This window comes from Fukomys damarensis, unplaced genomic scaffold (assembly GCF_012274545.1).
Source record: "Fukomys damarensis isolate Sample0158 unplaced genomic scaffold, DMR_v1.0_HiC HiC_scaffold_16, whole genome shotgun sequence".
Taxonomy (NCBI): domain Eukaryota; kingdom Metazoa; phylum Chordata; class Mammalia; order Rodentia; family Bathyergidae; genus Fukomys; species Fukomys damarensis.
Window position 1 is genome coordinate 38,508,650 of NW_022900928.1, and position 100,939 is coordinate 38,609,588.

General features: G+C 34.9%; 2 protein-coding genes and 1 long non-coding RNA gene across 3 annotated transcripts in view; 2 read left to right on the forward strand and 1 right to left on the reverse strand.

Moving 5' to 3' along the window:
* Positions 1 to 699, reverse strand: part of LOC104868791 — a 61,483-nt gene extending 60,784 nt beyond the window's left edge. The window contains exon 1 of the long non-coding RNA XR_782114.3: positions 640 to 699. This is a non-coding gene — a long non-coding RNA (uncharacterized LOC104868791). The remainder of the gene's footprint in view (positions 1 to 639) is intronic.
* Positions 700 to 23,914: 23,215 nt separating this feature from the next.
* Positions 23,915 to 53,717, forward strand: Eed (embryonic ectoderm development). Its single transcript, XM_010633732.3, has 12 exons — positions 23,915 to 24,138; positions 28,232 to 28,384; positions 30,633 to 30,725; positions 33,285 to 33,350; positions 34,215 to 34,340; positions 34,992 to 35,073; positions 36,902 to 36,993; positions 41,105 to 41,238; positions 43,097 to 43,202; positions 51,750 to 51,908; positions 52,963 to 53,036; positions 53,425 to 53,717. The coding sequence occupies exons 1-12, from the start codon at positions 24,025 to 24,027 to the stop codon at positions 53,549 to 53,551; spliced, it is 1,326 nt and encodes a 441-aa protein (XP_010632034.1). The 5' UTR covers positions 23,915 to 24,024; the 3' UTR covers positions 53,552 to 53,717.
* Positions 53,718 to 56,158: 2,441 nt separating this feature from the next.
* Hikeshi (heat shock protein nuclear import factor hikeshi) lies at positions 56,159 to 81,797 on the forward strand. The gene is made up of 5 exons (XM_010633730.3): positions 56,159 to 56,373; positions 60,239 to 60,476; positions 75,837 to 75,988; positions 80,944 to 81,062; positions 81,702 to 81,797. The coding sequence occupies exons 1-5, from the start codon at positions 56,344 to 56,346 to the stop codon at positions 81,754 to 81,756; spliced, it is 594 nt and encodes a 197-aa protein (XP_010632032.1). The 5' UTR covers positions 56,159 to 56,343; the 3' UTR covers positions 81,757 to 81,797.
* Positions 81,798 to 100,939: the final 19,142 nt, after the last annotated feature.

Below are 100,939 nucleotides of genomic sequence, written 5' to 3' on the forward strand. Positions count from 1 at the left end.
CTGGTATTCTGGTCCTTCAAATTTCAGGCTTCTGCTGGTGGGATTGTTCTAATCCTAGGAGAGCCAAGGCCAGACTTTGCTCTCATTTTGAGGAATGGAGCTTCACAAATGTGCAGGTAGGTACTTTATACTCTCAGTCTCTCAAAAGTACCCTTCTCCTTGCTAGAAATAGCCCTCCATCTCTGCCTACCGGTAACAGCTAGTTAAAGCTTTGGGCAAGATCTTTCAGCAGGAATCCTGCACACAAACTTTCTATTCCTAAATTCTAGTTACCTCTGTGACCACACGAAATACCAATCTCCTATGATTAGAAGGTGGGTGCAATCTGATCAGGATTCTGAATAATGAATGTAGCTCACAGGATTCTCACCCAACAAAGTAAGGACACCTTGGGCAAATGCTCATTCTTTACTACAAACTTATGGGTGGCCCCCAACCCTATCAGGTCTCTATCAGGTCTCTTACCCGGGCAGCTGGGCTGGACAGGGTGGACTCTGAGAGGTCACTTGCCCTTCTAAGAGTGTCTCAGATACCGGCCACACGCCAGGGAAGCCGCGAAAAAAGGAACATAAACTAAGAGCTAAATTGAGACAAAAGCCCGCAGAGATTATTGATAAGAAAAATATTCTCTTAGCTCACCTCCATTAACTGCTGTATTCCTCCAACAGTCTCCTGCACAATCCCGCCCCCCAACCTCGCCATTTTGTTCTAGGTTCCCTTAGGAGAGAGCTTTATTTGGAATAAAGGCTGGAAATCTTGAGCTCCCCCTAGGGGTAGGAGTGTGCTAGTATAGTTAGAATCTCGAAGTGTGGTACTGTAGTACATGGTTCCTTTTACCTTAGGCCCTTGTCAAGCGATTTGCTCAGAATTTCACCCATTTCTAGTGCTTCTTGGCTATTTCTCTATAACTTCCGTGATATCTGACTAGGGCTTCCACACTCTGTGTTTTAGCTACTCTAGTCTTATTCATAGGAAAGATCCCTTGCCTGACTTCATAAATAACACAGCCTACTCGTAGTCTCTTCTTCATCGTCTTTTCTACAACACTTCATTAGTCAGAGTTCTACATGACATCTCTCCAACTTGCTTTGCTCTCTTCCTCTGATTCCTATTTACCCTTCATTTTGCATAGAATTCTTTTTCTACCCTCAGCCTTCACCTGTTTATGAAAGTCTTTCCCCTTCTTCAAAAGTACAAGTCATGGTCCAAATTCCCCAGATCCACCTCTGAAATCCTCTAGACCTGTTTACAAAGCTTGTATGGTATGCTGATTTGTTTTTCAGTTATCTGTATTGTTTTACTGTATCCAACAAATTCCCAGTACAACATTGGATTCCCAGTATCTAATGTATGTAGTTTATAATCATTAGATAAATGTTGAATTAAATTATTAAAGGAAGATTTTAAATATCCAAATTTCTATGTATGGATGGAGAGAGAAAAAAGTCTAAAGAGGGAAACAGAAAAAGAAAAGTGACTAGAAGACAAATGTCACAAGCATCACAGCATGTTGTAGAAAGGCCAGGGACTAAGGGTAAGGAGACTGGGCTCAAGTCCCACTTGGCTGTTAATGAGTAAAATAATCACTAAGCTACTCTTTGAGCCCCAGCTTCTTCTCTAAAGAACCACATCCACAGATTATTTAAACTATGAAGTTTTTCATGATGCTGAATTGTGTGACCATCTCCCCCAATGGGTGCCCTGATGGGCGATTAAACAAGACAGCATTGTGACTGGTCTGTCACGCAGCCTAGCACAGTATGTGTGCCAGTAAATATTATCTCTGTTTACACACAATGGAATCATTCTGTGACATTCTCAATTTTTAAAAAGGAAAATGTTTGCCTTTTTCCACTGAGGGTGAATGCATATGGTAATATTTGCCTGGTAATCTGATAATAGAGAATTATACAACTTGTTTGATCAAAAATATTGTGAAATTTTTCCATTTATGGATATTTATTATGTGGAAGAATTATTTCGTGGTTGAGTCTTTCTTCAAGCTGAACATTTTCCTCTGTAAGACTTTCCATATACTATTTCTAGTGGAAACTTCCATTCCAATACAAACTACTTTTTTAGAAAAGTGCATCCTTAGGGATGGGGATTTAGTTTAGTGGTTCTGCTGCCTGCTATGCAAGCACAGGTCCCGAGTTCAACCCCCAGTACAAAAAAAAAAAAAAGTACATTCTATATTGAAATATAGAATAATGGTGTTTGTTTGTAGGGAAATGGTATATGTAAATAACATATCTCGATCATTTTCAATCCCTTTACGTCCCTCTCCCTTTCTTACTCCACCCCTGAAGCCCTTCCCCACTCCAAGAATCTGCCTTCTAGTTTACTATCATCACTCCTTTGTTCATATTCATTCATCTATTTATATTTTAGGTTTCTCTATAAAAAACATTACATTTAACTTTCTGAGTCTGGCTTATTTTGCATATCATGATGCTCTTTGAGTTCCATACATTTTCCTGCAAATGACATGGTTTTATTCTTCCATATGCCTGAATATTTATTCATTCATCTGTTGGTGGATATTTAGGCCATTTCCAGAACTTGGCTACTGCGAATTGTAGTGCTATAAATACGGGTATGCATGAATCACTATAGTATTAGTTCTTTCTGGAATATACCCAGGAGAGGTGTAACTGGCTCAAACAGTGTTTTTAGTTTTAGTTTTTTGAGGAATCTCCATAACGATTTTCATAGTGGCCGCACTGGCTTACATTCAAGATACTTTTTGAATCAAATGAAGAACTGGGAAAGAGATAGGCTTAAATGAATTCTCAGTCAGCTACATCATGGTCTGGGAAGATATGACTATCACTCGTCAAAGACCACTGTACATGCTAAGCTAGAAAAAAGAAAGGTAAAAGCTGGAAGCCAATCAAAATGTGAAAAAATATAAATAAGGCATGTCAAGAAAAATAAGAAGATCTGAGGCAATTAAAGTTCTGGAACCTATGACAATTGTAAATGCTAAGATTAATGTCTAGTAACAACTCATTTATTAAGGATTGTAAAGGAATGAAGGGTTCTATTTATGGAACTTTTTGATTTTACTAAAATTAATTCTTTTATTTCTGAAAAGCTGATTTAATTTCACTGTTTTTATAATATTTCCCTTACTTCTTTAGGGGGATTCTGAACTGCCTATTATCTTTGCAAATATGTGGCATTCTGTCACCTCTCTGCGACTTGTGGGTGTTGTTCCCTTTTCCTGGAAATCTTTCTCCCTATCTCATTCTTCAAAATCTGTTTTAAATCACTGTGAAAACATCCTGTACTCCAGTTAGCAAAGTGAATTACTCCACTGTGGTCTAACAGTCTTGGCTCATAGCTCTATTACTTTCATCACTGCTGGGGCTTTGGCTGGGGGAATGCCAGGTGCACCCGACTGGGGATCAGCGTGGTACATGAGAAGGAAACCAACAGGGCAGCAGTCCTCAAGAATGAGACATCATGTGCACAAGTACAAATTCCCTGTGACGAATGTGATCATTATGTATGGTGAATATGTTCTAATAAAGTGTTTTAATGTTTAAAAGAATGAGACATCAGAGATCTTTCTTTACCATGTAATACTTTTATCTGTGAAAAATGTGAAATGTTGGCATGGGGATTTAGCTCAGTGGTGTCACCGCCTGCCTCGCAAGCACAAGGTCCCAAGTTTGATTCCTGGTACCAAAAAAAATATTTTTTCTTCTGATGGTGTTCTGAGTATATACATTTTTGTTTTTGTTTTTAGTTTTTATTTTGTTTTTTGTTTTTTTGTTTTTTTGTTTTTCTGAGACAGGGTCTCTATGTAATTGAGACTGACCTGGAATTCACTATGTAGCCCAGGCTGGTCTGGAACTCACAGCGATCCTCCTGCCTCAGACTCCCCAGTGCTGGGATTACAGGCATGCGCCACCACGCCTGGCTCTGAGCATATTTTAAATTCTTTTAATAGGAGAAAATTTGTGGTGGTATCAGGGAGGAGAGCGCTGGAATAAGAAACTTCAGTCTCAGAAGTCTTTAAAAGAAGCAGGTTTGAATTGCCCACTCCCATATCTTTACCTAGTTAACCTCATACAATTCTTCACATTTCAGTTTCTTTGGGGAATTGTTTCATGATCTTTGTGACAAGACCAACTGCAGCATCCTATATGCCTCATTCATAAGATGCAAATTTACCATGTTGTAAGTGAATGTGTAGATGTGATTCTTTGATGGATGTCTCTTTCCACCAATAGGTTCATGAAAGTAGGCAATCACATCTGGTTTGCTCACCATTATACCCTCGGATAGAGCCTGACACATAATGAATTTCAATATTTGTAGAGTAAATTAATATTGTTGCATGAAAGGCAACAGGGTAAAGGGAATTGAAACATGGATTTAAAGAGACTGCTTAAAACAATTTATCAGTATTGCTAATGATCAATGGCAAAATAATACAGGTATGATGACATAGGGAGAAGGCAAAAGGGTTTTTCTCTTCCTGACAATAAACATGGTACTTTTTCCCAACACCTCTTCTCTAACTTTCTCATACTGAGTGTCCAACAATTTAATTCAATTATGACACTATCAACTAGATGTTAGCATCAGATTCCACAAGTTAAAGTGCTCAAGTCCCAAAAGTCTTCACCAAATTTAGAAGTTATTACTTCTGACTAACCAGATGTGAAACCAGCTGTAATTCCTCATTTTCTAGAATGCTTTACAGGGCTCAGGAAGGTGCTTTACTTATGTTTACCAGCTATTTATAAAGGATACAAATGAAGAGCCAGATGAAGAGGTACATAAGGTAAGATCCAGAGAAGTACCAAGTGCAGGGGCTTCTGTCCCCATGAAGTTGGAGTACACCACCCTCCTGAGCCTTGAGGTGTTCATCAACCTGGAAGCTCCTCCAGACTCCACTGCATGGGGCAGTGGTGTTGAACCTGTGGCACATATGCTGCAGCAGGCTGTTTGTTTTTAGAGCTGAAAGCTCTAAAAGGTCTGCTATCATTGGTATAGTGGTTATTATGGAGTTTTCATCATATAGGCATAACTGAATGAATCACTGGCCAATAGTAAATGAGCTCCATCTCCAGTCTTCTCCCCTTCCTGGAGCCTGGAGATTGAAGCTAAAGTTGTAAGCATCTAATCAAAGGCTGGGATTTTTCTCAGTTACAGTCCCCATTCTGAATCTAGGGACCAAGAGTTGCTTCATTAGAACAAAATATATTCCTATCACCCTTTTCGCTCAGGAAATTTCAAGGATTTTTGGAGCTCTGTGCCAGGAAGCAGGACAAATAATTTTCTATGGCACCACAGAGTGGCAATGAATTTAAGTGTATATACAGTTAATAAGTAGTTTGTAATGATATTGCCGACAATGTTGTTAACCAAGGTTTTGAAGGTAGTGATAAATCATTAGGTTACACATGAATTTCATTGTAATTTATTTCCCACTAACTTCTTAAATAGACAAATTATTGACATCAGTATGCCTTCACTCAGTAATTACAACTCTCTCCTCTGCACTTCATGTGGTTCCAATAATGTCTTACTCTGAGTCATTTATTTGATAATTAGATGTTACAGATACTTATGAGAATGTGTGGATTAATTAAATATTCTGATGCTATTATTTATAACCTTTATTTGAATTTTTATTAGTACATGTTTGTAGTATATAATGATTACATTCATCTTAGGAATTGGTACATGTACATGACACATCGTAATTCTTTTGACTTTCCTTTCCCTTTTCTTCCTTCCCCCCTCCATCTCTTGGTCTCCTTCTGTATAGCTTTTCTAAGAAGGTACAGGCAGAAGTCTTTTCACAACCACGGCCATATTATAAGACTTAGGAGTTTAAAATTGAACTTTCTTTGCTTCTCCTATTCGCTAATACTTACTATATCAAAATAAGCCTATCAGGACAAACTACAAATAAGTCGATAATTTAAGGGACTAAATCAGATCTTGTCAATCAATACACTGCTACTCAAAATTGTTAATGACAGAGTAACAAAAAGCAAATAAACTCCCTCTTTCTACTATGTAAAGACAACAAGAAGGTAGCCATTTACAAGCCAGGAAGAAAGCCCTTACCATAAACTAAGTTGACCAGCACGTTGATCTTGGGGTCCTCAATCTCCAGGACTATCAAATAGCAACAAGTACATATTAAAGATCCCCCAAACATCCAGCAGTTCCTCAATCCCTATATTTTCACCTCCAACTGCCTCCTAGCCCCTTGCTGTCTCCCAGAGGATTCTGTTCAGGACAAATGTGTGGAGACATCAGTGGATGATGATTACAAGGATTATGGAGTCACCTCTGACAAGATGGCATCAGAATCAAATGTCAACTACCAGGATCTCAAGAGCAGGGACATGAGGTATCAGGATCACATGTGCAGCTATATCAGCAACCTCAAGGACCCCAGTATTCCTGGAATAAGGTGGCATTGGCTCAGCAGAGCCATCTCTACCAGACTCAGTGGCAAGATGACAGTAGAGAAAATGGCCCAAGAGGCCATCTGTGAATACCAGATGGGCCAAGACCTCCTTGAGTGACACAAATGTAAGAAGAACTACACCTTTAACCAGGAGCAGATACACAACCCCGATGACCCAGTGACTATCTTTGTCTAATGCAATGAATGTGGTGATTACTGCAAGTTCCGCTACTAAAACCACCCACCAGGACTGCAGGGAAACAAATGAGGAAGAACAAAGAGGAAACACTAAAACAGGAGAAACAGAAGTGAAAAAAAGATTAAAGTGAGAAAAAAAAGTTTAAAGGAATCATGTACAACCCATAGATTGAGACATTTCAATCATTTATTACCTCAATAAGTATTTGTTGAATTTCTATATATGCCAAACACAGACACTTATCACACAAGAAATCTATACGATAAAGTGAAAATAGGAGGTGTATAAGATACAACTTAAGTCCATCATATACCTGCTTTCATGAAAATGCCAATCTTTTTAAAGAAATCCATAATTAATGCTAAGATAAGAGAAGGGTTCTGCTGAATTGTGGAATAAAGGACCATCAGAGCAGATTGGCACAGTTAGGAAAGTGTAAGAAAGGAAGAAGAGAGTCATTTTTTAATCTGTTTTGCTGTGATGGGAATGGGACCCAGGGTTTCTTACATGCTATTCAAGTACTCTACCATTGAGCTCTACCCCCAAATGGAAGAGGGCATTTGAAGCAAAAGGAAACATAAATGAGAGCAATCACAGCTTAGTAAACTAGAAGTAATTTGTTCCTTTAAATCTTTCAACTTATGAACATTCAGAAATGAAAAACTAGGGCCGGAGATTTATTTAGCTCAGTGGTTCGGTGGCCTGCCTTGCAAACACAAGGACCCAAGTTCAATCCCCATTACAAAAAAAAGAAAAAAAAAAGAAACAGAAAACTAGTCTGGAGCAAAAGATACAGCAGAGGAAGTTAGTGGTCAGGTAAGGTCATTTTATTCAAGTCACTTGCCCAGTGTGTTTTTTCATGATCTGTGGTGAGGTGGCAAATTCAAATGTTCCTCATGAGTGAAGGTGGTGGGTCAAGTACTGAAGTAAAGTGGAGTGTGATGTTCAAGGTGAATTTTAGCCCCATCTACAGGGGAGAGCAGCCACCACACCAGCTGATTTTAGCCTTTCAGAATGTAGACAGGAGTAGGTCAAGGCATTAAGGTTGGGCCCACCATGGCAGAACTGGTGGCTTTACAAGAAGAAGTGGTCAGACCTGAGCTGACACGTGCTTGCCCTGTCTCACCACGTGATATCCTTCTCTGCTGTGACATGGCGAGAAGAAGACACTCACTAGATGCTGACCGACACTAGCACCCTATTTTGGGACTTTCCAGCTTTCTGAACTATAACCCAGTCTCTAGTACTTTGTTATAGCAATGGAAAATTCATAGACAAAGAGATACTAACTCTACATAGGGATGGGTGTATTCAGGACTTTCATAATAAAGGCACCAGAAATTAAGTGATATCTTTTTCTCTGCTATAATCATTAGAGGGAGAACTATGGGGCTTCTTAAGGTTTTTCTCTATCTCACACAATTTTTTAATGTAGTTTTCAAAAGTATGATGTGAATGAATGTTAAGGATAGTAGATTCCTTATAAAAAATATTAGCAAAATAATAATTATGGCCCAAAAAACCTTAGAAGTGTTTTCACTGCAACCTATCTTGTAACAATGATATCTATATTACTGGAATTTCTTTTGAAGTAACTGGTCATCAAGTTTCCTCACAATTCCTGGAGAAAGAGTATTTTTCCTATTGATATCATCATGGATTTTTTTTCTTAAGTGGTATGTATATTATAAAACTGAGTTATACAAGTGTGTTACAATTGCATAGATTCCAAAGGCAGGTTTGAACAGTATTACTTCAAAGTCTTTGTGCTTATATGGATTTGTAAGCTCAGAAGCTTCAACCTATAATAATGGTTTGAACTGGTCTAATTCTGTTTTGACTGTAGTTGTTCAAGGCTTGTGCTAACAAACTTCAGAAGTTTGCATCTTTTAAATCCTCTAAAGAAATCAGCACGAACTAGGTTGATAATCTGAAGATAGCATTGATTTCATTCATTCATAAAACATTTGTGGAGGTTCAAATCACTGTAGATATCAAGAAGAATCAGAAATGGATTCTACCCACAAATAGGCTAGCCTAGGATGGATTTGCGATACAGCTAATTATCTGGGTTAAAGCTGGTATTTCTGTTAAGAGCTTGAAGTAAGGCCATTTTGTGTTGGTAATTCATGGATTTGACAATATAAATTAGTAAGCATAGCATGTGGCAAAGATGGCATTTGAGCATGAACACTGAATTCTGGGTTGGTACTTTCTCACTATTGCCTAAAACCACTGCTGTTCCTTCTCCTAGTACAGGAATCTTACTCTGCAATTCTGGCACCACTTTCAGGATCTGGCCCCTAAGGGATTAAAAATCTTTTAACCTAATTCCATTGAGAATATTAAATGGCACAACTCTACTAGGATGAAATATAACTTTGAACATTTAGTGATTTGGCTTCTCTATCTCAACATACTCCTAAGGAAATAGTAAAAGACCAAAAAACCATGCACCTGTAAGTATGTGAATACATAAGGAAATATCAGAAGCCATTTAAATACCAACAATAAAATTGTGATTAAATTATGGTTATTTTATTGTGTAATAGTATGCAACAATTAAAATGATATTATAGGAAAACAAGGAAAATATTTACCATATGCTGTGATAAAAATGGCTAACAAAGGTATAATGTGATATCAATTATATTTTCCAAATATGTGTATTCGTGTCCATGTGTGTATAGAAAAAGACTAGAGATTCAAATATTACTAATAGTTATCTCTCGTTCTTTTCTTGTAGCTTCCAAATGATCTAAATGTTACATGTGTTACTTTCATCATTGGAAACAAATTACATTTTTAAGAAGAACTAAAAAGTGGCCTGGCTCTTTCTATTTTATATCTCTCTTTGACAAAGAAGTTTCACCAAATTCCCCAGGGGCTGGAACGAAAGGCTATTTTAGTGATGCCAACTGTGCCAACTCAAAACATTACTCAAAGTATTTGTATATGACGGCAAAGAAAAGAGTTACTTCCCATTGTTTCTGGGACACACTTACCAGTTGCTGTAGGGGATCTTCAAAGACTTGTTGTTCAAGCCTTTTAAATTTTGATATCTCTGGGGCCTCATGAGCGATCTTTCCAAGTATGCTGGCAGCCATAAGATTATGGATGGTCTTGAGTAACACCCCAAGGCCGCGGTGTCACAGTGGGCACTCAGAGCCCTCTCTGTCAGCATGTGAGCCAAGTCGCTCCACAGCAGCCAAGCATTCAAGTTTAACTGCAGTGTTAGCACTTTGCGATAAGTAAGTGGGGTTTCAGTTTGGGCACTCGGTCTCTTAAAGGCTTGCCATTACTGTCTAGAGTTTCTGAGAGAGGCAGGCAGAATATGCTCTATCTGGAGATATCAGCATAACTGTTAAGAACACAGACTGTGTAGTCAAACAGAGCTCGCAATCCTAATGCTGAAATTTGGTAATTCTGTGACCTTTGACACATTATTTAAATTCACATGTCTCAATTTCTTTACTGTCAATGAAAGTATAATAATATCTACTTATCATGTTTCTATGAATAGAAGTACTAATGCATGTTACTTAGCATACTAAGTTGCACATGGTAAATAACAATATATGAAAGTTATTATATTACCATGGCAAGTATCATAAGTGTGTTGGTAGATCAAGAAAAGGCACAATAAGGCTAGCATGGTGGTGCATGCCTGCAATCCCTGTACTTGGGAAGCTCAGGCAGGAGGATCACCATGAGTTCAAGTCCAGAATGGGCTATGTAGTGAGTTCAAGGCCATCCTGGAATATATAGGGAGACACTGTTTAAAAAGAAAAGAAAAGAAAACAAAAGGCACAATTGTTCTGATTGAGAAGATGACAAAAGGGTTATTGGAAGGAAAAAGTCTAGATATTCCAAGTTGAAGAGTAAAGGAATTTCAGGTGATGCATCAGAGAATTGATGAGGGAAGTTATAGAATATATGTGTTTTACAGCTTTCACAGAACATCACATATATTTAGCCTGAGAAAAGTCAAGAATGCTAGGTAAAGAAATTTAACAACTAACAGATAAGTTAATGGGTGTTTCCTCTATTATTATTTTATCATCAATTTTTGTAATATCACATAGAATTATTTTTTTTGTAATTCACCTGAGTAAGTATAAAATTAGCTCATTTGCCTTCCTCAGGACTTTTTACATTCACTAGTTAAAACCACGTTTAGCCACTGGTAAGTCAAAGGATCTCTGATCCAAAGCATGAAATCGTCTCCTGGGATAGAGAAATAAACTGAAAACAAAGGAAGGAAAGCATAAGCCTTCTTTTCTGCAGCTATGTAAACCATTTAAGGCATAAGAAAGGGATGCTTGGTCCTGGTAAACAAGATCATGTCTGTAATACATATTTTTCTTTTGAGACAGGGTGTTACTCTGCAGTTCAGGCTGGTTTTGAACTCATATATAGCCTAGACTGGCCTTGAACTCACAGCAATCCTCCTGCCTCAGCCTCCCAAGTGCGGGAATTACAGGCATGTGCCACCATACCCAGCTCTAGAATAAATGTTTAAGTGACATAAAAGGTACATACACACAGAGCAAAAGTTCAGGAACTCGTCTACCTGATTTCAGTATTTTATATAAAGAAAGCTACTGTAATCAAGATAGTGTCATACCAGTGAAACGATAGACATAAAACAATAGAGTAGGACAGAAATCCCAGAAGTAGAACCATATGTTTGTGGTCATTTGGTTTTTGACAAAAGTCTCAAGGCATTCAAAGGAGGAAGGAAAGATTTTGTAAATAGTGTTGGAGGCATCACACACACACACACACACACACACACACGCACGCACGCACACACACACATATGTATATGTGAAAAAATTTAACTTCAATTTTATCTCACATTACACATAAAGATTGAGTCAAAATGCCATATGGATCTAATTGTAAAAGCTAAAATTATGAAATCGTTAGTAGAAAGCATAGGGGAAAAATCTCTGTGATTTTGGGGTAGGTTTTTCCAGAGAGCACACACATTAAAGAAATCATGAAAAATTGATCATTTGGACTCATTAGTCAAAACTTCTGTTATTGTTTTTCAGTTTTAATTGAGTTTATTGGTACATTTTAGGGATACAGTACAGTTACATTCATTGTTGGGATCTTGTACCTCTACATGACAAGTCTTGGTTCTCATTTTTTCCCCTTGTCCCTGCCCTCCAAAACTTCTGCTATTAAGAGACACCATTAAAATAAAGACAGTCAAAAAGCCAAGTGTGGTGGCACATCTTTGTAATCCCAGAACTCAAGAGGATGGAGGCAGGAGGATTGCCTCAAATTGGAGTCCAGCCTGGGCTACATAGTGAGTTCAAGGCCCATATGGACTACACAGAGAGACTCTGCCTCAAAAGAAAAGAAAAAAAGACAGTCAAGCGGTATGTGTTAGCCTGTATCTGTAATCCTAGCTATTCTGGAAGCTGAGGCAGGAAGATTGTTCAAATTCAAGGTCAGCCTGGGCAATTTAGTAAGACCCTGTCTCAAAATAAAGTTTTAAAACTCTTTAGAATGTTGTGCAGGTGCAGAGTGTTTGCTTAGCATGTACAAGGCTCTGTGTTCAAACTCTAGCACTCTCCTCAAAAAACAAACAAACAAACATGAAAAACAAAAAACAACCCCCCCCAAAACAAACAAAAAACCCTCCTACAATTCAATAAACAAAGGTAAACTATTAAAAAAAATAGACTGACTTGAACAGCCACTTCACCAAAGAAGCTATATGGATGATTAATGAATGTTTAGCATCCTTAGTCATCAGAGAAATGCAAATTCAAACCAGGTGATTCTACCATATAACCTTCAACGTGTCTAAAATTAAAAAGACTGGGCCGGGGATTTAGCTCAGTGGTTCCAGTGTCTGCCTTGCAAGCACAAGGGCCCCAGAGTTCAATCCCAATACCAAAAAATATAGATATATTAAAAAATAAAAAGACTGATGATATCAAGGACCTAGAGCAAATGGAACTCTTGTATATTACTGGTGGTAATTTACATTTGTCATAAACCAGAATTCCACCCTTAGGTATTTGCCTAAATAAAAACATTTCTATGCAAAGAATTCTGTGAATGTTCACAGTAGTTTTATTCAAAATAGCTGAAAACTGTAAACCCAATCATTCCTTAACAAATAGGCTAATAAATAAATGATCTATACAATGAAATACTATTCGGCAATAAGAAGAAGCAAACTAAATATATGTGCAACAACACAACAGCACCTTAAAAAAAATAAGAACCAAGACCTGTCATGTAAGGGTACAAGATCCCAGTAATGAATGTAATTGTATTGTATACCTAGAATGTACCAATAAACTCAATAAAAAAAGAAGAAAACACAATAGCATCTCAAGAAGTATGTACTGTGTGATTCCATTTACACAAGATTCTAGGAAATACAAACTAATCTATAGTGAGAGGAAACCAGTTGTTGCCTGGGTCTGGGGTGAAGATGACTGAAAGGGGAAAAAAGGCAAATTTAGGATAATGAAAATGCTCTGTATCCCAAATATGGCAGTGATTAGTTTGTATCAAAACTCCTTGGTATCAAAGCTCCTTGGTGTCAAAACTCAGAACACTACACTGTATATGAATGCACTTCATGACATATAAATTAGTCCTCAATAAAGTGTGAGAGATACTATGCATGCCAGGTTCAATGCTAAGGACTTGGGGAACACATGCATAATAAAATATGGTAATTGTCCCACAGACTCCATTACTGAAAATGATATGTGCATATGGTGGGATGCAGGAAACACTACATCAAAATATGACTTCTTGGTGTGCTGATTATCTTAAACTGAAGGAAAATGAGATAACCACAGAAGCAAGAATGTCCCTCTCTGATCTCTCACCTTTCTCCTTTTAAGTGGGCCATGAAAGTTCTCTGGTTTACCTCCCCAGAAAGCAGGTCAACAAGATCCTCGTTCCAGAGGGTCCTGCTCTATACTTGGAGGCCAAGAAGACTCTTTCACCCTCCAATCACACTTCTGCATGAAAGTCCATAAAAGTACACTGTTTTCCCTGGGTCATTAGGTCTTCATTTATGATGGTTTCCATGTCAGATATATTTGCAAGTATATTGAATAAATTTGTATGTTTTCCTCCTCCTCTCTCTCTCTTCTCTCTCTCTTTCTCCTTCTCTCTCCCACCCTCTCTTCTTTTTTTGAGGGGGGGATTTTTTTTGAGACAGGGTCTCACTGTTTAGTTGAAACTGACCTCCAACTCACTATGTAGCCCAGGCTGGTCTTGAACTCACAGTGTCCTCCTGCCTCAGCCTGCCGAGTGCTGGGATTACAGGCGTGCACCATCACCTGGCTCTCTCTTCATTTTTGAGGCAGGGTCTTGCTGTGTAGTTCAAGCTGGTTCTGAACTCACTGTGTAGCCCAGACTGGCCTTGAACTCATGGCAATCCTCCTGCCTCAGCCTCATGAGTGCTTGTTAATCTCTCTTGTATTATAAAAGTCTTAGCCATGAATCTTAGCAATAGGTGTGGGGGGGGAGATGCTACTTTTTCTCCCATACACATAGTTTTCAGTAAAGACAGAAGTTTATTTTCTTTATGTTGCCTGCTTCTAATTTATCTATCCAAACAATGCCTACTGAACTCCTATTTCATACCAGGTGTTTGGTTAGTAGTACAAAGGCAGACAACCTTCACACACAAGGTATCCAGCTTTATAGAGCTTATAGTTTAATTGGGAAAAACAGCAATGCCAACTACAATTTAGGATGATGCTTCTGCGGATGGCAATAAAATGCATTTGCATGGGTGAGGGAGGCTTCCTCAGGAGCAAGAAACATTTAAGCTCCTACCTTAAAAGTGTAAGTTTCAGTCCAATATCGTATCACATGCATGTAATTCAGCTATTGCGGAGGCAGAGGCAGGAGGATGGAAAGTTTAAGGTCAGCCTGGTTAACTTAGTGAGGCCTCACCTCACAAATAAAATTGAAAGAGCTAGGAAGGTAGTTCACTGGTAGAGTGCTTGCTGTTATGCTCAAGGCCTTCAGTTCAAGCCTGAGTACCCCCCCCACACACAAAGTGTGTGACTCACACAAAGTAAACCATCATTAGCTAAAACAAGTTCCTTTTCTATTTTGACAGTGGCGTCCAAAGTTACTGTTTTGACTTTTCCCAATGAGTACCTCATATTTTACACACACACACACACACACACACACACACACACACACACACACAAAAGAAAAAGCCATAATAGGGGGTAATTTACCCATGCTTGCTTTTATTTTAATGCTAAAAATTGCATAAGATTTTTTCAAAGGTGAAAAGGAGAAACAAAGTCAATGAAAATGATCTCCACCCTTTACTCTGGAGATGGATATCAGTGGTTTTATGCAGTTCACACTTCAGATGTGAAATGCAACATTCCAATCACTATGCAAATTTCCAATAAATGCAAATTCCATACTATGGAATTTCAGAATGTTCCTGAGCATGAGACTAAATATATTTTCCTCTTCACTTTTAAACTCATGTGAATTTAGAGGAGCATAATCCATATGCATCTGATTCATTTATACCTGACTCATCAAAATCTTTGACATTCTGGTACAAGATCCCAACAATGAATGTAACTGTACTGTATCCCTAAAATGTACCAATAAACTCAATTAAAGCTGAAAAAAAAAGATAAAAATCTTTGACATTCTGTACCTTTTGAAAGCTTGAACTGGCTTTATCATGTATTTTTTCTAAGAACTAGAAAGTCACTTTTACTACCTCAAAGAAATGAAATACAGTAAGAACTCATGTTCTCCAATTTCTAATTTAGCTCCCTGCCTAGCTTTTTATATATATATATATGTATTTTACTTATTACATCTTCACTTGGAAAACTCTTTTCAGTGTTTTCTCCCAGTGTATTTTAATATAGCCCCAAACCAAAAGCAGCAAGCAATTTTTGTATAAAATAAAATAATTATTTCTTCTTGCTTTGTTATATGTACTGATGGTGGATTAGCGTCAAGTTCAGTGAATCCAAATGCAACCTGAGGTCTTTTTTTTTTTAAGTTTCTCATGTTGTTTTGCAAAGTCTATGTAATTTAATCTACGTAATTACCCTTTCGACACAAAAACTTCCCTGATGACTTATTTCAACACAAACAGCACTATCTGATCCAACAGGCTAATTCTCCTGAGACATTATATAATCACAAGCCAATGTGGACATGGGAAAAAGAAAAAAAAAATCTTTACAGAGAAATTGGAAATACAATTTTCTAAGAGGCGAGCCTCATAGTTCTGAATTAGGTATCAAATGTCAGAATTGTTTTGAGCACTGACTTCAACTGATTGCTAACCATGAATTTCTTATGGCTGACTAACAAATTTTCAAATATAGAAATTGCAAATGTTAAAACAACAAAATTCCTATTTATCTAGTTTAAAACCACAAAGTTGGGCATTTATCTGTAATATTTCCAACTCTAAAATAATGACAGTTAATTAACCTGGCAGTAATTGCAGTCTTCAAAGAATTAGGCACAAAATATGTACCATGTAACAGCAGGACTTGACTTCAAACAGCAATGTTTTTAATACTTTTAATCAAAATTAGGTATAGAGATTGAGGGGGAGTAAATGAGACTAAGGACTATGTAAAAGAAATTAATTTATCTGGTTGCCTTTTAAATTAAAATAAACACTTATTAATATAGAAGTAACACATTCTTATTAAGAGACAGAGAGGGAGAGAAACAAAAAAAAAGGAAAAAAGTAAGGGAGAGAAGGAAGAGGGGAAGAAAATATATAAATCTACTTACCTACAGATGAATATGTTGGCAACTTAGTGGGAAGCCATAATACATACATTGTACCATAGTACAATGGTAAAGAACTCAGGTCCCAGAGTGATGAGTTGTGCTTAGCTATATCACATGCTACTTTTGTGACTTTGAGTTACAACTTGACTTCTGTCTCAGCTTCCTCACCTATAAGTAGAGGTACAAGGATGTTGTCAAGATTAAATGAGATAAACTGTGTAACATACCTGGCATATGACAAACCTTCAGTGAATGATACTTGTCTCTTAGTATAACTTTCTGGATCCTTTTTGTCTTACTATTTTTAAATAAGGGCATTACTTAGTTTTGAAAAGAACGCTAAGAATCTCAAAAGACAGTCATTTGCAATAAAAATACAATTTCCTGTGCCCCCTTTTTATTGGAGGGAAATTGTGGATAAGATTTTATCATTCTTAAAATCAAGGCTGCTAATTTTAAAGCAAGAGCAAACCTTTATTTCAAAAATCAGACTTTATTTTTCAACATTTTCCCTGAAATAATAAATGTTTTAAGCTCTTTCACATATATTGTTCCATTTAATGCTTATACTTTTTTTTGAAGGAGTAAGACAGTGGAATTATCTCCATTTTTTGAACATTCTTTTCTTATATTAGTAAAAGACTATTGTCATTTGTACTTTCCCTTTAAGATTAGTTGAATTTGAGAAAAATTACATCGTTCCTGTCTTCTCAACAATAAAATAAAAATTCCACTTACTTCTCTTACTTTCCTTATCTTAGTTTGGGTACTACCATATATTCAGCCAAACTCTGAACTGAGCCACACTATGCCTGGCTCCCTTTCTCCCTCACCTTCCATGAATTACTAAGTCTTGTATGTTGCATTTCTTAATTATCTTGGGAAGCAACACCTTGCTTTCTGTCTTCATTAGTACTACCTTAATTCAGATTTGAGTATTGAAAAAGCCCCAGAGCACCTCTTCTGGCCTTCAGGCTTACCCGGTGAGCTCTGTCAAACTGAAAACTCTTCATTAGCTACCCATGACTTATTTACAACATGACTAGCCTTCCCAAAGGAAAAAGAGACTATTATATATCATACACCAAAGTACTGAAGTTGCACTGTGGAATGTACCATTCTGGGACTAGAATATGAATATTAGTTCTTTAGGACCTTTCCTCCTTATTGAAAAAAACAGAAAACTGACATCACAAGGTCCTACTTGGCAAGACAAGGCACTGTATGATCACAAAGAAGATTTCATTCACTCTATACTTGATCTTGATCAATTTTTCTTTATCCACAACACAGTTACTTTCCTAATATTTGGAATGCAGCATTTGTGTCCATTGGATTGTCTGTGTTTGTAGGACTCTATTAGGGTGACACAGACAAAAATTGCTTTCCAAATAATTCCATGAAGCAGCCTCATATTTCTACCTTGTTAAAATTGGTTACTCTTACCATTTTGTTAGAGTTCTGCATTCTATGTTGAATATCTCTATTATAGTACTCAGGAGTATTTTTAGCATTGACATTTCTTATAAAGGTTTCTTTGTTCCAGAGAAAGGACCAGCATTTGAGTCAACCAGATATGGGTTTGAATTCTGACTCTTATTTACTGATTGAGTGGCCTTTGTCTAATCCCAACTCTCTGAGCTACAGTTCCCGCTTGTCCATAAAATGGGGCGGTCTTGTATATTCCAAGCTTCATAGAATCATTAGGGGATTAAATGAAATGTTGCATGGAAGGCACTTTTGTGCAGCACGAGACACATGGAAAATAATCCTCTTTGCAGTCAGCTTGGCAGTGAGGAATCGTGTGACTAGGATAAGATCCATTATTCAGCCTTACTTTGCTTCTTAGTGGCTCATCTAACTTGGAAAGCAAAAACACTTTCTTTCTCTTAAAATGTTATTCCATTATTTAGTGAATAGACTTTTTTGTTATTTTGAGACAGGGTCTTGCCATGTAGTTCAGGCTGGCCTTGAACTCAGGTGATCCTTCTGCCTCAGCCTTTTAAGTGCTGGGATAACAGGTGTGCACCACTGCACCCAATTTGAACAAGTTTTGTTTTGTTTTGTTTTGAGATAGAGCCTATGCAGTTCAAACTAGGCTTGAGCTCATCATGCAGCCCAGGCTTTGAACAGACTTTCTAAAACAGCTAGAAATATTCATTTGGCTTATTTCTGATATTCCTTATCAGATTATAAATTACTAGAGAAGAAACATGATGTTTTAGTTTTGAATCCCAGCAACCTAGAAAATGATTGGCACATAAACAGGTCCTTAAAAAACACTTGTTGAATGAGTAAACTCTCAGAAATTATTCCCGATTTTATCATCTAGATCAGAGGTTCCCAAAGTGTGCTTCTTCACTTAGCAGAACTGGCTTCACCTGTAGGTTTGTTAGACACACATGCACATATCAGAGTTTCTGGAGATGGGCCACAGGCAACTGTGATTTAACAAGCTATCCAGATGATTCTTATGCCTGTCATAATCTCAGAATAACAAATCTAGACATTCTTTTTCTTTAAATGTTAATGCCACTTTATACATCTTAAAAGCACGTTGAGCAAAAGAAGCTAGACACAAATGAGCACTTATGGAATTATGCCATTTATATGAAGTTCTAGAAGGCAAAACTCATACACCAACATGACAAAACAGAATATAATGGTGTCACTTGGGAGTCTGAGGGGTTGGGGAGAGGAAGAGAGAGGCTTCCCTGAGAAGAGGCATGGTGAAATCTTGATGAGATGTGGATCACATGGATGTATACTGAGTTAAAACTCACGGAACTGTATATTTAAGACCCATGCATTTCACTCTGTACAAATGAAATACCAACAAAAATTAAAATAAAATATCATGGAGGGAGAATTCAAATACTCACCCTGTTTCTGCAGTGTTTTTAAGAGACCTCTGTCCAGAGAACTCTAGCCTCAAGTTCTTGATATAAGCAGAGAATTTGGCAAAGATGTCCATTCCAACAATATTTGACTCAGTATTTTGGTGAAAGATTTAAATAGTTGGGAAGACATAAGACTTCTTCAAAATTTTCTTCAATCTCTTTTGACATCATTTTGACTTCATTGCTGAAAGTTACAAAGGGTGGGTAGCTCCTGGAAGCTAAGTTCTGTAAGTCAACAGTCTTCCTTTTCAGGTAAACAACTGTGACACTAAATACACGAAGAGCCTCTGGGAAAATGGTGAGTGAGTTTCTTATGCTTTCACCGTCACTGCAAATACCTGCTTCTTCTTTGGTATACTATAGCATTCTTGGAGGGAAGGAATGTTGTCATCATGTACATCTTTTCTTGAGCCAAATATTTCCCTTTCAAGATTGGAGGTGTAGCTTAGCATGCACAAGACCTTCGGTTCTGTCCTCGACCTATTTCAGGTGATTCACTTCATCTTATTTTCTTCTTCTATCATGTTGGGGAATAATGACTCCATTAGAAGCTTATGTTGAAGCAAGAAGGGAAGGAAGAGTCTGCACTGATATAAAGGTCCTCCTTTACCTTTTCTGTAAAGGCCTTATCAGCAAGAGATATATTTTAGCACAGTAATATTAAGAGGGTCTGCCAGGTCATGCATAATCATCTTACTTTTCTTTCTACCTTTGTCACTACATTTCTGTCAGTTTTTAAGTCCTTCGCCAGCACTGACTATTCAGTTGACCTGTGGCATTTGACCCCTCCATTCTTGCTCCAAGGCCTTTCATACTTCTTGTTACCAGTTCTAGGATGTTTTTCATTCTCATCTTTCATCTGCTTAACTCTCAAATCTTGTGTTGGTCCACTCTTCTGCTTGTTCCTCAAGGAAGATTTCCCATGTCTCACTTATTATATGTGACTACTGAACCTTTGTAGGACTGCTGTGTATGGTTGTGCAGGTTATTTATCTAAACATGGGTTCCCAGCTGAGGTGATACATGGGCTGAACTCTCGTGTATGCTCCACTTATAAAGTCTTGCACATGGAGCAGGGCTTTATCAACTGGAAGGAAGAGAATCTTTTTTTTTTTTTTTTTTTTTTTTTTACATTCACCATAGGCATGATGTGCTTGCCAAACTGTTTCTACCTGTGGCAGTGCTTTTCTAAATAGAGCACAGAGATACCATATAGACTAGTCAGCCTTCATCTTATATTTCCCTTCATGCAACAGTTATATATTACCTTTCTTTGGTAATTATTTGTTTGTTTCTTCCATTAGCCATAAGCTCTATAACAGCAGGTACCTGTCTGGTTTTGCTTATTATCAAGTCTTCTCAGAAGCTGGAACAGTGTGTGGCACGAAGTGGGTACTCAGCAAATATTTATTAAATTTATTAAATGCATGAATCTTTTTTCCTGGTACTGAGGATTGAACTGAGGACCTTGTGCTTGCGATTTTTTTGAAGAAAAGGACTGTGTCTTAGTTTCCCTTTTATCACACTCCCCCTACCCACCGGGAAGTACCATACTGCTTTGCATATAAATGGAATTCAGTAAATTCTTGAGTTTTTCTAAATGTTCAGAGAAGCCATATGATGTTCTTTCCATGGAATACTAGATCTGCAAGCACATGGGATGTATGACTGATGATGAATAGCTGTATATTTTCAGATAAACTGCTCAATGATCCTAAATTTCCTCCTCTGTAAAATATATATGGTAAGACCTCTCCAAATATTGTGGGTTCCTGAAATCCTTCATGATAGAATTCAGAGTTGAGAAATTATGACTTCTTAATAGGTAATGATACTTTCACATATTCAATTAATATCATAAAAGTAGTACTCTAAGTAGAACACTTGATATTTTATGTTTCTTAAATTAGTGACAAAGACTTTCTCCTTGATCAAACTTCAGTCATGTCTGAGCCCTTTTCTCAACTAGGTCTTGTCCTTGAACCCTTTCTTCAGCTTGCCTAATTCATTTGTAGCAGTAAGTCTTTAGAGAGAATCCCTCACCTGTGATTATCTCCTCATAATTTCCCAACTACTAACACCCAACTCTGTTCTTTGGCTACAATCCCCAGTGTCTATGATATATTTAGTTGAGCCAGATCTCTCTCCCCTATTATGTTAGTTTTGACATCTATCACAATAGTCTTGAATAAAGTCTCCCTTACCATTTTAATGTTAGCATAAAATTTTCTTTAACATGAGTAATAATGAATATAAACTAATTTCTATTTACCATGCTTGATCCATCTGAAAATAAATCCTTCCCAAGTTGTAAGAAACTCTTTAAAAATAGTGTTGCTTTGTTACAGATAACATGAATGTTGGAAGGCATTTTCCTCGCATATGTGTCCTTTATCTAAATATTCAAAACTTTTAAAATTTGATGACTAGAAGTTGACTCCCACTGCACAGCTCCCACTGATCCTCACCCCACACACAGGATTTGGATCCGAAATGCTTTTGTCCATTCTTTACTTCTGGAGCTACATTTCATAAGCATTCTCCCACAGAGTTGAGTGTGTTTCCACCCACGAAAATATCATACTAAAGTACATCTTACTTTTTTGGTGGCTTACTATGTGCCTAATGACTCTCTTGCCAACTGAGAAATGTTTAGAATTGGCACACTAGAAATGTTCGGTAATAACTTCAATTATTATTAAGACATTAACTTTTTTCAGCTTTCTTATTTTTCCTGAGCTTTCATTATAAAAATGTTATTCCTTGCTTTACCTTCCTCTTCTCATTCTCAATCCAGTTTTATCTTTATCTTTAAAAGGAAGAGTGGCTTGAAATCTGCATGTAACATAACTGATATTCTCTCATTTAAAAATTTTTCTGATATTCTTGTTGTAAAGGTATGGTGCAGAATACTAGAATATTATAGATGTGACATTCTTGATTATTCATTGGGAGACATAATGAGGTCTAAGAGAGAAAATATATACATTATCAAGTGGGTGCTCAGAAATGTTAAATCCCAGCCAGGCTTGGGAGGTTGTGGCAGGAAGATTCCAAGTTAAGAGTCCATCCTGGGCAGCTCCATTATTAAGGGGCGGGGAAGGGCTTGGGTTCAATTCCTAGCAGGGGCGGGAGGGGGGGACACACCAAAAACCCACCACCACCAACATAAAAAATAAAAGATCATTTTTACCAATGAGGACACTTAGACCCAGAAAGAGCCAAGCAATTATTCAAAAAGTGGGTAGGCACACCTATAGTCCAGCATTTGAAAGGCTGAGATAGGAATATTGCTGCAAGTTCCAGCCCAGCCTGTGCTACACAGCAAATTCAAGGCCAGCCTGCACTACCTAGCTAGATAGCTAGGCCCTGTCTCAAGAAACAAAACAAAACAAAAACAACAATAACAACAACAAAAGTGGGAGGAGGAGGTTGGTAGGTTTATTAATTGTGGCTCCTTTAGTTATAGGGCTTAATGGCCCACCCAACAAATCCAAAAGGATCACCGAAGTATTTGGCATAATGAAGAGCCTAGGTAGACCTAAATGATACAAATATTTCAGTAAACTATGATAATTTCGCTGCCTTTTTCTAAAACGTTATTGTATCTGATAAAGAAACATTTAAAATAAAATAAATATTGCCAGTCGCTTTAGTCACACAATCTCATCTCTCGGAAATGATCATTGATTTATAGGCCGTGGCTTTTTCTTGACTGAGCATTGATAATCTTTTAATAATCAAAAGAGCACTCGGCTGTAACTCACTAGTCTAGAATTTAGTAATTTTTAAGACATTTCTAGATAAACCTTAACCAATATCGGCATTAAGTGGGGATAAATATTTATTGCAATAATTATGCTTTAGAAAAAAATATTTGTTAAGGATTTGGGTATCATCCAAACTATGATTCGGTAGCGTTTTGAAATCTACACTGGGCTCTGGAAACCTGGTAGAGAACTACCTGGTTTGGCGAACAAGAATTCAAAAAGAGGAGGGGCTTGGAGGAGGTGACTCCCAACATCCGAGCGCGAGAATACGCTTCGGCGCATGCGCACCTTTTGGTGGGTACTTTCCATTTCCCAAAAGGGGGTGGCCAGTGTGAAGTAGGGTACGGTGTTTGAATTTCTGTCTTCAAGCAAAAACGAAGGTACGAACAGCTCCATCAAAAACGGGAAAAAGTTATCCTTGAAGTCCAATATTAGGACCCTTTGCCTACACAACTAAAGCAAAAGGTAATTTATTAAATTTCTCCCCTCCCTTGGGACACTGGTGGTCTAGTCCATTTCACAGACTTTCGCTCCTTTGCAGCAGGTCGGAGATCGAAGGATTGAGCCAATTGCGGCTGAAACGACTTTGGAAGGAAGAAGGGGGTGAGGGAGCATCCCTTTGAGTTCTGCCTCTTCTTTTCGAGGAGGTGGTGAGGAAGGGGTACCTACGATATACTGCCCTCTTAAACCAGCGGATCATACACCTCCGTGTAAACTGCCGGGAGGGCGGCGGGAAAACGGCAAGACGGCTGTAGGGAACGGGAAGGAGCCAGGAAGCCGCGCAGGAGGGCGCGCGCGCGCGTAGGTGGCGGCGGCAGTGGCAGCTTTGCGGCAAGCTCAGGACGAGCTTGCTTGACGGCGGTGTGGCGGAGGCCCCGCCCGAGGCGGCAGGAACCTGGAGGGAGGCGGAGGAATATGTCCGAGAGGGAAGTGTCGACAGCGCCGGCGGGAACAGACATGCCTGCGGCCAAGAAGCAGAAGCTGAGTAGCGATGAGAACAGCAACCCGGACCTCTCTGGAGATGAGAATGTGAGTACAGCCCTAGCAGTCACCGGACTGGAGTGGAGTTTTAAGTTCTTTTAAAACTAGGCGCGGGGGCGGGCGGGCGGCAGTGGGGGAGGGAGAGGTGTCACCCTGTACTGAGGAAAACGCGGGCGTGCGGGAGAAAACCGAACTTGTCCCCGTGGAGATTTTGAGCTGCGACTTGGCGCAGGAGAGTGGTTTAAGTGGTTGCGGGGTCTAAGAGATCTGCTCTGAGATCTTTTTTGCACATGATGGAGTGTATGGGCCTTTGGGGGGAGATTGCGGATCTGAGATTCAAGTAGTTTAAAAGGCACGATAGAAAAATTTCTAAGAAAATTAGAAATAGGGAGCAGAGTCTGTTTCTGTTTAAGGACTTTTAAAGGAGTTTGGGGATTGTGTCATTCTTCCATCCCTGTAGAATCTTAAGGCTGGGAGGTATAGCTCTTCAGCTTAAAAGTTTGGGTGACTTTATTAAAAGGGGTTTGTGTCTGCTCCTGTCCTGTCCGTGGAGATGGGATGTGCCTGGGTGGCTGTTTGTCAGTAGAAGGAGGTGAATTGAGAAGATCGTCTCCTGACTTGGAGGGGGGGAACCACTTTTGATTGAGGAATGGGAGAGGGCCATTTCTCTTTTGAAAGTTTTTAAAATAAAGGCGAACGACCTGGAAGCCGTTAGATAACGGTGGTGAAGGCATATGTATTTAGGTGAGGGTTAAATGGAATGTGATGATTAAATTATGTACAGTATAACAAAGTACTTAGAGGAGTACCTGCCCCACACTACTGCATAAATGATAATTATTTATTAAAATTATTATGTGTTTTGTGATCACACAGCACTTCTGGCCCCTTCACATCCTTAATAGGCAAAAATATATCGAAAGGGTCAAACTTATTTAGAATGAGGAAAAATTCAGGGGACAAAAAAAGTAAAAGTTACTGTCATTATTATCTTGGTGTGCTCCTGGGACACCTGGGGAGTCTTTCCAGATGTTTTAAACGTACAAAGTATATTTAGTTATATTTAACAAGGTTACAAAGTTCATTGTGAAGTTGTAATATATGTTTTTAAGATTTTTTTTTTTAGGACTGGGGTTATAGCTCAGTGGAGAGATCTTGTACCATGTGGGAGGCCTTGGGTTAGATCCCTAGCACCTCAAGGAAAAAAAAAATCACAAATTTAAAATGTACAAATATATGTATTTCTTTAGCACATTAAGTAAAAAGATCTGGCAATGGGTTTGACAGTAGTGATGGGCTAATTTTTCAAGATGAACAGCAACTAACTATGGTACAGGTTGGCATTCCTAATTTGAAATTCCAGAAATCTCAAAACTTTTGGAGTATCACGTTGGCATTCAATGTTTTGGGTTTTGAAGCATTTCAGATTTCAGCTTTTTTGGATGAAGGATGCTCAACTGGTAAAGTATATACAAATAGTCCAAAATTCAAAAAATGCCAGAATCTGAAACACTTCTTTTTTCAAGCATTTTGAGTAAAAGATAATATGATATAATTTGTGATTTCCATTGACCCCAAAAAATCATAATTATACTAACATTGGCATGTATGTCACCTTCACTATAATAGAAATGCTAATTTTCATTTAAAAATGATGAAAATTAAGGTGAAATTTTCTTTTTCCCTCTTTTACTTTACATACCCTCCAAATTCCATCCAAGGCCTAACCTAAGATATAGGTTAGGGAAAGGAGTACAGAACATTGGATAAAAGTAAGTTCAGGAAAAAATGAGGGCAGTGGTTTTATTCTTAAGGTATCTGAATAATAATAAAAGGGCATAAGCAGGTGGGGAAAGAATGCTTTTTAGTTGGATAAGATAACCTCAGCAGTTGCTACTGTTAAAGTGAGTCAAAGATTTGAAGACTATACTTTAAATTTATTGTATAATTTGCCATTTTATCAGACTTTTAAAGATCATATACCTTCCAGAAGTTGTTAGCTTCTGGACGAGTATTTATGGTTGTGGTTAGTAAGATGGGGAGGAGGGGTTCAATCTGGATGTTTGTTTTTTAAGTTACTGTGGCAAGATTAAGGAACAAATTACTTTCTGAGTCTTCCTTGTTGGACAAATGAGGCTAGTAGTGCCTTCTGGACTTCTGGAGAAGGTAGGGTGGAAGTCGTCCTGGACCCATATTAGACACTCAGCAGGTAGTTTATTTTAAAGATAAATGAAAGCATTTTGATGGTATTACATTTCCATTTGATTCCGTCTTGATTTGCCTTTGGAAAAGATAGGTAAATTAAGTGGTCAGAAGTAAAATAGGCAAGGTGCCCAGCTACTGACAGCATTTTAAGTGGCCTTTTGATTGCCTGCTCAGTGTTTAGTCAGCGTAAAGAAGCTGGTGTATAAATGTTGAAGAGTTTTTTTTTCTTTTCCTTTTTAATTTCATATCTCCCTACTGTTAAGGGAATTTTTCAGGAAAAAAAAAGGTAATCAAACATTCTTTAAAATTTTATTCTTTTGAAGAAACTAGATGAATGTTATAACCAGTTAACCAGAAAAGTCAAAACAGTACAAATTATATTAAACAAAAAGAATGTAAAGAATTACAAATGGAGAAAAACTTTTTTCCACTGAAAGAAAATTATCTTTGAACTTTTATGGAGACAATTTGAATGTCTATTTATGTATAATTTAAAAAGAGTTGTATGATACTTTAAAGAAAGTAAAGAGGGCTGTAATCTGTTAACCAGCAAGCATGCATAGTTTTTTATTGATACATTGAATTGTTTTCTACACTAGATTTTAACTATGTAAATATAACCAGCAGGTGGGGAGAAACAAAAACTGATGTCAACCTGGGAATGCAACTGTAGAATTTTCCATTTCCATAAAGATGAATTACAATTATACTAAATTACACTTTTAAGTATTTGAATGCTTATTTTGTGCTACCAATCTACTTCATTCCCTTTTTTATGTTAAATAAGCAGTATGTTCTCGAATAGGGTATTTTTCACTATTTCACAAAGACATTTCATTTTGGAGCCATTTGAAATTTGAAAACCGTGAAGGACTGTTTGATATATAGTCTTAAGTGAATTAATGTGATTTTATATATCTTTTGACACTTCACTTAATTTTTAACTTTCTGTAATATATAAAACCAGCTTTGGGAAGCTCTAATTTAGAAATAGACCTTAAAGGCACGGTTTCCTACCCTGTGTGCTAACAGATGTTAATAAGCACTTCATGGGGGGTCGTTCCTTTGGAAGGAATTTGGGAGCCCAGTGCCCTGAGGTTACAGCTTTATATAAATCTTTTTATTTAAAAGAAGACGTTGGAATCTTTAATCAAAGGAGGTAGTGAAATCTTCTAATATTGAAAGGCTGGTAATATGTATTCTTGGATTGGAGGTAAGAAATGTTAGAAAAATTTTTAAGGTTTCCTGCTGTCATTTGTATATTTAGAAGAATTTTACTTTATGAAGAGTATCTACCAATGTAAGAATAATATTTCTTTAGAACTGTGAGGCAAATTTCATTTACAAATAGCAAAAAATGTAGAGGACTTTAAAAAAATTAAATGGTTGGTTATAAATAAGCAGAATCTGACTAACATTTTTTAAATTTACATGTAAAGTAGGAAGGATTAATGCTCCTGCCTCAAATGGCCACCTGTCTTCATCCTCCAAACTGAGTATCATTCAAATAAATTACAAAGACATATAGGTCAGTAAGATTTATTAGTCACAAATTTTGGGATTGTATCCCGGAAACCCTTACCAGTAAGAAAATAGGTTTCAACATTTCCTTATCAACAGTGCTTTCTGGGAAGATCTGTTAGGATTAAAAGATAATTATACATTAAAGTAGGTGGCACAGGCCAGTGTCTTAAGGCAGTGTTATGCTTTCTATTATCATATTTTGTTTTCATTCTTTTCTGAAATACAAAATATCTACAAAAATTCTAATGTGTAGCTGTATTAATTTTTTATCCATATTTGAAGGCAAGAAAAAGTAGATATTTTCATTTTTGGTACATCTTTGGGTCAGTCAGCATCTTTCCAGTACAAAGTCCTTTGCTGTTAAATGCAGTATTGCTGTTTCATGCAATTTTTTCTAATTTACTGCTTATAGGATGATGCTGTCAGTATAGAAAGTGGGACAAACACTGAACGCCCTGATACCCCTACAAATACTCCAAATGCACCTGGAAGGAAAAGTTGGGGAAAGGGGAAATGGAAATCGAAGAAGTGCAAATATTCTTTTAAATGTGTAAACAGTCTCAAGGTATGTACAGAAAGATTCTTTGGGCTGAGTATTAAGCTTCAGAATTACTTCTTAGTGGCATACATTTTCAAGATACTGTCATGTTTTAAATATTTTAAAGTTACAGTGTTTTCGAGATTTGGTTTGTTTTTGTTTGTTTCTGTTCTTGATAGTTTAAACTGCATATTTCTATTCCACGTTTTGTTTTTTGGGTTTTTTTGTTATTTTAATGTGTAATACTGAGCATTGAAAGCTGGCTTTGTTTTATTGTTTCTTGATTTAAATAAAAGATTTGTGAAAAGTTACTCCATGTCTTGGAGAAACTTAAAAACATGAGCCACTCTGACACCAGTTATTGAAAAGAGCTGATTGGGACCCATTAACTGAGAAGTCATTATAAATTGAAGTGGGCTGGGCATAGTGGCGCACACCTGTAATCCCAGCACTCGGGAGGCTGAGGCAGGAGGATCACTGTGAGTGCGAGACCAGCCTGGGCTACAAAGTGAGTTCCAGGTCAGTCTCAACTACATAGTGAGACCCTGTCTCGAAAAACAAAAAACAAAAAACAAAAACAAACAAAAAAAATTGAAGTGTATGTCTTAGTTTGTACAATTAAAATTTTTTTTTTTGCCGGGCGTGGTGGCGCATGCCTGTAATCCCAGCACTCGGGAGGCTGAGGCAGGAGGATCGCTGTGAGTTCGAGACCAGCCTGGGCTACATAGAGAGTTTCAGGTCAGTCTCAACTACATAGTGAGACCCTGTCTCAAAAAAAAAAAAATTTTTTTTAACCTTTGTGCTTCATTGTTTTAAAAGAAAAAGATAGGAAATTTTAAACATTTTAAAATATTATTTGAGGAAAAGAGAATTAGTTATTTAAATTATTGCATCCTCAGTAGCATTTTCACTTTATAAAAAGGATTATTAATTTTTTGTTTGTTTTTGTATTTTGAGACAGGGTCTTGCTATGAAGCTCAGACTGGCTTAGAACCCCCAGTGATCCTCCTGCCTCAGCCTCCTAAGTGTTGGAATCACAGGCGTGTACCACATGCCTCCCTCACGATGTTTATTTTAGATGTTTTCTTTTATATGTTCATTTTCTGCTTTTAAAAATTTGGGTTTATTTTTCCTGAGGAAAAAAATACACATTATCTCATACATATGTAAGCTAAAACTTTTACTAACTATTTAGTGTACCTTTTTAAGTTATGTTCAGGAAACACAAGAAGCTTTGGCTGGCTGGGTGTGTAGCTTAGTGGTAGAGCACTAATATGGTATTGCCTAATATGTGCAAGGCCCTAGGTTCAATCCCCAGCACTGCCAAAAAAAAAAAAAAAAAAAAAGCAGCAGTTGTGACTACATGGCATTTTCTTGTCTAGGTAGCAAAAATTAAGTGTGCACTGTTTAAATTATCTCTTCTAAAAGGAGTCTTATTATAAATGAGACTAAAGCTATCTTATTATAAATGTTTCATTAATAATTTAATAGTTTTAGATGCTCTATCTGGAAGATGTTTTAACTGCCATTTAAATATTTCAAAAGCTGAAACCTGTGGCTTTTCAGATGATAAGAAAATGAAAGCTGTTCAACTTTAAAAAAGAAAACAGGGCCTTAAAGTGAACCTAAAAGTTAGTGTTAAGTGCCAGGAGGTTGCTAGTAAAGTACTAAAGCTGAAAAATACCTCTCGCTTTCTCCGTTTGTGTCTAGGAAGGTATAGTCCATTCCTTCCAAAGTTCAGTTACTCTGTTGTTCAGTTACTCCTATTCATTATAAAACTTATCAGATTATTTTTCCTTGAAGACTCAAATTCAAGATTAATTATAGTTATCTCTATAGGAAATAGAAAGAGCAGTGACTTGAATAGAGTCTAATATGGTTCACTTTACAAGGGAGAAATTAAACTTAAAAGTGATACAGCCAAAGAAGCTATATTACCACTTTAAGGCTGTTTGCTAGATTTCTATTCCAGATTGTAGTGTCTGGATCTACCAAAATAACCCAATTTATTATGATTTAGAATATGGTAGGGTTTAAGAAAATAAAAAGCAGTATCAAAGTGTTTTCATAGGTAAGTAGTTATAAAACTTATCAGACAGAGTATTTTAATATGTGAAAACTGATCTAGTAGATCTTTTTTAGTTTTATTGTCAAAAGTAAGCTTGTGTATAGAAGATAATAGATTAAATTTTGGAGAAAGATGGGTTAAGGTTGGTTTAAGAAAGTGTTTGATTTTTAAGATATTAAATTTTCTTATTTCCTGAATATTTTTTAGGAAGATCATAACCAACCATTGTTTGGCGTTCAATTTAACTGGCACAGTAAAGAAGGAGATCCATTAGTATTTGCAACTGTAGGAAGCAACAGAGTGAGTAATAAGGGGTCTACTTGGCATTTGGTTTAATTGTTAGATATGTTGATAGGATACTGAAATGGAATGATTTTGAAGGAAATTTTGTATAGCTATGTGATCCTTTTGTATAAAAGGGAAGCTTTCAAGAAATTGTCAAGTTAAAACCTACTGTTCATGAAATAGGTTTTATATTTTTCTTCATACTTAGCGTAGTAGAGAGAATTTCTTTTTTAAAAGTGATTTTTATTCATCACTCTAGGATAAGAAATCTGTGATTTTTAAAAAGGTAATTACAAATTTACAAATTTTTGAAAAGGTTTATTAATGACTTTACAAATTAGAACATAAATCCAGTGGATTTAAAAAATAGTTTTGGAAGTGTTTTAATTATTCACAATAAACATTTTGAGTTTGATTTTTAAGGAAGCTGAAAGTACTATATCTTCAACTGAGAGAAGTGGATCAAAAGAACTGTTCTGGACATTTTAACATAAATGACTAGTTTTTACTTAAACAAGGGGTGGGTGGATTACAAAGATTTATTTATTTCTTATTCTGAATAAATGGAGAACAAGAGGATTCCCTTATGCTTTCCAGGGAGGATGGATAGAGCTGAACTATATTAATGTATTCAGAGAAAGAAATATAGAAAAAATAGATTAATTGGATATAGTTTGTCAACAAAAGTCACTTCCTCCACTCTCATCTCAAAAGGGAAAAAGGTGAATCTGAGAAATGTTCTGTTACTTAGTTAAGTAAATTAAATTTTATGCTTCTTTTGTTATTGTGCTAAAAAAATTCTTAGGTAAAAGATCATGGTTTTTAATATACCACTGGTTTCTTATATTTTTTTGTTTCCTCATGTTTTTCTTTTGTTTCAGTTAAAATTAACTTGGTAACAGGAGTTGCTAGTTCATTATTTTTCAAATGTCAGCATTTTCCTAAGCTGCTGCTGCTGCTTCTTCTTTTTTTTTTTTTTTTTTTTTTTTTTTTTTTCCTTTTCTAGTAGTTTAATAATTATAGAAACACATACTATCAATTCTGGGCTAAATCCTTCCTTTATGTGTTTTCTAAAATGTAAAATTTGGCTTTAGGTAGTTTTTTCCCGGGGCACTCCTTTAAGGAATTTTAATTATATTTAAGCGCTGGTGTATTTACTACTTGACAGAATTGAAATTCTAAATATTTGAAAATTAACCACAGAAGTTTGTTGGCTGTTTTTTCTTTCTCTGACACCTTGTCTCGCTATGTAGTTCGGGCTGGCCTTGATCTGTCTAGCCCTGCTGGCCTCTCCTCCTGCCTCAGCCTCTCAAGTGCTGGGATCACATGGTGTGCTACACTGTCCAGCCCAACCATTCGATAATAGCTTTTCTTGGTTTTCAGTCAAACTGTATGTTGTGTGACGTGTAGCTTAGTTCCCAAATTCTTTGAAAATAATAGTTCATAGGAAAAGTGATGTAGTTTCAAGAAAAAATTGAGGTTATTCTTTCCTAGCTGGCAGGTTAGCCCATTAATTACATTTAAATCCACTTTTTAAACATTAAACCTAATGGTTCACCACCATGGCCATAATAGCACTAGAATTGGTACAGTTTGTCCCTCTATATCCTTAGTGGTGCTGTTTTCTAAGCCCTCTAAGAAAAAAACTGTGTTATTTAAAATGACATTGAAGGTGTTAAGTAGTTGGAATTATAAAGTCTTACTTGTGCAGAATTATCTTGTAAGAAATAACCTAGCTAGCCATATAAACATATTTTTCAGAATATTAATGTGCAGGATATTTTACAAATAGTGATGGATAATATACCAGATATTTATAGCATTCTAATATGCTCTTGTTACATTTTAACAGGGTTTTGTTAATAACAGCTACAAGAACAATGGAAAATTGTATATAATGTGTATATTTTTAATTTTAGAGTATGTAATAAATGAAAAAGCCACCATACATGAAAAAGTTACTATTTGATCAACTGTGTCCAAGAAAAAAAAAATTCATTGTTAGGGAAATGGCAGACTTTTTTTTTTTTAGACTTTTTAAATGTTATTAATGATTTGTAGCTATCTAAAGACTATTTATAGCTGATATAAAAGATTATAAAAATTGTATGTATGGGGTATCAGGTGATATTTATATATATATATATATTATATATGTATATACACTCATACAGTATAATATTTAAATTAAGGTAAATATATCTGTCTCCTCAAATATCTATCATTTCTTTATGGTGCCAGATTCTTTTGTTAAGAATTTCTTTAAAAAATTATAAACTACAATTACTTCAGGGTTTTTACTTTTACTTGCTTTGAAAATTTGGAGCAGTTATATGGATAAAATATACATTTAAATAATTTTAAGTAGAAAGGGAATACTTAATATACTCTGGATATTGTGTAAAATGTGTTAGATTTTATAATGGCTTCTGTGAATTTGTGAGCTTAAAGGAGCTAAAAGCACCAGATTCTGGTGTATACTTAAGATATATAGTAATTGTGACTAGAATGTTTAAAAGTCAGAGTGGGTTTCTGTACTTGAGATGAAATTCACTGTATTTTTGTTTTTATTAGGTTACCTTATATGAATGTCATTCACAAGGAGAAATAAGGTTATTGCAGTCTTACGTGGATGCTGATGTATCCTTTCCTGGGTTTTTAATATCTTTGGTCAAAGATGTTTACTTGCATGAAGTGTACCAAGACTTTTCTAAATTAATTTCCCAAGGTTACGGCCCTTCCTGAACTATATAGCACTGTTCCTTCAATATCACTCACCCAAGGGAATTTTTGTATCTGGTTTTCCTGATCCTTAGAAATCTTTGAGGTGGATGTGGTAGGTAGTGCAAATGGCTGAAAATAGGAGCATTAGAAATCCAATAATAGAAAATGTTAGTGGAGACCACTTAAAAATGTCTGTTTCTTTGATCTTGCCTAGAATTTTATAATGTAGTTTTAATGATGAACTTGGGGGTGATCAGAGCTGTGTCTGGCATTCATTCCAAATATTTAATCAATAAAATCTCGATGGAAAATAAGTGTGCAATTTAGCGAATAAAAATTGCATAATGTGCTTTACAAAGAAAAGGAAAAATTGCAAAATGTGAGTTATGAAGAAAAGGAAAAAAAAAAAGTGTGAAAGCCAGAATAATAAAAGGGGGGCAATAAGATGTTTCTTTTGGATTCATTTGAAAAACTTAGCAAACAAGACTAGGTAAGGACATTCAGTCTTCTAGATGATATGTAAAGGAGTGCACTGTTGCCATATTAGGAAGATCTCACACATTAAGAAAAAGGGAGAAAATGGAATTGTTATTTACTTTTGTTTACAAATTGATAGCAAAGTTGAGCTTCAAGGCTGGCCACTTGCTTTTATAATTTAATTGTAACAACCTTGCCCACTTGTTTACATATTGTCTGTGGCTGTTTTGGCACTATTAAGTAGTTTACCAAATAGTAACACTTTTGAAAAGCAAATTATTTCTTAACTGTGGCATTTCTTAGGCAGATGAAAATTTTTATACTTGTGCATGGACCTATGATAGCAATACAAGTCATCCTTTGCTGGCTGTAGCTGGATCTAGAGGAATAATAAGGATAATTAATCCCATAACAATGCAGTGTATAAAGGTGGGTTTTCTGGTTAAATTGTAGAGCTCCTTTTGAATACATACCCGTGAAAACCATGTTGAATTTAAAACTAATGGAATCAGTGACTGTACAATTTCTGATTGGATTTGTATCCTATTACTTTCTTTTTAGACAGGTCTTTTGAGGCATTTATGACATTTGGATAATATAAATTAAGGAACAGGTGGGAAAATATTAATATTTGTAGTGTTTTCTTTTTAAATCATTTCTTTCCTTGCTTTGCTTTGAGAGGCTTTAAATGAACAACAGCTCTTCCAAGACACCCAAGCTGGGAGTTGTAGATTCATGGGCATCTTGTAGTGATCTATAAGGTAAAACTTAGGCTAGGATGTTGATAGGAAGATGGATTTTACAGATCACTTTAATTAGCTCTTTTTAAACTGGGGGGCACATTAGAATCACCTGAGAATGTTTTAAATGCTACTTTTGAGTCTCACTAGTCTAAGTCCATTCAGATTGTCTACGGGTGGAACTTGAGCATTTTTTTCTTCAGGTTCTTGGGCAATTTTAATATGCAGCTAAGGTTAAAAACCACTTTAAATGAAACTATTTTTTCATTCCCTTCATATATGTGGAAGACAATTTATTAATTTTTGAGATATGAAACTTGAAATGTTTCAATTTTTGTAGCACTATGTTGGCCATGGAAATGCTATCAATGAGTTGAAATTCCACCCGAGAGATCCTAATCTTCTCCTGTCAGTAAGTAAAGGTAAGAGAAGCAGATGGTTCTTTAGTCCTATTTGGGGGTGAGTATAATTGTTTTAGAGTCAAATAGTGTTCTAAAAGGGAAAAACATCAAAAATTTTAAAAATTCTAATAGTATATTTTAATAGAAAAATCATGTCTCCCAAACCAACAGTTCAAGAAAGGAACCATGGAAATATTTGTCTGTTAACAGACATTAGTAAAATAATTGGTGTGACAACAAAGTACATGTTACCTTTCTCATTTACCATATTGTTAAAAAGTTTTAAAACATAGTTTTATTAACCATTTTATTAGTTACCGTAGCTTTGTCAATCATGTAGTAAGAAATACTGCATGTGAAAATCCTTATTACTTTTCTGTTTTAACAAAGCTTTTGTTTTATTAAAAAAAAAAAAATCCCTGTAGAATTCTTTAAAATTCTGTTTTCCAGCATAAACTCTTTGAAATATTTACCATGAAGAGAAAGGATTGCATTGCTCTTTGTGCCTGTATTGCCATTATTAGTTTATTCTGGATTTAGACCCCTTAATTATTATTAATCATTTTTGAGCTTTCTGAAATGATTTACTCGGCTCTTGTTTCTGCATTTTTTTTTTCCTCCGCATTCTGTTCTCAATTGCCTTTTGTACTCTTTCGTTCTAGTCAAGTTCTCTTCTTAGTTGTGTCAGATTTATAACCTTTCCTAGAACCTTTTCAGATTAAAGAATGTCTTCAAATTTGAACTCTTGGAGGGCTGTGTGTATATGTCTCATATTTACACTGAAGAAAAACAAAAACATGTATACACAAAAACTTGTGCATGATTGACATCAAGGAATCATTTTTACAACAATGTTTATTTTCATTGTCCACATAATGTACTTTGCCTCCTGCTATTATTTATGTAATATGTTAATGTTCATTTACAGTATGAATATTGCTACATTTCAAGTTCTACATGATACTTCTCTTGCTGTACATTGTTTATTAACATTTAATAGAGAAGACTAGGACTGAGGGGGTATAGCTCAGTGGAAGTGGTAGAGTGGATGCTTGGGTTGCCTTGAATTCACAAGGCCCTGGGTTCACTGCCCATGGCCTCAAAAAGAAAGCAGAACAGGATTGTTCAAATTACAGCTATACACCCATGCGCACGTGCACACACACACACACACACACACACACACACCTTTGTGCTGCACTGGTGAACTATATCCCAGCAAAGGAGGACTATTAAACTATAGAATTGTGTCCACAGTATAGGTAAGTTTTGATCATATGCTTGGCTTTCTGTAGGAATCTTATAAATCTGCTTAGTTCCCTTGCATTTGTTAATGTGAGTGTGGTGAAGGTAAAAGCTAGTGTCTTTCTGTGGCATAATATAAGATTATACCAGGTTCTTAAATATTTTCTTATCTCAGAAGTGTCCTATCAGATTAGGTTATTTAGTATATGTGCTACTGAAATTAGTATTAATTAGGGTATTATTTAGAGAAAATTATTTGAAGTAAAGAAGTATAGAATATTTTAAGGTCAAGCCAGGTATGGTGCACAACTGTAATGTCAGAATTCGGGAGGCTGAAGCAGAAGGATCGCTGCGTATTCAAGGCCAACCTGAACTGTATAGTGAGACCCTGTCTCAAAAAAAAATTTTTAAGGTCACGTAAATATTTCTTCATTTTACAAACTATACAAATATTTTAAGTGGCTATCTAATATGGATTTTATTCTTAGTCTTTACTGTGTATAACAAGTGTAAACTTTCATTGTTATTTAAGGAGGTACTGAAAGTTTATAGAAAAGTGAATGTTAAAAGTTCATCTTCATTTTTTTTTGTGTGTTTATGCTAGATCATGCCTTACGATTATGGAATATCCAAACGGACACTCTGGTGGCAATATTTGGAGGTGTAGAAGGGCACAGAGATGAAGTTCTAAGTGCTGTAAGTTACAGGACAGTAACTTTCAGGTTTATTTATATATGAAAATTTATGGAACTCTTTCCTGAATAGAAAACATGTTTGTTTTATACAGGCTACTAGACAATCATTTCATTTTTGACACACAAGATTTTGTACTTACAGGTAAAGGAATGGAGCCAGTAAAGACTCTTTTTTGTTTTTTGTTCTTTAAGAATTACCTAGAGCCAGTGTGGTGGTGCAGTTCTGTAATGGCTAGCAAATGGGAGGCTGAGGCAGGAGGATTGGTCTGAATTCAAGGCCAGCCTGGGCTTCATAATGAGTTCAAGGACAGTTCGAGCTACATAGTGAAAGCCTGTCTCAAAAAGGCAAAATAAAAAAGAAGTACCTATACTTTATCTAGCCCAGTACCTGGATTCCTGGATTCCCACAGAAAAATACCATGAACTTATTCCTTTCCTTTTAGTCTAAAACCCTAAAATCACTATTTTTCTTTCTTTCTGTTTCTCAGTTACTAAAGGAAAAAAATTTATACTAGTTAGCCATTAAGGAACATTTTCATTTTTTTGAAGTCAGTGTAAGTTACCCACTTGTAGGATATATTTTATTGTGCTTATACTGAGTTTTATGTAATCTTTTTTCTTTTCTTTGGCATACTATTATACAAGGCCCAATAGTTGATTGTTTTTAAAGATAAGTAAATAATTATCTTTATGTTAATGTATTATGACTCATTTAACTTGTTTTTAGTCAAGTTTTAGTGTTTCACAGTATTTTACAGTATTTATGTCCCATTGATTTTAGTAATTGTATACAGTACATTCTTTGTTTCTTTTCTGTTAAACTATTTAAAGGGGCATCATATTTTTAGACCATAGCATTTTTATTTATTCATTTGTTTATTTTTCTCATTGGTACATTTTATCTCTCTACCTATGTATTTATTTTTTGCCACACCAGGGATCAAACTCAGGACCTTGTCCTTGCGAGGCAGGCATGGGGCCACTGAGCTAAATCCCCAGCCCTGGTACATTTTAGATACACAAAATGATAACATTCATCATGGAGAATTTGTACCTTCGTATGATATATCTTGTGGGTTCTTTTTTTCTCATTCCCCTCAACCTCTCCCCTCATTTACAGAAGCTTTGTTTCCATTTTCTTTTTCTATTCTCTTTTTCTCCTTGTCCCTTCTTTCCTTTCCCCCTCCCCCTTCCTTTTCTCCTTATTTCAACATTTTTTCCCATTTCCCAGTATCTATTTGACATTTTTGAAACCATAATATGTTAATTGAATGTGCTAAAATAGTGCTGTAGTTGAAATTTATATGCCTTTTTGAGCATCAGCTATGCTAAGATAACTATTAACTTAAATTTTCTACAGTGGCAGTCATGTTTTTCATCTGGCATTATGTGCATGAAAGCCAAGTGTACTGTCCTTTTTAAGAATTCTAAATTAGAGGGCCTGGCTGAGTAGTATTCCATTTTATAGAAAAACCACATCTTTATCCAGTCTCCATCTGATAGACAAATGGGCTGTTTACAAGTTTTAGCTATCGCAAACTGTGCCACTATAAACATAGGTGCACATATATCACTGTGATATGATTCTTTTAATTCTTTTAGAAAGATACCCATCAGAGGGATGAATGGCTCAAATGGAACCTCTAATCCTAGTTCTTTGAGGTATCTCCATATTGATTTCCACAGTGGTTGCACCAGTCTGCACTCCCACCAACAATGGAGAAGGGTTTCTTTCTCCCCACAACCCCACCAACATTTGTTATTGTGTGATTTCTTGATAGCAGCCATTCTTTGTGGGGTGAGGTGGAATCTCAAGTGTTACTTTCATCTGCATCTCTTGAATGACCAGTGATGTGGAACATTTTTTCCTATAGTTTTACTTGCTGCTTTTACTTCTTTGTCTGAGAAATGTCTGTTCATTTTGGGTGCCCATTTTTGAATTGGGTCTTTATATTTGGGGGGCTGATTGTTTTGAGGTATTTATATATTCTTGATAATAGTCCTTTGTCTGAGGAATAGCTGGTAAAAATTTTTTCCCACATTGTTGGTTGCCTCTTAGTTCTGCTGATGGTTTCTTTTGCAGTACAGAAGCTTTTTAATAAGATGAGATCCCAATTGTTGATTTTTTCTGCTAGTTCCTATGCTACTAAGGATTTGTTCATAAAGTCTTTTCCTGTGCCAGTGTCTTCAAGAGTTCTGCCTAACTTACCTTCCAGCAAATTTAGTGACTCTTTTTTTAATACTTACATCTTTAATCCACTTGGATTTTAGTTTAGTGCATGGTGAAAGATAAGGGTCTAGTTTTAATCTTTGGCAGGTTGAAGTCCAATTTTTCCAACACCATTTATTAAAGAGACTATCTTGTCCACAGTGAGGATGGTTGGCTCCTTTGTCAAAGATGAGATAGCTGAGTACATCTAGAGTTGTTTTTGAATTAGAGTCATTCTTAGGAAAATGGATACATATTGAAGATATACTCCTAAGTGAAATAAATAAGTCACACAAGTATAAATACTAAGTAGTTTCTCTAGTGTGAAAAACTATAATGGTACATAAGATCCTAATGGTATAATTGACAATGTGAAATAGGAAGAAAAGGGCTAAAGGTGTAGGGGAAGTGGGAAGAGTAGGGAAAAGGTAATAAGGGAAAAGAAAAAAAAAATAGGAGAAAATGAAAAAATGGAAATAAAGTATTTGTAAATAGGGAAGGGAGGAGGGGGTGAAGGTAGGGCAGGAACAAGGGGACAAAATGAGAACCAAGACCTGTCATGTAAAGGTACAAGATCCTAATGATGAATGTAACTGTACTGTATACCTAAAATGTACCAATAAACTCAGCGAGAGGAAAAATAAAGAAAGAAAGAAAGAAAGAAAGAAAGAAAGAAAGAAAGAAAGAAAGAAAGAAAGAAAGAAAGAAAGAAAGAAAGAAAGAGGACCCGGGATTTAGCTCAGTGGTGCCACACTTGCCTTACAAGTGCAAGGTCCTGAGTTCAATCTCCGGTACCAAAAACAAATAAATAAATAAATAAAATTCTGAATAAGAGTTGCTGACTCTAAGGATGTTTTGTTGCCACTGTCAGTGAGGTAATTAGAAGTAGTAGCAACTAGACTTGTGAACCCGTAAATAACAATCCTAAATCTTTTGTAAAACTGTTCAAGAATTGGATTAATGCACAATATCTAGGTTAGTAAGGAAAATAGCCTCTTTCAGTAAACTCTTTACTGTTACGTATTAAAATGAAAACAAGGACTGGGGATTTAGCTCAGTGCTGCTGCACCTACTTGGCAAGCACAAAGTCCTGAGTTAATTTGGGACTGTATTTTATGTATTGTAAACTTTTCTGTTTTACATACAAGATCATGATTTTCTAGGTGAAAAAATAATGTCCAAAAATAAAAAACAATACTCTAAAATAAAAACAAGATAGGATGTGTACACACACAGTATTTAATACAGATTTACCTTCTAGAAGAATTGATGTGTGATATTTTCATTAACTTATGGTGTGTCTTCTGCTAAATAGTATATCTGAGCCTTGGTGTCTATCTATGAAATAAGGTTTTTAGAACAGATTATCTGTTAGGTGCCTATTAAAATTTAGTAAAAGCAAATACAAATAATAAAATCTTTTAGTTTATAAAAACTCAAGAACTGAACTCAAATGCCTTGAACTACATGTATAAGATGATGTAAAATTTGAGCTATTTAAGGACTGATATAGTTTCAGATGCAAATGTCAGTTTCATTTCTTGATTGGTACTAGACAAGCATTGTTCAGCTTTTTTATGTTAGAAAAAGCATTTTACCTCAGTATTTGATTTAAAGCAAAGTAAATAAATATAATTGAATAGATAAAACTAAATGCAAGTAATTTCAAGAAGACAGGAAAGCCTCCATATTAGGAAATTTCATATACCCTGGTGGTGACAACCCAGTTAAAATTTAAAATCTTGAAATTAGTAACCAGAGTTGTGGCCTATATATATGAAACCTAAAATAGAGTTAGTATTGTGGCTTAAATACAATATTCATTGTATTTTATATCCAGGGAAAATTTGGTAATTTGGGACTGTAATTTATGTACTTTTAAACTTTTCTCTTTTACATACAGGATTATGATCTTTTGGGTGAAAAAATAATGTCCTGTGGAATGGATCACTCTCTCAAACTTTGGCGGATCAATTCAAAGAGAATGATGAATGCAATTAAAGAATCTTATGATTATAACCCAAATAAAACTAACAGGTAACAGTTAATATGCTTTGCCGTGCAATTGAATAGATACGTTGTTAAATAAATTCTTAACACTTGAGTTTAAAAACCTTTTTTAAAAAAAACAAACTCCATTTTATTTGTTTTTATTTTTGGGGGGTGGTACTGGGGATTGAATCCTGTAATCCTAGCACTCTGGAAGGCTGAACCAGAAGGATCTCCAAGTTTGAGTGCATCCTGGTTAACTTAGTAAGACCATATCTAAAAAATTAAAACACAAACACACACGCACATGCACACACAAATGGGCTGGGGATATAGCTCAGTGCTTCAACTCTTAATTCAATGACTGTTTAAAAAAAAAATCTATCAGGCTGTTATTAACACTTAGTATAAATGTCATAGGTCTACATTTGTTAATTCTGTATGTTTGTCTTAGCAAAGAGAGTTTTATTTTCTGGTTTTCTCCCTCTTCCTCTCTGCCCTTCTACTCCTCTCCTTTTCTTCCTCTTCTCCCCTCCCCTCCTTTCCTTTGAATCAGAATCTCACTATGTAACCCAGGCTGGCCTTGAACTCATGGCAATTCTCCTGCCTCATCTTCTCAAATGTTTTCTGGTTTTAAGACAGATTATTAATAAATTGTTAGTAAAATTCATCAGCATCACTAAATACCTCAATGCACTCATCAGACGTCAGTGGTCTTTGAGAATTAGTAGAGCTTTTAGACTTCTACTTTTACAAGACAGGTGCTGTAAATCTGAGCTATGGAGCTAACCTATTCAGATTTCTAGTTTTAAATGCCAGGGGTCACTACAATGTTAAATTTGTATTTTTAAACCATTTTTTAGATCTCTAGAGTGAACATAAATTATAGATTTCACAGTTTACAGAAAATAACATTGAGTTAAGTAGGTCTTGTCCTTGAGAGAGGTTTAACCATAAGATTTTATGTTCTTGACTGTAAAAAGCAGTAATTTTAACTATTAAAATTTTGTTTTAACAAAAAGATCCCAGAATTTAAATTGGAAGGGATTGTTGGAAATGATGTAGCCAACATTTTTTTACGAAAAAACAGGATATGTGAATTGCCTAAGATAATTCATAGTGTATCATATGCCCATGGTTATTTCAGTATAGAACATCAATCACAGGCGTGAGAGTGTAGCTCAGTTGTAGCGCATATGTTTAGCATTCATGAGGTCTTGAATTTGATCCCTAGCATTAAAAAAAAGCCCTGAATTGCCTACCAGATTAGAAATGGTAGGTATCCTATTTCATTAAACCCAGAATTGGTATAAGCTTGTTTATTCTCATCTCGCAAATATCTGTGAGGAAAAAATGGAGTCACATTTTTTTAGTATGTGTGCTCCAAAGTAAGTGATGGAGCTACATTTTTGTTTCCTAAATGTAGACGTTAGTTTGGAAAGTCTGTATGTCAAATTCCTGCAAGGCATCATTTACAGAAATTATTGTTCAAGGCAAGACTCTCATCTAAATTTATTTATAGCAGACTTTGGAATGATGTTTCATTGTTCCTATAAAGATGACTGTCTTTTGAAATATTGTAGAATAGTTGACTTTAAAAGATAGCTAATGCTTTATTTTAAATGATAAAGTGTAGGTAGTTTAGTATGTTTGATATTTTCACCTCTGTAATAAGATTCTTTTTAATTGATTAAGATTAATTTGGAGCTATAGTAAAAAGCAGGTAGAAGTTTTATAAATTGGGTTGGGGATACAGCTCAGTGGTAGAATATTTAACCAGCATATAAGGCTCCTGGGGTGCAGTCCCCACTCCTGAAAGAGAAAGTTTTATAAATCCTTCCCTGCAAAATAGTTTGATTCTACTACACTTTTTTTTTTTAACTTTACATTTCCATTCTTCCTTCAGGCCATTTATTTCCCAGAAAATCCATTTTCCTGACTTTTCTACCAGAGACATACATAGGAATTATGTTGATTGTGTGCGATGGTTAGGCGATTTGATACTTTCCAAGGTATGGAAAAACTGCAGTTAAGCTGTACTTCCTGTGTGTGTATTTACATGTGTTTAGATAACCTGCTCATGTTTGTTGTAACTTTGCAGGGTGTAACGATTCATTTGTTAAAATTAATATAAAAAATGAATATCAGATGGGAAATTGCCTTTTTATAAAGTCTTATATTTTGGTAGGATTGAAAACTTCCTTTAGGCATAAACCATACCAATAAATTATATTTGTGCTCCAATAAGAGCTTAGAAGGTGATAACGTCCTCTGATACTTTATGTTGCCCAGTAACAAGTAACTAAAATCAACAGTTTTTTTGGTATATTTGTGTCTATTCAATATACTTTTGTTTACAAGAACAGTTGGCTGGAGTCAGTTGGATTATAGGCTATTATTTACTCGCCCCTGCTCTAACATGTTGTGGATATAGATAGCCTTCCATATCCATGGGTTCCACATCCTTGGATTCAACTGATCAAAAATATTTGAAAAAAAATTGAAGTTATACTGACTTACTTTGTCATTCTGTAACCAATACAGTAGAGCATCTGTTTACATAGCATTTACTACTGGGAACCCCTGACATGTTACTGGAAACCTCTGCAGTAGGCTCCGGATTCCTGCCCAATGTACGACAGGCCAGAGAAAAAAAACTAAAAAACAACTTAGAAAACAAGGTGCCAGGATGACCAATGTCAGTGTAACTGACAAAGGCGCTGGCTAGTCCAAGCCACTAATTTTTACTGGTAATTAGTTGGGTAAAGGTGAGCTATGTGAAAGGGCAGAACTGTGTGTTAGGATGTGCAATCTTGCCGTTTTTATGGAAATTAATGTGTAAACAAGCCTCATAAAAGGATAAGACAAAGCATTCTCAAACTAGGAACAGAATAGGCAAAATACATTGATTGTAATTAGAACATTGTGTCCTAGTTAGAACGTTTTAATTGTGGGAATGGAATTTGGGTGCAAGTTACTCTGACTTTGGCAAGTAGGCTTTGGCTGGACTCACTTCTCAAAACAAGCCAATTGTGGGGTTAACTCTTTACAGCCTGCCCTGCCTATAGCCTGCTTTGGGCATAATTAATATTGCAGTTTCCCACAATTTATATTACATTAGGTTTCATAAGTAGAGATGATTCAGAGTATATAGGAGGATGTGTGTAGGTTATATGTAAATACTATTCCATTTTATATGAGGAACTTGAAGATTCGTGAGTTTTAGTGTGGGTGGTAGCAGTCATGTAACTAAATCCTTACAGATGCTCGGAGGTGACTATATATATAATTTTTTAAAGGCGATAATTGAGAGAAATTGGTGAACATTAAGGATTGTCAAATTTAGAGAAATCGCTATCTGGTTTCTTTTGATATAAATTTCAGGGCACTACATTTCTTTGGAAGAACTTAATTTATTATTTTCTTCCCCTTATGATTATAGTATTACTGTTGTTGGTTTTTTTTTTTTTCCTAATCTTGAAATAATTAGACTCATAGGAAGTGTCAGAAATAGTACAGAGGTTCAGTAGGACTTTAACCCCATTTTCCCTGAGGGTTATAGTTTCCATAACTATAATATAATATCAAATCCAGGAAACTGACAATGATGTAAGGTATATGTATAGTTCCTTCTCATTTTATATGAATTTTGTCCTTTCAAGAGTGTTGCAGTTTGGGACCTTTTACAGTTGTTTGTTTTCACTCAGTACAGTGCTTTGGAGATCCATCAAAGATGATGTTTGTATCAGTAGTTCTTCTTTATTGCTAAGTAGCATTCCATGGCATGGCTGTACTATCACACTATATTTAGCCATTTACTATAGATCATTTTAGTTGTTTCTAGTTTTGGATTGTTCTAAAAAACAGCTACTAATGAGCAAATATATACATGTAGGAATTTGTGTGGACTTCTCATTTCTTTGAGATAAGTGTCTGGCAGGGCAGTTGCTAAGTTAAGTTTGTTCAGTTAAAGAAGCTGCCAAACTATTTTTCAGAGTGGCTGTGTGACATTTTACATTCCCACCAGCAATGTATCAGGCAAATTTTTGCCAGCATTTGGTATTGTCATTTTTTATTTTAGCTGTTCCGATAGGTTTGTAGTGATAATTTATCATGGTCTTAATTTGTATCCCCTGATGGCTAGTGATGTCGAAAATCTTTTTCATGTGCTTGTTTACTTACCATCCACATATCCTTTTTTGGTGCCATCTCTTCATTTCTTTGGCTTATTTTCTAATTGGATTGATTTTCTTTGTTTTGTTGTTACTGTTTTGAGAATTCTTAATATACTTTAATAAGAATTTTGTGTCAGGCACATTTTTTGCACATATTGTCTTCCAGTGTATAGTTTGGTCTTTTCATTCTCTTAAAGAGACTTTCACAGAGAAAATATCTTTAACCTTTGTGAAATTCAGTTCATTGTTTTTATAAAATTTATTTCATTAGTAGTGCTTTTGATATTATGCCTAAGAACTGTTCACCAAACTCTAGATGTGAAGATTTTCTCCTGTGTTTTCTTGTAAAATTTTATACTGCTCTGTTTTACATTAAATGTATGATCCACTTTGAGTTAATTTCTGTAAAAAGCACAAGGTTTAGGTTGAAGTTCATTTTTTTCCCCTGTATATATATTTAATTTCTCCAGCACCATTTTTTGAACAATTGTTTCCTCTACTGAATTGGTTTTGCACCTTTGTTAAAAGTTCTTTGGCTCTACTTATGTGAAGTTATTTTTGTTGGTTTGTTTTCCATTGATTTGTATGTCTGTCTCTATGCTGTAAGATTTATAACTGGATAAGTTTATTTCTCCTACTTTATTTTTCTTTCCAAAATTGTTTTTAACTAATTTAGTTTCTTTATCTTTCCATAGAAGTTTCAGAAAAACTTAACAGATTTACAAAAGTCTAGGTGGCACTTTTTTTTTAGTGAAAGCAGATTTTGATTAGAATTTTGTTTAACCTATATAAAATTTTGAGGAGAATTAATATCTGTATACTGAGTTTTCTGATCCACAAACATGGTATGTGTCTCCATATATTTAGATCTTTGTTTTTATCATAAAATAACCATGTGTTGGGTTGGGGATTTAGCTCAGCAGTTCGGTGGCCTGCCTTGCAAGCGCAAGGACCCAAGTTCAATCCCTGGTACCAAAAAAACACAAACAAACAAACAAAAAGTAACCATGTGTTTTTCTTCTTAATGTATTACTTTAGTGGATTGTATTAATTAGTTTTTAAATATTGACCCAGCTTTGTGTCCCTAGAATAAAATCTACTTGGTCTTGCTCTGTAGTTCCTTTTATATGTTGTAGAATCCTATAATGCTAACATTTTGTTAAGTATTTTTATGAAGTATGATATTGGGCTGAAGTTTTCTTTTTTGGTACTGTTTTTATCTGATTTTGGTATCAGTAATAGTGGCTTTATAAAATTAATTGGCAAGTGTTCTATCTCCCATTCTCTGGAAGAGATTGTATAGCGTTAGTATTCTTTAAATGATTGGTAGAATTTTCCAATTAAACTCTCTGGGCCTCAAAATTTTTGTGGGAGACGTTTTGGATAGTGAATTGTTTCCTTATATTTACTTCAAATTACTTCATATTGGGTGAATTGTGGCAGTTTATGCTTTTTGAAGAATTGGCCCATTCCATTACAATAAAATGCACACAGCCAGTTGTTTGTAGTGTTGTCTTTTGATATCTTTTGCCAGATTTATAGTGATAACCAGTTTCATTCTTAAAATTAGTAGTTCTTTTTTTGAGATTCTTAGCAACTGGCTTGTCAGTTTTATTAATCTTTTCAAGGAACCAGCTTTTAGAGCACCAGTTTTTAGACGTTTTATTATATTTTTGATTTCAGTTTATTGCTATCTCCTTTTTTTGTTTGATGTGGTTTATTTTGTTCAATTTTTACAAGCTTTTAAGAATGGTACTTTAGAGTATTGATATCTGGTCTTTTAAATTTTTTGAGAATTTTTTATGGGAGATTAAAAATACATTTTGCTATCAAATGTATTCTGTAAATGAAAGATACTGTGGTGTTATATGTCTTTACTGATTTTCTGTCCACTGTGTGTCAGTTATTGAGAAGCAAGTGATTAACTCTCCCAACTATATTGTGGCTTTTTCTTTATCCTGACGGTTCTATTACATGTTTTGTAGCTCTGTTGTTGGATACATATTTAGTATTGCCTGTTTTTGTTGCTTTACCCAAGATTTATCAATACGTAATTTTTTCCCAATTTTTACTTTTAAAATCTATGGACATTGTTATATTTATGTAAGTTTCTTGTAGATGACATGTAATCAGGTCTTTTTTTGATACTCTGCCAATCTGTCTTAGTTGGTATACTCAAACAATTTATATTTAAGCCTTAACATCATAATTATATTGTCTGCTATTATATTTGTATTTTTCTTTTTCATTTTTTTCTCTAGGTTTTCTTCCCTTCCTGTAGGTTGTGTGAACATTTTTTAGAACTTTATTTTTATTTATTTGTATAGTGTCTTTGAATGCATTTCTTTGTGTGGCTTTTTTGGTAATTACTTTAGATGTTTTGTATATACATACACAAATATGTATGTAACTTATTACAGGCTGCTGGGTATTGGTTGGAAGTTTGCCAATTCAAGTGAAGAGTAGAACACTTACTCTTGTTCTTTATCATTTTGTTCTCTTTATATAATTGTCTTAAATATTTATTATGTATTTTTGAGATCCACATCAGACAATTTTGTCATCCATCACATATAATTTAGAAAATTCAAGGAGAGTATTATATTTATTTATTTTCCTTTTTCTGTTCTTCCTTATTCATTTATGTTTTTGTTTGTTTGTTTGTTTTTGAAACAGGGTCTATGTAGTTCATTCTGGCCTTGAATTCACTGTGTAGTCCAGGCTGGCATTAAACTTACACTCAATCCTCCTGCCTCAGCCTCTCCAGTGCTAGGATTACAGGCCTGTGCCACTACACTGGCTCCAAGATACATCTTAACATTTCCATTCTGTTCAGGAAACTTCCTGTAGCCGTTCTTTTAGGGCACATTTGCTGTTGACAAATTCAGTTTGTCTTCATCAGAGAAGGGCCCTCATTTCCTCTTCATTCCTAAAGTGTATTTTCACCGAAGATATCATTTCGGCTTCACAAGCTTTTGTTTTGTTTTGAAGACCTGAAAAATATTTCTCCTCTCTCTGGCCTCCATGATTTCTGAGAAATCATCTTGTCATTAGAATTGTTTTTTCTCTAGGTAAGGTGCTTTTCTGGCTTGCTACATTTGGGATTGTTTGTTTCTTTAGGTCTTTTGTTATTTTTGTTTTGTTTTGTTTTTTAGGTACAGATTGAACCCAAGTATAATTTTAGTTTAGGTTTGAGTAATTTTGCTTGGATTTCTTTGGATTTATTTGTTTAGAGTTCACTGACTTTAAGGAATCTATAGCAGGCATGTGTCTTGGGGAAATATTTTATCCCTAATTTAGAAATTTACAGCCATTATTCAGGATTTTTTTGGCTCTGCTTTCTTCCCTCATTTAGATGTTAGATCTTCTGTTTGGTCCCAAAGACTGTGTCTTTTTATTCTTTTAAAGTTACTTTTTCATGGGCCGGGGATTTAGCTCAGTGGTTTCACTGCCTGCCTTGCAAGCGTAAGGACCTGAATTCAATCCCTGGTACCAAAACAAAATGAAACAAAAAACCCAAAACATCAACAAAAAAGTTACTTTTTCTGCCAGGTATGGTGGTGCACACTTGTAATGCCAACACTTGGAAGGTGAGGCAGGAGGAATGCATTGAGTTTGAGGCCAGCCTGAGCTACATAGTTCAAGGTCAGCCTGAACTACATGGTGAGACCCTGTCTCAAAAATTTTTAAATAAAGTTACTTTTTCTTCTGTTCAGATTGTGTAATTTATATTTTCTGTTTTTTAAATTCTTGACTCTTCAGTTAAACCCATTAATTAAGTTTTAAATTTTGGTTATAATAGAATTACTCATTTCTAAAATTTACCTATATGTTTATTAGAGATTTTTCTGTGTGTTTGTGCTCATTGGAGCACTTTTATGTTTGCTGCTTTAAAATCCTTGTCAGATGGTTTTGATATTTTATCTCAGGGTTGGTATGCGTATTTCTTTAAGTTGAAATTTTTCTGATGAGTATTTTTTGCTTGAGATCTAAATATTTGGGATATTATGAGATACTGCTTCTTTAGATCTTCTATTGTGGCAGGCTTCCTCTTATACCTTTTCAGTTGGGGAAGCGAAGCACTGCCTTGTAACTGTGGGGAGAGGCAGGGGAATGATAGGAGTTCATACTTTCTACTCTACCTCTCCTCTCACCACTGTGGTTGGGAGGGACAGGATGCCTTGTTACTGCTTACCTAGTGGTCACCACTGCCATTGTATATAGTTGGTTGCAGCCTTACTGCTGGATTGTGAGTGTCCTGACTACTAGGCCTTCTGTGATGCTAGCTTAGCCAGAGAGTAGGAAGAGGGCCATCTTATTACTATAGGGGATAGGGAGAATGAAAGATAAACATTTGAGGTGCATAGTTATGACCTAGGAGTGGTTCCTTACTGGGCCTTTACATGTGCAAGTGGACAGGAGCCCACAGATTTTTCTGTGGTGTTTGGATTATAGCCTTTATTGTCTGAAAGTTTGTCTTGTTAGGCTACCACTTTCTTATGGAAATGACAGGGTTTTGTTGAGACTTTTTCTTTCTTCACTCATTAGTATTTCTGAATTTTTCCCTTCTTTGAGATCTAGCCTTAGGTATAGATGTGAAAAGAAAATGGGAACTCACCACTCTATGGTTCATGTTCCTGGGCTCCTCACTCATCCATCTTCTCTCACTTTTCAGAAAAATATGTTTACTTTATATATGATATTCAGACTTTTAAGTTATACCGAAAAAGATGAATAGGGAACTGTATATCCTTGTTTTGGTAGCAGCTATAGATCATCAATAGCTTTAACTTTTCTCCCTTAGAATTTAATCAGATAATAAGAAAGGATTTCTGGATTTAGGTGGGATGCTGGATTGAGATATAATAATGGTCTCAAATCTGGGAGTATGTCAGATCACTAGAAAAACATGGTAAAACAGATTCCTAGACCTCATTTCTGGAGGGTCTAAATCTGGCGCAAGAACCTGGGAATTTGTATTTAGAAAGCTTTCTTGTGATTTTGAAGTGCAGCTATTAGCTCTGGTGAATTCTTTTTAAATTGTTATGCTTCAGGTTTTTTGTGAAAGAGCTCTAATGAGTAAAAATTCTTGGCCAGGGATATACTGTAGTATGTAGTATGTTTGCTTGCCTATTTATTTGTTAGGCCGTGGATTCAGTCCCTAGCACCTCACTTTCCACCCGTTGGAAAAACAAAAACTTCACCTGTTTAATAAGAAGTACTTAAAAGAGTCGATTTATAATTTTTCTGCTTCTGCCTTCTTAGAGATTCTGATTCAGTAGGGGGCTAAGATGAGTCTTGAGAAAACTCCCAGATTATTTAGCTGATGATAGTCGAGAATCATCAAATGAGGTGATGTTTAAGATATTTTGCAGTTAAGAACTTAGATAACCTATAATATTAGAATTTTGGAAGTCTGAAAAATGTGTCCCCATCCTAGTCTTCTTGTGGCCTTGTGGTTAAATGACAGTGACCCTGTAAGGCTGCCACCTCTGCCTGTACAGGTTGTCTTGTAAAACTGTAGGGCTACTATATGCCTACACCAGGGTTTCTACATCCTGGTGCTATTGAGATTGGGCCATATACTTTGAGGTGGAAGGGCTGTCCTTTCTTCATAAAATGTTTAGCAGTATCTCTGGCCTCGATTAACTAGAGGTCAGAAATACTGCCCAAAGTCTTTTAGAAGGTAAACCACTGACCTAGATAGTAATGTGAATAGTGCCCATAGAGCAGCTTTCTTTTCATTATATTTTTTACTAATGACTATTTAAATAGAAGGGTGTACACAAAAATTTAATGTTACAGGATAGGAGAGTGTAACTTCACAGCCTATTGTGATTCTATCCCCATATCAGTGTCTGGATGTTAACCCACTGCTATCATTGTGTCTTCTTTCCTTGTTTATAACTTGACTGCTTAGGCCCTTTCAGTGAGTTCATTTTTCCAATGAGTATTTATCTACCCTGTACCCTATGTGTGAATGAAGTATTAATAGTTAAAAGGTAAAGCGAGTTGGAGAGGGATGAAACTAATGGAGTCAGAGTTTGAAAATCTGTGAATTTTAATACTATGTTTGTAATTGTACCTTTGCTGGGGAACATCTCAAGTTTCTGGGTGCCAAAGTGTCTAAAGCTGGACTTCTGATTTGGAAGATAAATTATGATTTCCAGTGATTCTTCCAAACAGTGTATTTTGTATTGTCTAATTCTATTGATAATCAGATTTCTTGTCCTCAGGTGTGGACATTGACTCAAATACAAATGAATGTATATCCCAGGATTAAACAGTTTCTTTGAGTTTCAGTTCTAAAATGATAATGGAATCTTGTATTTAATAAATTCAGTTCTACAATTAATACTTTTTTTTCTCATTTCTCTTTTTTAGTCTTGTGAAAATGCTATTGTGTGCTGGAAACCTGGCAAAATGGAAGATGATATAGATAAAATTAAACCTAGTGAGTCTAATGTGACTATTCTTGGGCGATTTGATTACAGCCAGTGTGACATTTGGTACATGAGGTTTTCTATGGATTTCTGGCAAAAGGTAGCAGCATATTTTTATGTTACGAAATTATTTTACTTAAAGACCATTTTTTTCCATTAAATTTATTTTAGGTATACAATACAGTTATATAGATCATTGGGATCTTGTACCTTTACATGATGTATATTGGTTCTTATTTTTTCCCTGTTTCCCTGCCCTCCCTTCACCCCTTCCACCCTTCCCTATTTACAGAGACTGTTTCCTTTTCTCATATTTTTTCTTTTCCCCTCTTTCCTTTCCCCTACCCCTCCCACTTCCCCTACTCCTTTAGACATTTGCTTCCTATTTCACAATAAAAGACAATTGTGATTCTAGCTTTTTTCTATTCTTTTTCCTCTGAAAATCTGTCTTTGACCTTTTTTTTTTTTTTGATTTTTTGAGACAGGGTCTCACTATGTAGTTGAGACTGACCTGGAACTCACTATGTAGCCCAGATTGGTCTCGAACTCACAGCATTCCTCCTGCCTCAGCTTCCCAAGTGCTGGGATTACAGGCGTGAGCCACCATGCCCGGCTTACTTTGACCTTTAATATCATATATTCTACCTTTATGTATTTTGTATACATCTGCAGTGTCTATGTTAAATGAAACCGGCAGTTTAGTATCAATGGTAGAAGGTAGATGTTACATTTAATTTAATATTTTAGTGAATGGAATGTTAATTTCTGAAATGGCTTTTTTCCTAGAGGAAATTTAGCAAAATTAGGGTGGAAGTTAGAGACAAAATACTCACTACCCAAAGTAACAGAAATGTGTGTTTTTTTTTAAAGGAAATGTATTTGTAAGAGTTTTTGGTAATAAGTTATTTATATCTTTAACACGCTTTTGCCATAATTCTTTAAGGCAGAGTAAAAGACTACAATTGTGGAAAGCTTTATTTACTCAGGGTATCTGTGAAATCTGGAATATAAGATACAAAGAAATAGACCAGAGCACAGTCAGAAGCTAGAGCCTAGGTTTTTCTACAGAAAGAAAGATACTTTAGGATTGATTAAATGCCTTTGAGTGTGGTGATTTTTATTAATTTGATGTCTTTAAAAATATGTTCACACAGATGCTTGCATTGGGCAATCAAGTTGGCAAACTTTATGTTTGGGATTTAGAAGTAGAAGATCCTCATAAAGCCAAGTAAGTATTTAGAAATTTCTAAAATGCTCAAAATTTTACTGTTTCCTCCAAACTTTCATGCCTTTATAGAGGAAATATTGTTATTTGCAGTGTTATCCTTAAATCATTTTAACATTTATAAGTTTCAGAGCTAAAGTATTTTTTTATTTCAATAATGATGTATATTTCATGAGTGCAGTGATGAGAAGATAATTCTCTTATCAAATTATGTGGTAACTCTTGAGTTTAAAATATATCCAAATTTTATAACATTTGAGGGGGAATTCAGTGAAGATTTCTGGTTGTAAATGCTTTTTATGAAACTTGGAACATTTGTTCATTTTCTTACTCTTTTAAGTAGATGAAATATTATGTATGACATTAACTTCTTGTCATGTTTTTTCCCTAGATGTACAACACTGACTCATCATAAATGTGGTGCTGCTATTCGACAAACCAGTTTTAGTAGGGATAGCAGCATTCTTATAGCTGTTTGTGATGATGCCAGTATTTGGCGTTGGGATCGACTTCGATAAAATATTTTTTCTTAACCAAAATTAGAGTGTGTTGTCTGTGTAAAATAGAATTAATGTATCTTGCTAATAAGGGCACATAGAGCATTTAGACTTGTTTTTCAGCATTCAATCAGGCTGAGCTGAATGTAGTGATGTTTACATTGTTTACATTCTTTGTATTGTCTTCCTGCTCAGACTGTAAGCTTTCAATAAAAAATTTATTTTTGTAAAGCTGTGTTTTAGTTATTTTTATTGTAATGAAAAACAAGTTGAAAGTAATAAAATTATGCCTTACCTTTATTTGTAATGTTTGTCTTTTTACGTGGAGAGAGCCATTTAATCTGCAGACTATAGGCTCTACAGCTAAACTGAATTTAATTATTAGAGATTCCAGGGTTTCATATTTTTAATGATTCCTTCTGATAGTTTCATAAATATGTTTAAAATTCGTTAGAGTTAGAACATATAGTAGTGTTTTCCTGCCACTAGATTTGTAACCAGACCATTAGTAATTTTAGTGGAAATGTTATTAGAACAAAAGAACGAGAGGATATAGCAGCTTAAATGCATTGGATCAGCTAATGAAGAAGGAAGTAGAGAGTTTGCCCATGTAGTGAGTTGTTGCCTCCTTTTTTGAAAGGGATATAACTGGCTAAGAGAGTAAGGGAGGTAAGTAGATCTCATAGGGTTGAGAGAGTTGAGCTGTTTTTCTTGGTGGTGTTTTTCTCATACATAGGGTGCATTGTATTTACTTGTGGATTTGGAAAAAAACAAAACAAAACAACCAAAGAATTAAAACCAAGATCACATGTGGAGGAATTAATCTGAAGCAGAGGGAATGAAAAAAGCCTGAGCTAAGTAGTTATGAAGCAAACTACTGTTGTTATAAAGCTAAAGTTACAAGCTAAGGTAAAAATGTAGCAAGACAGGGTAAAACAAAAGATTGAATTTTGTAAAGTTTTAAAAAGGTTAATGACATGTTTCTATAAATGATGTATTTATAAAGTTGTTTTGATATTGTATACATGTACAATATTTGACACTGTTGCCTTTTGAACTGTTTCTGAAGCAAATTTTACTTCCCTGAAAATAATTTTATTTGTTTGTTTGGGTTTTTTTTCCTGAAAATAATTAGTTTTAACCCTTAGCCAGCAGGAAAATTATTATCACTGAGACAGTTTACCAGTAAAATGGAGAAAAAGCTGAAACCCTACCTAACAGCCTAGGACAATTAATAAACAACTATAGTTTTATATTTAAAAATTTCTAAGTTAACCAGTTTTCAGTCTATGAAATAAAACTACTGTATAGAAGTTATATAACTAACAGGTGAGTCATGGAAAGTGGGGTCAGGAAAGGTCACTTTCCTGAAGAAAAGTGGGGGAATATGTAAGAAATTACCAAGTGCATATTACAGACAGCTAAAACAAGCTGCATAAACACATAAAAGTCAAAAAGTACATTGTAAATTGCTCCTAGAATCAAATACACATAAGGCACAAAGTGGGTATAGAGGGGGGAAATTAGGAATGGCAGTAATGCTAAATACTATCATTTTATTTATGCAGCTGTATTCTGGCCACCTTGTAGTACTTGAAAATATAAGAACCTTCATAATAACCTTAGGACGTAAATGCTGTTTATTCAATTTTAAGGTCAGGAAATGTGATAAGGAAATGTTAGCCTAATGTTCTGCGTCTTCTTAGGTACAGAGTTGGAAGACAGTGGTATAACTTTTCCTTCATTTTTGCTTTAGCTATCTCAAAAGACTCTTTGAAAAAGTACAGCGGGTCAGATCTTCTGGAGCCACAGGAACTTTTCAAACTGATTATATAAGTAGGGGCTAGGAAAACGTTGCTTATGGCAGGCTGCCTAAACTCATTTAAATATTTCAAGCTAGGCAAAGACCCTCCTCCATTCTATATAAAAGGAAAGGAAATTGAAACTTGAAAGAGAATGAGAACTGTATCGGTGGTAATTAGTACTTGATGTCACTTCCTATGAAATACATGGAGGCGGGCAGATATTTTGCAAGAAACTACTAAGGCCACAATATTCTAAGTGATATGTATACAGTTTAATCCTCACAATTACATGGGCCACTGAAAAAGTCACATACCTTGACTACAGTTGTATAGTCTGTGGGAAAAGTAATGAAGTTGGAAGGATATACAATAAATTTGTACAAATGCAACACAACTTGTTGAAAGTACTCAGATACTGTTTAACAGAATCATGAAATTGGATCATGACTTCATTTCAGGATCCAGTATTTAATTTCGCGTAAAGATTTGGGACAATTTTCCTCTGAAATTAAATTTCTCTACCTACAAAACAATACATACCATGGTGAATTGATATTTGTAAGGGCGTACTTTTACTCTAAAACGTCACAGACATCACAAACGTTTCCTTAGGGCGCGATACTCCTCAATTCTGGCTCTGGGTTGTTGGAGGAAGGAAAGGGACTACCAATCCCAGCATGCAAAGTCTCCTGGCTCCCCTTCACGGAAGCTAGCTCAGAGCTTTATGGTACTTGTAGTCTTCTACAAGAGATCTGGCGCCGGATCTCCTTTCTTCCATAAGGGGGAAAAAGTGTGCGTGTAAGCCCCGGAAGTACACCTCTTAGGAAGAAAGGGTCAGAGGTCGTGGGTCAGAAGGCGCTTCCGCTGCTTACCTTGTTGCCTTGTAGTGGACGAGCCGATTCCCACTTAAAAATTCCGGAAGGTTCTTGGGCTCCAGTAGGGTAGCAACCACAGTATTCCTAGTCGCTGGTTTCAGGTCCCTGCCGACTGAGTGGAGCCGCCTCCGCCATGTTTGGCTGCTTGGTGGCGGGGAGGCTGGTGAGGATGGGGCCGGGTGGTATCAGAAGGGGTCAGGATACTGAGGAAAAGGGTTGGTGCGCCGATGCTAGAGACTCTAGGAAACGTATTGGTGTCTGTTTGGCTGCTTGTATGAGATGGGGAGTGGGACGCTGGGAAGCTCTTGTAACTCCGTCCAGATAAATAGTAATAGCAATATTATCTGCCATCTGTGGAGGGTGCATAATGTGTCAAGCACTGGGCTGAGTGCAGTGCACGCTTTTTCCAATTACTTGTTATTTCGGCCTTCTGTGCAGCTTGTTATTTGGCACTTCAGACTTAGCTCACATTAGTCTTGAGGTGATCGTTCTCATTTCACTGATAAATTTTAACTCAGGATAAACCAGACTAAATGCTCGCTTTAGCTCACGCCGTGAGTTAGAAGTAAAGCTGAGATTTTAATCTAGTTTATAGCAAACTGTCAAAGATGAAGCCGCTTAGGCACCTTTGTAAGGATGCTGGTAAAAATATGCTTAATGTAATTGGAAGTTGGCGGATAAAAACGCTGAAATTGGGCCAGGGATTTAGCTCAGTGGTTCCGCCGCCTGCCTCACAAGCGCAAGGTCCAGAGTTCGATCCCCTGTACCAAAGGGGAGTGGGGAATGCAATTACTAAAAACGCTGAAATTTAGGTGTGAGCCATTTGAGATGACTGGAAAAGGTTGCGAGCCAGTGTTGCTTCCTTGTTGGTCAAAAGGCTAAACTGCCTCGCCAGATTATTAGAATTTAATATGATCAGTAGCAGGAATTTTTAAGGAATAATGGAGGGCAAATCTTGTTTGCTTTCATAGAAACGTAGGTATCCATTTTCAAATCTCTGCCCTTTCCCTTGGGGTTTTTTCTTTTTACTCCCTACTTTGTTAAATATCGCATCCATTTTGTTGCATTGTTTTTCATCCTTTTTAAATAATGTTTTATATTCAGTGCCCAATTTTAAGAAACCACAAAAATTACTAGCTTCAAAAAGTTTACTGTCTCTTGAATGACTAAACAGGAGATAGTGCTAGTTGGTAATCCCGGTGAGATAATTTTGCATTGCCCCTTGCTTTTTTGTTTTTTGTATGTGCTAGGGATTGCGTCGCTCATTCTGGCAACCCTCTACCACTGTTCTACATTCCCAGTCCTTTGTAAAATTTTGAGACAGGATCTTGCTAAATTGCCCAGGCTGGTCTCAGGTGCGCCAGTAGCTGGGATTACAAGTATGAGCTGCCTTGACTAGTTTGCTCCTGTTGTGGATTGGGAAAATGAATAAATTTGAGTGTCAGTAATGAATGACATTGTGTGTTTTTGAAGAATAAAAAGCTATATGGAATCCATGTACCGGGTCAGTCAATTTGGAAGAGAATTTGGTTATAGCATTTAACTCTTTACCCAACACCTAATCTCTAAGGTGAAAATTTCTGTAGAGGTTTCTTCAAGTTTTTTTAGGGGCGGATGGTTCTTTAATTCTGTAGTATTAGAACACATAAATTAAAATGAACAACATGAATCAAAATGAAGGACAAATAAACCTAATGACATCTCAAAATTTATTATAATTAACCAGAAAAATACATTTATCTGAAGTTTTGAATGTATTTTTATTTTTTGAAATTTTTTGTTAAAGAGTGGGTTTTTTTGTTTTTTTTTCTTAAGGATTAGTGTCAGGCTGAGGCAGGAGGATCACAAGTTGGAGCCCTGCTCCAACAATTTAGTTACAGAAGTACCCAAGATCCTGTCTTAGGAAAAACAAGACAAAACAACACTGGGAATATGTTGAAGTCCCTGAGTTCAATTCCCAGTACTGCATAGGCATACACACAAAAGAATGAGCTTGTCAACACAGATTTATTTACTCACTGGAGTCTTGTACTGAGTAGACAGATAAGTATTTGTTTTGCCTGATGAGTGTTTCAAGATTCATAAATACCATGAATTTTCATACTTTTTGTGGTTAAAGGTATGCTAAAACCTGGTAGAAATTGAATTTAATACTGATACAGTTTTTTTGTTGTTTTTCTTGTTTAATTTTTTATATTTGAAGTAGAAGACTTTAAATTGAGTCATAAAACTTGAGAAGAAGGAATCAGATCATCACTCAGCATTGGCATATTAGGATTTAATTTAGGGAAGTTGATATTACTTTATAATTTATTGATGATGTTTTCTTAATCAGTAGATTTAATATTGTAAAGGGAAAACAAGTATTTCAGTAACAACCAGCAAATACTGGAAAAGGAAAATAAGTTGCATTTAGGTAATAAGAACTGACCATTTAGTCTTTAAAATACTAGTAGTAATTCAGGTTTGATATTTTGGTGAGTATCAGTTGTTAAGTCAAAAGCAAAATCCAAACATGTAAGGTAGATTTTTGATGTTGTACCTACCTGAGCACTCTCAGAATTAATATTTTGCTAATGCTGTGACATAGCATTAATATTTTTCTAAAATAGAAATATTTTCTGTGAAAGTAGGTTATTCATACTGTGAGGTAAGGTCTCAATTTAAAAATGTTGAGTTCTAGAACAAAATTAGATTATGAAATGAATTTAGGAAAGTTGTATATAATTTCCCAGGTATCAAATTTGACATAGAATTTGTATATTTTATATACAGATATAGTCTTTATTCATTCCAGTGGTTATAGTCTCAAAAATCTTTCGAAAACCAGAATTGCAGCATACAGGGTTACCACCTTAAGGGCCTCTAGTCAGAGCTTTTGTTACATTTTTTGCAGCACTGAGGATTGAACTGAGGACTTGGAGCATGCTAGTGAAATGTTCTTTCACAGAGCTACATCTGCAGCTATAGTCACAGCATTTTTGATCAGCCTGTGATAACTAATATGTGTTTCTGTTTATTTAAAGACATTTAATATGCATTGTTAATTCATATTCCATTCATGGGCCCGCAGTATTACAACTTAAAACCGAATAATACTTAGCATGCATTTTCTCTATGAGATATTTCAAGTCATCTTGCAATTAAAAACACTTGTCAGCATGTAAATCTAGGACATTTTAAAAACAAAATCACCAGCAAAAAGTACGAAATGCAGATGAAGCATGGCACTAAATAGGCTGTGAAAGGACATTGTTTACAGAATTTGGGCTAAACCAAGAAGGCATAGCATATCTTGCTTCCATCTTAGCTTGGAATGTGTGAGTCAGTTGAAACTTTGGTGTTCTTTCCATGACAGTATGTATGAATGACTGCAGAAGTGCAGCAAGCATTGCTTTTGGGTCACACATTTTAGTAGCTGAATTTGCAAATATGGAATCTTTATAATTGAAGACTGGCTTCTGGTTTGCTTACCTATCTGGACTTCTATATTGTCAAACTGGAGGATAAAAGTGTGGTAGTGTGCAGCCATGGATTTAGCTCAGTGGTGCTGCCGCCTGCCTCACAAGCCCAGGTCCGGAGTTCAAACACTGGCACCAAAAAAAAAAAAAAAAGTGTAGTAGTGTGATTTGAGCAACCTTTCATTTTTTCAGTATTCCAAAGTATAGTTACTAGTTTAAGAAGAATTCTTTCATAGTACTTCTGAAAGAAGTTACATTTTTTAAAGATAACATTTATTAAATGATCATTTTAAGGCTAAGTATGTATTTTTTGATTATTAAAAAAACACTTTGGGGGATGGAGATAGAGCTTAGTGATATGGCACAGTCGCATGTGTGAGGCCCCAGTACTGCTAAATAAACAAAAAAGTTAACACTTTCTGGAATACTTAATAGTTTCATAAATGAGTATCAGTTTAACACATATTTGGTATGGAGAACATAATTGCCTTCAGTGGTGACAGATTATAGCAATATGTCTATAGAAACTTCAAACTGTTGAACTAAGACCAGTTTCTTATTTTCTAGGTTCAAATAGCTGCACAGCAAGTGGCAGAGGATAAATTTGTTTTTGACTTGCCTGATTATGAAAATATCAACCATGTTGTGGTTTTTATGCTGGGAACAATCCCATTTCCTGAAGGAATGGGAGGATCTGTCTACTTTTCCTATCCAGATTCAAATGGAATGCCAGTATGGCAACTCCTAGGATTTGTCACAAATGGGAAACCAAGTGCCATCTTCAAAATTTCGGGTCTTAAATCTGGTAAGAATAATAATTGTTGAATAATTAAACTTTTTCTTAAATAATATGAAAGACATATGGCTTTTAAACCATTATAGTTTTCTGGTTGCTAAAATAATGCATAACATTTTTTGAAAAGTAGATGATACAGAAACATTTGAAAAATAGTGAAAGTCTTCTTTGGCTTCTTCATTCCTTCCTTCTTCCCCTAAAACCTGAAGATAACCACTCAGTTCTCTTTGGATTGTTCTCTGGATTTTTCTGAATTAGTTGTTGTTTTAATAAATAATAAAAGGAGGCTCTGATATGCACATCTGTGTTTTAAATGAATAAATACAAAAGGTGAACTTGTAAAGGAAGTTGAATTGGAGTGAATCTTTTCTTCCATTAAGATTTTTGAGCTAAGCAATGTGGTATATGCCTGTCATCCTAGCTACTCTGGAGGCCGAGGCAGGAAGATCACAAATTTTAGCCTAGTCTGGTTAATTTAGCAGGACCCTGTTTTAAATAAAAAGGGCACAGTGTGAAAGCTTTGGATTCAATCTACAATACTTTTCATGCATGCTTGAAGAAAAAAAAAAAAGGAAGATTTTTAGCTCAGTTTGATTTCTCCAGTTCTTCTTTCTTTGGTTCTGTTGACATTTCAGGGATATTTAGGATACTTAGGATATTTTGTGAAGAAACATGAGAATGGAATTAGATTAGGTGTCAATTACTATTGAATGTCTGGTTCCCTTAAATCTGCATGCAGACATATATGAAAACTCTTAAAATATAGGTGGAGTCTGTGGAGTTAAAGAAAAGACTGTTTAGGCAGTATGTAAATGACATGTTTATGTAGATATCTACTGTGGGAATTTAAAGATACTGATTAAATTCTTGCCTGAAATAACTCATTCTTACAAAGATACTTCTGTAGACTAGTAATTAGAAGAGTAAAAAGTAATAGTAGGTGTTTGTACAAATGGCTGAGGGATAATGGAAAGATGAGCAATTTCCTCATAGGTGAGTTGGGGAAAGTTTCCCAGAGGTTGGGATACTGAGGCCCTTGTGGAGACAGGGAGTGCTTTGCCAGGCTTATGAGAGACCTATTGAGCATTTTTTAAAGGTGTGGATAATAGGACAATAAAACAAAAGTTTGAAAGCGTGGTGTGCTCAGAATGGCACAAGGCAGAGTACAGTGGACTCTTTGAGTTATGACTGGCCTGATGTATGAACAACTTGTGTTACAAACAGAATTTCAGTTTTAACTTATGAACAAAATCTTTAGTTATGACTCGAATGCTGGCCACTTGTGTTTCCAGATGGTCTCAGATACAGATTTAACCTTTAAAGAGTTCTGAAAAGAACGTTGCAGCATCCTTTTCTTAATTGAGAAATTCTGGGCCACTGTCTCTCTAAAAACACTGAGACCTGCCTGATACTGGAGAGGGACTTTGAAGGTTGTGTAGAGGAACCTGAGCCTTCAACTGACCAACTTGAGTAACAACCAGCTCTTTTGAATACCTTGAGTTTGTAAGTCAAGGGTCCACTATATAACATAAATACAGATGAATCATGAAATGATATATATATATATATATATACTGTTTCATGGAATTTCAGTGAATAATTTTTCACATATTTAGGGTACAGACCCATTTGATAGTATGATAAAAAGTTTATGTACCATAACAGAAACACTTGAAAACTTATTAAACAAATTTGAATCAAGAATAAATTGAAATTATGAATTGATATACTATCAATAAATTCAGATCAGTAATTAAAATTGTTATATGTATGTACAGAAAATAATTATGAAGTAAATTAAACTGATACCTTCGTTTTAAAAACTTTTCACTATAGCTGGGGATTTAGCTCAGTGGTTCCGCCACCTGCCTTGCAAGGACCCAAGTTTGATCCCCAGTACAAAAAAAAAAAAAACTTTTCACTATACAAAATTCAACCATATATCAGACCAAATGGAATATTACACTCATCACCCAGCTTCAAAAATGACCAACTTATAGATGTTATTTCACTGAGATTCACATTCACTTCTTTATTTTCATATTACTTGGAAGCCACTTCCTGAATCAAAACACGTAAACTAATAGTATATGAGTATCTTTTAAAAAAATATACTATTATCATATGTAAAACCAAACAGTAAATCTTTAATATCGATTTGAATCTCTCTGATCAGTATCCATATTTCCAGTGGTCTTAAAAGTTTTGTTTATATAGTTTTAACACCCATGTAGAATCCTTATGTTTTAGTTGTTTGATCTCTCAAATATCTGATAAAAATCAAAAGTGTAATATAGTCTCTTCTCTTTTTTCCAGTAAATTAGTTGGATTTAGAGGTTAGAGGTTTGGTCACATTTGGTTTGAGTTGATTTTTAAAAATGTTTTGTCAGAATTATAATAGATTTATAGATCATGTTTTCTTTCATCAGAAATGTACATGGTTAGCTCTCTTTTTTGTGATATTAGCCATGTATATGCAGTGCATGAATTTATTAGTAATTCAGTAGGTTGTTTTTTGTTTTTTTATTTTGAGACAGGGTCTCACTTCAATCTGGCCTTGAACTCTATGTACCCAAGGCTGGTCTTAAGCTTGAAGCATTCCACCTGCTTCAGCCTCCCAAGTGCTGGGATTACAGGCATTTGCCACCACACCTGGCTAGATGATATTCTAGTTTTGTAATTTTGTTAATTCATTGTAAAGAGAAACATGTTATGCTACTATATATTTACTTCAGTTTCAGGAAGGAATTATAGGAAAAATCAGATTTAATGTTCAGTTCTTTTTAGATACATGAGTGTTCAAAACGACTTGATTTTCTGTGACATAAGATTCTCTAACATTCAAGGTAATTAAACTGAGGTTATTTAAAAAAAGAATTATGAATTCATGGATGTGTGTGTGTTTGATTTATATCTGATGTATTTCAAGCAATGATATACCATTGGAATTCTTAAGACTCAATTTTAATTTTTCAGTTTGCTTTTTAAGCATGTAATTATATTTCACGTTTCTTTTTAAATCCTCCAAAAAAGTTTACAATGTTATTAACAAGTTTTAATTGTTTTTTTGAAATATAATTGACATACAGTAAATTGCACATATTTAAAGTATACAGTTTGGTAACTTTTGCTGTTTCTTAACACCTGTGGAACTGTCACCACAACCAAGATAGTGAACATCTACATTGCCCCTTAAAGTTTACTGGTTCTCCTTTGTAATCTTTCTTACCTGTTTACCCCACCATTGGCACTACTGACCTATTTATTATCTGTCATTGTAAAATAGTTGGCATTTTTTAGAATTTTATATAAATTAAATCATGTAGTATATACTTTTTTTTTCCTTTTGGGTTTTTGAGTTAGGGTCTCCCTATGTAGGTTGGACCAGTTTTGAACTCACTGTGTAGCCCAGGCTAGACTTGAATTCACAGCAATCCTCCTGCCTCAGCCTCTCAGGTGCTGGGATTACAGGCATGCACCAAATGCCCAGCATCATGTAGCATATACTTTTGCCTAACTTCTTCAGCATAATTATTTCAGTCATGTTGTGTATATTAGTAGTTCATTCCTTCTTATTGCTAGTTAGTATTCCATTGTTTATACTGCAATTTGTTTATTCACCTGTTAAAGAACATTTGGATTATTTCTAGATTTTGGCTTACAAAAATAAAGCTGCTGTGAACATTTGTGTGCAGTTCTTTGTATGGACATATGCTTTCATTTCTCTTGGATAAATATGAAGGAGTGGAATGGTTAGATCATATGGCCCTTGCATATTTTACTTTTTAAGAAACTACCAAACTGTTTTCCAGCATAATTGTCCTGTTTTACATTGTAACCAGCAGTGTATAAAAGTTTCAGTGTGTCTACATTCTTGTTAACACTTGATGTGTGATCAGTTTTTGCTATTTTAGTGTAGTGGTATCTTATCATTATCTTGATTAATGATATTGATTATTTTTCATGTGCCTTTTTGCTTTCTCTGTCCCTTCCTTGGTGTTTGTTCAGTTCTTTTACCTTTTTTAAAAAATGGGTTATTTTCTTAATTTTGAATTTTGAGACTTCCATATATATGTTTTATATAAGTTCTTTATTATATATGTGATTTAAAATATTTTTTTCTCTAGTCTTTAGTTGGTCTTTTCTTCATATGGTACTTTTTATTCTAAAAGTCTCTAATTTTGATTAAGTATAAATTTCTGCTTTGTTTTCTGGAGTGTGTCTTGCTGTTGTGACTAAGAAATCTTTGCTAGCTCCAGGTTATAAGAATTTTTATCTAGAAGTTTTATAGTTGTAGATTTTACATTTATATCTGGGATCCAATTTGAATTAAATTTTGTATGTAGTGTTAAGGTGTCTGACTTGGCAAATGGCTATCCAAAGATTCTAGCATAGTTTGTTTAAAAGAAGGTCATGAACACATTTTCCTGTGTCCATCACTTAGCATGTTCACTTGAAATTCACATGGGAGCTCTTAGGCTGCTCTGTTTTAAAGTAAAATATAAACATACATGACTACTTATGTATTGATTTTAAAAGGAAAGAAATAAATGAAAAAGATTGTTTTATAATTTTTAAAAAATAAAACCCTTCTTGGAAAATGATAGATTGGATAGAAAGATTTATTTTGTACCCACACTCGTAGGCAGTGATTAAGAGGAAGGAATATTGGAAACTTGGTCACAGCCAGGACACATTGGTGGTTTTTTGAGACATACCAATTTAATTATCAGTTTAAATGTCCATACTGTTCCTTATCTTTATCACAAATTTGCCAGCATTTTGAGCTTGGAACAGGGCTCACAACATCCCTTTTTCTTTCATGATCAGCCCTGCCTTCCCTGAAGGAGATGCTTTGAGAACAGTGAAAAGTGCTTATTTTTTGTCCTTTATATGGTACCTTTGACTTCCTTCTCTTTTGTCTTGTGACACCTGAGGTTGGGGAGACACTCTAGGATCATATGAACTTAGACATTTCCTTATTGTGTTATTTCATCCAACTTGGAGAAGATTCAGCAATTAAAAATGAGCCAATCCAATTACTGTAACTGAAATTTTAGAAATGATATTACAGTGAATTATTTTCTTTTTGTCATTTAGATAAAGCAATCTAAAACCCGATCTCAGAATAATACATGATCTAGTATCAGAAAATTGTTTTTTTCCATGAAGATAATAAGACAAGTTATTCCCCTGCTTTTTAAAAGGTAGTTTCTCAAATTTACATAATAATGTGGCTATTGATTGTTTTATTCATGAGAACAATTTGTCAAAGCAAGGCAGTATCTGTGATGATAAAGCACAATGCATTATTAGTTAAAGCAGCTTAAAATATTTAGACAATATTTTTTAAATGTTTTGGGCTTTTTTATTAATAAGTTGTGAAAAGCACTTTTTGTATTTTTAAAGTATTAGAATTCCTCGTTTATATGTAAAATATTAGACCTGATTTTTGTAGTAGGAAATACTGTTTTGTTTTGTTTGGTACGGGGTGGGGAGGTGGGGGGTGTCGAGCTCGGGTCCTTGCGCTTGCAAGGCAGGTGGTGGAACCACTGAGCTAAATCCCCGGCCCAGAAATTGTATTTTAAAAATTTAAACGTAGAGAGACTGACTGAAGCTACTTCAGACAACTGTGATTGAATCTTTTCTTATGACCTCTATCTTTTAAGTGGGGTGTTTGGTACATTACTGCTTTAGTTTATTTGTTTGGCTCTGTTTACATTTTTTTCATACCAGGCATTGATCTCAGGACCTTGTGCTTGGTAGGCAGGCATGGCGCTGCTGAGCTACATCTATGGCCCTTCTGTTTATATTTTTGTCTTTTATTTTCTTTTATTCCTCTCTTGACATTCTTTTGAGTATTTTTAAATTTTGTGTATCTTCTTTTTTTAACTATATTCCTCTGAAGTTTTTAATGGTCCCTCCAGGGCTTATATTATTAACTTTGTATAGTATTCTCCAAGTTAAATATTAGAGAAATAAACATCTGTATTTGACAGTTATGAAATTGAATTTGTTGATTTTTATAGGTTCTTATCTTCAGTTTTTCCTGCTTATTAGTACTCTTCGTGAAATTCTGAATATAATGACAAAAATTTTAGGACAAGTACCACACTTTGGTAATTTATTTGGAGTTAAAGATAATTGTCTCCAGTCTCATCAGTTCTGTACCAAAGTTTAGAATTGATGCTTTTGATAGCCTTGCAAAAGAATCAGATAATGTAAAACCAAAAGTGCTTCATATTTTCTCCAAAATTTGGAATTTCCACATCCTTCAGAATTGAACAGTGGAGGCAGAATGATTATTTACTCACTTTTATTTTGACTTAATTTGATACAGAGAAGTGTTTTGTAATCATGTCCAGGTTGTCCTAAGAATTTTCTCAATGGACTTCATCTTTCATTTTCTCAGTGAAGTCTAGCTAAAGTCTGCTTTTCTGTTGTATGACCATTTCATTAACATAAAATTTCCCTTAATTAGAATTGGAAATCTATTTTCCACACATACCTAAGTATTTCTGTTTCTATATTAGCACTGTCCAGTTCTAGCTTGAAGTTTTTTTTTCTTAAAATGTCTTACCAGAGTTCTCCGAGTAGTACCTTAGTCTTAGTAGTATTAAATTTTAAGAATCTTAAGAAAACTTGACATTGCTTTCAGCATTCAGAGAGTGCACTGGATACTGTTTTCTAATTATAAAAACTTCTACATCTGTTAAAACCTGAAACCACTATGAATAATGAAATCCAATCAGCTTTAAGTTTTGGTTCTTGATGTATCAGGGATATGAGTATAATACCCTCGACATTATGGTTTAACATTTTGAGTTTATAAGAGGAAAATAGGTTCTTTTACCAAAAATAAGTAACTGAAAAATACTTAGGTATAATTATGCATTTTTTATATGTTTCCTTGGTAGAGATAGATATTTACAAAATATTTGATACACTGTTCAAACATTTTTGTCAAAGGTAAATATTTACAGATATTTTGTATAATAGTTGAAGAATTTGTTTAAAGCACACGCATATACTCTTTCATACATACAAAGTTTAACTTAAAACTCCTTTTTTCTGTAGGTTAAATGTTTGTAAAGTGTTTCAAGAGGCAAGCAGGAAATGGCTCAGTGCCTCAGTCGGAGAATTCCAGTGACATCTACAGTGGAGAATTATATGTAAACCATATAATTTCTGTGGGAAATAAAAGAGGTGGAGATTGGAAGAGCAGATGAGGGAGTAGGACAGTAGGTCAGATAAAAATGTAAAAGCACATAGAGCTTTATAATTATTTTTTATTTTATTTGTAGCGCTTTAACATGTGATTATACTTAATAGAAGGATAAGAAATAGTTGCCCAAGTCACCTTTGGCATAAAGGGGATATATGTTTATACAAAGAACTACTGAAGTAGAGTTTTGAAGAATTTTCTTGCTCTAAGAAAAGGCTAACATTTTATGTTTCAGGACTTCAAAGTAAATTAGGCACCTTATAGTTGAATTTCACTTTATTTTAGTCAAGGCTATATTGTGAGATACTATTCATTTGGAATTAAATTTTTAAAATATCAGTTCTGAAAATTTAATTTTTTTCTACTAGGGACTTGACTTTATTTTGAAAAAAATTTTAATTACAGTTGAATTGTAAGGATAGTACGAAGAATTCATAACAGTCCTTTTTCACATTAACCAACTTTTGCTATATTTTATTTAATATTCTATGGAGATACATGTGTTTTATTCTTCTGAAAATTTGTATGTTGTAGGGATAATTTCTTTTTATTTCTAAATAGGTCAGCAGGTATTTTCTACATTGGCCATATTCTCGGCCAGGTGTGGAGGTGCACAATTGTGATCCCCACACTTGGGAGGCTGAGGCAAGAGGATTGCCTTGAGTTCAAGGTCAGCCTTGGGCTACATAGTGAAACCTTGCCTCCAAAAAAAAAAAAAAAAAAAAAAAAAAAAAAAAAAAAAAAAAAAAAAAAAAAAAAAAAAAAAAAAAAAAAAAAAAAAACCCCGTAATAAACAGATTCACCAAATTTGATGTGAATAAAATTCTCTTTTTTAAAAAGAGTTTTATTTGTATGTTTGCAATACATAATAAATGCATTCATTGTATTCATTGTGGGGTACTGGTGCATATATATTGCACCTTGATCCTTTTTACTTCCCCTTCCTCTCTTCTCCCTCCTGCCTCTGTCCAATCCCTTTCCATCTCCACAAAGTCTACCTCACTGGGAATGTGCATAGGATTCTCTTATCTGTTGTACAGTCTGAATTAAAATTTGCTAGCTGTATCCCCACCCTCTGCCCCTAATGTAGAATCCAGTCAGGGTCATGCATTGAATTAGTTGTTGCACTTCAGTCTTTAATCTGGCACAGTTGCTTAGCTTTGTCTTTTATAACAGTGACATTATACACATCCATGGAAAAAGTTTAGCACTGAAGAATAATTTTTTGAAGATTAGGAATTTTCATAAATTATTATTTGAATTTCCTCTTTATAATTGTTCTCTTTTCTTTTTTGGGTTTGCTGTCATATTTTTAATGTCATTGTTTTTAGCTTCTTCATATGGCATTTTATGTTCTGTTCATTTTTCCAGCTCACTTGCCAGAAAGAAACATTAAAATGAATTTTAGTTTCATTTTAAAATAGGATTGAGTTTGTTAAAAGGATTAGAAAGGACATCAAAAGCTCAAGATGCTACTGTGTATCTATTCATGTGACATACAATTAGTGAGCTAGAGTGGGAATCCCTTATTTCTAATATTTCTTATTTGATTTCTTAATGACTTTATTATGAAGTAAGGAATAAAAATCAGGAGTTCATACCATAGAGTTTGATATTAACAGGTAGAATAATGAACTGAAATGAGCTTCAACTTTGGAGCTTCATAGAAGTGCTTTGAATCTTAGTGATACTCATTACTGGATTTGTCTCCCTACCTGGAGATGTGGTCTTACTGTGTTGTCCAGGTGGATTCCTAGGTCAAGGAATCTTTCTGCCTTAGCCTTCTGAATAGCTCGTACTACAGATGTGTGCCACTGTGCCTGGCTTGTGTTTCTTAGACCAAGATGTTTAACCTTTGGGAGAATTCAGTAAAATGGAGATGTTATAAGCATTACAGAGAATGTATACAAAATTCATGATGTACCTGGCACATAGTTGGTGTTCAATAAATGATTGGTTACTTTATTACATCATAGAATGTTAATGTTAAATGGGATATTAGAAATCGCCCCAATAGGTAAACTAAATCAGAACAAATAAGTGACTTAACTGCTCCCATGAGAGTCTAATCATTAGAATAGGGATGCTCTAATGCAGTGATGAACTTTAGATATTTCTTTAAATACATTTCAGACATCCAAATTCAAATATGTAGCATGTTAGATATGCTACCATTTTTACCTGATTTAATATACTTACTTCAGTATATTACACCACTAAAAATAAGGTAGAAGTTTTTGAAATGTATATTTGATTTCTAAATTTTTATATTCAGTGCCAGAGGCTGTTATGCAATGATCCTCATTGAGTTTAATGGTACATTTTAGGTATACAGTACAGTTATATTCATTTTTGGGATCTTGTACCTTTACATGACAGGTCTTGGTTCTCATTTTTTCCCCTTGTCCCTGCCCTCCCTTCACCCCCTCCTCCCCTCCCCATTTACAAACACTTTATTTCTATTTTCTCATATTTTTTCTTTTCCCTTATTACTTTTCCCCTACCCTTCCCACTTTCCCTACACCTTTAACCCTTTTCTTCCTATTTCACATTGTCAATTACCTCATTAGGGTCTTACATACTATTATAGTTTTTCACACCAGAGAAACTATTTGGTATTTACACATGTTGACTTATTTATTTCACTTAGGAGTATATCCTCAATATGTATCCATTTTCCTATGAACGAATCTAATTTCTCATTCTTTATGGCAGAGTAGTATTCCATTTTATAGAAAAACCACATCTTTATCGAGTTTCCAACTGATGGGCAAATGGGCTGTTTCCAAGTTTTAGCTATTACAAACTGTGCTGCTGTAAACATAGGTGTGCATATATCACTGTGATATGATTCTTTTAAGATGTTTTAATGTAGCTTTATAGCATAAGTGATCTCAGATTCTATTGCATAGTGAATCACTTTCCTTTGGTATGACTCTTTTCCTTAGTCCTCCTCCCTTTCCTGCTATCTATGTATACAATATTTTAACCAGTGGGCTGTTAGCTTTTTAGTATCTCTTTGAGCACTTATTAGAAGGATTGATATTTCATGAGTTTTCTTCTTTTTTAGAGGTCTTCCAAAGAAGAGAGAGAACATTTATTTGTATATTTTTAATAAAAATCCTCATCTTACTTTTCAATTACCATGTGTCCACTGAATCATTTTTAAAATCTCAGATGGATATAAGGATGTTAGTAATATTTTCTTGTTTCTTAAAACATTTTATTTCAACCAGGAAATTATTTCATTATTACTCATCAGTTATTCTAAGCTATGCTAAAAGAAATAGGGCTGAAATAGTAAGAAAAATGGAAGAGTGATGGGATTTCCTGGGGCAGACGTTAACAGACATTTTTTATGAATGGTCAGATAGTAGGTATTTTTAAGGTTTTGCAGGCTTCAAATGGTCTGTATGGCATCTTATTCTTTAAACAACGTGTGTGTGTGTGTGTGTGTGTGTGTGTGTGTGGTGTGGTTTGGTGTGAGAATCCAGGGCTTTCTCACTGAGCTGTAGAAAGCACATCTGTACTCCCAGCACAGTGGGAGACTGAGGCAGGAGGATCACAACTTTTAGAGCCAGTATAGGCAACTTAGCCACATTGTAAGACCCTGTCTTAAAATAAAAGAGGCTGGAAATATAGCTCAGACCTTGGGTTCAGTCTCTACTTGTAAACAATATCGACTATAAAAAACCTCTTTAAAAACTTAAAAATCATTCTTAGCTCCCAGTTTATACAAAAATTGGTTGTGGGCCACATTTGGCCTGTAGACCTGTATTTGTCATTGCATTAACATAACTTCTGCATTGCACTGTTCAGAGTATTCCATCTTTCTTGAAATATAAAAGGGGACATCTTTGTGGTCGGCTTTTAGCTTTTAAACAGTATATAGAATTTACATTTTTTCATGTTTGTAATGGCAAAGAAAAAATTGACAGGAAATTATTAGACAAATCAGAAAACAAATACAGAAAGATATTCAGTACTGAAAGGTGGTAAAATTGCTCATAGAAGGAAAGTCTCAGGTTATAAATCTTCAGGTGATTACCTCATCTGAATTTTCCCAACTAAATAATTGATAATTGAACAGTGTATTTCTAAGGACCAAATGAAAATGTGGTATTTGACTTAGTCATTTAGGAAGAAAGAATTATGACAGTATTTTGTAACAGCATCTTCAATAGGTGGTAAAAGGATGGGTGCTGGTATTTATCTCATATTTGTGCTTCAGATTTGAGTGTATATGGTTTGTAAATGGACAGATGCTAAAAGTGGATGTGCATACAAATGTGACTGAAAGAAGGTAGGTGTAGAACTGAAAAAAAATCACTGGGGTTGAATGTCAGTATAAAATGTTTTTGCAAATTATGGTCACACAGTATGAACATTTTTAGTTCAACAAATTACAAGCCACTAAAGGTTTCAAAATTTCAAATTTCCAAGTATTGCATTTTGATAGTACAGATGCCAAAAGAACAAGATGTAACCATAAGCTAGAACCTATTAAAAAATCTCACTTAAAAGGTTTATAAGATGGATATGTTCTATGTTCATCCTTAATGGTTGAACAGTTGTATTTAAAGAGCATAATGTATTTCAGCTGTATATGTAATTTAAAAATAGGGAACATGTAGAATTAAATATGAGTTTGCTGCATTTTAAATACTAAAATTTTAGTAAGTTTTTTCAACATCTTTTTCTTGTAGGATTTCTTTGAATTATGCTTTGCATGTACATGGAGGAAGGATACTTTGAAAAATAGTCTAAAAAAGTAGCAGCTGCATTTACTATTAGAATGTTGTTGAGAATTTGATCTAATATACATTTTGTTTTTAAAGATTGTACTAGATATTTTTCTTGCTCTGCTGATGCTTTTTAAATTTTTTGACAATGATGTACAATGTAACTGATCACGTTTAGGTCATGAAATGAATTCAGATACAAAATAAATACCAACTGTAAATATGTGTATTATTTTCTCATATTTCTTCCTAGTATTTTATTTCAAGGTTTGTAAACAATGGCTGTTGGAGCGTGTTAACTGTGTCAAGTCAGTTTGAGAATAAGATTGTCTAGTGGGTATCTCTGAAAATGTGTATTAAAGATTGTCGAATACTTTTGTGTCTTCCCCACCCCTTTAAGTTGTTGTAGTACCAGAGAGCTTTAACATGGATGAAAAAGTCAGAATGTTTCCTTACACAGTGAGTCTTAGTTTTACTTGCGTGTTAAAAGTTGCATTTCAGAGATGACAAGCCTTCCTGCTTGGGCTGCTAACTTCCTATGTGGTTAAAATGAAGGCAGCAGAAGATTATTGAACTTGTTTAATTAATTGGATAATTGGAACCTGTTAGGTAGACAAACAGCAGCATTTTTGAACTTTACATGATTCTCAATTAAAAATAAAGTGGGATAAGTACTCCAAATCCATTCTTCTATAAAACCTACAAAATAATGGGCAAAAACTGTGAGAATCAGCTTTTTTGCAGAACTCTACCAACTAACCAAAAACTTACAGCAGCCAGAGGAGCACATATTAAGAACAGTTACCTTTGTGACCTTTTAACTTAACCCTAGTATTGCTTGTTCCTCAAATGATTGGTAGCTTTAAACTTAACAGACTGTATTTTTGGTATTGGTACAGGGGGCACGATGAATTTCACTTACAAAGAATTGTAATTAACTTGTTTTGGCCTATGTCATGTGTCCTGGAAGATAGGCTCAAAAGTTTTGTCTTTATCTCACCCACCTAGGAACTTTTCTAGTGTTAAAATGACTACAGGTGGGTGTTTGTCAAAACATATTTACAAGCACCTGTGATGGTACATCCTGTAAGCTGAGCTTCTCTAGAAAACTGAGACAAGATGATTCAAGCTCCAAGCCAACTTGAGCAACATAGTGAGACCCTGTCTCAAAATAAGAAATAAAAGAGGATGCGAAACAGCAGAATGTTTGCCTAGCTTATGTAAGACCCTAAGAAGTTCAATCCCCAATATAGAGGAAAAAGAAATTATAAACATAAATACTAAATATTTCTGCTTGAGGCAAAGGACAATGGCTGGAATAAACAATAAACAATAGACTAACCCAGTCGAAATGAGAATCTTTGGGGAATAAGGGCTTTGAAGTTCTCTGGCATTCCTGGGAATCATGCATGGCCAGAGCTGTGTACACACTCAGCATAGACTTAAGAAGGTCCAAAGCTCACTCCTCTGGCTGGCCTTTAGGTTTGCAGGAGGAAGCGAAGGCTAGAACAGAGTTTTTTGCTGCCTGGCTGAGTAATGAAAATATGTTTCAATATGCAGAACCCATCTGCAAAGTCTGGGAGAAGTTTTTGGTTTCTAGAAAGTTACTATCTAACCACTAAACTAACAGCACAGAGACTTCAGTGGCTATGTGTGACAAAGAAAATAGATTTTACACAATTTAGAAAAGTCATTAAACAGCTATAGCATACCCTGAGAAGCAGAAATATCTGATTTCTAGATTTGCCGCATTACAATATTCAAAATGCCCACAGTTCTACTGAAAATTATAAGGAACAAGAAAGTAAAGCTGTTACACAAGAAATTAGTAGAACTTTCTCAAGGAAGCACAAACGTTAGATTTAAAAAAAGACTGCTTATGCTCAGAGAGCTAAGGAAACCAAGATAGATGTGTCATCAGGTAGAGTATCAATATAAAAATTATAAAAAGGAACTAAACAGATTCTGGAGCTGAGAAGTGTAATAACTTGATAAGAAATATCTAGATAGTTTCAGTAAATGGAAGATTTGAGTAGGCAGAAAGAATGAACTTGAAAGTTAATTTTAATGCTCAATTTGAAGAGCAGGGGGAAAATATGAACAAGCTTTTATTTTTTAATTTTTTTATCCCCCCACAACAAGCTTTTAGAGAACCGAGAAACATCATCAGTATATCAGTATACTCATCAGCATATGCATTGTAATGGAAGAGAGAGAAGGGAATAGAAAGTCCAAGATATTACGAGATGGGGCCTTTGGTGACTAGGTCATGAAGATAGAACTCTCATCACCCTTGAAAGAGTGATGAGAGTTCTTACCCTTCTACCATAGGAGGACACAATAAGAAGGCACTGTCTGTGTCAAAAAGCTGGCTCTCTTCACACACCAGATTTGTTAATGACTTGTTTGCTTCCAGCACTGTGAAGAATAAACAACCCATATGCTACCCAGTTGGTGGCATTTTAAAAAAATAGCCCCAAAAGGCTGAGACACTATTTGAAAAAATAATGCCTAGAAACATCCTGAATTTGATGAAAAACTACACATTTAAGAAGTTCAGCAAACTCTAAGATAAACTTCACACCAAGAAGTTTCATAATACATCTTAAAAGTAGAATCTTGAAAGCATCAGTGGAAGTAATTCATCACATTCAAGGATCCTTATAGCTGATTTTTCATTAGAGACTGTGAAGTCCAGAAGAAAAAAAAAAGTTGTCAGAGAATTTTCTATATCCAGCAAAACTATTTTTCAGAAATGTAGGAGAAATGTAGACAGACCCATATGAACAAAAACTGATCATTGTTAGCAGATCTGCCCTATAAGAAATGTTAAAACTTGTCAAGTCTAATTAAGGACATATTTCAACATCATGAAGAGGGAGTAGTTGGTGCTTAAGATGGTAGGTCAAGTGTATACTCAGTGGTACAGTTTTGAACAAAGGGAAAAGCTATTAAACATTTCTCATGAATACAAATTTATTGTCTATTTGATAACATCAAGTATTGGGTGATCCATGTTATTTAGTTAATAACCATGTTTATTTGTGGTTGTGACAATCTAAAGATCTTTCTATGATGGAATAATCAGAATAGTAAGACTTTCTAAAATAGTTTCATTCAACTTTCCTCAGCATTGTCTTTAATTCTCATTTTTTTCTCTTGTTAATTGTTTTTAACTTAGTAATTTTTAGTAAAAAGTAACAAGTTTTCTTTGGTGGGAAACTAAGTCTTAGTCTGCATTAATATGTAAAAACTAGCCAATTGCATTCATCTGAAAGGAGACAAACATGCATATAAGAAAATTTAGTGTGTGTAAAGTACAGGTTCTTTACATATTTATGGAGCAATTTTTATGAATATCAGTTAAATTTGAAATATGTAGCACAAGTTAATTTCTTTTAGGGGAAGGAAGCCAGCACCCTTTTGGAGCCATGAATATTGTCCGAACTCCTTCTGTTGCTCAGATTGGAATTTCAGTGGAATTATTGGACAGTCTAGCTCAGCAAACTCCTGTAGGCAGTGCTGCTGTATCCTCAGTTGACTCATTTACTCAGGTAATATGATACACATTTCATTCATTTATTGTTTTTCCCTTGCTTTATTAAGGTATAGTTATATAAACAGGTGATATTTTGATGCATGTTTACATTGTAAAATGATTAGATAAAGCTAGTTAGCATATCCATCACCTTGCATACTTTTTTTGTGTGTGAGAACATTTAAGATCTAATCTCTTAGCAAATATCAAATATACAATATATTATTTGTAAGTATAATCTTTATGTTGTACATACATTTTCTGCTCTTTGATTAATATCTCCCTGTATTCTTCCCCTCCAACCCTCAGCCCTTGACAGCTATCACCATTCTACTCTGCTCTTACCAGTTCATCTTTTTAAGTCCCACATTTAAATGTGATTATACAGTACCACATTTGTCTTTCTGTGGTTTGTTTCACTTAGCATAATATTGAGAGGGAAAAATTCGAAGATGTTGGAGAGTGGAGCATTACTGAAGCAGTATCTTTTTTTTCCCCTAGTGGTGGGGATCGTCAAACTCTAAGCCTGGTAAATGCTAGGCAAACACTTTGCCACTGAGCTACACCCCAAACCCTTAAAGTAATATCCTTGAGTAGAAGACAGGAGCACATGTAGAGGTGTCACCTTAGCTAGGATGATGTACTGCATATATGAGAAGGTTATAGAAGATCGTTAGAAGTGGTGACAACTTGTGTAGGCTCTCTTCTGATTCCTTCTCTTTCTTCAGTTAAATGTAAGGTCACCAGCTAAGATTGTGAGGAAAGCAGATATTGGAAATTTACAATAAAAGGAAGATATTAAATAGATGTTCTAAGAATAAGACAGTGAATGGACTAGGGAACACTTATGGATGGGTGTGTTGCACAGCACCACAGGCATGTTTGTATGTTGTCATGAATATAAAGTCAGATTGGTCATTTGATCTCTTGAAAATAGAGCAAATTAAAAATGACCAAGTCTGGGTCTCAAAAATATTATTTTCAGGGTCTGAGAATGTAACTCCATAGTAAAGTGCCTACTTACTTAGCTTACTTACTTAAATTATTTAAAAATAATTTAAAAAATAAACTAAAAAAGCAAGCTGTGAAACAAGACTTTTAGTATTCCATTTAGTATTTTAAAAGTGTCTGGGAAATATACCCCCTAAATGGTAAATTATCCCTGGAGAAACTTGAGAAGACTTTACTGTTATATGTTTATTAATTAAATTTTGAGCTTCATTCATAGCATATGTATTTTAATAAACATTTTAAATAAAATCTTTTAAATACATAGAGAGTAACATCTATTTCACAAGTATTTATTACATACCTACTCAGTGCCAAACATTTTCTAAGAACAAATAGATAAAAGGGGTAGATGAAATAAGTAACACCTGTCATAAATTCTCTTTGTGGCCAGTACATGCTAAGACTTCCAAGAACCTTCTGCCTAAATTTTTTTGTGTGTGCATGTTGGGAATTGAACCCATGGTTTTGTGGGGCATGCTAAGCATGTACTCTATCCCAAGACCCTGCTACTAATTTTTTTAAAAAGAAACAAAAAATTAAAGGTACATCCCACTGCTGTTTGTTTCTCTTCCTCTTTTTTATGTCTTAAGTAGCTATTCTTCTGCATCTATATATACCTTTCCAATTCATATTTCAGTACTTGTGTAATGCTATATGTGTTTAAGTGTAAACGTGTTTCTAATGTAACTACTTAGTTACTTTTATTTCATTTAAATTTTTATCAGAGTAGTATATGTACTTGGTTTACAAAGACAAATAGGTTAATTACACCTATCTACTTCTGTTTTGCTCCATAGGGAGTAATCACTATCTGCCACATCCTTTTTTTTTTTTTTAATCTATTTCTAGTGTTTATTATTTTCTTGAATCAGATAAAACTTGCTTAAAAATCTGTTATTTATTAACTTTTGTTATAGATGTTTTCTGTTGCCTTACCAATATGAAACATGGTGATTTTTACCTCTGCCTTGCTACTATATGCACACATATGCATGGTATACCACACACACACACACACACACACACACACACACACACTCACACACTTTCTCTTCTCCGCTTTGCCAGTATGGAATTTCAGTAAGATTCAAGGGCTGGGGACTTAGCTCAGTGGTTCTGGTGCCTGCTTCACAAGTGCGAGGGCCTGAGTTTGATCCCCAGTACCAAAAAAATTAAGATTCAAAAGAAGATTAAAATTTGTAATATTATTACTAGGTAAATAATATTCAGAATTTAGCCATGTGTAGTCCAATAATTACATTTTTTTTCTTGTATAACTTTTCATTTGTTCTCATAAGTAAGTGCCTCATATTTTTCTTTTGTATAGTCTTTGTGTTTCAGATCCTGATTTGTGCTCAAATTCTGCTGAGTATAAATTCTTTCTCAGTATATTTAAACAGATCAGTTTCACATTTGTCCTAGAATTATCCCACTAGGAACTCTGTTCTGTTGTTCCCTTGTGGACTGATTATTTTCTGGGTTGTAGGGTGGTTGTATTCAGGGTGTTACTTTCTTTCTGTAATGACTACAAAAATTCCTTTCTCTTCTGCATTGAATCCTTTGTTTTCTGCTTCCTTAATTTTTCCTGTTTTAAAAAATATTTTTTCTTTTTAATGTATGAGATATGACTGAAAAACACGATAAGTGCTTAACATTTTAAAAATTTGCTGCAGTAAAAATGCTGTTACCCTCCTCGAAATGCCACCCTTTCTCTTCAAATATATTTATCCTATCAATATTGCCACTTTCTGAAGCAGTTCTGAAGTCCTCTTTTGTGTTTTCATTTGTGTTGCATGGCAGCGTTGATGTCCTAAATCAATTAAAAAATAGTTTACCTTTTGTAGTCATTTTGACGTGGGGGATAATCAGAAGTCACATGTGAATAAGGAGGATGAGGACATATCATTATGTTTTTATGATCCTGGCTTTGTAAATTAGATTGCATTTGAAAGTGGCATATTTTTTATCACACCTTGTAAAGACATTCATGAAAGAGGACTTCAGAAAGTGGCAAAAGTGATGGGGTATATTTGAAGGGAAATATTTTGAGAAGAATTGATGGCAATGTCTCTTTCTTTTACTGTAATACATTTTTAAAAATTTAATTTGCAATATATTTTGATCATTTCTTATATTCTTTAACATTTAAAAAACAAATATAAATAGTACTATATCATACAACTTGCTGTGGTAACTCAACATTATTTTTAAGATTTTCTCTGTTGAGTCATGGAATAGTTATAATTTGTTATAATTGTTATACAGTATACCATTGTATGAATGTGCCAGTTTTTTAAAATGTTGATTGATGTTCATATATTCTCACTAATATTTATCAAATCTTAAAATTTCTCCAAACTGTTAGGTGAAAATTTGTTATTTTTTTTAATTGAGTTTAGGTATTCGGTACAGTTACATTCATTATTGGGATCTTGTACCTTTATATGACAGATCTTGGTTCTCATTTTTTCCCCTTGTTGAAAATTTGAATTTCATGTTTAATTTGTATTTTTCATTACTAGTGATAATGGAACATCTTTCACATTTTGGGCTGTATTTGTTTTCTTTTATAGGAATTTAACATATTTTGTGTATTTTTTTTTCAGCTTTAATTGAGTTTATTGGTACATTTTAGGGATACAGTACAATTACATTCATTGTTGGGATCTTGTACCTCTACATGACAGGTCTTGATTCTCATTTTTTCCCCTTACCCCTGCCCTCCCTTCACCCTCTCCTCCCCTCCCCTCCATTTACACATCCCTACCCATCCCACCTTCCCTACACCTTTAGCTCCTTTCTTCACATTTCTAAATGTCAGTAATCTTATTAGGATCTTCTGTATTATTGCAGATTATTCACACCAGGGAAACGATTCGGTATTTACACATGTGTGATTTATTTATTTCACTTAGGAGTATATTTTTAATTGTATTTTGGTAGTTTTTTTTAATTTTAGCTTTTTGGAACAAGGCCTTTGGGCTGGGGATTTACTTCAGTCCATGCATAGCACCACCTGCCTGGAATGAGGGCTTTGTGTATTCTAAATAATTATATTTTGTATATAAATTGCAGTTTTTCCTAGCATGTTCCTTATCTTTTTCATATTACTCATGGTATCTTTTTCATTCAGAAACATTTTTATGTTGATGAATTTATTTCCTTTATGATTTGTGAGGGTCTTTACCCTTCCTATGTGTGAAGTGTGTGTGTGTGTGTGTGTGTGTGTGTGTGTTTTAAGTCTTAGGCTTTACTTTATTATGTTTGTGTATGGTATGGAAGGGATTTAAGTTCACTTTTTTCCCTCATGGAAAACTAGGGGTCCCAAAGCCCATTATTTGAATAGTTACCTCTATTTTTTCCTCCCCAAGTAATAACTCCTTTGTTCTATTTCATATTGTCATATATTCTTAGGTTTTATTCTGGGCTCTCTTCCTTCATCTTAGTTTATTTGCCAATAAGACTTAATATCTAGTAGGCCAAGTTCTTCCTCCTACTCATCAACATAGGCCTAGTATTCTTAATTTATTCAGCTTGTTGAGTTCCATGAAATTGTATTACCTTGTAAAGTTCTGTGAAAAACCTTATTGAAATTTTGTTGGAAGTACCATTGAATTTATAGAGGTTTAATTTAGGGAGAATTGGCTCCTTCTTTTCCCCTCCCCTCTTCTCCTCTTCCTTTCCTTCCCCTTCCTTCACCTCTCCTCACTTCTTCTCTCCATCCTTAAGCTCTATGCCAAGAAAAGGAATTTTTAGAGATGTTTACTGTTTTTTTGTTTTTGTTTTTAAGGCGGGGTCTCATTATGTAGTTCAGTCTGGACTTGAACACACTATGTAGTCTAAGCTGGCCTCGAATTCACATCAGTCTTCCTTCTTCAGCCTCCTGAGAGCTGGGATTATTTTAGTCTAAATGGAATATTTAATATAACCCATTAATCTGTCAATTTTTAAACTTTTCAGTTCACACAAAAGATGTTGGACAACTTCTACAATTTTGCTTCATCATTTGCTGTCTCTCAGGCCCAGATGACACCAAGTCCTTCTGAAATGTTCATTCCAGCAAATGTGGTTCTGAAGTGGTATGAGGCATTTTCTATCTCAAATATTAAGGTTTTTAGTAATTGTATATATTTTTTGTTTGCAAATATATCTCTTCTAAGTTTTGATCAAAAGTAAAATGTGTATAGGGCCTGCGGAAGTTTTTACTGCACTCTGAATCCAAATGACTAATACATCTGTTTCCCCAGCTTCTTCTTGTTTTTCTTTTATAGGTATTTTCTTCACTTTGAAAACATATGGTTGGGGATGTTAAGGATGTTTTTGTTGAGAAGTGCTACCTTGGAGTAGCACATATAGCCCTGGAATATCTTAGTTTTGAGCTTTATCAAAAAGTAGCTCTATGACAAGCAAATTACTTTCATTTGCTCATCCATGAAATGAGAGAATTCCATTTTATTTTTTTAGGTCCTTTCTAGCATTCAAATTTTTAGAAGATAAATAATTACTAAAATTATACCATGTGAGCTCTCTAAAAGGAAAATGTTTCTTAAACAACTGTGCTTGCAATCTCTTTATAAGTAATTAAATTTCTAGATTAGGTTTTTTATCTTAGTTTTTGAAAACTGTCATGTAAAATTGTTTGTGAGATAAGTCATTTTATAGATTATGAAAGATCGTATTTAAATTTTCATATAAATACATGATCTTTTTTTTTCTAGGTATGAAAACTTTCAAAGACGACTAGCACAAAACCCTCTCTTTTGGAAGACATAATTTGAATAAAATAATTTTTAATGGATTTTGAGATTTGTCATGTTTTAAAGATGAATGAATCCGTTTAAAAACAAGTCAAATGGATCATGAAGCCTAAGTGTAAAAATAGTTTAGTGACTTATTGAAACCTTTATTAAAATTTTTTAAATATTGAAAAATTAAAATATACCTATTACTAATGACTTTTCCATCACAAGCTTAAAATACTGCTCAAAAGACAAACATTTTGTTTCAGCCATCATTCATTTTTTTACTTAAAAATAAAGCCTGTTCATAATAATACTGAAGACTAAGCAATTGCATGTATAATTTTTCACTTATTTTCATGGTAGTTTGCTAGAGTAGTTAATGTTAAATCAATGTCTCAAAATTGGAGAAATTTTGAAAAATATCAATTACACATTTTTAGATAGCAAAAAAAATGCACTTTTGTTTAATAAAACTGCTATGATTACTAGTACTTTCTTGCATTGTGAAAGTTTGGTAGACTTATATTTTGTATATTTTATTCAAGATTTCAGTTTTCCCCTGGTATTTTTTCAGCACCATTGAAGGCTAGACCATTATCTTCTGGAGTGATGACCAATTCAGATGTGTATTGCTATTTGCTGGGTATTGATGGTGCATCAAGTTTTCAATGGTTAGTGATTATCGTTCACATCCTTTGGTTAATGAATGATCATTGTTGAACTGTGACTTGACAGTGGCTGCACAGCAGCATTTAATACTCTGGACAGAAAGAGCCAGTCCTTTGTAATACATTTAATAGAAGCAAAATGATTACTCTTATAAATAGAGTTTATACTCCATGAATTTAGATCAACAATGTAGATTACCAAGCTACACAAACATGTTCCTTTGTCCAGCTAGATCTATTTTATATAGCCACATTACCATTTCTTATAACATAGTCAAAAATCTGTTCCATTTGTCCATTGATTGTTTTTCATAGAAATATAAGAGGAAGTTTTAATTAAATAGAAACAGTTCCTTAGCTTGCTAAGAGGAAGTGGAAGATTGTGATTGTCAATTACAGTCCTGGGTAGTGAATTTAAACTGGTTTTTTGGGCTTCTAGAGCAGATGATGAGAGTCAAACTTGAACTACCTTATCTATCTACACAGAAGTGTTTTTTACACTGTATGAACAGAGTAAGTTATCACTTCTTGGAGCTCTGAAGTAGCCTATATTTGCTTTATTTTTTTACTTAATTTTGGTTTTTTGAGAGAGGATCTTGCTCTGAAGTTTAGCTGGCCTTGAACTCACTCTGTAGCCCAGTCTGTCCTCAAACTTGTGGCAATCTTCCTGCCTCAGCCTCTTGAGTGCTAGGGCCACAGGCATTTGCTACATGCCCAGTTTATATATGCTTCATTTTGGAGGTGCCTGGTTATCGCTTGGGGAAAATGGTAGACTGGACAGAATGTTTCATTTTTTATTTTTTGGTGCTGGAGTTAAACAGGACCTCAAACATAGGAAGCATGCACTCCATCACTGTTCTACACTCCCAACCCCAAACTTTGGCTTTTTTTTGTTGAGACAGAGTTTCATTATGTTGTCCGGTTTATCCTCAAAGTCATGATCCTTCTACCTCACCTCAGACTCATGAATAATGGATTATATGTGTATACCAGTGCACCCAGCTCAAGAAGAAAGTTTAAAATATCTGAAAATCTCTTTAACAATTATTCTATCTATACAAGTAAATTTTTATGTAGAATGCAGATGAAACCCTGGTGTTGACATAAGTAATTCCTAGTGGGTTACAGAAAATATAGGGAATATAAATATCATTTATCTTTGATACACCAATCTACGTACTTTGTTATTGTAGCCCAAGCTAAGATAGTACCAAGGCAAAATAAAAATGTACTCATAAAAACTTGTATATGAATGTTATAGAATTATTCATATCAGCACAAAAGTGGAAACTGATGACCTTCAACTGATGTGTGCATAAAATGTGGTATATTCACACAATGGAATATTGTTAGCAATAAAAAAGAATGAAGTACTGAACATGCTGTCAAATGGATGGAATCCTGAAAATGTATGCCAAATGAAAGAAGCCAGTTATAAAAGATCACATAGTGTGACTCCACTTATATGAAATATCTCTAAAATATAACTCAGAGATAAATAGACTAGTGGTCACTTAGGGGTTTTGGAGGTTAGAAGGTGAGATTAACTACTAATGAGTATGAGGCTTCTATTTAAAATTTTTGATGCTTGTGTAACTAAAAACAATTTAGATGGATGAATTGTATGGTATGTTATATTGTAAAGGTTTTTTTTAAAGATTAGATGGTTGAAAGCAAAATGTATACAAAAATGGAAAAATAAAGAAATGCAAACATTAAAAATTATTTGATTATAAGGCTAAAGTGGAAAAGTTTTATAGCAATCTTAAGACAGTGGTTCTGTCTTTAATAAAATTATTAGCTGTCAATTTTAAATTCATAGTAGCCCAAAAGTAAGGTAACATTTCCACATTGGGAGTTTGATATTACAAGTACAAGAAGAACCAGAAAGTAATGATAAACAGAACCTATTAGAGATGTTGAAGTCAATTTATAAACTGGATATTACTATAGTTTGGATCTTAAACATCCCCCAAAAGCCTAATTGGTAAAGGCTTGCTTGCTGGCCTGTGTCACTGTTAGGAGATGGCATCTTTGGGAAGTGGGGCTAGTGGAAGAAGGTTGGGTCACTGAGGGTGCACCCTTTGAAAGGGATATTGGGACTCTGGCCCCTTCTCTTTCCTGGCTACCATGAGGCAAGCAGATATCATAAACCCATGCAACAGAACCAGAAAACCATGGACTGAGACCTCTTATGCTCTGAGCCAAAATAAACTTTTTTCCCTTTTAATTTTTATCTCAAGTATTTTGTCTTAACAAGAAGTTTTTATGTTTTTAACTATTCATCAGCTATCATGCATAAAGTTGGAACATGTACGTGAGCTAACTTCTTGATGGGCAAAGTACCCAAGATAAAATAATAAAGGAAAATAAAATTGGATGGATATATCTTCAAAACTATGAAAATATAGAATTTATAACTGTTATTCATAACTTAAAATTGCTAATAAAGTTTCTTAATACCCTTTTATTGGGCTGGGGATTTAGCTCAGTGGTGCTACTGCCTGCCTCGCAAGAGCAAGGATCCGAGTTCAATCCCCAGTTAAAAAAAAAAAAAAACCCTTTTATTGTTTTGTTCAGTAAGTTATCTAAAAAGTGGCTTAGAGAGCTGAGTATGGTAGCCCATTTCCATATTACCAGCTACTCTGATGGTTGAGGCAGAAGAATCCAAGTTAAAGGCCAGCGTGGGCACCTTAGTGAAACCTTGTCTCAAAATTTTAAAAATGGCTGGGATGTAGCTTAGTGGTAGAGTGCTTTCCTAGCATGTGTGAGGCCTTGGATTCTCCCAGTACTGGGTAGTGGGCTGGTGGGTGGCTTATTAACATTAAAAATGGTTTGGTGGACAAAGGTGATAATTGTAATTGTTGACTTTTTCCTAGTATACTGAAAGCAGGCGTTGTTGGATTGTTTCTTGCCTTTAGGTATTTTTATTTTTATCTCTTCTGAGAGGTTGTATAATTTTGCCTTTCCCAAATTTAGTATAATAAGACTGTGAAGATGTTTTGTATGGCTATAAATGGTGGTGGGTTTCTTTTACCTTATGGATAATAGGAAGAATTTGTTTGGCATTCTTCAGATTTTAGATAATCTAAAACTTGAAATGCAAGACTTTGAGCAGTTTTTGCATACCATAGCTACTCTGAACCGTCCAAATAATACAGTAGAGTATATAATGACTCTTCCTTTAAACTCATGGGGAATTCAGTTTCTTCCCCAAAGTCCCTTCTTATATTGAATTTTTCTCATATCATTAACCCAAATCTTCATTCTTGTAAAGACTGGATTTTTACCCCAATTCAATAAAATACTTTTGCCAAAATAAGTATAGCACTCAGTTGACCCAGGTTCACCCAGAGAGGGGACAAATGCTGGAGTTATTTTTATTCAAGAGGGCGTTATTTAATTTCTGTAGTTATGAAGTCTTGTGGTTTCTTTTGCCATTGATTTCCAATTTAATTGCGCTGTGGTCTGATAATATGCATGAGATAATTTCAATTCCTTTGCATTTACTTAAGCATGTTCTATAACTTAGTATATGTTCTATTTTGGAGAACATCCTTTGTGCATCTGAGAAGAATGTGTATTCTGATGTTGCGGGGTGGGACACTGTTAACATCTTCTAAGTCTATTTGTTTGAAAGTTTGGCTGAGTTCTGATATTTCTTTGTTGATTTTTTTTGTCTATTTGATCTATTTGTGGCAGTGGGGTATAGAGGTTTTTTAAAATTCTATTAGCACTTATTTGGTTTTTCATGTCTGTTTATATTTGTTTTATATATTGGGTGTGCTGGTACTAGGTGCATATATATTTATGATAGTTATCTCTTCTCTTGGATTATTCCCTTTACAAGGATGTAGTGACTTTCTCTGTCTATCTTAACCAGTCTTGGCCTGATGTTCATTTTGTCTGCAAATAAAATAGCTCTATCTCTGTTTTGGGGGGGTTCCCATTTCATATTGTTGTCTATATTTTGACTTTCAGTCTATGAATTTCTTTTTTAATTAAATATGTCTTGTATATGCAGCATATTGTTAGATCTTGCTTTGACAGTTTGTTTCTTTTGATTGGTGCATCGAGACCATTTAGAATGATGGTTATAACTTGTATGTATTGACTTATTCTTGTCATTCCTTTTTTCCCCCTTCTGTTCAGCTGTTTGCCTTGCTTGATGGATTCATTCTGTTGAGGTTCGTGGAGTTGTCCTTTTTGTCTTTTTCTAGAATGTCCTTCAGAACATTTTGGAATGCCGCTTTGGTCATTTCTTCAGGTGTTTTTTTATCATGGAAGTATCTTATTTCTCCAACATTTTTGCAAGATAGTTTTGTGGGGTACATCAATCTGGGTTAGAGGTTGTTTTCTTTTAGGGATTGAAATACTTCAGTCCATTCATTGCTTGACTTGACGGTTAGTGTTGAGAAGTCTACTGTGATTCTTATGGGCTTTCCTCTGTAGGTGACTTATTTTTTTCTTTAACAGCTTTTAATATTCTGTTGTCATGTTGAATTTCTGGAACCTTGACTTATATGCCGTGGTGTAGATTTTTTTTTGATCATAGCTAATTGGAGTTGTACATGCCTCACTTATCTGTATGTCAAATTTTTTTCACAGCTTGGGAAGTTTTCTGTCATTACTTCTGTGAACAGGTTTTTTTTTTTTAATGACATTTGTACTATCCTGCTTTTTCATTGACCCGATCAATCTTAAGTTATTCTTCTTTGCATCATGTAGCAACTGTTGGATCATTTTTTTGTGGTCTCATTATTTAAAAAATTTTTCTTTTCATGGCTGCTAACTGTAGTCCTGTCTTCAATATCTGATATTCTTTCCTCACATTGATTCATTCTGTTGCTTATACTTTCACTGTAAGTTTTTCCTGGATATCTGTTTGAATCTGTTTCATGTATTCTATTTCTTTTCTCTGTTGGTTGTTCATGGTTTCCATAATTTTCCTAAGCTCTTTTTTTTTTTTTTTTAATCTACATCTGTTCTAGAGCCAATAATCCTGTCTTTCATTGTGGTCACCATCTCTGTAGTTATCTGAAAAACTCTTTGATTTGATTTTTTTTTTCGAGCCAGTTTCATCTCCTTTGTTACTTCCACTGTTACCACTTCAGAGTGTCCAGGTGGGTTTGTTTTAAATTCTTCCACCTCATTTCCCTTTGGGGTTTCCTTTGGTGAACTGGGAGTTTGCATTGGAATTTAAGTGTCTTCTCATTTTCTTTTTCTTTCTTTCTTTTTAGTTCCTGGGTTTTTGTTTGTAAATTGTGATGGCAAGTAGCTTTATCGGTAGCATTTAGAACCCTTAGGAGATGACTACTGAGAGATGTCTTCCAGGTGTGGCTGGCTTTTGGGTTTTGAGCCTGTTGAAAGGTCCTACCTCTTCAATTTACTGGGCATGAGAAGTTGCTTACTGTTTGGCCAAGCCCCTGGTTCTTTGACACTGGTCTATTGTTTGTGACTCTTAGGCAGTTTCAGTCTTGGCATACCTGGAAGAACAGCTGATTAGAACAATTATGTCACTTTGGCTAAAGTAGTACAATCAGCAACAATAGTAGCATCAAATATAGACTAGAAAATGATAAACTGAGGTAACTATTAATTTGCCACCTTCAGCTGTATGAACTAGATTTATGGTTATATAACAATCGAAAACAAACCAGAAAATTGTATACAGTAAATATGACCTCAGTATGGTGATTTTACCCTCACAGGGGAAAATTTAAAAAGGGAGTAGGGGAAAAAATAGAGAATTAGGAGAAGGACAAGGAGCAATTAGAGCAAGGCTGGAGGACATGGAGCTGTAAGAATTTTGGGAAACTTGTGAAGAAAGGAGAGAAAGAGGAGGAAGAAATAACAGTACTACAACAACAAACACCCTGGAAACAATGTTCACACTTATATAAAAACAAGAACAAATAATTGAGGGAAAATAATAAGCAAGGAAAGGGGGGAAAACACCAAAAGAAGTCCACCTCAAGGCATGTCTCTGCTTTCACTGGTAGACATACTAGGGACTCAAAGCCCAGATCCATGTTGATTACTCACAGCAGGCCAGCCATCAATTTACAGTGGGATAGTGGATAATCCTAGCAAGCCTACACCTTTATTTCTGAGGCTCAGGCTCAGTCCTGAAGCTCAGTTCTGGCTGTGAGGCTGGACCACTCTGTGTGCTTCCTGCCAGTTTAAACTTGGCTTCTTGGTGGCTTGAACTTGGCTCCTTGATCTCCTGCTGCCATAAACTCAGTTCCACCTTAACCTGATGGAGCCAGCCTGCAGCTTCTCTGAGTTCCAAGCTCAGTTGGCCCCTCTCCAAGACAGCTATTGGCTAACTTCCCTCTCCTGGGAGAATGTCTGAACCTGAATAACTCACCAGCTACTATAGTCTGCTGTGTTCCTCTGGTGCATTTCTCCATGGAGGCCTTGGGGATTGTCAGTAGTTATGGCTAGAACAGATAGCCTCTTTAATTTATGGTGCTGGGAAAACTATCCATTTGCAGAAGACTGAATCTAGACCCATATATTTCACCACATACTAAAATTAAAATGTGTCAAAGACCTAAATGTTAAGCAATCTGTTGGAAGTTAAAATAGGTAAAACTCTTGAAGACATAGGCATAGGCAAAGACTTTATGAACCAAATACCAACTGTACAAGAAATAACATAAAGAATCAACAAATAAAATCATAGCAAATTTTAAAACTTCTGCACAGCAAAGGAAACAACGAACAGAATGAAGAGACAATCTACAAAATGGGAAAAATTTTGCCAACCATTCCTCCAATAGAATTCTAGACATTAATCGTCTAGAATATATAAAGAATGCAGAAATATTTAGATTCCTCTCTAAAAAAGAAGACTCAATCAAAAAATGGTTAAGCTGCATAAGTAGAGACTTCTAAAAAGAACTAAAAATGGCCAATAAATACATGAAAAAATATTCAAAATCTCTGAACATTAGAGAAATTCAAATTAAAATAATACTGAGATTTCATCAGAAAGAACAGATAGATTTCATCAGAAAGAGATCAAAGTAACAAACACTGCTATGTGGAATAAGGAACCCTTCTTTGCTATTGGTGGGGATGTAAACTACTATAACCATTATGGAAATCAGTGTGGATTTTCCTGAAAAAAGTAAAACTAGAAATTCCAGCTGGGCGTGGTGGCACACGCCTGTAAACCCCAGCACTCCGGAGGCTGAGGCAGGAGGATCACTGTGAGTTCGAGACCAGCCTGGGCTACATAGTGAGTTCCAGATCAGTCTCAACTACATAGTGAGACCCTGTCTCAAAAAACAAAAAACAAATTCCATTCAACCTAGCTATTCTCCTTCAAGGTATCTTCCCAAAAGAGTTAATTACATCATAGTATAGTGATACACACATAGCCATATTTTTAGCAGCGCAGTTCATAGTAGTTAAATTTTGTAAACTACCTATATATTCATCAATGGATGGATAAAGAAAACATGATATTTATACACAGAGGAGTACTACCCTGCCATAAAAAGGATAAATTTGAGTCATTTGACGAAAAGTAGATATATTTTGCAACCGTAATGTTGAATAAAATAAATCAGACACACTAGTTTAAACATCACATTGTTTCTTTTATATGAGAAACCCAAAGTAAGAGCAAAATGAAAGATAAAGAAATAGGAAGATACATTTTTTTTTTTTTTTTTTTGGAGACAGGGTCTTACTATGCAGTTTAGGCTATACTTGAATTCTTGTAACCCAGGCTGGCCTCAAACTCATGCAATCCTGCCTCAGCCTCCCAAGTGCTGGCATTACAGGCATGCACCACCCCACCTGGCTGGAGGTATATCTTTTGCAATGGGAAGGAGACCAAGAGATGGAGGGAGTGAGGAAGGAGGAGAAGGGAAGGGGATAACAAAATAGATTGAGATATGTTGTATACATATACCAACTCTTCATGAGAATTGTGACCATTATGTACTGCAAACATAGTAAAAACTTTTTTTGAAAAAATATATAATTATTGTAAACTAAAAAACCAAACTTGAAGAAATTACTATAGAACTTTACTGTCAGTACTTAAGAGTCAGGCCACTTTTGCTTTATAAACTAGGAATAGCAACAAAATTTTCTCTTAAAAATTCACTATATAAAACTACTTCGGTTAATTTTTTGTATCTACTTTTAAGTGTGAACTGAGTATGCTGTGCCCCCCTGGGAGGGGGGTTGCACATCTTATTTCCTCAGACCTGAAAATACGTTACCTTAGGTGTCAAAAGAGGTTCCTATGAATAAATTCAGAATCTTGAGATAGGGAGATTATTCTGGGTCCTTGTGGTATGCTCAGTGTTTGTTTTTAGAGTAGGAAACTTTTATTGACAGAAAGATAGTTTATGTTTAAGAGAGACAGAATGGAGACTGGAAAATGGGTTTGTTCAGGGAAGAAATGTAACAACACAGAGGCCAGAGGAAGAAACTTGAGGGTGCTGTGCTGTGCCTTAAAGATGGAGGAAGGCAGGTGCCAAGAAATGTACAAGGCTTCTAGAAGCTGACAAAGACAATGAAAAGGACCCTTGCCTGGAACTTCCAGAGAAATGTAATCGTGCTAACAGTTTAATTGTAGAACTTCTGACTTCCAAAATTATAAGATGATAAACTTGTGTTGATTTAAGTAAAAAAAGAAACAGCAAACAGCATAATGTTCTCATTTCTGAAAATTCATAGTACAATGTCCTTGCATACTAAAAACTGCAGAGCCCTTAGTAATCTATTTAAACTTGCTTAACATGTTTTCCTTGGTCTTTTGTCTATACAACTTCATTTTAATTTCACTTTGGAAAATGCAGTAAGTAAGAGATACTTAACTACCACCTTTGAGACACAATTCTAAATATGAAAGTCATTTATATTCTATCCCCAGTACCAAAAAACAAACAAACAACAACAAAAAAAGAAAGTCATTTATACACATGTTCTGGGTTAAACATCCTTTTAGACTGTTTTGTGACCTATTTCTCTTTTTCATTTAGAGCCTATGGGTAGACTAATATGTATACAGTATCTGAGGTAGCACAACTTTTTTATATTTAACAGATCAATGCCTAATATTTTCTAATCAAGAACCAGAGTTTTCTTAGATCTCAATAGCACGAGCAATTGGTTTCGATTTCCCAAAGAAACAAAAAAGTTTTTAAGATTGTGTAAATATTTGTTGTTTGCAATGATGTGTAGAGAACAATAAAACTGCTTAATGGTGAAAGTTGTGACCTGGCTGTATTGTTTATTTATGAGTGTGAGTGTATCAAGTTATTTTGCCTCCCTGTGTCTTTAGTTTCTTCATCTGCAAAATGAAATGACTGAAGTATCCACTTTAGAAGCTTCTTATAAGGTATACATTTACATGAAAATTTTAGAATAGTGCTTGATACATCCCAAGTGCTCCCTAAATATTAGAAATCTAATTATTAAAATATATCGTTTGATACCAGCCAAGGTCATTCATTGGGCATGTGACCTATACTTACCAGCCTCAAAAACAATACCTTTGGATTGTCAAATACCTTTGGATTTTGAGTGATGAAATGACTGAGAAAATTTGAATACTCCATTTTTAAAAGTGTAAAGAGAATTGCATGTTAGAATTTGTTTAGAATTTTATCTTATTGTGGTTTGTGTACTTGAGGCTGGGAAAAACGGAAAAAGTAGTAATAGTCAACCTGAAAAGGCAGATGGTCACTATGTAGAAATACACAATGTAAATAGGTTTGAATCTACTAAAGATGTTGAATCAATAATATATAATATTCCAAAAGAGAAAGCACCAGGCCCAGGTGGGTTTACTGTTGAATTCAATCATACATTTGAGGAAGAAATTATACCAATTATTTAAAATATCTTAAGAAGATACAAGAAAAAGAAATACTTTCTCTTCCTATGAGGCCAACATTATCCAAATACTCAACCAGACATTATAAGAAAAGAATCTATAGACCAATATTGTTTATGAAAATAGATGCAAAAACTACAACAAAATATTAAATCCTCAGGGGACTGACACTAACCTAATACATATTTATTATAAAGCCTCAGTAATGAAGACAACATAGTATTTACCAAAGAACAGGTAAAAGGTAAACAGATTAACTGAATAGAATAGAGAGCCCAGAGTTAGACCAATGAACATACAGTCAATGCACTTTTGACAAAGGAACAAATATGATACAATGGAGCAAAGATATTCTTGCCAATAAATTGTGCTGGATCAACTGAAGATCCATATGAATAAAAGAATATTGTAAACATAGGTTTTATACCCTTTACAGAAATTAACTCAGAGTGGATCATAGACCTAAACATAAAGCATAAAATTTTAAAATCCTAGAAGATAATATATGACAAAACCTAGACAACATTTGGAGGTGATGACTTCCTTCTTTTTTAGTATATGTTTGCAAGTCATGCAGTTTACAGTTGTCTTGGACAGTGGTTTCATGTTCATACCACACCTTGCTTTTTTGTTTTTTATCCCTTTCCCCTTCTCTCGCCCTCCCCACTCTTCCAAATCCCTATCCCATTTTTCATTCTTGTTTGTATTATTAATCTTAGCTCATGTTGTCATATAAAGTTTACGTTAATTGAGGTCATTAGGTTCTTATATATGACCTATCTTTAATCTACTTGTTTCCTCTTCCTCTCCTCTTCACCTAATATGTGTTTTCCCTTGGACCACTTCCCTTTTGCAAGAGATCTATCTCTCCTTATCCATTCTACTTATCCTTTATCATTCTCTTTGTTTGTACTTTGGCTCACTCAAATAAGAGATACTACGTGGTATTTAAACTTGTGTGTCTGGTTTAGTCACTGTATTTTCTAGGTGCATCCTACAAATGCATCAAATGTGTCATTCTTTATAGCAAAGTAGTATTTCATTATATATAGATACCATTTTTTTTTATCCAGTCATCTCTTTGGGGAAGATATCTAGCAGGGGAATTGCTGGGTCATATAGAATGTCTAATTTCAGTCCTCTGAGAAATCTGATTTTCCCAATGATTGTACTAGTTTACATTTCACCAAAAAATGAAGGAAGAGTTTTCTTTCACCACAGCCTCACCAGCATTTGTATTTGTTTAATTTCTCAATAATGCCATTCTTTTTGGAGTAAGATGGAATCTTAGCATTATTTTAATTTGCATTTCTGTAATGGTCAGAGATGTTGAGTGTATTTTCATGTATTTATTGATCATTGGTATTTGTTCCACTGTGAAGTATCTGTTCATTTTTCTTGCTTATTTCTTAACTGGCTCTTTAATTTTAGGTGGCTTATTTTTTTGAGTTCTTTGTATATTCCAGATATTAGTCCTCTGTGAGGAGTAGTTGGCAATTTTTTTCCCCATTTTATAGGTTGTCTCTTCACTCTTAATTCTTTTGCTGTACAAAAGCTTTTTAGTCTGATATAATCCCATTTGTTAATTCTTGCTGTTACTTCTTGAGCAATTAAGGTTCTATTTAGAAAACCCTTTTCCATACCTATGTCTTCAAGTGTCTTACCTATTTTATCTTCCATTAAGTTTAATGTTTCTGTTTTAATGTTTAGATCTTTGATCCATTTTTATTTTAATGTAGTTTATGGTAAGAGATAAGGATCCAGTTTCAATCTGCTAAATACATTTAACTAGTTTTCCCAGCAGCACTTGTTGAATAGGCTTTCTTCAACATATGCTTTGTCCCAGTTGTTAAAGATCAAATATTGAATGTGTCTGAGAAAGTTTCTGCATCCTCGATTCTATTCCACACATCCATTTATCTGTTTTTGTTCCAGTATTATGCCATTTTTCGGTGATAACTTTTTAGATACAATACTGAAGGCACAATCCAAGAAAAAATTAATAAAATCGACAATATAATTAATTTTTCTGCCAGGCATGGTGGTGCATGCCTATAACCCCAGAACTTGGGAGGCTGAGGCAGGAGGATTGCTGAGAGTTCAAGGCCAGCCTAGGCTACATAGTAAGGTCAAGGCCTGAATTACAGAGTGAGACCCTGTCCCAAGGGGGAAAAAAGAAAACAAAACAAAAATCAACAACAACAACAAAAACCTACTGCCCTGTGAACAAAAGTGTCAAGAGAATGGAAAAGAAGTAGATTGGGAGAAAGTATTTATAAAAGATACATCTGATAAGCCAGGCATGGTGGTGCATGCCTGTAATCCTAGCACTCATGAGGCTGAAGCAGGAGGATCACTGTGAGTTCGAGACCAGCCTAGGCTACATAGTGAGTTCCAGGTCAGTCTCAACTACATAATGAGACCCTGTCTCAAAAACACCAAACCAAACAAACAAAAAAATGGACACTATGCCAAAAAAGCCATATGGATACCAAGCATATGAAAAGTGCTCCGTATCATTTGTCATAAGGCAGTGTAAGTTTAAACAGTAAGATACCTCCACACCACACACACACCTATTGGAACTGCTTAAATCTAGAATTCTGACAACAAATGATGGCAGTGATGAGGAGCAGTGGGAACTTTCATTAATTACTACTGGAAATGTAAAATGGTATAACTCCTTTAGAAAACACTTTGGTAGTTTCTCATAAACCAGACATATAATGGAATGTGTTTTTAGCAATAAAAGGAAATGAGCTATTAGCTGTGAAAAGACATGAAGGAATCCTAAAAACATATTATTAAGTGAAACATGCCATTCCAGAAAGGGAAAAATTATAGAGTAAAAAAGATCAATTATTGCCAAGGGTTGAGGGGAGAGAGGGATGAATAGTCAGAGAACAAAAGATTTTAAAGCTGTAAAATTCCTCTGTATGATATTACAGGTTGAGTATCCCTTATCCAAAATGCTTGAAAGCAGGAGTGTTTCAGACTTTAGGGTTTTAAAATAAATTTACATACACTTTACAGGGTAAGCATCCCTAATCTGAAAATCCAAAACCCCAAATAGTCCACAATCTAAAGCTTTGCTCTTGGCATTTAAAAATAATCAGATTTTAGATTTTTTTGTATTAGGGATGGACACAAGTCATACATTTGTCCAATCCAGTAGAATGTACAACACCAAGAATGAAGCCTAATATAAATTATGGATTCTGGATTATAATGTGACAATATACATGGGATATTTTTAGTAGGGGTTGTTAAAAGTGGGGGAAGTTACATGTGTATATGTGGAAGAGAGAAGAAATGAATGATAAATTTTTGTACTTTCTGTTCTATTTTGCTGTGAATTTAAAACTGCTTTAAAATAACCTATTTAAAAAATAAAATTTTAAAAAATGAAAGATTTCATATGAAATGATTGTGAACCACTGGCCTAAATAAGTTTCTCAGTCATGCAAAAGTAGGTTTGCATTCATCAGTAGATAAATGGATAAACAAAATGTAATGTATGAGGAAGAGTGATTGAAAAATATGATAAATGCTTAAATTTTAAAATAATTCCTTCGAACCCATCCCTCTTGCTTTGATAACACTTATCCCACCATTCTTGCTACTTTCTGAAGTAGTTCATGAGTGTCTTTAGTTTCAGTATCATGGCTGTTCTAGTGTCCTGAATTGATTCAAAATGTTTACCTTTCATGGTCATTTTGACTTTGGAGAAGTGCTAGAAGTTGCGTGGTGCCACTCAGTGAAGAAGGTAGATGAGAATACACTTAATCTGTCATGAGCCTGCCTTTCTGTTGAATGATACTAAGTAGCAGCATTCACTGTACATTTCCTGTATTTTTCATCAGCTCATAAAGATGCTCAGGAAAGAGGACCTTTAGAACTGCTTCACAAAGTGACAAAAATGTTAGGATAACTGTGTCTGAACTATGGTGGAATATTTTGAGCAGGATAATGACAATGTGTCTATTATAATAAAATTTTAAATTTTAATAGTCACTGTGTATTTTGATCACCTCTTTGTGTACATACAATACAATGGAATTAATAGTCATCCTTAAAGAGAATTTCTGAAACATGCTATATAAATGTAACTTGAGGACATTATGCTAAATGAGATAAGCTAGTTACAAAAAATACTTTACAGTTCCGCTTATGGAGGTATGTAGAGTAGTTATAGGGATAGAAAGTAGAATGATGGTTATGAGGGATAGATGGAGAAATGGGGAGTTGTTTAATAGGTACAGAGTTTTAGTCTTTCAAGATGAAAAGTTCTGGAGATTGGCTGTATAATAATGTGAATATACTTAATGCTATTGAATTGTACACTTAAAGTCATTGAGATGATAAATTTTATGATATATGTATCAGCCAATTAAAATAAAAATCAATTTGCAGAAAAAATTACCATATGGTTTAGTTTTGTATTCTGTCCTTATCTTTTGTTGAAATTGTATTAGTATTTTTTCATTCAATTCATTCTTTTGATTTTACCAGTCTCTAGATAACAAACAGAGGAAACAAATCATATGTAGCTGTTCTTGTTTAGATTGTACTTTGAAAACTCAGATATAGGGAAGAGGCCAAGTTAGAGAAAGGAGTACTAAGTTCTTTTTTTTTTTTTTTTTTTTTTTTTTCCGGTACCAGGGATTGAACTCGGGACCTTGCACTTGTGAGACAGGCAGTGGAATAGGTTCTTTGACTAATAGCTTTTCCATATTCAGTGTGAAAAGGCTCAATGATTGAAAAAAAAAGACATTATAAAACCATACTTGGAGTGTGCCAACAACAGAAATGATGGCTTTTGAGAATGGAAAATCTGTGATCCTTCTTTATGTCTCTGTGTACTGGTATTTGTTGCACAATTCTGCTCTTAACAATTTGTGGAGGAAAGAAGAAAAAGAGATCTGCTTTAGCAAAAGACAGAAAACTTAATGTAATTTTTTCCATTAAAATATCAGACTTACAGAACCACTTCAAAGCAATCCTACTAAACTTGTAAATGAAATAAATTTGTGAATAGCATTAAAAGAAATTAATAAATAATCTACTAGGGAGAAACTAACCACTTAAATTTTAATGTTTCTGAAACAAGCCCTGAAAATTAGATTAGTACTATCCATAATACAACTTTTGAAAGTTCATGGGTGATTCTTACAATTATATGATGAGAGAGATGTCTGTTACATTTCACTGAGGGAAATATAGCAAGTGAACACACATTTGATTATGTTTTAAATACCAGACACTGTGGCAAGGTTGTATGGATACAAAGATGAAGAAATGAGTAAGATTTTATACCCTTCTTTGAAGAAGCTCCTATTCTAGTGTGGAAAACATGTCAATGCCATCAGAATAATTTGGGGATGTGGGCATGAAGGAGATAATGAACAAGGTCTTTTGGGATCATGAGAAAGAATTGTTGATAACTAGCACCTGACATTAGCTATCATAGTGGATGTTATTTTTTAAAGTTCTATTTCTGGAGAATGACAAAAAGATCTTTAAAAAAGGCATGTTTGACCTGACCTGGGATGATATTCAAAGTTTTCGCAGGCCACGCAAGGCAAAGATACTCAGAGATTGTATGAATAGAGAAGACAGAAATGGTAATTTGTTTGAAAGAGATACTGAATTCAGTTTTAAATAGTTTGAGTTTAGGATTCATTTGTATGGATCTTATGTGTGCTGCTAAAGTGAGCACAAACTTGTATTGATCTTTTAAAATCTGAAAAAAATCATTGTTGCATGTAGTAAAACACATAGATAAAATAAAAAGAATGACTTTACAGGGCATGATGCTCTTTTAATTGATTTTCCTAAAGAACTTGGAAGGCCTTTGACTTTTTTTTATTGAGTTTTGCACTAAGTTCACAAAAGTTCAAATTTTTTTCTAGCATTTGAATTGTGAAATACACTTACTAGTATATTTAAAAGTAAAATACCAATTTATAGTTTTACAGTGTTACTGTTATATGCTTGTGTTTTTGTCACTCTCCCCGGAAATAGTTTGCTTATCTGATAATGTTTATTCTCCTTAATAAGGACACACTCAAGTCATAATAGGTTATTTTATCAGAGCATGACCAGTGTTGTACTGCTTTTGTTTCATGGTTGTTGTTTTCACCTCTTCTCTTTATGAACTTCATCAACTACCCAAGTGAGCACTGAGGTTCAGTCATTGTTACGGCTTGTATTTAGTTGACCCCACAAAGTTCATCCAGTCTTAGGTGGGGCTTTTTCATAGTTGGCTGGATATAGTGTATGTGATGCTGGAATTGATTCATGGTGCAATGCTAGGATCAAGGTCACTAGGATTAAGGGTGTGAGTGCTTCCTGCCCTGGCTAGCCTGGATAGGATAGAAAGGATAGAAAGAGGCATATTAATCCCTTGCTTGCTTGCTTTTGTTGTCTTCTGCTTGCCGTGAAGTGGTTCTCCTCTGTGATTCCCCTTTGCCAAGCCACCCTACCTTGGAGCCAGTTGATTAGGGACTGAAAGAAATCTCTACAAACTGTGATCTAAATAAACCTTCCCCCCTTTAACTTTGGGTGTGGATATTTTCTCTCAACAATGAGAAAAGTAACCAAGACAGTCACAACAAAAATATGATACTCTTAGGGCCCAGGATTTAGCGTAGTGGTTCCTCTGCCTGCCTCATAAGCTCAAGGTCCCGAATTGGATCTCCAGTACAAAAAAATAAAAATACAAATAAAAGTATCAAATTATTTGTTTAAAAAATGTGATATTCTTAAGACTGAAACATAAAAGCAATTGCATAAAATCTAATATTGAGAACCAATGACTCTTTGGGTATACTTTTGGGTATTTTCTAAGATCAACTCTTATGAACAGTGTTTCCTTTCTCTGAGAAAGGGATTACCCAAGGAATCAGAAAAGTAAACAGCTTTTCAGTCTCTCCAACCCAGGATAGCACTCATCTGTAGAGATTCACAGGGAAGGGAGCCACATCAGCAGTCAAGGAGTGGAGTTCTGCTTCCCTCTTCCAAATAGGTTTTTTTCTTTGAGTATATATCAGACTTTAATAAATCTTAAGCTGCTTTTTTTTTCAGCTTTAATTGAGTTTATTGGTACATTTTAGGGATACAGTACAGTTACATTCATTGTTGGGATCTTGTACCTCTACATGACAGGTCTTGGCTCTCATTTTTTCCCCTTGTCCCTGCCCTCCCTTCACCCTCTCCTCCCTTCCCCATCTACAAACACTTTATTTCCATCTTTTCATTATCTCACATTTTTTTCTTTTCCCTTATTACCCTTCCCCTACCCATCCCACCTTCCCTACACCTTTAGCTCCTTTCTTCCCATTTCTCAATGTCAGTAATCTTATTAGGATCTTCTGTATTATTGCAGATTATTCACACCAGAGAACTATTCGGTATTTACACATGTTTGCCTTATTTATTTCACTTAGGAGTATATCTTCAATATGTATCCATTTTCCTATGAATGAATCTATTTTCTCATTCTTTATGGCTGAGTAATATTCCATTTTATAGAAAAACCACATCTTCTTTATCCAGGTTCCAACTGATGGACAAATGGGCTGTTTCCAAGTTTTAACTATTACAAACTGTGCCACTATAAACATGGGTGCACATACTTCTCTGTGATATGATTCTTTTAGTTCTTTTGGAAAGATACCAAGCAGAGGGATGGCTGGGTCAAATGGAACCTCCAGTCCAAGCTCTTTGAGGTATCTCCATATTGATTTCCATAGTGGTTGCACTAGTCTGCACTCCCACCAACAATGGAGGAGGGTTCCTTTCTCCCCAAAACCCCGCCAACATTTGACATTGTGTGATTTCTTGAGAGCAGCCATTCTTTGTGGGGTGAGGTGGAATCTCAGTGTTGTTTTCATCTGCATCTCTTGAATGATCAGTGATGTGGAACATTTTTTCATATATTTACTTGCTGCTTTTATTTCTTGTCTGAGAAATGTCTGTTCATGATGCCCATTTTTAAATCAGGTCTTTATATTTGGGGGGGGCTGGTTGTTTTGAGTTCTTTATATATTCTTGATAATAGTCCTTTGTCTGAGGAACAGCTGGTAAAAATTTTTTCCCACATTGTAGGTTGTCTCTTAGTTCTGCTGATGGTTTCTTTTGCAGTACCAAAGCTTTTTAATAAGATGAGATCCCAGTTGTTGATTCTATCTGCTAGTTCCCGTGCTACTGAGGATTTGTTCATAGAGTCTTTTCCTATGCCAATGTCTTCCAGAGTTCTGCCTAACTTACCTTCCAGCAAGTTTAATGTTTCTGTTTTAATATTTAGATCTTTAATCCATTTGGATTTTAGTTTAGTGCATGGTGAAAGATAAGGGTCCAGTTTTAATCTGTGGCAGGTTGAAATCCAGTTTTTCCAACACCATTTATTAAAGAGGGTATCTTTCCTCCACTGAGGATGGTCAGCTCCTTTGTCAAAGATGAGGTAGCTGAGTACATCTGGATTTGTTTTTGTGTCTTCCAGTCTGTTCCACTGATCCTCAGGTATGTTTCTTTGCCAGTACCATGCTGTTTTTATCACAGTGGCTTTGTAGTATAGTTTCAAATTGGGAATTGTTATGCCCGCTGCCATATGTCTGTTGCCTAAGATGGCTTTTGCTATTCTAGGTCTCTTATGGTTCCAAATGAATTTTTGGATTCTT

Coding starts and splice junctions, on each gene's coding strand:
- Eed (XM_010633732.3), top strand. CDS start 24,025: ATGTCCGAGAGGGAAGTGTCGACAGCGCCGGCGGGAACAGACATGCCT. Junction 36,994..41,104: donor GAGATGAAGTTCTAAGTGCT/GTAAGTTACAGG, acceptor TTTTACATACAG/GATTATGATCTTTTGGGTGA. Junction 41,239..43,096: donor AACCCAAATAAAACTAACAG/GTAACAGTTAAT, acceptor TTCTTCCTTCAG/GCCATTTATTTCCCAGAAAA.
- Hikeshi (XM_010633730.3), top strand. CDS start 56,344: ATGTTTGGCTGCTTGGTGGCGGGGAGGCTG. Junction 56,374..60,238: donor GCTTGGTGGCGGGGAGGCTG/GTGAGGATGGGG, acceptor CTTATTTTCTAG/GTTCAAATAGCTGCACAGCA. Junction 81,063..81,701: donor GCAAATGTGGTTCTGAAGTG/GTATGAGGCATT, acceptor TTTTTTTTCTAG/GTATGAAAACTTTCAAAGAC.